The sequence below is a fragment of the Thamnophis elegans genome, chromosome 17 (assembly GCF_009769535.1).
Source record: "Thamnophis elegans isolate rThaEle1 chromosome 17, rThaEle1.pri, whole genome shotgun sequence".
Taxonomy (NCBI): Eukaryota; Metazoa; Chordata; class Lepidosauria; order Squamata; family Colubridae; genus Thamnophis; species Thamnophis elegans.
Genome location: NC_045557.1, coordinates 9,615,024 through 9,757,595, shown reverse-complemented (window position 1 = coordinate 9,757,595; position 142,572 = coordinate 9,615,024). Strand labels below are relative to the sequence as shown.

At 46.1% G+C, this 142,572-nt stretch overlaps 4 protein-coding genes across 6 annotated transcripts in view; all 4 read right to left on the bottom strand.

Moving 5' to 3' along the window:
- Positions 1-4,377: 4,377 nt before the first annotated feature.
- Positions 4,378-36,659, bottom strand: PYGM (glycogen phosphorylase, muscle associated). Of its 3 annotated transcripts, XM_032234109.1 has the most exons (19): positions 36,417-36,659; positions 31,938-32,039; positions 31,018-31,096; positions 28,696-28,931; positions 24,180-24,291; positions 23,769-23,851; positions 21,835-21,978; positions 20,930-21,022; positions 20,184-20,330; positions 18,348-18,511; positions 16,548-16,662; positions 14,292-14,393; positions 14,002-14,149; positions 12,729-12,787; positions 11,729-11,870; positions 9,736-9,943; positions 8,864-8,998; positions 6,504-6,570; positions 4,378-4,877 (listed from the first exon to the last, which is right to left on the bottom strand). In XM_032234109.1, the coding sequence occupies exons 1-19, from the start codon at positions 36,657-36,659 to the stop codon at positions 4,725-4,727; spliced, it is 2,532 nt and encodes an 843-aa protein (XP_032090000.1). In that variant the 3' UTR covers positions 4,378-4,724. The 3 variants fall into 3 exon arrangements, with proteins under 3 accessions (XP_032090000.1, XP_032090001.1, XP_032090002.1); XM_032234110.1 differs by lacking the exon at positions 31,938-32,039; XM_032234111.1 differs by lacking the exons at positions 31,018-31,096; positions 31,938-32,039 and having other exon boundaries at positions 28,696-28,848.
- A 9,464-nt stretch (positions 36,660-46,123) lies between these two features.
- On the bottom strand, positions 46,124-65,565 carry SF1 (splicing factor 1). The gene is given in 14 exon segments (XM_032234347.1): positions 46,124-47,192; positions 47,194-47,369; positions 47,776-47,943; positions 48,059-48,115; positions 48,255-48,528; positions 48,780-48,960; positions 49,842-49,949; positions 50,042-50,157; positions 52,388-52,571; positions 53,350-53,439; positions 55,048-55,200; positions 57,740-57,815; positions 62,083-62,211; positions 65,025-65,565. Coding segments are annotated over 14 exon segments (2,325 nt in total). The 5' UTR covers positions 65,479-65,565; the 3' UTR covers positions 46,124-47,033.
- A 2,960-nt stretch (positions 65,566-68,525) lies between these two features.
- Positions 68,526-133,103, bottom strand: MAP4K2 (mitogen-activated protein kinase kinase kinase kinase 2). The gene is made up of 32 exons (XM_032233944.1): positions 132,908-133,103; positions 119,503-119,560; positions 118,152-118,242; positions 116,937-117,001; positions 112,867-112,922; positions 108,537-108,584; positions 108,391-108,433; positions 106,706-106,778; positions 105,546-105,677; positions 103,449-103,511; positions 103,273-103,354; positions 101,327-101,434; positions 99,131-99,209; positions 97,210-97,268; positions 96,088-96,134; positions 95,744-95,782; positions 93,621-93,657; positions 92,620-92,785; positions 91,277-91,389; positions 90,417-90,458; positions 89,919-90,003; positions 89,075-89,154; positions 87,422-87,482; positions 84,551-84,674; positions 81,770-81,828; positions 80,234-80,337; positions 79,931-80,102; positions 78,521-78,589; positions 76,384-76,470; positions 75,468-75,538; positions 73,983-74,038; positions 68,526-72,342 (listed from the first exon to the last, which is right to left on the bottom strand). Exons 1-32 carry the CDS (start codon positions 133,001-133,003, stop codon positions 72,255-72,257), a joined length of 2,553 nt encoding a protein of 850 aa, XP_032089835.1. The 5' UTR covers positions 133,004-133,103; the 3' UTR covers positions 68,526-72,254.
- Positions 133,104-140,379: 7,276 nt separating this feature from the next.
- Positions 140,380-142,572, bottom strand: part of MEN1 (menin 1) — a 15,615-nt gene continuing 13,422 nt past the window's right edge. The window contains 1 exon segment of the mRNA XM_032234314.1: positions 140,380-140,758. Within this exon segment, the coding sequence (XP_032090205.1) occupies positions 140,463-140,758 (296 nt within the window). The 3' untranslated portion in view covers positions 140,380-140,462.

The following is a 142,572-nucleotide window of genomic DNA, read 5'->3' as shown; positions in this document are numbered from 1 at the left end:
GCAGAAGCCGGGACAAGTCACAGGAGCTCACTCCATTACGCGGCGCTAGGGATTCGAACCACCGAACTGGCAATCTTTCTGAATGACAAGCTCAGCATCTTATCCACTGAGCCACTGGGTCCCAATTATCTAGCTACCAGCCTGGGTTTTCCAACCTGGTGCCTTTTCTGATCGAGGTTTCCCAAGGGCCTGAAGCAAACTGCTTGTCCCGACAAAACTTCTTTTTATTAAGTTACTGTGAATTCCTCTCATTCACATCCAGCAAAGTCTTTCAAAGGAGGATTTACAGTCACAGACCTTATCTGGCTTGGAGAGCTGCCAGGCTGATATCTGCAAAACTTGGCAAGGAGTCTCGGAGAGTCACGAACCAATTAAGCAAATTAATGGTCTCCTGCAAACTCCACTCCCCTTTCACTCCCCTTTTATTTCCTCTGGGAGGGGCCATTCACCGTCCACCTGTGGCCTTCCTCCCAAGTCGAACCCTGTTCTTTAGCTGTTCCCTTCGTCTGGCAGCTCTGCGCATGCGCACACTGGGAACAGGCTCCAGCTGTTCTTCTGCCTCACTGATATCTGACTCTGAAGGCAGCTGATAACTGTCAGACGGCTCTGGCCCCCTCTCTGCCTCCGACACAGAGCCCTCATCAGAGCCTTCCCCAGCCTCTGGGACTGGCCCAGGTTCCTCCCCAACCCTCCTCACTGTCTGAATGTGCCATGAGTTCCGCTGGTTGCTGGTGGGCCAAAACACTGCCTACAATTTACCCTGCTAATCCTTCCATTCTTTTCTCCTGCTCACGTTGCATAAAATCAAAATTCCTGCAGAACGGGGAAAAAGTCGAAGCCTCAGCTGGGCTCCCTTTTTAAGCCCGAGTTCATTTATTTTTAATTAATCTTTTAATTAGCACTTAAGTGCTCTTTACAGCTATATTCATAAATATTTTAGCCCTGTTTATATCGTGTATACGTCTCGTGAAAATATTAACAAAATGCCACCTAGGCCGTGTGTGGAAAGACTTAAACAGCCTTTTCTGGATCAATGACGGGGGGGGGGGGGGGAAATGTTGAGCGATGCATTTAAGGAAAACCGATGGGGTTTTTTTCCTCTTCTTCTTTCTTTCTCGCCTCCTCCGTGCAGTTTTAGCACTGAGGCCTTTCGGAGCTCACTGTTGTTTCCAAAGGAGACTTGGAGAAGCATTTTCAACCCTAATTGAAATACTAATTTGAAAAGCAACAGGATCACACAGCCTGATGGGAAAATGAGGCTCCACAGGGAAGGAAAAGCCATTCTTAGCATATCCCTAAAGATTTTCTTCTTGAAAGGGATGCGATGGCTCAGTGGCTAAGACGCTGAGCTTGTTGATCAGAAAGATCGGCAGTTCAGCGGTTCGAATTCCTAGCGCCGCGTAACGGAGTGAGCTCCCGTGACTTGTCCCAGCTTCTGCCAACCTAGCAGTTCGAAAGCAGGTAAAAAATGCAAGTAGAAAAATAGGAGCCACCTTTGGTGGGAAGGGAACAGCGCTCTGGGCGCCTTCGGCCTTGAGTCATGGCGGCCACATGACCACAGAGACGTCTTCGGACAGCGCTGGCTCTTCGGCTTTGAAACGGGGATGAGCACCGCCCCCTAGGGTCAGGAAGGAGACTAGCACATAAGTGCAAGGGGAACCTTTACCTTTTAAAGATTTTTTGTTGTTGTTGTCGATTGTGGCAACATCACCCTCCCTGAACAAAAGTAAAATATCTGTTGGAATACATTTCAGTCCTCATCTTGCGACTGTCCATTTAGTGACCAAAGTTACAACAGCATTGAAAAAAGTGACTTTTGACCGTGTTTCACACTTACAACCGTTGCAGCATCCCCATGATTTACGTTGGGATGCTTGACAACTGGCTCATATTTGTGACGGTTGAAGCGTCCCGGAGGTCACGTGATCCCCTTTTGCGACCTTCTGACAAGCCAAGTCAATGCGGAATCCAGATTCACTTGGCGACCGGGTGGACTAACTTATCTATTGCAGTGATTCGCTTAACAACAGAGGCAAGAAAGGTCATAAAATGGGGCAAAACCCACTTAACCAATGTCCCACTTAACAACAGAAATTTGGGGCTCAATTGTGCTCGTTAGTCATGGAGTACCTGTAATTAACACTAAAAATATAGGGTGTTTAAAAAAAAGAAATATGGTTTTATGAAATTTTGCAGTCATAAACAAGTAAGTGTTTCTTTGACCTTCCTCACAACAAAGCACAGATCAGAAAATGCCGGATTACAGTTCCCAACATCCCCAGCCTAGTACTTATAGTGCCAAGTGCATTCTTTACTTTAATGGACTTCCTTCGGGGGGGGGGGGGACCCAACCCTTCTTACATTACCCTTTGGACAGTGTTGATGTGATTTGATTTAATCTAGTGAAAATAAAGACTAGGGGAGACATGCTAGCAGTGTTCCAATAATTGGGGGGTGCTCCTATAAAGAAGGGGGGCAACCTATTCTCTGAAGTAGAAATAGAATAACAGAGATGGAAGGGATCTTGGAGGTCTTCTAGTCTAACCCCCTGCTTAAACTGGAAACTCTAGATAGATAGATAGATAGATAGATAGATAGATAGATAGATAGATAGATAGATAGGTAGGTAGGTAGGTAGGTAGGTAGGTAGGTAGGTAGGTAGGTAGGTAGGTAGGTAGGTAGGTAGGTAGGTAGATTAGATAGATAGATAGATAGATAGATAGATAGATAGATAGATAGATAGATAGATAGATAGATAGATAGATAGATAGATAGATGATAGATAGATGATAGATAGATAGATAGATAGATAGATAGATAGATAGATAGATAGATAGAATAAATAGTAGATAGATACAATAAAATACAATACAATAGCAGAGTTGGAAGGGACCTTGAAGGTCTTCTAGTCCAACCCCCTGCCTAGGCAGGAAACCCTATACCGTTTCAGACAAATGGCTATCCAACATCTTCTTAAAGACTTCCAGTGTTGGAGCATTCACAACTTCTGGAGGCAACTTCTATTTCACTGATTGATTGTTCTCACTGTCAGGAAATTTCTCCTCAGTTCTAAGGTTGCTTCTCTCCTTGATTAGTTTCCACCCATTGTTTCTTGACCTGCCCTCAGGTGCCTTGGAGAACAGGTTGACTCCCTCTTCTTTGTGGCAGCCCCTGAGATATATGAACACTGCTATCCTGCCACTCCTTCTTTTCATTAAACTAGACATACCCAGTTCCTGCAACTGTTCTTCATATGTTTTAGCCTCCAGTCCCCTAATCCTCTTTGATCTTTTCTGCACTCTTTCCAGAGTCTCAACGTATTTTTTACATCATGGCAACCAAATCTCACTGCAGTATTCCAAGTGTGGCCTTATAAAGTGGTATTAACAACTTCATGTGCTCTCGATTCTATCCCTCTGTTTATACCTGAAGGCAGGACAAGAATTAACTAGTAATGAAGAAACTAATCAAGGAGAGAAGAACCTAGAACTAAGGGGAAATTTCTTGACAGTGAGGACAATTAACCAGCGGAACAGCTTGCCACCAGAAGTTGTGGGTGCTCCATCACTGGAGGTTTTTGGGAAGAGACCGGACAACCATTTGTCTGAAATGATATAAGGTTTCCTGCTTGAGTAAAGGGTTGGACTAGAAGACCTCCAAGGTCCCTTCCAGCTCTGTTATTCTGATTTGCAACCTCCAAACGTTCCTGTCCACACAGCCCCATTTTTCTGTGGGGCAACAGAACAGCAGCTAAAGGTGGCTGCAAACTTTGCGACTTGCTTGATGGGCGAAGATTTTGGAGGCAACTCCAAACTTTAAAACTTTAAAAAAAGCTGACATCCCACCACATTGCTCCCCCCAAAGCTGCCCTTGTTTTTAGAGCGAGACACCTTCCAAAATTAAGCAATGCATTTAACAAAAAACAAAATAATACCCCCCCCCCCCGGACGAATTAGTGATTAAAAAAAACTTTGGATTGTGCAGAGATGGACAAATTAACACTGAAATTAAAAGATAAAGAAGAGTCGGAATATTATGAAATTTGGAACAATTGGTACATACGGCTGCAAAACAAGAATAAAATTAATTAAGCCAAAAAACAATATATATAAATATATATATATAGAACTGTGCATAAAGGTGTGTAAATATAGAAGCGAAATATTATATACGTGTACAGGTATGATGACATAACAATGTTGATGTAATGACTAAGGTGTTGTAGAAGGGGAAAAAAATAATTTTAAAAAATCTGCTAAAAAAATAAAAAACTTGCAGGAAAAAAGAAAGAGGCTCCTAGCAGTCAGGAATGTTTTAAAAGCTTTATTTTTAATTGTTTTCTTTTGCTTCTATCTTCCGGTTTGCAACCCTTTTCCTCCTCATTTCACAATGGCCGGAAGGATTGTGTTTTGTTTTTTGTGCTGAGAGATGAACAACCAGCTTTCTTTCCCCTGTTGGGCCCGGATCTTTGGCAGACCCTTCCCTCTCAAAAGCTGCAAAAGAAGCTTTTTCTCACACTAGGAAGGGAAAGGAAGAACAGGAGAAATACGAAGAAAAGGATGATAGTGAATTTAAAAAAAAAATACATACCGAGGGGGGCTAGGAAGGTGTGGGGGTCCTTCCTAACACATCCCCTCCTCGTTGGGGGCTTGGCCGAGATGTTGCAACCGAGACCCCCCAGTTGCTGGGGGTAACAGGGCAGGAGGACAGAGGGTGGAGGGTGCTCATTCCCGAGGCTCATCGGGGGCAGGGATCTTTGCACGGGTGGGCTCGACCCCCCAGATCTCCCGGGCGTACTGGGCGATGGTGCGGTCACTTGAGAACTTTCCGGAAGTCCCAATGTTCCGGATCACTTTCTTCGTCCATTCCTTGGAGTTCTGCGAAAGGCCAGCAACAGAGGAATTGAGAGAAGGAAGGGAAACTGTTTTCCTCTTATTTTCTTAAAATACATTTATATTAGAAGTTTTACAAAGAGAATAAAAACTACCAGAAACGAAGAGAGAGGCGGAGAGAAAGAAAGAAAAGAAAAGAAAAATAGGCAAGGAAGGAAACTAATGAAAGAGAAGAAAGAGGGAGAGAGATAAAAGGAAGCAAGGAAGGAAGGAAGGAAGGAAGGAAGGAAGGAAGGAAGGAAGGAAGGAAGGAAGGAAGGAAAATAGGCAAGGAAGGAAAGCAGGAAGGAAGATGAGAGAAGGAAGCAGACAAAAAAAAAAGACGAGAAAAGAAGGAAGGAAAGGAATGGAAAGGAGAGGAAAACTTCCATTTTCCATTGTAGCAAATATAAGTACCGTGTTTTCCCGAAAATAAGACAGGGTCTTATTTTCTTTTGACCCCCCAAAATAAACGCTTGGCCTTATTTTCGGGGAGGTCATATTATTTTTGAGGTGCAGGAGGCAGCAAGCATGGTCACCTCATGGCTGCTGCTGTGTTGCAATATTTTCAGGGAGGCCTTATTTTCGGGGGAGAGCATGCGCTCAAAAGCCCAACTGGGCGTATTATCTGCGGAGGCCTTATTTTGGGGGAAACAGGGTACCATTGCGACTTATGGCTGATGGGCAGGCTCCATCACAATCATAAGTCACATCACAAACAATCAAAACTATTAAAACCATTTTAAAAAAATCATCATTGACAAGAACGTAATCCAGTTTAGTAAAAAATATCGCCCTTTCTCCAATGCACTTATTACAGAGTTGCACTTGCAGCCTCTTTAGAAATGGGTCTCACAGTTTTAAAGAAAATGTTAAGATGATGGATGAAAGACCGAAAAACAGATGCTGCTGGGAAGAAGATTTTATATCCTTACATTTTAGCATCCGTACCCCTAATTCCTCCAGTCCCTGCAACTGTTCTTAACAAAATGTTTTAGCCTCCAGCCCCCTAATCATTGTGGCTGCTCTTCTCTGCACTCTTTACAGAATCTCAACAACTTTTCCGCATCGTGGTGACCGGAACTGGATGCAAAATTTAATTTTAATTACCCGGATTAACCAAATGCAAAATTTAACAGAATTACACTTCGCTCTACTAGCCTTAGCTAAAGTAAAGGTTTGTGTGCTAGTCGTTCCCGACTCTAGAGGGCGCTGCTCATCTCCGTTTCAAAGCCGAAGAGCCAGCGCTGTCCGAAGACGTCTCCGTGGTCATGTGGCCGGCAGGACTCAAAGCCAAAGGAACGTTGTTCCCTTCCCACCAAAGATGGTTTCTATTTTTCTACTTGCATTTTTTACCTGCTTTCGAACTGCTAGGTTGGCAGAAGCTGGGACAAGTCACGGGAGCTCACTCTGTTAAGCATTGCTAGGGATTCGAACCGCCAAACTGCCGACCTTTCTGATCGACAAGCTCAACGTCTTAGCCACTGAGCCACCGTGTCCCAATTATCTAGCTTCCAGCCTTAGATAGATAGTAGCTAATACAACTTATGGTCTTTCCGATTCTACTGTCCCTTGATTCAAAGCAGCGCTAATCCTGCAAATATATGTCCCTCTCCTCTGGCGCAAACTCACCTTGTAAAGGGCGCTGACTTTATCTTGACATTTAATGTAATCTTCGTAGTCGGCAAAAACTTTAAACCTGCACCAAGAAAAAAGGGTGATTACTGGAAAGCCCAGTTTTCTCATTAAGATGCTGGTGGGGCAGCGAATGAGACTCTTGAGGTCATCCAATCCAGCCCCTTGATCCAGATTAAAAGCACCCCCGACTGATGACACTCAGTGTTTCCCACCCTTACCAACTTTAAGACAAGGAGATTTCAACTCCCAGAATTCGCCAGGCAGCAATAATTCTGGGAGTTGAATCCACTTGGATTCAAGGGTGAGAATTTGAAACACTGAGCTTGCTCATTAAAGGTAAAAGTAAAGGTTCCTCTCGCACATCTGTGCTAGTTGTTCCCGACTCTAGGGGGCAGTATATAAGACACCTGGCTCACATCCTAGTTGATTGATGCTTGTATAAGGGGGTGAGAGACAAGTAAAGGGTAAAGGTTCCCCTTGCACACATATACTAGTCGTTCCCGACTCTAGGGGGCGATGCTCATCTCCATTCCTAAGCCAAAGAGCCAGCTCTGTCCGAAGACGTCTCCGTGGTCATGTGGTCATGTGGCCAGCATGACTCAACGCCAAAGGCGCACGGGATGCTGTTCCCTTCCCACCAAAGATGGTTCCTATTTTTCTACTCGCATTTTTTACATGCTTTCAAACTGCTAGGTTGGCAGAAGTAACGGGAGCTCACTCCGTTACACGGCGCTAGGGATTCGAACCGCCAAACTGCCGACCTTTCTGATCGACAAGCTCAGCGTCTTAGCAACTGAGCCACCTACTCATTGTCCACTTTCAATTTCGTTGCTCTTGTTTTTAACTTTTGGTTACTTGAAAAATTTCACTTGAAAAATTTCAGCCCACTGTTGTATTGTCTCCTGCATGGATAAAGATGGAAGAAGGCCTTTGATTTCAGGCAAAATTTTTAAAAAGGGTGGGTGGGGAGGAAATTATCATAATTTTTAAAGTTAGGATTCTTAAAGCTTCGCTTTAAGCTGCCCCCTGCTGGACACCCATCCCAACGGCGGAAAAGAGAGGCTGAGCGAAATACTGTACCCCCCAAACAGATGCTGATGAGAGGGGTGGACTTCAACTCCCAGAATGCCTCAGCTAGAACATGTGGACTTCAACTTCCAGAAGGAAAGATGGCTGCGGGATTCTGGGAAGAGAAGTCCACGCACCCCAGAGCTGCCAAGTTGGGAAACGCTAAATATATGGCCATATTTATTCAATTGATTAAAGGCCTGATTATACCAGCGATTTATGAGCAAATGCCTATAGATGTAGACTATGGATGGATAAGCATAATAAAATATGGGAACCATTTAAATGAAACACAGTAGGTTTTTAAAAAAGCATATTTATGTAATGTATGTGTATGTATATTCTAATACACTTATATAACTATCATCCAAACATTATAAATCTTATTTTTAATAAATATTTACAAATTATAAATATAACAATATATATTTTGTAAATGTTTATTTACAAAATATAAAAACATTTATTACACAATGACTTAATTATACATATATATTCATAATATATGCCTTAGTTACTTCTAAGTAGAATGGCAACCTTTTTTGGGGGGTAACTTTTGTACTATATTTTACGTTGCATTTTTTGTTAATTTTTTTTAAGCACTTGTGGTTTTTAATAATGCATGGGTCATTGTGTTTTGTTCCTTTTAAGCTCCCCCACCCCCGACCTATTACTAACAGAATATCAGACAAAATAACAGAGTTGGAAGGGACCTTGGAGGTCTTCTAGTCCAACCCCTTGCTCAGGCAGGAGACAGATTAACAGAGATTAACAGAGTTGAAAGGGACCTTATAGGTCATCTAGTCCAACCCCTCCGGACCAAGCAGGAGACCCTGCACTATTTCTGACCGAGGGCAGCCCAGTCTCTTCTTGAAAGCCCCCAGGGATGAAGCTCCCACAACTTCCGAAGGCAACTTCTGTTCCATGGGTGGATTGTTCTCCCTGTCAGGAAATTCCTCCTTATTTCCAGGTTGAATCTCTCCTTGGTCAGTTTCCATCCATTCTTCCTTCTCTGGCCTTCAGGTGCTTTGGAGAATAGCTTGACCCCCTTCCTCCTCTCTGTGGCAGCCCCTCAAATATTGCAAGATGCTCTCCTGTCTCCCCTAGACCTTCTCTTCCTTAGACTAGCCAGGCCCAGTTCCTGCAACCGTTCTTTAGAATCTATACCAACTGGCTGCCCAATCCCTTCTTACTTCAAAAGCAATAACAAATATATGAAAACAAACTTTGAGAAAAACCGCTTCCAAGCCATAAGGGAAAAGGAAAATGCGCGGGTTGGCTCTCACCGGTCATGGTACATGAGCATGTTCACGATATCCTTAAAGAGATCCGGCTGCTTGGGTGAGAAGAAGCCGCTGCTCAGCTGGTCCATGGCTTGCTTCAGTTCGGGGATGCGGTCATAATAGTCCTTAGCGCAGTAGCTGTGGGGAAAAACAGGGTTTATTTTAGTCCAAAATGGTTGTCCTGCACTCTTGGGCAGCCTTAGGCAGGCTGCTCCTCCTTCGGCTCCCTACACAAATTAAACCGGAGGGAAAAAACCCTTTTTTAAAAAAATAGACATATTTTATCTGCTGTTTTGTGGGAGGAAACCCCAGTCTGATCCCTCAAAGCGTCTCAATGTTTGGGATGTTTGTGGCCCATCAGCGGAGCTGGCAGCCGATTCGGATGGTGAGGAGGTTGGGGAGGAAGATGGGCCAGTCCTGGAGTCTGGGGAAGGCTCTGATGAGGGCTCTATGTTGGAGGCAGAGACGGGGCCAGGCCGTCGGACAGTTATCTGACAGTGAATCTCAGAGACTCTGTGTCCAGCCTTTCCTTGCACAGCACCTCGTTTGGAAAATGTTGACATGGCAGCTTTCCAAGCTAGATAAGGTCTGTGGTCATAAATACGCCTTTGAAAGACTGTTTGCCAGGCCTTGGCTGAATGGGAATGAGATGAATTCACGTTCGTTTAATAAAAGGGGTTTTGTCGGGACCAAGAATCTGCCTTGTGCTTTTTGGGGAAGCCTGGGTCAAAACAACGAAATATCCAGGTGCCCATTTTAGCCTCACCAAGCAAGTTAAGACTCATGAAATTCTAAAGCTGCAAGAGACGTTAGAGGTCTTCTAGTCCAACCCCCTGCTCAGCCTTCCCTTGCCTTGAGCCCCCTCTGGCACGTACCCCTTCTTGTCCATCTCCTCCACGTCCTCCACCCGCATGCCAAAAATGAACAGGTTTTGCTCGCCGGCTTCCTCCGCCATCTCCACATTGGCGCCATCCATGGTGCCAATGGTCAGCGCCCCGTTCAGCATAAACTTCATGTTCCCAGTTCCAGAAGCTTCGGTGCCGGCTGTCGAGATCTGCTCAGAGAGATCAGCTGCGGGGATCACTGCACGAAAAGAAGAAGAAGAGCCGGTGTGAATCAGATCAAGGAGACTAGACTAGAGAGTGTGTGCCAAAGATGCTTCTTCCAAAGTCAACTGTTTCTCCTTGAAAACGTTTTGCTTCCCATCCAAGAAGCTTCCTCAGTTCTGACTGAACGGTGAAGTGTGGAAGGATTTATATTCCTTGCAGTCCTCTGGTTGTTGGTACTCTTCCTGAGAGCCGCTGTGGCCGCTTGGAGGTTAATCTGTGCCCTCAGGGTCACCTGAATTTTGCAAATGGGTGTGGAACCTTCTTCGAAAGCATTGTGTTGTAAACAACTGAACACACTAAAACTCCTTTCAGCAGTGCCAGAAAGGTTCCACACTCATTTGCACAATTCAGGGGACCCTGAGGGCACAGATTAGATATTACATTATAGCTTTATTGATTATAGCCTATAGGCCATATCAAAGCACAAGGTTCAAACACCCATCGCCAATAAAATCCTACATGAACAATTTACAATAAGAATAGGGTAAAATACAATAGTTATAGGATAAGATGCAATATAATTTAATACATTCGTATGTTAAATGGAATAAAAGGACATAAAATTATACCTCGGTGCCACCCTTACAATCTACCCCAATCAGTCCCACATATGCAGATCTCAACTGAACCATTTCGTTTAAGGACTGTGCTGTGTTAAATGTTACTTTCAAGATCTGGCCAAGTTGTTTTGACAGTAATCATCTAGTAATCATTTCTCCTGCCGTTCCTAATAATATTTTATTCAATTCCATTTGTTTCTCGTGTATTCCGTATTGCTCCTGGTCCTTTTTTAAATCTTGCTTTAATTTGTAAATAGGGCCACCATTCCATATTTATTCCTTGTGTTTGCAGCTCTTGTACTGATTTCAGTTCTCCTTTTTCATCTAAGAGTTCTGCACAGCTTACCACTTTACTGAGATCTGTAGTATTTGGATATATCATTGCCGCCACCATTGATAACCAGATTGGGATTTTCATGTAATGGGTCTTTTTCTATTTCCCACCCAGACCTTAAGCAGAGCATCCTTTGCTATGTGTCTCTGGAAGGATGAATGAGATTTATTATTTCCCTCCCAGAGGAAGCCACGCCAGCGTCGCTGGAGATCTTCTACCTCTGCCGCTCCACAAATGCAGATAAACCTCCAAGCGGCCTCAACGACCCTCCGAAAGAGGACTAACAACCGGAGGACTGGTTGAACATTGCACGGCAGTGGTGGGTTTCAAAAAGTTTTGGAACCTACTCTGTGGGTGTGGCCTCCTTTGTGGGAGTGGCTTGCCAGCCATGTGACCTGGTGGGAGTGGCCTGCCGCCCATGTGTTTTCTCTCTCTCTCTCTCTCTCTCTCTCTCTCTCTCTCTCTCTTTCCTTCCTTTTGTCTCTCTGTCCCTTTTTTCTTTTTTTCTTTCATCTCTCACTCTTTTTCTTTCTTTTTTCTTTTTTTATTTATTTGTTTCTTCCTTTCTTTTTCTTTCTCTCTCTCTCTCTCTGTGTCAGTCTGTCTATCTGTCTGTGTGTGTGTGTGTGTGTGTGTGTGTGTGTGTGAGTGGTGGGTTTCAAAAAATTTTGGAACCTCTTCTGTAGGTGTGGCCTGCTTTCCGGGTCCACTGGTGTAACCTCTTCTAACCGGTTCGGTAGATTTGACGAACCGGTTCTACCGAATAGGTGCAAACTGGTAGGGACCCACCTCTCCTGCACGGTGTAAAGAAGGATTCCTTGACAATCCACGCCAGCAGATCCTAGCCAGAGGCAAAGAGACCTACCCTTTTCAGCCAGGGAGACGCGGTAGTTTTCCAAGAAGATCATCTTCAGCCGGTCACCAACAATGGGGTCGTGGTTGACGATGTCTCCGATGGCGGTAACAAGCTTGATGATCATTTTGGCCATGTGGTAGCCAGGAGCCGCCTGTGGGGGATAAGGGGGTGGGGGGTTAACCTCCCTTTGGGGACCCTCATCCAGCTCAGAAGAGAAACACCTGTTCTGACTACTAAGAGTTTGCAAGGAAATGCCAGGACATCTCCAGGTAATCAGAGTATCCTGACCAGAACTTGGTTCCGGAGCAGAGAATATTGGGTTAAATCAATGTTTGCCTGTCTCAGCACGTGTAAGATGTGCGGACTTCAACTCCCAGAAATCTTAGCAATGGGCTATGCTGGCTGGGGAATTCTGGGAATTGAAGTCCACCCATATTCAAACATGCTGGCTGGGGCATTCTGGGAGTTGAAGTCCACCCATATTCAAGCATGCTGGCTGGGGCATTCTGGGAGTTGAAGTCCACCCATATTAAAGCATGCTGACTGGGGAATTCTTGGAGTTGAAGTCCACCCATATTAAAGCATGCTGACTGGGGAATTCTGGGAGTTGAAGTCCACCCATATTCATGCATGCTGGCTGGGGCATTCTGGGAGTTGAAGTCCACCCATATTAAAGCATGCTGACTGGGGAATTCTGGGAGTTGAAGTCCACCCATATTTAAACATGATGGCTGGGGAATTCTGGGAATTGATAACGACATCACTGGAAGTTTTTAAGAAGAGACCGGACAGCTACTTATCTGGAATAGGTATAGGGTCTCCTGCTGGAGCAAGGGGTTGGACTAGAAGACCTCCAAGGTCCCCCCAAGCCCTATGATTCTTTGATTTGAAAGCTAACAGATGTTAAAAGACCAAGCAGATATTCTCTCTGTATCCCCTCATCACACCTCTGCCTCGAGTATCCCAACTCCCATCTTCCCCAACCCTGCCCTCTGCTTTCCATCCTCACCTTGCCTCCAATCATGACCGTCCGTGGCACAAAGTGCTTGTTCGGTTCTCTCTTGATTCCTGTTGGGGGGAGTAGAGGGTGGGGGGAGAACAGCCACAGTCAGATGAGAAACAAAAACCAGCTTCTCTTCTGGTTTCCCGTCTCTCCCTGCGAATCCTTTCAAAGGCAGGATTCGCACGACCAACTTAGCCAGAAGTCCTGCATTCATTGAACTCATTCCTTTGCTGCTTCTGAGAAGTAGCGGTTTGGTGCAATGGGGAAGGGAGCTGTCTAGAAACTGGGTGAGGGTGAGTTTTAGTCCTCACCTTAGGCATGAAAGCCAGCTGAGTTAGACTCTCTCCATCACAGTTTTATGGTGGGAAAAGAGAAGTGAGGGGTGGGGGAGGCTTAAAGTGGACCAAGTAAAATCAAGGTGGGATATAAATCCGACAATAACGAAATAATCAATGAACCAGGCTTAGCTGAGCTGGCATAATGTGCTAGGCACAAAATAATTTGCAAAACTGAAGAGGAGCTGAGCTTATAATGTGCCCTTGGTTGTTTGGGGATGGATGGGTGGATGGATGCAGACAAAAGGAGAAAGAAAGAAAGAAAGAAAGAAAGAAAGAAAGAAAGAAAGAAAGAAAGAAAGAGGGAAGAAGGAAGGAGAGAGAAAGGAGGAAAGGAAGGAGATAAAAGAGGAAGAAAGGAAGGGAGGGAGGAGAGAGGCAGGAGGGCAGGAGGACGGAAGGAGAGAAAAAGAAGGAAGGAAGAGAAAGGAGAGAGAAGGAAAGAAGGAGAGAGGAAGGGAGGGAGGAGAGAAAAAGGCGGGAGGGCAGGAGGAAAGAAGGAAGGAGAGAAAGAAGGAAGGAAGGAGATAAAGAGGAAGTAAGAAAGGAGAGAGATAGAGATGGAAGGAAGAAAAAAGAGAGAAGGAAGGAAAGAGAGAAAGGGAGGAAGGAGAGAAAGGGAGGAAGGAGAAAAGCGGAGGAAAGGTAGGGAGGAAGGAGAGAAAAAGAGGTGGGAGGGCAGGAGGAAAGAAGGAAGGGAGAAAGAGGAATTAAGAAAAGAAGAAGAGAGAAGAAAGGAAAGAGAAAGAGGAAATAAAGGAAGGAAGGAGAGAAAGAGGAAGGAAGAAAGGAAGGAGAGAGGAAGGAAGGGAGGCAAGAAACAAAAGGAAGGAAGGATCTGAATTTCACCCAGAGAATACCAAATCCCACCAATGACAAAACATGGGAGAGACTCCTGAAGAAAAGGGGGGGGGGTATTCCCACAGCCAGAGGCCGGCACTCACTGTTGTAAAGTGTGATGACATGCAGGCAGTTGAGCAGCTGCCTCTTGTACTCGTGGATCCGCTTCACCTGCACGTCGAAGAGGGAGTTGGGGTTGATCTTCACCTTGTATTCCTTCTCCAGGTAGACAGAAAACTTCAACTTGTTCTCCTAAAACCAAGGCGGGGGACGGGGGGGGGGGGTGCAACGTAAACTTTGGGCTCAACTGTAGTTGTAAGCCGAGGACTACCGGAACGTATTTGGTCCCAGCCTGGCCAAAATCACACCTCTCCCTCACTCCCAACCTCCTCACCTGTTTGATTTTGGCCACATCCCGGATAAAACCTTCGTCATCCACAAAATTGAGAAGTTTCTTCAGCTGATCCAGATCAGAGATGTAGTCTTCTCCGATGCGCTAGAGAGGAAGTTACAGAAAGCAAAATTAGATTAGACTGGATGATTAGATTAGATGAGATTAGAATTCTTTGTTGGCCAAGTGTGATTGGACACATAAGGAATTTGTCTTTGGTGCAGATGCTCTCGGTGTACGTAAAAGAAAAGATATATTCGTTACAAATCATGAGGTACGACACTTAATAATAGCCATAGGGTATAAATAAATCAAATCATACTAGTTTTATTGTTTTTATATGAGGTTTTATATTCCATAAGCTGCCTTGAGTCACGATGTGCGAATAGGTGGCAATATAAACTCCATAAATTCATAAATGAATGCATAAATTCATAAATAAGTAAATAAATAAATATTTTAAAAAATGAAAAACCCCTCATTGCTCCTGCAGGCATATTTCAAGTTCTACATACGATTCCTTTCCCTGTATTGGATACCTCAGACAGTCAGAAATCAAACCCAACAACTAAAAATGCTTTTAAGTGGTTTTGTTCCCCCAACACGCAAGACTACAACTGTCCTTTTGGGTGGGGGGGGGGGTCACAGGAAACAGGAGTCCCACTGCATCTATTCAGTGAGAACATTTAACCAGTGGAACAGCTTGCCACCAGAAAGTGTGGGTGCTCCATCACTGGATGCTTTTAAGAAAAGATTGGCCATTTGTACAGAACGGTATAAAAGGGCTCCTGCTTGAGCAGGAGGTTGGACTAGAAGACCTCTAGGGTCCTTTCCAGCCCTGTTACTCTGTTAACTATATGATTAAAATATTTGGGAATTGCTAAGCAGCAACCATTAGATGCAAGTTTCAACACCCAACACTCAACAGAAGCTTCATGCCATCTGCAAAACCATGCTTTTATAACCAATCTTCATCAAACAAACCACAATGGGCTGGCTGAACTGTAAACCATGATTGACAATCTATAATCGGCTGGTACAGACAAGTGCCTAACTCCGAAGGCAAATCAACTTGGCTCAGCATCTTAAACAGAGTTTATGCAACCAATTTGTTTCGATTTGAACCGCATCATTTCATTAATCATTCGTTTTGATTTCAACCAAATGGAATTAACCTAATTTAATTTGTTGGTGTTAACTGCCTGCCGTTTGGAGAAAAGTAAAAAAAAAAAAAATAGGAAGGGAAATTCATGGCCAGAACAGATATTTTGGGGAAAGCGCATAGAAAATCTTTTGCAGATAAAAAGTTTAGCGACTAACTCCTTGCTTGATCTCATGACACTCTGTACTAATTTTGGCCTAATTGCTTTCTCTCAATCCTGCTGCCTGGAATTCAACATCTACAAGAAAAAATAGGCTATAAATAAACAAATCAATATTAGGGAAAACTGCCAATGGGAAAGGAAGTGACTGTTTTAATGGATTATTTCATTTTTTTTAAAAAAGGAAATTATTAAAAACCACAGGAGCAAATAGCTATTAAGGAAGGTCGTAAACCAATTTAGATTGATCGGTCCATTTTTATTCTCCACTACTTCCAGGCTAAAAACCATCATAAATTTGCCCCCAAATAATAGTATTTTGGAGATGAGCTAAGAATGGATTGCAGCAGTGATGGGGTTTTATTACTGTTGTGGCCAGCATGGCTGGCAGCAAATTCGGACAGTGAGGAGGTTGGGGAGGAACCTGGGCCAGTCCTAGAGTCTGGGGAAGGCTCTGAGGAGGGCTCTGGGTCGGAGGCAGAGAGGGGGGCACAGTTATATGTCAGTTATCAGCTGCCTTCAGAGTCAGAGATCAGTGAGGCAGAAGAACAGGTGGAGCCTGTTCCCAGTATGCACATGCACAGAGTTGCCAGACAAGGGAACAGGTAAAGAACAGGGATCGACTCGGAAGGAAGGAATGGCCCCTCCCAGAGGAAAGAAAAGAGGAGCGAAAGGGGAGTGGAGTTTGCAGGAGACAATTAGTTCGCTTAATCGGTTCGTGACTCTCCGAGACCCCTGGCCAAGTTTTGCAGAGATGGGCCTGGCAACTCTCCAAGCCAGATAAGGTCTGTGACCGTAAATCCTCCCTTGAAAAACTTTGCTGGATGTGAATGAGCAGAATTCAGAGTCAATTAATAAAAGGGTTTTTTTTGTCGGGACAACAAGGAGTTTGCTTCATACTCTTGGGAAGCCTCGGTCAGAACAATTACAGGCTCACCTCAGCTATAATCTCAGCCAGTCCAGGGTTGCATAAAACCAGCCACCGACGGGGCGTGATGCCGTTGGTTTTGTTCTGGAACTTGTGTGGTTCAAATTCGTAGAAATCTTTAAACCTAGGGAAGAGAGTGGCAATAAGAAGAGAGATCTACGCAGGGCAGGGAAAACTATTTCCGTTTGGCAAAAGGGCAGACGAAGATGGGAAAAGAAGAAGAAATAAAATTTTCTTTCTGAAGAAGGCAAAGAATTATCCATTATTGGGGCTGCGTTTGGATTCTAAGATAAAGGTCAAGGTTCCCCTTGCACACATGTGCTAATCGTTCCCGACTCTAGGGGGCGGTGCTCATCTCTCTTTCAAAGCCGAAGAGCCAGCGCTGTCCGAAGACGTCTCCGTGGTCATGTGGCCAGCATGACTTAACGCTGAAAGCGCATGGAACGCTGTTCCCTTCCCACCAAAGGTGGCTCCTATTTTTCTACCTGCATTTTTTACGTGCTTTCGAACTGCTAGGTTGGCAGAAGCTGGGACAAGTCACGGCAGCTCACTACGTTACGCGGCGCTGGGGATTCGAACTGCCGAACTGCCGACCTATCTGATCGACAAGCTCAGTGTCTTACCCACTGAGCCACCGCGTCCCTGGATTCTGTAAATGTCTGAGAACCCGGATTGTTGTTGGGGGCAATATGCTGACTCTGTAAACTGCTTAGAGAGGGCTGAAAGCCCTATGAAGCGGTATATAAGTCTAACTGCTGTTGCTATTGCTATAAATGCAATTGATATTTTCCCAAACTTGATTTAATTGTGTAGTCCGGGATCCTCCTCTTATCCTTAAATAAAGAATCTTAATCAGAATCTTCATCTCAACTATAGTGTTAGCTAGGATCCTCGCTGTAATCTTAACTAAAATCTGGCTTAGAATATTTTTCTTCAATTATAGAGTTAGCCAGGATCCTGATCTTAGCCTTAATTCAAATCTTAATTAGAAATTTTGTCTTCAACTCTAGTGTTACCCATCTAACCCTTCCAACCGTTTTTCACCCTTATAACCATTGCAGCATTCCAATGATCACTTGATCAAAATTAAACTGCTTGGCAACTGACTCCTATTAATGACGGCTGTTGTGTCCCAGAATCATGTGATCCCCTTTTGCGACCTCCTGACAAGCAAAATCAATGGGGAAGCCAGATCCACTTAATAACTGTGCTACTAACAGCCGCAATGATTCACTTAACAACCGTGGCAAGAAAGGTTGCAAAAGGGGACAAAACTCACTTAACAAATGTCTTGCTTAGCAACATTCTTTTTAGGCTCCAATTGTGGTCGTAAGTTGAGGACAGCCTGTATTACAGCAGCTGCAGAGTCGTGTGACACTCGGCCTGTATTTATGACGGTGGCCATGTGATCTGCTTTTGTGACCCTCTGACAAGCAAAGCCCATGGGGAAGCCAAATTCACTTAACGACCATGTTACTAACTCAACAACCGCAGTGATTCCACTTAACAACTGAAAGGCAAAACTCAACAACGGTCTTGTTGAACCATGGAAATTTTGGGCTCAGTTGGTCCTACGACAAGGACCTTCTATATTCCGGCACCTGTTCAGCTTCAAGAGAAGAGAGCTAACCCTTTTTGTTCCTTCCGGTTGCACTTTCGTAGGCTGCACAACCCTTCTTTTGCACAAGAGAGTCCATTGTGCCAGGTTTGCACAAGGGTCCAGTCTGCTCTCCTCTTGCTTGTCCCCTGATGGTGGGAGAAATCCCCCTCCCGCACTCCCTCCATCTCCCTGGGACTCCAGATACCTACACGGTGGCCTTCAGGATCTCAGAATGGATCCAGGCAACTCCGTTGACCGCATGGGAGCCCACGATGCAGAGGTGCGCCATGTTGATCCGTTTGACGCTGCCTTCTTCCACCATGGACATACGGCGCATCCGGTCGAGGTCTCCCGGGAAGGTGGCATAGACTCTCTGCAGAAGACATGGACAGACACACACACACATACACACCACAAAGACGCGGTTAGGGCAATTGTTGCAAATGACCAGATTCACACACACAGCCTTGTGTGTGCCTTTCCACGGTTATTTTATGTTGTGGGAATGCATGATCCCTGGAAACAGCTGGAGAACACGAGGCCTCCTTGAGGGACCCAAAGAGAAGGCAGGAGAAAGAAGAGAACAGAGAGCCAGCTGGAATGGAGTAGCTAAGCAATGGGTTTGGCTGGCTGGCTGGCTGTCCAGGTCCTTAGAACACACAATAACACACACAGACTTGGAAGGGACCTTGGAGGTCTTCTAGTCCAACCCACTGCTGAAGCAGGAGACACTATAACATTTCAGACAAATGGGTGTCCAACTTCTTCTTTAAAATATCTGATGATGGAGCACTCCCCAACTTCTGAAGGCAAACTATTGCTTGATGCCTCTCTCCGTTGGGAATTTCTCCTTAATTCTAGGTTGCTTCTCTCCTGGGTTAATTTCCATCCATTGTTTCTTGTCTTGCCTTCTGGTGCTTTGGAAAAATAGGTTGATCCCCCTCTTCTTTGTAGTAGCCCCTTAAATGTTGGGAAACTGCTGTCGTATCTCCCCTGAAAGGTAAAGGTTCCCCTCGCACATCTGTGCTAGTCATTCTTGATTCTAGGGGGCAGCGCTAATCTTCGTTTCAAAGCCGAAGAGCCAGCGCTGTCCGAAGACGTCTCCGTGGTCCTGTGGCTGGCATGACTCAACGCCGAAGGCACACGGAACGCTGTTCCCTTCCCACCAAAGGTGGTTCCTATTTTTCTACTCACATGTTTTACCTGCTTTCGAACTGCTAGGTTGGCAGAAGCTGGGACAAGTCACGGGAGCTCACTTCGTTACGGGGCGCTGGGGATTCGAACCGCTGAACTGCTTACCTTCCTGATCGACAAGCTCAACATCTTTGCCACTGAGCCCCCGCGTCCCTTATCTCCCCTAGACATGCCCAATTCCACAACCGCTCTTGGTATGTTTTAAGAGCCATGGTGGCAGTGGTTAGATTGCAGTACTGCAGGCGACTTCTGCTGACTGCCCTTAGCAGTTCGAGTCTGACCATGCTCAAGATTGACTCATCCTTCCAAGGTGGGTAAAAGGAGGACCCAGATTGTTAGGGGCAATGGGCTGACTCTGTAAACCACTTAGAGGGGACTGAAAAGCTCTGTGAAGCGGTATGTAAGTCCCTTTGGAGCTTTGGGCCAGAAGGTTGGGGCAAGAGATCATCTGGTGCTTTGGAGAATAGGTTTATCCTTTCTGTGGCAGCCCCTCAAATATTGGAAGATGCTCTCATGTCTCCCCTGGTCCTTCTCTTCACTAGACTAGCCAGGCCCAGTTCCTGCAACCGTTCATCGTCTGTTTTAGCCCCCAGTCTCCTAATCCTCTTTGTTGCTCTTCTCTGCGCTCTTTCCAGAGTCTCCACATTTGTTCATATAGCGTGGCGACCAAAACTGGACTCAGTGTTCCCAAGTGTGGCCTTAGCAAGGCCTTCTAAAGTGGAACTAACCCTTACACCTGATTTTGATCCTATATCCCTATCCAGGAGCAGTCTACCTTGATCTATCTGACTGCCCAAAATATGAGCCATTCGGCCCCAATGAACCTTCCGGGAGGGTGGGATTGTACTCACATCGAGGAAACGCTGGTTGATTTCATAGATGATCTCCAAGTGACGCGGCAGGAGGGTCTCAAAGAGGTGGACGGGCCAGCGCTCCAGCGCCTCTGGCAGCACGGTGTGGTTGGTGTATGCGCAGGTGCGCACCGTGACATCCCAGGCCTGCAATGCGGAGAGAGAGAGAGCAAAGCTTGTTTCAGAGGCACATCGTTTGCAAACATTGTAAAAAACCCAGTGTAATACTGCAAGTGACTTCTGCTGACTGCCAGCTGCCTGCAATTTGACATTTTGAATCTCACCAGGCTGAAGGTTGACTCAGCCTTCTGTCCTTCACAGGTGGGTAAAATGAGGACCCAGATTATAAACCATGGAGAGAGGGGCTGTAAAGCACTATGAAGCGGTATGTAAGTCTAAGCGCTATTGCTATTTTTCCCTCCCTCCCTCCCTCCCTCCCTCCCTCCCTCCCTTCCTTCCTCCCTCCTGTTAAAATGCAGGATTGCAGCCTAACTCTGCTCACAGTCAGGAGTTTAGTCACCAGCTCAAGGGTGACTAAATCTTCTGTTCTCCTAAAGTGGGTAAAATGAGGACCCAGATTGTTGGGGGCAAGAGGCAGACTCTGTAAATTGCTTAGAGAGGGCTATGAACCACTGTAAAGTGGTATATAAGTCTAAGTGCTATTGCTATTTTTCCTTCCTTCCCTCCTTCCTTCCTTCCATCAATGCCTAAGGTTTTTTTTTTTTTGTCAAATTACAGATTCTTACCTTATCCCAATCCAGCTTCTCAATATCCATCAAAATCCTCATCAGCTCTGGGATGGCCAGCGAAGGGTGTGTGTCATTGAGTTGAATGGCGACCTGCAGTTGTCAAAACACAACAAAACCGAGGGAATGGTGGGAACTTAAAGACCCCCAAGGTCCCTTCCAAGCGGCATTGTCATTTCAGCTGTCCTTAGGCCCATTTTACAGCTGAGAAGGCTGAGCTCCAAATTCCCCAATAAATCCAGAATAATTCCTCAAGCTTCTGCTGCTAATCCCCCTCTGAACAAAAGAAGCAGCCCCAACTCTCCATCCAGCTGGGTGTGACCCATCTTGAACCCTCTAGGCCTGTTCCCAGTGTGCGCATGTGCAGAAGGGAAGTGCTAAAGAACAGGGGTCGACTTGGGAGTAAAATCACAGGTGGACGGTGAATGGCCCCTCCCAGAGGAAATAAAAGAGAAGCAAAAGGGGAGTGGAGTTTGCAGGAGACCATTAGTTTGCTTAATTGGCTCGTGACTCTCCGAGACTCCTAGCCAAGTTTTGCAGATATCAGCTTGGCAGCTCTCCAAGCCAGAGAAGGTCTGTGACTATAAATCCTCCCTTGAAAAACTTTGCTGGATGTGAATGAGCAGAATTCACTGTCAATTAATAAAAGGGGTTTTTGTCGGGACCAGGAGTTTGCTTCAGGCTCTCGGGAAGCCTCGGTCAGAACACAAAGGAGGAGAGGAGAAATGGGACTCTAAAGCTGAAAAGGGAGCTGAATCAAAACTGACCACCCCCCTGAGATGGGGTCTCCACTGGTTCCCTGAAAAACTGCCCCCCCCCCAGGCTCGTCCGGTGAGCTTTCCCACCCACTAAACCTCCTGGGACACAAGATTGGCAGATGCACCACAAACTGCTCTGTTGAGTACCTTATCTGGGAAAGCGTCAAAGGAGGTGCGGACAGGATCGCGGCTGCCAAACTTGGAGGATTTGAACCGGCGGATGATATCTTGAAGCGTGGCGGCCACCACGAAATACTCCTGCTTCAGACGCAGCTCTTTACCTTCGAAGAACTGCGGAGAGAAAGGACAGACATCAACCTATTATTGCTGGCAGCAGAATCGGACAGTGCGGAGGTTGGGGAGGAACATGGGCCAGTCCTGGGGGCTGAGGAAAGCTCAGTCGAGGGCTCTCCGTCGGAGGCCGAGAGGGAGTTAGACAGCAGTGAGGCAGAAGAACAGCTGGAGCCTGTTCCCAGTGTGCGCATGCGCAGGGCAGCCAGAAGACAAGAACAGCTCAGAAAGCAGGGTCGACTTGGGAGGCAAGCCACACCTTGGAGGTGATTGGCCCCTCCCAGAGGAGACAAAAGAGGAGCGAATGGGGAGGGGGCTTTTGCAGGAAACAATTCACCCCTTGGATTGTGTCAAGAGTGGAAAGTTCTATTTGTGACTATAAGAGACTCTGTGCCAAGGATGGCCTTGTCCTGCGGTTGGAAACTAGTTATCTGGCAGCTCTCCAAGCGAGATAAGGTTCGTATGGATAAACATTCCTTTGAAAGACTGTTTGCCAAGCCTTGCTGGCTGGGAATGAAAGGAACTCACAGTCGTGTAAATAAAAGAGGTTTTGCAAGGACCAAGATTCTGCTTCTTGCTTTCTAAGGAGCACCTATTCTCCAAAGCACCTGAAGGCAGGAGAAGGAGCAATGGGTGGGGAAAGATTATCTATGGACAGTCTCAATCCTGGTTGTCCCAAAGGTGCTTTTTTCAAGAGGCAACTGGACTTTCGGGCTCTTCTTTGAAGAGGTTTCGCTTCTCGTCCAAGAAGCTTCTTCAAAGAAAATCCAGGAAGTCCAATTGCCTCTTGGGAAAAAAAAAAAGCACCTTTGGGACAATGGATGGAAACTAATAAAGGAGAGAAGCAACCCGAAATCAAGGAGAAATTTCCTGACAGTTAGAACAATTAACCAGTGGAACACCTTGCTACCAGAGGTTGTGGGTGCTCCATCACTGGAGGTTTTTAAGAAGAGAATGGACAGCCATCCTTCTGAAATGCCAGGGGAATGGACTAGAACATTCCCCAACCTTTCGGACCTCAGGGACCACTAAATTCATAATTTTAAATCTCGTAGACCACTAATATGATTTGGCTAATGAATGGCTGGGTGGGCGTGGCCAACTTGATGTCACTCACGTTGAGGGGCACCTCGCCGGCCTCTACTCGCCCCTCCCCTCCCAGCCCCTCCTCTCCTGAGCCCACCCGGGCTCCTTAGGGCCCCGACAGGAAGCCGTTGCTGGAGCTAAGCAGCCGCCAGGAGAAAGAGGTGGCAAAACAGCTCAGTTCAAATTGGATCTGATCGAGAAGGAGGCTCAGCAGAAGCACCTCACTGAGGACTAGGAGCATGGGCTTTCCAAGCAGAGGGAAGGCCTGCGGGAATGCAAGGCCAGGTACTGGTGCCTGGAGGCTCAGAGGGCTGAGATGGTCAGCCAGTTCCAGGCCATGATGCAGTCCCACTGGAATGAGGCCCTCCGGCTCTTCGCCACCAGCGATGCTTCCCTCCAGCCTTCGCCCAAAGCCCCCCACCAGGAGGTTGAAGCAGACCCCAAGTCGGAATTTCTGCTCCCCTCTGACCCTCCCAAAAAGACCCCGAAAGGGGAGACTCTCTGCAGCAACACAATCATTCATTGCACGTATCCAGTCCAGGGCCCATAGTTTGAGGACCTCCGATTTAGTGCAATATAAAAAAGGCAAATCTTTTTTCTGCGCACCACCAAAACGTTCTTGTGGATCACCAGTTGGTGACCGCTGATTTAAATATTCCCTGGCACATTCGGGGGGGGGGGGAATAATAGAAAAAGATACTTGCATTATCATTGGGATACAGAACACGGGAAATGTTTTCTGCCAAATTTCGGTCCAGCACGGCCTGGATGTAGCCACCCACATTGACTGAAGAAGGGAAGATTTTTTTTAAAATGGAGAGAAAAGAATAGGTTAATATAATTTAATGAACCATAGGGAGCTTCAAAATTAAAATAAAAAGATCATTAGGACTAGAAACACAGCCTTCTTGGTGTTAGTGCCACCTCTGAACAAAGTTTGGTTCGGGGTCATGTTTCTGAGTTTATCTATTTAAACCGAAGTTTCCCAACCGTGGCAACTTTAAGGTCTATGGGCTTCAATTAACAAATGTTTCGCTTAACCACAGAACTTAGGGCTTCAATTGTTGGCATAAGTCACCCGAGATCAGTTTCAATCTCAGGTCGGTGCTACTTACAATCCTTCAGGTTGAACTCGTTGGGAGCCCTGGCGGACCACAACCGCATGGTGTTGACTGTGTTGTTGCGATACCCAGGCACGGGTGTGTCGTACGGCAAGGCGAGCACCACCTGCGCGGGGAGGGGGAGGGGGAAAAAGTAACCATGATCAGTCCCCAGTCAGACCCAGGCTGCACCTCGGCTCAGTCAGCTGTTGCAGAAAGATGCATGGAATCTAAAATGATCATGTTAGAATGGAGTTTGCTCAGAAGCTGAAATACACCAAGTGAATGAGAGGAAGAGTGGGAAACAGAGGAGAGAAGAAAGATGGGAAGAGAGGATAGGAGAGAGGGGAAGGGGGGAAGATGAGGAGGATAAGGAGGAGTGGTATGAAGAGAGAGGAGAAGGAGAAAGGAAGGGGAAGTAAGAGTAGAAAAGGATGATGGAGGGAAGAAAGGAGGTAGGAGAGAGGTAGAAGAAAGAGGTGTATGGAGAGCAGAAGAGCTAATAATGAGTTTTTATCTTTCTGGGCGTTGATGACAAGAGGAACTGATGTAATTACTACTTAATACAATAGGATATTGGCTATGTAATAGTACACATGTGATTATATGTTATGAAAATGGAAAATAAAAAAGTATATTTTCAAAAAAAATGATAATGTTGGAAGGCCGTGGTCATCTCTTGAATGGACTACTGCAATATGCTCTACCTGGGTCTGCCCTTGAATAGTTAGAGAGAGAGAGAGAGAGGGAGAGAGAGGGAGAGAGATGGAGGGAGGGAGACAGAGGGAGAGAGGGAGAGAGAGGGAGAGAGAGAGAGAGAGGGAGAGAGAGAGGGAGAGAGAGGGGGGAGAGAGAGAGAGGGGGAGAGAGAGGGAGAGAGAGGGAGAGAGAGAGAGAGAGGGAGAGAGAGAGAGAGGGGGAGAGAGGGAGAGAGAGAGAGAAAGAGAGAGATATGTAGATCAGTGATGCTGAAAAGGGAGCATGTGCGCTTTTCTAGGCTGCAACCAGGGAGAGGAGCTGCCCAGGGGGCATGCGCACATTACAAAACGAACTCCTGGTTTCTAATCTTCCGGTTACTGGCGCACATGCATGGGCGATGATCAGCTGGCCAGCGCACTTGCTCACGCTGGAAAATGGAAGACCGGCTCTTCCAGTTTCTGGCACTGCCTACATGAAGGCCAAGTGATTGTTGCACACGCATGTGTGCCAGAAACCCAGAAGAGGAATGGGCAATGACTCACGTGCTAGGTGACATGGCTCCGTGTGCTACTTTGGGCATGCATGCCATAGGTTCACCCTCATGGATATAGATAAATAGAATGATAGATATAGATTTGATGAGATAGATAGATAGATAGATAGATAGATAGATAGATAGATAGATAGATAGATAGATAGATAGATAGATAGATAGATAGGAGAGAGATGATAGGTAGGTAGGTAGGTAGGTGGAGAGAGAGGGGGGAGAGAGAGATGATAGATAGACAGACAGACACATGGACAATAGATAGATAGGTAGGTAGGTAGGTAGGTAGACAGACAGACAGACAGATAGATAGGAGAGAGATGATAGGTAGGTAGGGAGGGAGGGAGAGAGAGAGAGAGAGATGATATTTAGACAGACAGACAGACACATGGATGATAGATAGATAGATAGATAGATAGATAGATAGATAGATAGATAGATAGATAGATAGATAGATAGATAGATAGATAGATATAGATAGATAGATAGATAGATAGATAGATAGATAGATAGATAGATAGATAGAGATAGGTAGGTAGGTAGGTAGGTAGGTAGGTAGAAGCTAGCTAGCTACTTAGACAGACAGAAAAATAGAGCTGTCTGTCTGTCTATCTGTCTAAGTAGCTAGCTTCTATCTATAATCTATTGTTCTATGATAGATATAGATAGATACAGTGGTGGGATTCGGCCTGTTTGTACCCCTTCGGGAGAAGCGGTTGTTAAGTTTCTGAGGAGTTTGGAAAACTGGTTGTTGGAAGAAATTATTAGGGCAGAGAACCGGTTGTTAAATTATTTGAATCCCACCACTGCAGAGATAGGTAATGATAGATAAATAGAGATAGATATAGAAACAGAGAGAGAGAGAGAGACAGAGAGAGAGAGAGACAGAAAGAGAAAGAGATAGGGAGAGACAGAGACAGAGAGACAGTGACAGAGAGAGAGAGAGAAAGAGAGACAGAGAGAGACAGAGTGACAGAGAGAGACACACAAACATACAGAGAGACAGAGAGAGAGAGAGTGACACACACACAGAGAGAAAGACACACACACACACACACACAGAGTGATAGAGAAAGAAAAAGAGACAGAGACACACACAGAGAGAGACAGAGAGACAGAGTGACACAGAGAGAGAGAAAGACACACACAGAGTGACAGAGAAAGAGAAAAAAGAGACAGAGAGACAGGCAGAGAGAAAGACATAGAGATACACAGAGAGAGTAACAGAGAGAGAGAGAGACAGAGTGATAAAGAAAAATAAAAAGACAGAGAGAGAGAGAGAGAGATGATCAAGTTTAAAAAGTCTGCTATGCCATCAGTGCAAAATCTGGCATTGCTCTGAAGACCACAGAACAAATGATAAAAGTTACAGGAAGAAGCCTTTTCGCCCGACTTTCCCTTTCTGATTAGATGACAGCCACCTTTTTTCCTCCCCTCCCCCTCCCTCTATCCCCGGTGAAGTAATTTTGGAATGAGAAGCCTGAGCAGGAAGCATCGCCAAAGAAATAAAGTCAAGGCTCTTGAGCCCAATTTAGGTCTAGGAATATCAGCTCAGTTAAGCCGATCGGCCCCAATTTAATTTGTCGAAATTCTTGGGGGAGAAATCCATTCAGTTCACTAAAGTGATTGGGAAAAAGGAACCCGGCAATTATTCAACCTCCTCGGGGGGCATCACGTTTAAACCGATCTGAACCAGAAAGCTGGTTCCCTTTGCAAAATCAATTCAAAGTGCCTTTGGCGATTTTAAAGTGTTTAATATTAGCAATATTAATACAGGTAAAGGTTCTCCTCGCACATATGCGCTAGCCGTTCCCGACTCTAGGGGACGCTGCTCATCTCTGTTTCAAAGCCCAAGAGCCAGCGCTGCCCGAAGACGTCTCCATGGTCATGTGGCCGGCATGACTCAACACCGAAGGCCCACGGAACGCTGTTCCCTTCCCACCAAAGATGGTCCCTATTTTTCTACTTGCATTTTTTATGTGCTTTCGAACTGCTAGGTTGGCAGAAGCTGGGACAAGTCACGGGAGCTCCCTCCGTTACGCGGCGCTAAGGATACAAACCGTCGACCTTTCTGATCGACAAGCTCAGCAACTACTAAGCCACCACGTCCCTCTCATAGGTAATATAGTAATACTCTATTAAGGTAGGCTTAGTGGTCGTCTGAAGTTAGAATGGAACCTCCCTCTCAAAAGCTACTTAAAATTCAGTTTTTATGGCCTAATTGCCCCCTCTCCCCCAATCACAATTGCACTTTGGAGGGGTGAGGGCTCAGCAACCAACCCGCATTTATGGCCATTTACAGCAGCATCAAATGGTCATGTTACCACAATTTATGAGGGTTCTTTTCCCCCAGGAAACCATCATTTATTTCTGGTTTCAGACAAATAAACAAGGCTTGCCAAACAATGGGTTCACTTAACAACGGCCACAAAAAAGGCTGTAAAAATCACTCGCAGCTCACTCACCAACTGGGAGCTGGGAAATTCTGATCCCAATGGGGGTTTTCCAGGTAGTCCTCGACTTACGACCACAATCGAGTCCAAAAATTTTTTTGTGGCTAAGCAAGACATGGTAAGAAAGGATTGTTCCATTTTACAATCCTTTTGGGCCACAGTCGCTAAGTGAATCCCTGCAGTTGTTAAGTTGGTCGCACGGTTGTTAAGTGGATCCGGCTTCGCCACTGACTTTGCTTGTCAGAAGGTCACAAAAGGGGATCGTGTGACCTTGGGACACTGCGACCGTCATAAATACGAACCAGAGTCCCAATTCCGATCAACGTGACCATGGGGATGCTGCAACGGACGTAATTGTGAAGAACAGTCACTTTTTAAAGTGCCGCCGTAACTTTGAACGGTCACTAAATGAATAGCTGTAAGTCGAGGACTTCCTGTCATGTAGGAACTCCAAACAGCAGCAGCGAGAGATGGAAGTGAAAAGTCTTGTGGGAATGCAACCAGAATGCCGGATAAGAGAAACGATGGGTGGTCGAATTCAGCCACTTCTACCCAGTGTGAATAGGTAGCGACGGCAGCGGGAGGCTCCGCCCACCTACCCGGATGGCATCACGTCCCACTTTTGATGCTCTGCGCATGCACAGGAGGTCCTGCACCTGCGCGGAGGTGGTGCGCGCAAGCAGAGCGAGCGAGAGCTTCCATTTGCAAACAGTAGTGAAAGTAAGTTGATTTTGCCCCAGGTTGTATCCCAGGGAAGCTGTGATGTTTGGGGAGGAAACACTAGGAGGACGTCCACATACACTCACCTGCGCAAGGACCAAAAGCCGCTTACCTGCGTGTCAGCCCACTTCACTTGTCCCTCTCCGTGTTGCACGTGTCCGTAGAAGTGGACAGGGATCATGTACTCCGGGCGGGCCTTCTCCCAGGGATTGCCGTAACGCAGCCAGTCGTCGGCTTCCTCCACCTGCCAGCCTCCTAGGATCTTCTGGTTGAAAATGCCGAACTCGTAGCGGATCCCGTAGCCGTAAGCAGCCAAGCCGAGAGTCGCCATGGAGTCCAGGAAGCAAGCTGGGGGGCGACGGTGAAACCCACATGAGGACCAGTGAGCAGAATGGAAAGAAGACTAAAGTACATTGGAAAGCAGGAGGCTCCGACTTTGACAACATTAAGACTTGTGGACTTCAAGTTGGGTGGGGAATTCTGGGAGTTGAAGTCCACAGGTCTTAAAGTTGCCAAGGCTGGATACCCCTGATTTTGTTCTGACTGAGGCTTCCTCGGAGCGTGAAGAGCCTGTCCTGGTCCCAACAAAACCCCTTGTATTAATTGACTGTGAGTTCTGCTCTTTCCCATCCAGCCAAGTCTTTCAAGGGAGGATTTACAGTCACAGACCTTATCTGGCTTGGAGAGCTGCCAGGCTGATATCTGCAGAACTTGGCAAGGAGCCTCAGAGAATCACAAACCAATTACGTGGACTAATTGTCTCTCCTGCAAACTCCACTCCCCTTTCGCTCCTCTTTTATTTCCTCTGGGAGGGGCCATTCACCGTCCACCTGTGGCGTTACTCCCAAGTACGTCCCTGTTCTTTAGCTGTTCCCTTCGTCTGGCAGTTCAACGCATGCACACACTGGGAACAGGCTCCAGCTGTTCTTCTGCCTCTCTGATGTCTGACTCCGAAGGTAGCTGATAACTGTCAGACAGCCCTGGCCCCCTCTCTGCCTCCGACGCAGAGCCCTCGTCCGAGCCTCCCCCAGACTCCAGGACTGGCCCAGGTTCCTCCCCAACCTCCTCACTGTCCGACTCTGCTGCCAGCTCCTCTGGCCGCTGGCAGGGCACAACAGCTTTAAAGTGAGTTAGACGTAAGGCATGTTGGCTTGGTTTCACTGAACACCCAATGCTATGGTTTGTAAATGCACAAAATATAGAAAGAAACAAGCCACATTAAGGGTTCGCTGGTTGTGCGAACCAGTCCCAAGTTTGACTGAAACCAGGGGATTGCAGAAACCACTGGCTGAGTGTGGCACACTGGAGGCAGAAGCGTCCCCAGAAAAACCTGCATGAGTTAGTAACTTCCTCTGAAATGGTTGCCTTAAAATATCTGGATTGGAGTTGGAAAGGAGACCAACAGGAAATCTGCGAAGGCAGACAGGGTTGATCTCTTCCCTATTAACGGCAAGCAAACACCGTGAGACCACCTCAGGGCCTCCACTCAACTCAGTAAAGTGAGATTGCACTTTATTCTGAAGACCTCTCTCTCGCTAACTGTCACAGGCTGGGGCTTGTGCAACACACTCGGGCTGAATTCGCACCATGTATCTAGCATACAAAAACAGCCTGAGAAAGCTCAGCCTAATGAATATACCGTAGATCCATCCCTAAGTGGGTTGTGGGCAACAACCAGACTCTAGATCCAATGATGGCGAATCTATGGCATGGGTACCAGAGGTGGCACAGAGCCCTTCTCTGTGGGCACGCATGCCCTCTTCTGGTTTTTGGCACTGAATTTCATGGGCACTGGAGCACTGGAAAACAGTCCCAAGACAGTCCATTTTGGGGGCATTTTCAGGCCATTTTGGGGGCTCAAAATGGCCCGAAAAATGGCCTGAAATGCCCCCCATAATGGCCAAAAGCGCCCAAAAAACAGGCACGCACGCATTGGCCAGCTGGTCTTCGAGTTTCCAGCGCTCCGGTACACGCATATACACACGTGCATTCTGGTTTGGGTGCTTGGTGCCAAAAAGGTTCGCCTTCACTGCTATGCAATTTAGGGGGTGGACTAGATGACTTCCAGATGCCCCATCCTAATGGGGGGGGGGTGAGGTTTTTCAAGCAGAGGTTGCCCTTGTCTAGGAAAAAAAAATCCTGACGGGAAGGATTTTAAACTCAGGGGAAGTTGGGTTCGTCTTTTCCCAACGAACCGGTTGTTTTTTTAATTCCGTTGTATCCCACCGGTATCATTTTTGCAAATCTCATTCAAAGGCAGAAGTGTTCAGCAAAACTTATCGCTTGATCAGCTGAGGATCAATGATTCAATACAATGGCAGACGGGGCTTCTCTGCTCCCCAAAAGGCAAGATCGTACAAGATCTTTGCAGGAACTTTGGAACCGCCAAGGAAGGGGGCTGTTATGTCCCAACCTTCGCCTCCCTCATGCCCACCTGCCAGTCGCCCCAGTCCTCCGTTGCCCAAGCCGGCGTCCTCTTCAATTTCCTGCAGCTCCTCCATATCCAAGCCCAGCTGTAAGAGGGAGGAAAAGAGAATAATTTCAATTTTGGGACCCCAGAAATATTGGTTAGCTGGTTGTGTTCCTCCTTTTATTATTTTCACAATTAACTCAAGGAAGTCAACATATCTAAGATTCCTTCCTCCTCTTAACAACCTTGTGAGGTGGGCTGGGCGGAGAGCGTGTGATTGGCCCAAAATCACCCAGACGGCTTTCAGGTTTAAGGCAGGACAACAACTCACCAACTCCTGGTGATTGGGCCAAAGTCACCTAGCTGGATTACATGCCTAAGGGTGGGACTAGAACTCACTGCCTCCTGGTGATTGGGCCAAAGTCACCCAGCTGGATTACATGCCTAAGGGTTGGACTAGAACTCACTATCTCCTGGTAATTGGGACGAAGTCACCTAGCTGGATTTCATGTCTAAGGGTTGGACTAGAACTCACTGCCTCCTGGTGATTGGGACGAAGTCACCTAGCTGGATTTCATGCCTAAGGGTTGGACTAGAACTCACTATCTCCTGGTAATTGGGCCAAAGTCACCTAGCTGGATTTCATGCCTAAGGGTTGGACTAGAACTCACTGCCTCCTGGTGATTGGGCCAAAGTCACCTAGCTGGATTTCATGCCTAAGGGTGGGACTAGAACTCACTATCTCCCACTTTCTAACCTAGTGCCTTAACCAGTAGACCAAACTTCCTCTTCCCTTTCATAACATTCTCCTTTGTGAAAAATGCAGGGAGAGGGGCATCTTTGCAAACTTTTTTGCCCCCCTCTGGGATCGCTTTCCCTAAAGCTGCCCCCTCCCCAGTTCCCTGCCCCCCTCCCCAGTCGGTTCAAGAGAGCAGCTCCCAAACCTGGTAAATGGCTTCATCGCAGGCATTTTGCAAGCCCAGGTTCACCATGGTGTTTTGCAGCGTCCGTCCCATGTAAAACTCCAAGGAAAGGTAATAAATGCGCTAGGAGAAAGGAAGGAAAAAAAAGGGGGGAGGGTGTCAGTAAATAGCCTTTCCCCCACCCGCTCCGAAGAAGAAAACTTTTGGAATTCTACTGGAGATGAATTTGCAAATTGGAGATTTGCAGGAAAAAGTGGAAATTTGCAATCTGAAATCTAGGCAGCATCCTAAAAAGCAGAGAAATCACCCTGCCAACCAATGTGTGTCCAGCCAAGGCTACGGTTTTCCCAGTTGCAATGGATGGCTGTGAAGGTTGGACCACAAGGAAGGCTGAGCGCCAAAGAATGGAGGCCTTTGAACTCTGGGGCTGGAGAAGACTCCTGCATTGAGTCCCTTGGACTGCAAGGCCATCCAACCGGTCAGTCCTAGAGGAGATCCACCCTGGATGCTCTTCAGAAGGCCAGATCCTGAAGAGGAATCTCAAAAGACTTTGTTCCACCTAATGAGAAGGAAGAAGGACTCCCTGGAGAAGAGCCTCATGCTGGGAACGATGGAGGGCAGAAGAAGAAGGGATGGCAGAGAAGGAGGTGGCTGGATGGAGTCACCGAAGCAGTTGGCCTGAGCTTAAATGGACTTCAAGGGATGGTAGAGGACAGGAAGGCCTGGAGGAACGTGGTCCATGGGGTTGCGATGGGTTGGACACGACTTTGCATCTAACAACAACACATCCAACCTGAATCTTGGCTACACGTAGTCCTCACTTTACAACCATAATTGGAACCGTTGCTAAGCCAGGCAGTTGTGCAGGGAGTGACAGGGATTCAAACCGCCGAACTGCTGACCTTTCTGATCGACAAGCTCAGCCTCTTAGCCACTGTGTCTCTGTTATTCCTACATTATGGATGCTCCCCCATTACTGGTGGGGAAACGGGGAGATTTATATTCTAGAAGATGTATGTTCTATAAACCCTTCCCTTCCCCACCAGTCTGTTAGAACTGAAGGCGCTTCTGGGATGAGAAGAGAAACGTTTTCAAATTAAAAATCAAGGAAGTCCAGTTGTCCTTTGCAAAGTTGATAGTTGAGAATCTTCATAGACACACTAAGAAAATAACTGGGTTTCCGAAACACATCTGAACATACATGACCCCCTTTATGTCTGGACTCATGCGAATTGCAAATTCAAGCCAGTCAGAACAGAGTTTGGGTCCTAAATCCTTTTTCTCTTTTCTTGGAACCTAATCTTTGCACACGGAGTAGGTCGTTTTTAAAGCGCTGCATTGCCAGCGTTGCTATCAACAAACCCCGATGTGAGAAGCTGTCCAGAGCCAAAAACCTGGCATCGTCTGGCTTAAAATGTTAGCAGAAGTTCATCCGGCCTGACTTCGAGTCCTCCAAAATGTCTCATTTCACGAGGTGGTTTACCAATGGATGCTACATTTCCCATCCACACGGTTAATAAGTAAAACACGCCTCTCCTCGCATCAAATCCGTAGAACTCAAACGATCGAGGTTTATATCCGAATGAGAAAAGCCTGAATTTTGCAAAAGCCCATCAATATTTTGGAGAAGAAATGGAGAGAAAGACCCCCAAAACACCAAAGGAGAAGTCAGCTACCAGGGCTGCCCCAGAGAGGAGTTAGGGGGTCAAGCTATTTTCCAAAGCCCCTGAAGGCCAGAGAAGGAAGAATGGGTGGAAACCGACCAAGGAGAGATTCAACCTGGAAATAAGGAGGAATTTCCTGACAGGGAGAACAATCAACCCATGGAACAGATGTTGCCTTTGGAAGTTGTGGGAGCTTCATCCCTGGAGGCTTTCAAGAAGAGACTGGACTGCCCTCTGTCAGAAATGCAGTAGGTAGGGTCTCCTGCTTGGGTGGAGGGGGGGTTGGACTAGATGACCTACAAGGTCCTTTCCAACTCTGTTAATCTGTAAACAGCAGGATAGAAAATCCTAAGAGATTTCTCTACCGCAAAATTTTATTACGTTCTCATTCATTGGGACAATACTTTATTCCAGGGGTCTCCAAACGGGGCGATTTTAAAACTTGTGGATCAAGTGAATTTGGCTTGTCAGATTCACATAACCCCGAGATGCAACCCCCGTCATAAATATGAGACAGTTGCCAAGTGTCCGAATTTTGACCATCTGACTGCAGGGATGCTGCAATAATCGTCAGTGTGAAAAAAAATTCCCCTTTTTTTCAGTGCTGTCGTAACTTGGAGCTGCCACTAAACGAAACTTGTACATCAGGAGCAACCTGTATTCAATGCAATCGTGCAAATGGTTGCATTGGCAGACCCTCGGTTTACGGGGGGTTGTGTGAACGCAACAACCCCCTTGTGCTAAGAACTGAATGCATCGTGCAAAACAGGAATGGAGCGAGGGCAGCCCTAATACCCCCCTCTCCCAAAAAGAGAGATTTGTCAAGAGGAGCCTCCCCCCCCCGCCTTCTTGACCTCCCCCCCCCCCCCGCCACCCGGTCCAGCTGCGCTAACTCAGCCCTTGGTAAAAGTTTGCAAGCCGTATCCAGTATCCCCTGAAGGCTCCTGCTGACACAACAAGCATAGCTGGAATCAAATAGCAAAAGTTCACTCCAAATGTCAGGCCGGCTAAATTTAAAGAGTCGAGGCGCTTCTGCACTGGGGCGCGAAGGGAGAGGGCAGCCCTCACAGGGCAAGGACCCCTCCTGCAAGAACGTTTTTGGGGTGGCAAAGATGGGGCGGCTCCAGCTTTGGAACCAGGCTTCTGCTTGGCATTCAGGGTACTACTACAGAAAAAAAAACCATGGCTACCAACCTGCCTTCCATTGAGGACCTGCACACTGCAGGAGTCAAAAAGAGGGCTATATCTATAGAACGCAACCCTCTTGGACACAGATTGTTTCAACTCCTACCCTCAAAGTGACACTATAGGGCTCTGCACACCAGAACAACTAGACACAAGGAACGGTTTTCCCCCTGAATGTCATCACTCTGCTAAACAACTAATTCCCACAACACTGTCAAATTATCTACTAATTATCTACTACTCTTCCTTCCTAGTACCTCTCTCTTTCCACTTATGACTATAGCCACGTTGCTTGTATTTTTAACATTTATAATGTTTTACTTCTTTCCTAGTATGATTTGATTGCTTATTAGTAACCTATGACTCTCACTAAGTGTTGCATCTTATGATTCTTGATGAATGTATTTTATTCTCCTTATGTCCACTGAGAGCATCTGCACCAAAGACAAATCCCTTGTGTGTCCAATCACAGTAAAGGCCAGTAAAGAATGCTATTCTCCTTATTCTATTCTTTTCCATTCCATTCTATTCTCCTTATTCTATTCTTTTCTATTCTATTCTTATTCTATTCTCCTTATTCTATTCTTTTCCATTCCATTCCATTCTCCTTATTCTATTCTCCTTATTCTATTCTATTCTTTTCCATTCCATTCTCCTTATTCTATTCTCCTTATTCTATTCTATTCTTTTCCATTCCATTCCATTCTCCTTATTCTATTCTCCTTATTCTATTCTATTCTTTTCCATTCCATTCCATTCTCCTTATTCTATTCTCCTTATTCTAATCTTTTCCATTCTATTCTATTCTCCTTATTCTAATCTTTTCCATTCTATTCTATTCTCCTTATTCTATTCTTTTCCATTCCATTCCATTCTCCTTATTCTATTCTTTTCCATTCTATTCTATTCTACTCTATTCTATTCTCCTTATTCTATTCTATTCTATTCTATTCTATTCTTAGCACAAGGTGGGTTTCGCTTTGCACACACGGGTTTGCAAAGGCGTCTTTGCTGGTGGCTTTCCCCCCCTGCCCGTCCCTCATCCCAAACTGGGGCTGTGATTTCCCACCATCCTAAGCGATGCTATCAACAGCTATTAATAGGCACCCCTGCAGCTTTGATCTTGCCCCCCCATGGCTGCCAGCTTGCCTCCCCACCCCCCGCCAGCCCCTTGGAGTCCTGCCTGCCCATAACTGGCTGGGGAAAAAGAATCCGATGTAGACAACGGCCACCGACTTGCTGTTTTCCTCTGGGACTACAGAGCCCATCATCTCAGCCTGGGTGGGGATGATAGGGACTGGAGGACGGCGGGGTTCAAGGGGTGCAGAAGGGCTGTTTTTAGGGAGCCCGAAAGGAAGGAAAGAAGGGAGTTGTGAGTTCGATCCTAGGCAGAGGCAGAGTCTCCTGCTTGGGCAGGGGGTTGGACTAGATGACCTGCAAGATCCCTTCCCACTCTGGTGGGGGGGGGGTTCCTATCCCAGCAAGCACCAATAAGGGATGGTAGTTTTGGGGGGGACGCGAGATCCTTTAACGGCCCAACCAAGATCGCCCGCGAGCGATCCACGCGTGGCTAAAGCGCACAACAGCCCTGCCAGGTAGGCAGGAGGAGGGGGGAAGAGGAGGAGGAATAGGAGGAGTGGGGTATCCGCACCTTGGGGTCCTTCTCGTAGTAGTGCTGCTGGGTGCGGATCCATCGCCCGACCAGGTGGTCGCGGACGGTGTGGGCGAGGGCGTAGTAGTAGTCGCGGGGCGTGGAGACGTTGCGGTCCTTGACCAGCGTGAAGTGGAGGTGCCGGTTGAAGCTCTTCTTCAGGTCGGTCACGTTCTCCACGCCGGCCAAGCCCCGCACGCTGATCTGCTTCCTCTTCTCGAAGTCCGACAGCGGCAGCGACATCGCGGCGGTCCGGGATTTGGCTGGACGGGACGGACGGAGGGAGGGAGGAAGGCCGGCAAATGCGCCCCATGCCTCGCCCCGCCGGCCTTTTAAACCTTCCCCTCCCTTCCCCCCGGCTGATGCATTATGCATGAAGGGCCGGGCCGGGGTCCCCGAAGCCCCTCCCGCCTTGCCCGGAGCTCCATCTGGCCGCGGGCAGAAAAGAAAGGGAAAGGGGGAAAAGAAGAGAGGAGGACGCTGGAAAATTGTCTTTTTTGGGGGGGGGGGGCGACCTGGTGGTCCGGTTTGGATGACAAATTTCTTTTTTCTTTCTTTTTTTGCTCTTCTGCTGTTTTTTGTTTTTTTTACTACTAGCAAAGATTTCTCCTGCGGATCTGGGGGTTCAGTTTTTATTTGCCCTTTTTGCTCTTCTGCTGTTTTTGAGTTTTTCACTACTAGTGAAAATTTCTCCTTGCGGATCTTTTTTTATTTTTTATTTATTTTTTATTGTCATTTATAGGCCGCCCTTTTCCCGGAGGGGACTCAGGGCGGCTTACAATTCGTGGGGAAGGAGTGCAAGACAAAACATGAAATAATATGTGAATAAAATAAAACAATAAAACACAACATTCATTCAGCATTCGGGTGGGGCGGATGAAAATCTTATCCCCAGGCCTGACGGGATTGCCAGATCTTAAGGGCCGCGCGGAAGGTCCTTACGGTGGTGAGGGTACAAATCTCCACGGGGAGATCGTTCCAGAGGGTCGGAGCAGCCACAGAGAAGGCTCTCCTCCGCGTAGTCGCCAGTCGGCACTGACTGGCGGATGGAATTCGGAGGAGGCCTAATCTATGGGATCTTATTGGCCTAGTGGAGGTAATTGGCAGTAGGCGGTCTCTCAAGTATCCAGGTCCAATACCATGAAGGGCTTTGTAGGTGACAACTAGCACCTTGAAGCGCACCCGGAGATCAACAGGCAGCCAGTGCAGCTCGCAGAGGATAGGTGTTACGTGGGTGAAACGAGGTGCACCCACGATCGCTCGCGCGGCTGCATTCTTGTTTCTTTTGTTTTGCTCTTCTGCTTCTTTTGTGTTTGGGTTTTTTCACTACTAGATTAGATTTAATAGATTTATAGGCCACCCAATCCCAAAGGACTCCGGGCAGTTTACAGAAAATAAATATAAGAATAAAGAATTAAAAAAAAACAATAGCAATAGTTAGACATATACCGCTTCATAGGGCTTTCAGCCCTCTCTAAGCCGTTTACAGAGTCAGCATATTGCCCCCAACAACAATCCGGGCCCTCATTTTACCCACCTCGGAAGGATGGAAGGCTGAGTCGACCCTGAGCCTGGTGGGATTTGAACAGCCGAACTGCTGAATTGCAGTCAGCTGAAGTAGCCTGCAGTGCTGCATTTAACCACTGCGCCACATAGAAGACAGATTAAAACCTCATCATGCACCCAATCTGGTTGGGGCTGGACCTCAGTCATGAGGTCAACAGCCCCCCGGCCTGCCGGAATAGCCAGGTTTTAATAGCCTTTCGGAAGGCCATGAGAGTGGGGAGGGTCGGATCTCTGGGGGGAGTTCATTGCATAGGGTTGGAGCGGCTACAGAGAAGGCCCTCCTCCGGGGAGTCGCCAGCCGACATTGTCTGGCTGATGGCACCTGGAGAAGGCCCACCCTGTGCGATCTTATCGGCCGTTGGGAGGTGTGCGGCAGTAGGCGGTCTCGCAGGTATCCAGGTCCTAAGCCAGTGTTTCTCAACCTTGGCAACTTGAAGTCCTGTGGACTTCAACTCCCAGAATCCCCCAGCCAGCATAGCTGGCTGGGGGATTCTGGGAGTTGAAGTCCACAGGACTTCAAGTTGTCAAGGTTGAGAAACACTGTCCTAACCATACAGGGCTTTAAAGGTAATAACCAGCACCTTGAATCGCGTTCGGAGACCGATAGGAAGCCAGTGCAACTCGCGGAGGATAGGTGTAATGTGGGTGTATCTTGGCACACCCAGCATCGCTCGCACGGCTGCATTCTGAACCAACTGTAGTCTCTGAACACTTTTCAGGGGCAGCCCCATGTAGAGCGCATTACAGTAGTCAAGTCTTGAGGTGCCGAGGGCTAGTAATGATTTCCCCTGCAGATTTTTTTTCCTTCCTTTTTTCTTTTCCTATATAAAAATAACTAGTGGATGCCATTTTGGGGGGGGGGCGTGGTGGGCCCCTTTGGATTATAAATTGTGATTTTGCAAGACTTGGCTCCAGGAATATATTTGGATTAGGCTTTGAAGAACCTGAAGATAAGAAGCAGTTGAAGGAATTGGAGTTGGATTATGAACAGTGAGGAAATTCAATTTTTTTTAAACTCCCAGTTCTGTGGGCAGGGGAAGGATATTGCAAAATCTCCATTCCCTCCCCACTCGGGGGCCAGCCAGAGGTGGTATTTGCCAGCTCTCCGAACTACTCAAAATTTCCGCTACCGGTTCTCCAGAACCTGCTGAATTTCATCCCTGATTATAAGCAACAATTTCACCCTTCTCTGAGATTACAATTTAGCAGTTAGACTTAGCAATAGCAGTTAGACTTATATATCGCTTCATGGGGCTTTCAGCCCTCTCTAAGTGGTTTACAGAGTCAGCATATCGCCCCCACAATCTGGGTCCTCATTTTACCCACCTCGGAAGGATGGAAGGCTGAGTCAACCCTGAGCCAGTGAGATTTGAACCGCCAAACTGCAGATAGCAGTCAGCTGAAGTGGCCTGCAGTGCTGCACTCTACCTACTGCGCCACCTTGGCTTAAGTATATTACTGGTGGATTATAAATATCAAGATTTCTAAATATATACATACGAAGATAACAACATGCTTCTGCAGCCTCCAGCCCACTGGCGGAAGAACAATGGAAGCCATCCTTCAACAAGAAAACTAACTTCGCACAAGCACAACACTGCTTAGCACACAAAATCATAGGGTTGGAAGGGACCTTGGAGGTCTTCTAGTCCAGCCCCCTGCTTAGGCAAGAAACCCTGTCCCATTTCAGGCAAATGGCTGTCCAGTCTCTTCTTAAAAACCTGCAGTGATGGGAGCACACACCACCTCTGGTGAGAAGCTGTTCCACTGGTTAATTGTTCTCAATTGTTAGGTAATTTCACCTTAGTTCCAGGTAGATTCTCTCCTTGTTTAGTTTCCATCTGTTGGAATCTGGACTTTTTTTAAAAATTACTATTGGCTTGGATACCCAATTGGTTCCTTTCTGTCCCCAAGTCAACATCTGGTGGATGACTTTATCTGAGCTCAGGGATGGATGGATCAGGCCAGAGGAATGCTTTGATGGACAGCTGCTGCTGGAAGAGCTAAAAAAGCTTCTTGGATGAGAAGCAAAACGTCTTCGGAGAAAAACCAGAAAGTTCAGTTGCTCTTCGGGGGGGAAAAGCAAGGAGTGAACAAGGAGAGATTCAACCTGGAAATAAGAGAAACTTGATGATGAGACCAATCAACCCATGGAACAGAACTTGTGGGAGCTTCATCCCATTCCAAGAAGAGACTGGACTGCCATCTGTCAGAAATTATGTAGTATGTCCTGCTTGGGCAGAAGGTTGGACTAGATGACCTCAAAGGTCCCTTCCGACTCTGTTAATCTGCTTCTTATCCTGCCTTCTGGTACTCTGAAGGATAGGGTGACACTCCCCCCCCTTCTTTGTGGCAACCCCTCAAATACTGCTTTATTTGAGGGGCTGCCACTAAGAGTCACACAGCATCTAGCCCTGAAAGAGAACAAGCATCTAGTCCTCAAGATTTGGAGTGTTATACTGCAAAGGTGCTGTGGCTTATGCGATCTACTTTGAGCCAACATGAGAAAATTTGAAAGCCTGCTGGCCGCCGCAGAACTACAACTCCCATCGCTCCCAGGCAGCAGGATCATCCCATGTCCTGTAAAACCCCTTGGTGGGGGAGGGAACGGCCCCTGTTGGCAGCCGTACATCGTGTTTTACAGATGGGGAGGGGCACCGAAAGTCAGCAGCTCCTTGGCGACGGAGAATTGACTTGTTGGCACTGGTGATCCTGGAAAGGGGGGGAGGGGGCAGCTGCCAGGATTCCTGCCCAGCCTAAACTCCTGGCAAGAGAACCAGGACACACACCCAGACACACAACACACACACACACTGTGCCTGTCACTCAACTGGCAGGTCTATAAATACAGTGACTTTCAGGGAAAGGTCACAGCTCAGCTGACTGCAGCCTGGACCACTTAGCCCAACCTGAAGCCCCTGCACCTGGAAAAGGCTGCCCCAAGGCAGGCTGGGAGATGTAGTCGCCTTCACACCTGGCCTTTAGGTCTAGGAGCCCCAGGTAAGGAAGTTAATACCCAGCCCTCTACTAGATGAAATATTTTGGGAAATATTAAAAGGGCAGAATATTTTCCCCCTAAAAGGCAAGAAGAAACGTATCCCGCTCCCTCGCCTTTATCAATGAGCCATTAAGGACTGAGCTAGCCTACTCTACATAACAAAGGTAGGAATAACCCTCCACAGAAAGTCACCACAAGGCAGCTGGGAAAATTACACGGTCTAATGGTTAAGGCGTCATGGTAGATAGAAAGCAAAATGGCCATGAGCTCAAGTCCTGCCATGGAAGCCAGGTGGGTGATTTTGGGCCACTCCTCTCTTAGCCCAACCCACCTCAGAGTTGTTGGTGTGGGGAAAATAGGAGGGAGGTGTGTTGGGATAAGTTGGCTGCCTTGAGTTGTTTGTAAAAATAATAAAGGTGGCATATGCATTTAAAAAAAAACATATAATCCTCGATTTATGAGACCAAAATTTCTGTTGAGTTGTTAACTGAGCTTCGCCCCATTTTAAGACCTTTCTTGAGGGATGCGGTGGCTCTGTGTTTAAGACGCTGCACTTGTCAATCTGAAAAGTGGGCAGTTCGAATTCCTAGCGTCACATAACGGAGTGAGCTCCCGTTACTTAGTCCAGCTTCTGCCAACCTAGCAGTTCAAAAGCATGTAAAAAATGCAAGTAGAAAAATAGGAACCACCTTTGGTGGGAAGGTATCAATGTTCCGTGTGCCTTCGGCGTTGAGTCATGCCAGCCACATGACCCCGGAGATGTCTTCGGACAGCGCTGGCTCTTCGGCTTTGAAACAAAGATTAGCAACACCCCCTAGAGTCGGGACCAAGGGGAACCTTGGCCTTAAGACCTTTCTTACCACAATTGTTAAATTAATCCCTGCAGCTGAGAAATTAATAATCCGGTTGTTAAGTGAATCCTGCTTTTCCATTGAGTTTGGTTTTCTGAAGGTCGCAAAAGGGGATAATGTGACCCCGGGACACTGCGACCGTCGTATATTTGAGCCAGTTGCCATGCCTCTGAAATTTTGCTCACACGATGTTGCAAAGGTGGTAACTGTGGAAAAAATGATCATGGTTCACATTTTTCTGTGCCGTCTTAACCTTGGTCACTAAAGGAACGGTCTCCTGTGGAAGGCTACCTGCAAACAAGGTTGTGTCCTCATTGCATCGCCTTCTCTCCCATCGATGTACGCTCCATATATATTCCCATCCTTGTGAGGTATGCATGTGCAGAGAAAGGAAGTTTTCTGGAAAAGGCATGATTTCGTTTTTGCAAACGGGGGCTTTCCTAGCTCTGAAAAGCGAGCGCCGTTCTCGGCAGACGAAACCCAACTTTTAAAAACTTCCACACCCGTCACAGCGTAGCCCCAAGGATGAGATGCTTAGCTGCAACAAAGCTGGCCAATGGTTTTGGATGGACGGCGTGCAAAGCATTGAGGCTGGATCCAGCTCCAATCCCAAGGCAACCGAGGGAAATCTCCAAGGGAGAAGGACAAAGAGCCCAATGTCTTTTACAGCTAAATTCGGTTCCTCTTTGCACCGATATTTGGTGGGGGGAGAAACAATTTATACAGAACTCAGCAATTTTGAAGAGCTAAGATCTTTTGTGATGATGTTAACATTTGCATTCCCCAAATTTTTTTTTTTTAACATTTGAATGTTGTTCTCCATACCCATGTAAATATATCAGTGGATGTGTTCATAAAGTCACCAGATTTTAACTTCTCCCCCAAATATTTCACCCTATATTGTCGACTTACGACCATCCGTTTAGCGATCAAAGTTACAAACTTATGATTATCACAGCATCTCCATCTTCTATTCTATCCGTCATACACACACACACAAGCAATTTCAACCAAACTTGGTACACATATGACTCACTCCCTGGAAACAAATAATGTGGGGGGTAAGACACCACTAACACCCCTTGAGGTGTGTGTTCTGTAAGATACAGCCTGTTATGCCTTAAAATGGCTTCTACTGTGCTGCCGTAAAATGGCTTCTACCCTACAGGCAGTGGAGTTGCTATAATAGCTTCACAATACTCCACAAGGGGGCTCCCTCTGGTAAGGGGGAAAATCCAACATTAGAAATTAAGGTTGGTCCGGACATTTTACCCCTATAAATACCCAGGCAATGCCAGGTTATCGGCTAGTAGTTATAAACATTTGGATGCTGGACAACTGGCACATATTTACAATGGTTGGAACTGTTTTGCAACCATGTGCCCTCCGGACTACAATTCCCAGAATCCCTTCTTGGCACAAGCACTCTGTTTTGAGTAGTACTACTGCAGGCCACTTCAGCTGACTATTATCTGCAGTTCAGCGGTTCTAATCTCACCAGCTCAAGGTTGACTCAGCCTTCCATCCTTCCGAGGTGGGTGAAATGAGGACCCAGACTGTGGGGGCAATTTGCTGACTCAATTTGCTAAAAATCTGTAAACCGCTTAGAGAGGGCTGATAGCTCTATGAAGCGGTATATAAGTCTAATAAATAAATAAATAAATATGGGAGTTGGGAGGTACAAAATCAAACAGCCCTGACCACTGGGCAGCTATGGGAGTATCTTTTGCAAGTATAACAGGCTTGAGATAAAGTGACCCAGGTCCCATGAATCAGTCCTTAAAAGACGTTCTCCTGTAAGGTTCTAGTCCTCATGGTTTTAAACAGGCCAACTTAAAACAGCGTATTTGAACGGCTGCTTTGATATTCAGTCTACTGCTTCGATGTCATGGCTGCTTCTCCCGAGCATTGGCATTTCTCCCGTGAACAAATACCTGGGTATTTAAGGATTCTCTGAAAGGATGTAGGATCAATTGTGCAAAAATCTGCCTTTCTTTAGCACAGCCTAGCTCAGTCTTTCTCTTTCTCTGGTGCTGGCTGGGGAATTCTGGGAGTTGAAGTCCACCGGTCATAAAAAGTGGCCAACCGCAAGAAAAACCAGCATTTGCGCATCTGAGCCGTGAATTGCAACAGCCCGAATGATTAATATATGGGGTGAGCCTCTTGGAACTCGAGATGAAGGATCTGGTGGCAGAGGAGACCCAGGGTGGATTTTGTTCGGCGGCTCCGAAAACCCGCCCTGCCCAAAAATGGCAGGCAGGCTTTCTTAAGACACCCAAAGCTGTTGGCAGGACGAGACAAGAAGCAACCTTCTCCATCCTGCTTAGTTAAAGGTCAAATATGAAACGGGGCAGTTGGGGGCTGAAATCCGATCGGCCGGAGAAGTTATGCAGGATCCTCAAAAGGACGGCAGGCTCACTCAAGCTCCACACCCCTGGGACACTTCAGCACACGCACCCATGAAATGAGCATTTCTCCTGGATTATTTCCATTTCAAATACATACATTCGAGCCTTTCTTTTCCCCGGGAGCTTCAGTCCAGCCTCTTGGCTTTGTCCACAATCCAAAGTGTCTTTTAATAGAACTTGCAAAAGTTGGCTTGAAGTTGGTTTGTTACGCCTGCAAACCACCTGTTTTTCTCCTAAGACAGCAACTGCTTTTTAAGAGATGCTCCCTTAAGTTCAGTAAAGAATAAAAATTGGCCATTTCATTAAATGGCCTTATGGCTTTGTGGGTTCAGTGCCTGCCATCCTATTGTGGTTTGTTCTGCGATTAAAATTCATCCAGTCTGGTGCACAATACAAACCCAGCCAAGTTCCCTCTGTAGCTAGTGTTTCTCACCGACTTTAAAGATCCGTGGACTTCAACTCCCAGAATCCATGGAGGTTGAATTCTGTGGACTTCAACTCCCAGGATTCCCCAGCCAGCCATGCTGAGAATTGAAGTCCACACATCTTAAAGTCAGACAGACAAGAGATGCATTTGGCAAGGACAGGAATCGGCAACCTTAAAACACTCATTTGGATCCGTTTCACCACAAAAAAAACACTGGGAGCCACAAAACCTACTGGGCTTCGAAAAACTTAATAAATTGCGTGCCGGCAGGCGTCACACATTGGTGGTTGCGACATATATTTTGAGCGACAGGGAGCCGCAGCAAAGGGGTGAAAGAGCCACGGGTTGCTGACCCAAGAAGAGCTTGGACTACAACTCCCTCCACTCCCTGATGGAGGCAGACTTAAAGAAACAATGGAGGGGCTTTGGGGGTGCCTTCTGCTGAGCCCCCTTACAGACTGGACTGAAGGATGGACCTTCTATTCCCTGCACCCCAAGTTCATTCTTCTCAGCTCACCTCTCGGCCGGTCTCAGGATGTTGTTCAAACATCCCCTGGCTGGGAGGGAGGAAGAAAAAACACACACACAGACACTCCCTCCCTTTGCTGCCTAATTAAAATTCTCCAGTCTCCACCAGGAACGGGGACAGCCTCGCTTTACACACGCCGTGTTTTTGGCAGAGGTGAAGGGAGAGAAAGGGACAGCCAAGTGCCTGGCGCAGGTCTCTCGATTTCAGCCACTTTGGATTGCACTGTCCCCCCACCCCCCACCCCAAGAAAATTGGGCTTTGAACACAACTTCTGGGCCGAGTCAAAGAGACAGTTGCAAACTCCTGGAGGCCGAGAACAGCCGGTTCTTTGCCGAGGGCATTTTTGTATTCAGGTGGCGGAGAAAGTCATCCAACAAAGGGGCCCTTCCTGAAAAAAACATTACCAGAAAGAGAGAATTTAATTTATTCCACCATGGAAGCCCAGCTCGCCTTTCTCTAAAGCAGCCGCAGGGTGAGTGACGGCTGTTTGCACAAGACGCAAAGCCCATCGTGGCTACGTTCACTTAAACGGCGACTTATAAACCAGAGTTTATGGCCTGCCAAGCTCAACGGTGTTTGGTTCCAGAGTGAGGAACCCCTAGTTCTTTTCTTTCTAATAAATGGCCCTTTGTCAACAATTTCATTTTGAAAAGGAAACTGCCTTAAAACTGTCTCATGGCTGCAGTCAGAAAAATAAAGTGTGTGTTGCAGCAGGACAATTTTGTGTGACTTTTCACCAGAACTGTCTTGTCCCGCCCAGGATGACTCAAAAAGGGCAGAAACGGGAGAGAAAAGCCCCGCTTCCCTCCCCTGCCTCCAGAGGAACCATGGGGCGCCAAGGTCCATGGCCTCCACTTGCCGGCAGCAGCAGGACACCAGCCCCCCCAAAGGCGTTCCCTTTAAATGAAAGGGAGAAGGGCCAGAGGGCTATTTTAAAAGCGGCATTTATTTTGGAACCTCCTCCTCTTTTCTGCATCGGATTTTATTCTTACACACACACAGGAGGGGGGGGGGGAGAAGGCAATTAAGAAAATGGTTACAGGAGACAGGGACGTCCACACACACCCACACCCACATACACACGTCGTTTTCAACAGAAGCCATTCAATCAAGGGAGGGCAGGGGGGAGGGGTCACCCCGGACCACAAAATTTTGCTGTGTAAAAAAGAAGAAAAGGAAGTTTGGACTTGGGGAGAGGCCGAGATTCTCCCTCCTCGGCCTTCGTTTTTCAATCGGGAGGATTTTAAAAGACTCCCTTCAGCCTGAAGTGACTAAGACTTTTTTTTGGGGGGTAGGGGGGTGAGAAACATGTCCCTTGACTCACACACACACACACAGACCCCCTGCTCAATTTGGTGCATGTGTCCTCCATGCACATCCGTGGACGTCTTGAAAGAGGGTTTTAAAGCAGAGGATGGAAATGGCTGCAGAGAGAACTCAAAAGAGGCGGCTAAAAATTAAAAGGGCTATTTGGCAAGAAGAAATGAAAAAAAGGACCCCAATGCCATCCTTCCCCAAAACCCCTAAGCCACAGCCTCTCCATTCAGCCAGGAGATTTCCCCCAAGTTTCTGGGTCTCTCCCCCGCCTGGGGGAAGGGGGGAAACCTCTGAAAGGAGAGAGAACAGGGGGACGTGGTTCAGAAAAAGCCGGCTCGGCTCCCGAAAGACACCTGTCAATCAGCCGAGGAGGAGATCGGAGTCACACCACGCCTCTCCAAATACAGACAAGGGCACAACTTCCCTGCTTTAAATGTCACACACACCCCAAGTCCAATTCCTGGCTCTGTATTGGTGGGAGGGGGGGGAGGGAATAATGGTATAGAAAAAAATTTGATTCTTCAGTTCTGGGGAGGGGGCGGTGGGGGGGCCGGGGGCATGCCGAAGGGCGGCAAGGCCGGTACCCCCACCCCCATCATGGTGACAAAATTAGAAGGGTCCATGGGAGGCGGAGGAGGGGGAGGAGCGTACATCATGCCCGCGGAGCCAGGCGGGGGGGGGCGGGGGAGGAGGCGGGGCCCCGGGGGGCAGCGGAGGCTGGACCCCGGGAGGCAAAGGCACCATGGAGGGGCTGCCTTGCATCTGAGGGCCCCCCGTAGAAGTTGCTGCCCCCGCCCCCTGCTGCTGCTGCCATGGAGGGATGCCCCCGGTGCCAGCGCTCGTGGTGGTCGTCGTATCTGGAAACGGAAAGAGCCCGAGGTCAGATCCGGGGGAGGGGGGGGGAGTGGAGTCCCATGTCCTGCTACGGAGGGAAACGGCTGGCCCCTCCCTGTCTTGCGTTGCAAGGCCGATCAACAGAAAGCTTCATCCATTGAAAGGTGGACCTTTTAGGCAGGTACGACAGGGTGCCTCCCCCCCCCCATGCCTAAGCGCCAAACCCGCCCTGCCTGAATGGGAGGCAACTACTTGGCTTTGGGAAGCTGCCCGGGGGTCTGAGAAAGGCAACCCCTAGAGACCCTATGGAGCCAGAGGGGGCTATAATCAAGGGGAGGGGCAAGGGGGACCCCCTCCACCCAAGGGGCCCCATAGCGGGAGAGTGAGGGGGGGGAGGGAGCAAAAATTCAAAGAAGTGCTCTTACTCACTTTGCTGCCATGGCAAGGGAGTACTGCTGCTGGGAGGCGGGGGTGGCGGCTGCTGCTGTTGCTGTTGCTGCTGCCATGGGGGGAGAGGACCAGAGGGAGGCGGGGGAGGCTGGCCACTGGGTGGAGGGGGCGGAGGGGGCATCATACCCATCGGAGGCAGCATCATACCTGCAGGGCCAGAGAGCCTGTTGAGCGGAGCACAGGAGCCACCCCCCTCCCGTTGCCTGCTTCCTCCCCCCCATGCCAGACCCTGCCGTGCCTGGCCCCCCAACGCCCCACTCACCTTTTCCTTGGAGGCGATAGGCCCCAGAGCCCACTGGCGCGTTGCCCAGGTACTGATCTTAAGGGAATGAAAGACCGCAGCCTTAACAACAGCGGGAAGGAAGCAGCCCCCTTCCCAGGACTGAGCTAGCGCCTCCAACGAGGGACCCTCTGCTCAAAAGCCCCCCCTCCCTGGTGGCCTTCTGGTTTGTACTCACCCATGTGGTGGGGGCCAGGGTGCCCGTGGGGATGTGGTCCCTGGTTCATGGGGGGGTTGTGAGGCTGCATCCAAGGCGGGGGGCCGCTGGGGTTGTGCTGCATGGGGTGACCCCCGTGTCCTCCCATGCTCGACATGGGGTGAGGGAAATTGTGGGGGCCGCTAGGGCCCGTGGGCCCCCCGCTACTGCTGCTGGCACTGCTCCCACTCCCCCCGTGCATGTTATGGAAGGGCCTGTTTTCCGAAGGGCCGGAATTCATCCAGGGCGGACGGTTCTAGCGGGAGAGAGAAACGCAGAAAAGAAGGGTCAGGCCAACCGTTGGAGAGTGGAGCGTGAGGAGAGCCACTTGGCTCTTCACTGAGATCGTCACGCAAGTGGGACATCCCCTCCAAGCAGTGAAAGCAGCCAAACAAAAGACACAACCACCCCCATCAGCTACAGAAAAGCCTGCCCCCCCCCCCCCCCCGGGCCAGGAAATGTGCACCAGGCAGGTTTTTCCAATGATGGAAGAGTCCGGATACTCACAGGAGGCGGCTGGCTGTTTCCTGGGCCCGATGGCCTGGGGCCACTGGACAGGGGAGAGTTCGACGGCCCGGAAGAGGATCCCACGGAAGCTGGGACTGGAGCTTCTCCCAGTTCAGCCATCAGAGACAAATATTCCTTGTCCATGCGGGCTTTGTCTTGTGCTGACTGGGGATCGCCAGGCCTGTCCAGAGAAAACCATGCTTTTATGTCATGCACAATGTACTAACATGCGCAGGTGACCCTGGGGGAAAGAGATGCTGCCTAGGAAACGATTAGAGAAGGGGGGCAGGATCCCCCAGCGGCTTAAGAATCAGAAATATAGGAAGGACCTGTCTCGCTACGAAAAACCCTGCTTGCAACCTGACAGCAGCAACAACGGGAGGGGGCAGGGGGAAGGCACCAGAATGCCGGGGGGGGGGGGGGGGGCATCGGGGAGCGCAAAGGAATGCAAGTGTGGGACAAACCCAGCACCCCACAGTCATCAGCTGGAAAAGTCCCAGGTGGACGGAAGGTTCCCAAAACAAAGTGAACTGATTGGCTAGATCAACGGACTGTGGGAGGAACAGGGGGAAAAAGGAAGTTTTCCTATGCTGTTTGCACGCAAAACTGTCAGAATTGGCTTTTCAACTTCTGTACCCCTATGGAATCTTCAGTAAAATTACTACTCTTAGTAAAAAAGATGTCCTGGGGGTTTCCTTCACTGGTTTAGCCAATGGGATGGTTGACATGACCAGCCCCTAATGGATCAGGCGGTTGAAAGTAGCAGCGGGCAGTCTGTATATTCAGACATGCTCAGTTCTATTAATGTAGCCTTACAATAAAGTGCTTGTGTGAGTTGTGCTTCCTGCCTGATTTGGCCTTGGAGGGCTGACAAACACACCAACACCGTGGGGGGAATAATTAGCGCACCCAAACTGCAGAGGTCTTGAGCGGATTCCTCCAATGGAGGACGTTGGGCAGATGCTTCCGTCCCTGTTTATGGTCATGACAAGGGAGAACGGGCACCGCAATTCGGCACAAGCAGAAGCCAAGAGACGGGAGAAAAAGACTTCCGAGGCTTACCGGGCGAATTTGCAGTCTGATGCTATGTGTCCGGCTCCTCCGCATTTGGTGCACACGGTGGTATTTGTGATGCTGCGAGTCTCCGTATTTTGCCATGGACGTAGAATCCTTCGGACAAGAGAGATGCCAATCAGAGCAGGCATAAAGGAGAAAAGGCTCTCTTTCCTGCAGCACCCCCTTCAGGCCGTCCCAAATCCTACCTGTTGTCATCTTCCCGCAACGTCCCGTTGAGGCGTGCCAGCTCCCGCAGCTGCATCTTGCGCAGGTCGTTCTGATCCTCGGGGGTCTCAATGCCTTGCTTCAGAATATTCCTGATCTGGGGGAGACAAAAGGCCTCCGTTGTTTCTGTCTTACCAACTGCCTCTAAGGGCACCAACCCCAATAAGACCAAGGAGCTTAGAGAAGGAATAAATCAGACATCCAGCCCTTGCTTATCAATGGCGACCGAGTGGAAGAAGTGGCCAGTTTTAAGTTTCTGGGTATCGTCATAAAAGGGGAGCTGACCTGGGCACTCACATTGCAGCCCTGGTCAAAAGGGCCCAGTAGGGATGATATTACCTGAGACTTCTCAGGAAACAACAACTGAATGGAAAACTGCTGGTGACCTTCTACCGCTGCACCATAGAGAGTATTTTAACTAACTGTCCCTGTGTCTGGTTTGCCAATTGCACAGGGGCAGATAGGAGAGCGCTCCAGAGGGTCGAAGTCATTGCCCAGAGGATCATGGGTTGCCCCCTCCCCTTTTTGGAAGAGCTCTATAGCTCCCGCTGCCTTCAGAGAGTTCAAAACATCCTTAAAGATCCATCTCATCCTGGGCAAAGCCCCCCCCCCCACCTTTTTTTGAACTATTACCATCTGGCAGATGGTACAGGATAATAAAAACAAGGAGAAATAGGCCGAAAAACAGCTTTTATCCCAGGGCAGTAACTATATTGAATTCTACAGTACAATGCAATATTAACAGGGAGTTTCAATTCAATCATATAGCATGTGAAGGATGTGTGTTTGTGTTTTTATTTTTATAATAATGTACACTGAAGAAGGCACTTAATTTTGTTGTATGGTTTGCAATGACAATAAACAAAACTAAACTAAACTGTCTCACCAGTCTTCTCAACACCACTGGGGATTGCCAGAGCTGGGACGTACTTCTGGAAAAGGGACGAGTCTTCCTTTGGGGGAAATATAGCTGTGCATTCCCCGGCCAGGAACGCTGCTCCCCACCCAAGAGTTATGTCACCAAACCTTTTGCTGCTCCCCTCCCAATTTGAAAGGGGATGGGCTCAAGAACCTGTCTAAGAGTCAGCCAATCGTTTCTTGCCTCTGTTTGGCAAAGCAGCCAAATAATTTGACAGGCATTCTGGGGAGCACCTTAACTTTCGCTACTTTTTCTGCCAAACCAGAGACCCTACTCAGAGCAACTTTCCGGGGGGGGGGGGGGGGGAGGGAGGGAAGGAACCCCATGATGTTTCTATATGTCCAAAAGTGTATGTGGGGTACCTGCATAATGGTTATCTTTTGAGAGCAGAATGCAATGAAATTTCATTTTAATATATGCTAACTAGTGCACATTTAAAGGGACAATGACTTCTATTCTATTGTGTTCTATTCTTCTGGAAGATCATACAAGGGGCTCTATGTATGTATGTATGTATGTATGTATGTATGTATGTATGTATGTATGTATGTATATGTTGCATTTGTGCTGATGAATAAAGGGAGACTAATATAGATCTATTTCAAGCTATTTAGCTCTCATCAGCTAGCCATACCCTTACTGGGAATTGAAAGCTGATGAGAGCTAAATAGCTTGAAATAGATCTATACTAATCCTCCTTTATTTATTTATCAGCACAATTGCAACACAAATGTAACAAGGAAACATTAAAAAAATGGCTTTCTGCCTGGATGGCTCCCAGAGTGAGCCGATAGACAGAAAAGGGAAGCAGTATGCTGCCTCCCATATTTGGGCATACCAGAGGTTGACACAAAATATATATAGACTGTTCAGACAATGTTCATAAATGTATGTATGTATGTATGTATGTATGTATGTATGTATGTGTTTGTGTGTGTGTATGTGTGTGTGTATATATATATATATACATACATATACTTTTTTTTTTAAAGTCACAACCCCTGGTATGCCCAAATATGGGAGGAAGATCACTACTTCCGTTCTCTGTCCTTCGGCTCGTCACAAGAGACCATCCAGACAGAAACCCAATATTTTTTACTGTTGCCTTTTTGTTACATTTGTTATATTTATGCTGATAAATAAATAAAGGGAGACTAGTATAGATCTATTTCAAGCTATTTAGCTCTCATCAGCTAGCCACACCCTTGTTGGGAATCGAACCTGTGCTGTATTGCCTCTTAGGCAGATGTGTTAACCACTGAGCTGCAGAGCTTGACTCCTTATCAGCGAAGCCAGGGTGAAAGGTATATATTTTTAAAGTCACAACCCCTGGTATGCCCCCTGGTCTTCCTCCCATATTTGGGCATTATCCACGTGTTTATGTATCCAAGAGGTCCATGCAGCCTACCTGTTCCACAGCCTTCTTCACATTCTCCATCGTGTTGGCCGTGACCAAAGCATGCAGTGGCTCATCTTCGCCAGGCAACATCTGGCCATCTTTCCGCCCGACCTTCCCTTCTTTCACGGATCCTTTACCCCTGATCATGATCTTGGCATTGCACTCTTTCTCTATGTTCTTCAGTGTGTTACCCCTGAAGAGGAAAGGAGTGGGAGATTACATCAGGCAGCCAATGCCGGACAACCTGGTTAAGAGAGAAAGGCTTTCCACCAGTAACGGCCTCAAACCTGGGAAATGGGATAAAGGCTCCCACAAGAAATATACACCTGAAGGACTTCATTATATAAAGCAGGGGTAGTCAACCTTTTTATACCTACCGCCCACTTTTGTATCTCTGTTAGTAGTAAAATTTTCTAACCGCCCACCGGTTCCACAGTAATGGTGATTTATAAAGAAGGCAAGTAACTTTACTTTATAAAATTTCTAAAGAAGTTACAGCAAACCCTACTGCCCACCATGAAAGCTGGAACGCCCACTAGTGGGCGGTAGGGACCAGGTTGACTACCACTGATATAAAGGAATAGTAATAGCGCTTAGGCTTATATATCGCTTTCCAGCCCCCTCTAAGCAGTTTACAGAGTCAGCCTATTGTCCCCATCAATCTGCTTTCTCATTTTACAGACCACGGAAGGACGGAAGGCTGAGTCAACCTTGAGCCTGGTGAGAATTGAACTCCTGGCAGTTGGCAGAAATAGCCTGCACTTTTAACCATTGTGCCACCAAAGAATGATGCAATGGGTTGTAAATGAACCTCCCCTTAGATTAAAATCACGGAAGAACATAAAAGCTATGCCAGGAAAAGAGAGCTTCTGGGTTTTCCTCTAAAATCAAAGAGCACATTTGCCCCATTAGAGAAGTGCCAGACCGCCGTACCATCCCACCCACTCACCCTCCTTGAAGCATTTCCATACCTGGGTCCAATCAGAAGCCCAACAAAGTTAATCTCAGGATATTCATCCTGCGGAATCATCACCTTATCGCTCACCCGAGTTGCTGGAGGTCTGGAAAGAACGGAGAAGAAACGTTTACACACCGTTACCTCCCCCATGAAACAGGACTGCACTGACTCCCAAGAGTCTTTTCTGTCCAACAAGCTTAAGGGAACTTTACCTAATAAGTAACACGGGGCAAAATTAACCCAGGTTGTCAACTTTTCAGGAAATGGCTGAGATCTAGAAGTAGGGACTTCCAAGTTTTGACCATATCGTCCTCAAAAATAATACAAACAATACAGGTAGTCCTCGATTTACAAGGTCATTTAGTGACTGTTCAAAGTTACAACAGCACTGAAAAAAGAAACTTATGATCGATTTTCACACTTATGACTGTTGCAGCATCCCCAGTCATGTGAATAAAATTCGGATGCTTGGCAACCGACATGTATTTATGATGGTTGCAGTGTCCGGGGGTCACGTGATCCCCTTTTGCGACCTTCTGACAAGCCAAGTCAATGGGGAAACCAGATTCACTTAACAACCGGGTTACTAACTCAACAACTGCAGTGATTCACTTAACAAATGTGGCAAGAAAAGCCATAAAATGACTTCAGAAATTTCTCACTTAGCAACATAAATTTTGGGTTCAAACGTGGTCATAGGCTGAGGACTACCTGCCAGGATTACAGCTGTTCATAATTACCTGCCCAGCACTAAAGGACCACAAAGGCTCTCCAGGATTAAAGGCAATCTCAATGCCTCATATTTTCATTGTTCCTACTTGGCCCTTTGAAGTCTGGGGAGGGTCAGTTCAGAGCAACCCCCCCCTTCTGAGATGCAGCAGGTGGGGATAAGGAGCAGCCACGGGGCCCACTCTTTAAACCCCCTTATCGTGTCCACCTGTCAGGTCATCACTTTAACTGAGGTCGGGGACACCCAAACAACCCTTTAACCTCTAATTCATGGGTGTCAAATTTGCCATGTCATGTCATATTTTGCAATGCTTCCCCCCCTTCGCGGAGCTGGGGTGGGCGTGGCTTGCATGTGATGTCACCCCTTGTTCTGACCGAGGCTTCCAAGAGCCTGAAGCCAACTCCTTGTCGTGACAAAACCCCCTTTTATTAATTGACTGTGAATTCTGCTCATTCACATCCAGCAAAGTCTTTCAAGGGAGGATTTACAATCACAGACCTTCTCTGGCTTGGAGAGCTGCCAGGCTGATATCTGCAAAACTTGGCCAGGAGTCTTAAGAGAGTCAGGAACCAATTAAGCAAACTAATGGTCTCCTGCAAACTCCACTCCCCTTTCGCTCCTCTTTTATTTCCTCTGGGAGGGGCCATTCACCGTCCACCTGTGGCCTTCCTCCCAAGTCAACCCCTGTTCTTTAGCTGTTCCCTTTGTCTGGCAGCTCTGTGCATGCGCACACTGGGAACAGGCTCCAGCTGTTCTTCTGCCTCACTGATGTCTGACTCCGAAGGCACCTGATAACTGTCAGACGGCTCTGGTTCCCTCTCTGCCTCCGACACAGAGCCCTCCCCAGACTCCAGGACTGGCCCATGTTTCTCCCCAACTTCCTCATTGTCTGAATCTGCTGCCAGCTCCGCTGGTGGGCCACAACACCCCTGCTCTATCTGAACACCCCCTGAAGATTAAGGAATCCGCCCTCTGACGTACTTGTAATCAGCCGGTGGCTTGAAGTCTGGATTGAGAGCCACCATCTCCGTTATCAGATTGTGCCTCTCCTCTTCGAGCTTCTTCCGTGTGCGGAATTCCCGGGTGTTCAAGCGCTTCCCCTCGCTATTGTAAATTGGCTCGGGGGAAGGAGACCTGCGGGGGAACAACATCCAGTGATTTCTCACGGGAGACAAAACATTTAAGGCCACCTATTAAGTACTGGCTCACCTCAACTCTAGTGCCACTCAGAAAAAAAAAAAAATTAAAAAGAGACCACAGGAAAAGGAAGGTGTAAATTTTCAAATCCATTAATGTGACATGGACAAGGCAGTTAATGGCCAACCACCGCCAGAAGGGAAAAATCTGGGTGGGGGGTGGGATTTACTGGGGAGAAGGAAGGAAAACAGGGTCAGACCTAGCCATGACAACAGCTCTGCCATGAGTGTGCCTATTAAAAAAGGGGAGGGGGCAGGGAAGATGGAAAAAGTTGATTCACACAGAGAACAAACTTTCCAACTTCATTATTCCACGGAGCCATACATTAGAAAGAACCCTGCCGCAGGAGATAAATCAATGAAGAATTATTCAGGTTAACTTTGGACTCTTTTGTTTTTGTTTTAAACATCAGGAAGTAACAAGACAGGTTAGGCTTCTATCGAATTCTTGCTGGTAATAATAGATTAAGCCTATTCAACTGGCACCACGTGAAAAGGGCGGATGTTTCTGTGCTGGCTTTACCTTCAGCTGCTGCATCGAGACCAAATAAAGCTGTTTATTATTGGGTTTAAGAGTCAGGAAATGCTTAAGGTACAAATGGAGCAAATGTACCCTTCTCATGCCACCTTCTGGGCCTTTAAAACCATTAGAGACAGACCTGCTTTCTCCATGGGGGTTCAGGTACCCAGAGAGCAGAGGTTTTAACAAAGGAAAAACGTTGCAGTTAAAAATCAAATTAATTTTTACCACAGCTGGGTTTATGGTTTATTTATTAAACCACACCTCTAGAATTCTGGTTAAGATTATGGATCTCCCCCACCCCCTCCCCAAAACATATTGCAATAAAAATTTAGAATCAGCTGCAAGAAGGGAAGAGATGTTGGTCATGTTATGTTAAAAAAAAATACATCCTTCAAATAATGAGAATCTAAACCCTGTGATTTTTAGTTAGACAATCTCTCTTTTCTAGCTGGTTAAGTGATTGATTACAGCCAGTTGATCCCCATGTCTTCTCAGCCTGAAGTGAATCGTCAACACAAGAATATGAAATAAAACTGTCAGGTTTGGTAAGGAGTGATCATGTCTAAATTACACTTCTACTACTAGGACCCAAATTGGCCTAACCAACCCAAAAGGCGAACATTGTCCCTCATCCGCAATTGCTAGCCAGTTTTAAAAAAAAACTCATTCGCTAAATTAATAATTTTAAAAGACACATGCAGACACGAAATAAATTGATTAAACCTTATGAGTTTCAAGCTTATTATATACCTAATAGTTTCACATTTCCAATAATAACAGCTGCCCTTTTGCAAGTATATAAAACAATTTATTTTTAATAAATGAAAAGAGGTATCAAATATTTTAACCAATATGGTCTCATCCGAAGAAACGTTATTCAACAAACATCTTATATATGTATATATAAAAATATAAAAAGAGTAACAATAACCCCTTGTTTTGCATTAACTTTTTCATTCATTTATTACATTAAAACCAACCACCCCATTTCATTCTTATAAACATAAAAAGAACATCAATCTAGTCCCACCATGAAGTTCACCGATTATGTTTGTCTAAATCCGATTATTACGATTTAAAAAGCAAGCCAAAAGGGCATTTCACAGCTCTTTGTAACAGGCAATATATATATCTCAAGAGCTAGCATTTAAAACTGTCTTGCAAGGCTCCCAAAAGTTTTAGCAGCCTCACTTTTATTTATACCTCCAAATTGCCATTTCAGATGGGCTAAATTTAAGGAAAGGCTTTCTTCCTTATTCCCATTTTTAACAATTAAATACTGGCTTGTAAGTTGGATAAGGTGGCTAAAACACAACTCCCAGCTTACACCTTCTGATAAATTAATTTTTTAGAAGCCAATTTCTTTTGGAAAATGAAACCATGTGCATGTTATTTATTTATTTAGGGATGACCCTTGATCCCAACAAGACCACAGGTGTCCAATTCTGTACACTTGTAGGTACAGAGTGCCCAGACCGCAAGATACTGGCCACTGCTATGTAGTAGCTGTTACCAAAGAGAATGGTTAGTGCACACCCTTCAGCCACCACTGCAAAATACTGCAAAATCAGCGGTCAGAAAAAGTTCCCAGACTGGGCTGAGAATCCCTCAGCGTGAACCTGTGAGAAAGACCTCTGGACTCTGCCAGGACCAGCACTGCACATGTTAAGATGAGTTGGCCACCATGCATTTCCCCCGCCCCCAAGTCAGGTTAAGCATGACAGCCTACGCAGGCTTATCAACAACCCCACATCAAAGAGGAAACCTGATCTCTTTCTGGTCTGGTTTCACAAATTCCCTACCAGTCAGATCTTGGCTACCATCTGTCAAGTCAGATCACTGAAGGTATTTCATTAGGAAGGAACTTCATTGAATTGACATTATGAGGCCACCAAAAATTTATTGAGAAAGGTAAAAAGTGTTACTGTCAGCTGGTTAAAACTGTTTTCCCAACCTGTCCTCAGGGTTAGGGGGGATGCCCAGGTCTCCTGTGCGCAGTTTACGAGTCAGGTCTTCTATCTGCAGTTGCACTGGAAGAAACCAGGTTAGGAAAGAAAAAAGGATGGAAAAAAAGACAATGTTACCAAAAAACATCTGAAATCTCAACATCAAAACATGAAGAACTGGAGAATTTTGCAAGGGATGACTGATTAACATCAACATAAGAACGAGGAGACCTTACAATGGTTATGTCAGCCAAATAAGTCTACCAGGAATCCAGAAACGGCCCTTTTTATTTCTAAGTAAGTCTTAAAAAAACAAGTATTCATCAGAAAGCACGACATTCATTTCAAGATTTTGTTTAAAAAAGGAAGTTTTTGACTGAGTCTGACACTGAAAAATAACCATTTTAACTTGCTGTAACTTGCTGACAGCCTTCCGTGGGAATTAAAATATCATTAATTCTTACTCTTTTACATCAGATCAGCCTCAGTGTCTTATGCGTATTGCAGTTACAGTTCATACTGGAATCACATTTTGGGGGATTATGGTTTACAGGCTTTGTTCCTCCTAACTCATAAATACTAAAATTATTGATTAACTCTTGTGCCTGTATCAACTAAATACTAAAATACAGAGTTATGCAATATCTTAATATGCTTTCTTTCACTTGCTGGTTATCCAATTCTGCATAGAGCAACGAACACCTAAAGGCAGGACTAATCAATGTCAGAGATTTACTTTTTAAAAATAGATCCATAATATAACATTTTAATCAGAGTGCAAGACAACGAATATGACCTCGACTAATGAAGGGTATCAAGACAGAGCCACAGTCCTTAAATTCCTTGATGGAAAGTGGCTTTTGGTCAGGGCCCACTGGCATTTACCCATGCATTTAATTTGGAGGCCACAAGCTAAAGAACCACAAAGCGAAGGTACACCCATTGTCACATGTGCAGAAGAATATGGAAGAGGGAGTAATGCCATCGTCTATACAGTACCTACTTCTCTAGCGTGTGAGTATGGTTTCATGTTTTTAGCGAAAACTGGGTTTACACTTCTGACTTTTGCCAAAAACAGCCAAAGTTTGCTTTTACAGAGATGGCAGTCACTTTACAAGGAAGTGCAAGAAAGGTAATAAAAACAGGCCTACTCACACGGTGACCTGTTTTACGACAGTCACAACTTTTGCCTCTAATGGGCAGGCTCCATTAAGCCAAGGACTACCTGCAATTTGTGGCAAATTGGGTGGTTTTAAGTTCAGAAGAAAACATTTCTAATTCCATGCACACCCATACCAAGATCCCTTTTCTACAGGGATTAAAACTGGGGAAAACACCACTGGCTCTTAGAAGAGTCCTTCCAGTATATCACTGGCTGTGGGCATATTTGAAATGGTTTTTATGAAATGGCTACCGGGGAGAGGGAATACAGCCAATAATACCCATTTACCAGGTAGGAAGCTAGAAAGGCTGACCCCCACTCCTATTCCACTATCCCAGGATATTTTAAACCAGGGGTCCCCAACTCGCAGTACATAGCCCAATACTGAGCTGAGCGAGCAATGTTTGTGTGTGTGTGTGAACCCATTCTCCCTCCCTGGGGTCCATGGAGCTGGAAACATTAGGGGTTGCTGTTTTTAAACTCCCTTTGCTTCTTTCTGGGCAGAGGAACACACTTAAAAAAAGAACTGGGCTAGGTGGCCTATGTGGGGCCCAAGGATATTGTTCAAAGTAAAAAGTCAGGCTTGGGGCAAATCTTTCCGGTACACACTTTTTAATTTAACTTTTTTTTCAAAAGTTAAATTAGGCAGGGCAGAAAGCCTAGTAGGCATCAAGGAATCCATTTCCAAACCTACATTAGAGATGCAGGAATACAAGAGTAGAACACTTGTAAGCTTTTAGGAGATTATATTAACTAACACTGTGGTCTATCAACATTTTTCATTCTTTTCCTTTACTGGTTATTTTGTTTGCTTTTTATTATCTTTCACTTATTTTCAAAGCAAGCAAAGTACCTTTCAAAACAGAAAGGATGGGGTATAAAGATGCAAACCAAGAAAATTCATTAGTTTTGATTTTCATAAAACAAAGCCTATACACTTATCATAAAGTGTCTCTATAAAATCACACAGCAAATAATTTTGAACTGATCTGTCACTCCAAATCAACTTTTATTTTCATGCTTAAACAGAAACACTGGCAGAAAAGGACGTGGATCTAGAATTACGTATTAACTTTTAGGCATGTGCATATTTTATCGAGTCAAAAAACCACTTTCATTTATTGTTAAATGTAAGAATAAGTGCAACTATATTGCAGAGTCAAGGGGTAAGATCAAACGTTATCATTTATTGGAAGGCAGAAAAGATATTTTTGGTAATTTGTCTCAAGGTGAAGGAGGCTCAGAATAGGCTGAAGTGAAAACAGAATTCATTTCCAAGAATCAAAATATAGAGCCTAAAATTCAGAGGCCAAGCATTCCTGTTTCAGAACCTGTCCAAAAGCTTGGCTCTGTTTCAGATTCTGTTACAAGATACAGGGGGTTTCATTTCCTTTGATCCATTATATTTCAAGAACACAGACAACTCCACAAAATTTGCATTTTATACTATTTCCAAATGTTCATAATCTCAAACATTTTATAAACTCTTTCCTTCAGAAGAGTATGGGATTTTTCACAACTGCTCTCTCTTTAGTTGAATTTGCACTATTAATCTGAGGTGATATTTCATATCTGCTATTAATAGTGCCAAATGATAAATTATCCCGTTGTATACAGTTTCATGTATCAGGAGCCTCTTGCAGATCTACCCTGAATTTTTATGGATGTGCATGGACCTTTGCTTGGTAGGGCTAATGAGAGCCACAACCCACCCTCCCATTAATTATCTTTATTGACTGAACTGGGGACTGCCAAGCCCATCTTGAGCACTCCAGTAAACGAAGGGTGGTACTCCTATCTCCGCACAGACTGAGAATTCTGATCCAGTTCTATCCATTCACACACTGAACTGAATTTTACAAAAAAAATGTTAGAAAGATACATTTCTAAATCCAATGACTCAAACACCAGAGAATGCTTGATTTGTATAGTTTACTGAATCGGTAGGATTTATTTTTTGCAGAATTAGTTTACACTGCACATCTTCATTAAACTGAGTAAGTGTTGAGTCCATTGAAATAAGCAAAAAGTCAACTTCAGAAATGTAAAGAAAAGAGCCCCTTTTCAACTGCGGTGTAGAGAGGAATATTGATTTTTCAAACCAGCATTAAATGACACATTTTTTTCATTTTCTTGAGATGCAGAAACTCAGGGATTATGATGATGGTCTGATAATGGATTTCTGAGCAGCCTTCAGTAGTGCTATGGTTAACTGATTTATTTTATTTCAAAATTCTCAGTGAATTATGCAAAAGAAAGGAGTTTTTTTTAAAAAATTGCTGTGCAACCCAATGCAACGTATAAGAGTTTAAACAGCTGTAAGTGTAAGTTGTGAGAAACCTGCTTTATGTAAAGGCAAGGATTGCATATAGTAATCAACATTAGAAACCCCTAGTTGATTTCAGGCCCGACATTGATCGACATTGACATATACATATCACATCTTCTAACACAAAATAAAAATAATGTTCATACCTTTACACAATACAACAACAGTTACCATTCTGTTCCACAATTAACTGATCCAACATCATAACTCCCATTGAACCAAGCAGTATCCCTTTTCCAGCAACTATGTACATTTGACTTCAGAGCTCCAAGCTAACCTAACAGAGCCCACTCTCAAGTATTGTAAAAAAAAAACAAACTACACCAAAAACAAAAGAAGTTAGAAGACTTTCCTCTTATTGATCTTCATCACTCTGGATACTCAAATTTTAGATTTGAAAAATTAGCATCAGCACACAAGAGAAAATGAAAGGGAATCATGGTTAGATTAGTTTGCTATATTTTACTGCGAAAGAGGTACTTGCTTTCAAACAAAAACAGCTCGAAAAGGGACTCTTAAAAGTGTTCTCTGCTAAGCAAGGAGTCCGTGAAGAGAACCAGAGACCCTGCCAATCAGTTTGCCAAGCAAGTGAATGTCAGCAAGTTTTAAGTCCCGGTTGTCTCGGCCGACTTTGCCACTTCTACCATGCCTGTGGAGGACACGGGTTCAATTAAACAGGGCAGGGAGCTGGGATGGAGCACAAGTCACTCTTTAAGTGGAGACAGGTTTATTAAATTAGGAAGACAAGGCTGCCATAACCTGAGTTCTCAAAAACACACATTGAAAATGCCTCAGACAAACACAGTATGGCTTCTGGATCAGTATTGGTAGGAAAAACAAAAACTAGAACAAGCATTTACCTATGTAAGCTCTTTCTTGTTCCCGGGTGAGCCCAGGAGGGATGACGGTGGGCATGCCAGGGATGATGGTCTTCTGTTCCATGGTGTCTTGATTCCACCGGCTCCTCTTCCTCTTTTTATTAGGGTAATCTACAAATACAAGGTTATTTATAGGACCAGGTATCCCATGGCAGTTGGTCTATGGTCGGAAATATAGTTAACTTTGGCCCCGCATAGATGCACTTTTCAAATTTCACACACACATTTCTTGCCCTAAATTCTTATAAGCAAGCTTTGATGGGAACATGGGCAAACAGACACCAGGAAACCATTTTTTTAGTTCTCCAAAATTGGGATTTTCCCTCTTTAGACATGTATGTCCAACAAAAATCTTTTTGTAGCATTTGATAAAAATTCAGATGTGCGGTAAAGTGAATAAATCCTATTGTTGGAAAAGCAAACAACAAGTATCAGGTACAAAACTTAAAAATTAAGCCATGTCGTTTTGCCTATACATCTTAAATCTTTCCAAGCTTGAGAAATATTGTTGTCCTGTCTTTAATGATTTAACAGTGGTACATTATAGTAATTAAAAAACAGAAATTAGTCTTTCACTTTCTTTGTTATACTATATCTTGATGTTTTTCCCTCAGTAATTCCTGTCTAATGTGAAAGTTAATAGATTTGTACTTTATTTTAAAAACTGTTAGTAAAATTCAAAAGTATAAAGTAAGATGATATTTTGCTTAATTAACTTAGTGCTGTCTTGTAAAATCATTCAAATAGTCAGTCATGACATCATAATAATCTCTTTGGATACAAAGAAGCATTAGATAATTCCATACAATTCTTTATAGATAATAAACACATGAAGATATGGCATAAAATATTTATGATATATATCCAATTTTTTTATCAGAGGACATGTTAACTTGGGAGACAAAATTAGGATTCCTGGATTTGCTCAATATGAACATGTGATTGTGAACAATCACAAATTGTTTAAGCTACGCCCCAAAGAAAACTAAGTAGTCTGATAAATGACCAAACTTGGCATGCACTATTGCAAATGGTCATCGCTGGCCTAAGTGTGAGTATAAAAGTCTGTTTAAGTGTAATTCAACTTTGTGTATAGACTACACTGTATATTCATCAGATTTTATAGACTACTTTTATATAACAATATTGTACACCACTCATGGTGCCTCTGCAAGGGAGATGAGCCTTTTCAAAATTTGATAAAAGAAATGGCAATATTTCCAAATCCTAGAATGCAGTTCGCAATCCTGTTGTCGCCCTCCTCAAAAAAATTTTTTTAAATCCTACAGAGATACCTATGAAGTGAACATATTTTAGTAAAGGACACGTTTACATAAGAAATGGAAATTCATATAACTAGTCTATCTGTAATGAGGGTGACATGTTTACATACTGGCTGATTATGGAAAAAGGGGGGAAAAGGGGGGGGAAGCACCTCTGGCTTGTACAATGTTTTCTCAACCTTGGCAGCATGAAGATGTGTGGACTTCCAACTCCCACAATTCCTCAGCCACCATGCTGGCTAGGGAACATTGGGAATTGTAGTCCTCCCATCTTGAAGCATGCTGGTTGGGGGACACTGGGAGTTGTAGTCCATCTATCTTCAAGCATGCTGGCTGGGGGACACTGGGGGCTGTAGTCATTGACTCAGCCTTCCATCCTTCCGAGGTGGGTAAAATGAGGACCCAGATTGTTGGGGGCAATATGCTGACTCTCTGTAAACCGCTTAGAGAGGCCTGAAAGGCCTATGAAGCGGTATATAAGTCTACTGCTATTGCTATTTCATTTTTCATTTTATTTGTCTTGTATGCCGCCCACTCCCGGTGGACTCCGGGCGGTTCACAACAGACAAGGGAAAGGGGATAAATACACAAGACAACACTTTAAAAAAAGACGCAACATTCACAATTTCCATGGGGCTGGATGTTTCACAAGCCCCTCAGCCTGCTGGAGCAGCCAGGACTTGGTGGCTTTGCGGAAGGCCAGGAGGGTAGTAAGGGTCCGGATCTCAACAGGGAGATCATTCCAGAGGGCTGGAGCTGCAACAGAGAAGGCTCTCCCCCGGGGAGTCGCCAGCCGACATTGGCTGGCAGATGGAATCCGGAGGAGATCTAACCTGTGAGATCTTATCGGTCTGAGGGAGGTAATCAGCAGGAGGCGGTCTCTCAGGTACCCAGGTCCGATGCCATGTAGGGCTTTATAGGTAGCGACCAGCACCTTGAAGCGGATTCGGAGACCAATGGGTAGCCAGTGCAGCTCGCGGAGGATAGGTGTGACATGGGTGCACCTAGGTACACCCACAATCGCTCGCGCGGCTGCATTCTGGACTAACTGAAGTCTTCGAACACTCTTCAAGGGCAGCCCCATGTAGAGTGCGTTACAGTAGTCCTCCCATCTTCAAGCATACTGGAGGATGCTGGGAGTCGTAGTCAATTCATCTTCCAGCATGCTGGCTGTGTGTGTATGTGGGGGGGTGGGGGGTGGAAGCTGTAATCCACCTATCTTCAAGCATGTTGGGGACACTGGGAGTTGTAGTCCACCTATCTTCAAGCATGGTGGGAGTTGTAGTCCACCCATCTTCAAGCATGGTGGGAGTTGTAGTCCACGTGTCTTAAAAAAGTGGCCAAGGTTGAGAAACACTGGTCTAATGTATCTGATTTAGGATGCTTTGAAAAAGAAATAGGAAGGGCCTCAAATGCACTTTTCGGTCTGCATAAAAGTACCAAATCGCCCTCAAAAAGAACAAAAAAAGGTCAAAGGAGGCTTGGCGCTTGCAATGAGTGACCACTAGACCAGCCGACCGTCATAGATCAGAACGAGAAAGGGGGAAAATGCCCAGAAGGCGGTAATGCAGAACCACCTCATCCAAATACCCAGATGCGATCAGGGTAGCCCCCCCCCAATACAACCCCCCCCCCACTTGCCTGAGTTGCCTGCCCCGGCCTGGCCGCCGTCGTCCTGCTGGAGAAGGTGGAGGTGCTGGGGCGGCGGCTGCGGCTCGAGGCCCATGGGCTGCTGGGGCGGCGGGGGCGAAGGGAAGCGGTACTGGCCGTACTGGGCCGGTTGAGGCTGCTGGGCCTGCGGAGGAGGCGGAGGCGGCGGTTGAGGCTGCTGCGGGGGCGGCTGCGGCTGCTGAGGCGGCGGCGGAGGCGGCGGTGGAGGAGGAGGCGGAGGCAGCGCGGCGAAGGGAAACCCGGCGGCCGCCATGAGGCTCGGGATGGCCGGCTGAGGCTGGGCCTGCGCGGGGCCCGGAGGTGGCGGCGGAGGCGGCGGGCCTTGCATCACTAATCCGGGAGGAGGAAGCGGATAGCCGGCCTTGCCCGGCGGCGGGGGCGGATGGAGTTTCCCCAGCGGCGTCGCGTTAGCCCCGGTCGCCATAGGCGGAGAGCCGAGACGGAGGGGCGCGATGGCGTCGGCGGCTTCGCGAACCTTCCACGCCACCACTTTCCCTCACAAAGGCGGACGGCGCCGATTGGTCGCCCCGCCAATCGCTCACTTCCTTGCTCGGCGTTCTGTTGGCTGGAAGGCACGTCACGCGCTCGGCGCCGTGCGCCGATTGGAGGATATTCGTCCTCCGGGAAAAACATTGGCGCGGAGGAATAGTAGAGGCAGGCTGAAAACTCATTGGATGAAACCTTTGTCACCTAGGTGGAAAGCGCGGCTTCGACGTTGCACATTGGCTCCGGGTCTCGGAGGGCGGGATGATTTAGGAACGAGGGAAGCTAGAGGGAGGGCGGGCTCCAGGATCTGAACGCGGGAATCTGATTTGTCAAACGCCCTCAGGGACCTTTACTTTCTCCTGGAGGACGCCTGCGAGAAATGACGTAATTTAGGTTTACTCCTATTGGCCGGAGGATTAGAAAGGAGAGAGGGTGTGTGTGGGGGTGGGTGGGTAAGTGCAAGACGAACTTTGATTGGCTCGAAATCTAAGAGCTCAGGGTTCTGATTGGCGAGGCGTCAAGATCTCCTGTCTCGCCTCTTTTGCCACCTGACGCGAAAAGGGCGACAGAACTCATGGTTAGGGGGACCCGTCTGAACAGCAAAGGATTCTGGGAGTTGATGTCAAATGCCACGAGGGGCTGCATTATTTAAGTGAACTAACCCAGTTTCCTTGGCTGGGTGTGAAACAAGATACCAAATTAAACATTGGCTGCCCAATCTCTTATATGAATAAGTATAAGTATTATCTTTATTGTCATTGTACTTAAATACAACGAAATTGGTTTTAACCTCACTGATGCAAAATTATAGCAGAAACGAAAAAAGAAAAAAAATCCACTTCATTCTACCAATAAAACTACTAAATTGATATAGAATGATGCTTCTCAAGGTTTTTAATTTTGAAGATGGGTGGACTTCAACTCCCAGAATTCCCCACCCCAACTGGGGTGGGGAATTCTGGGAGTTGAAGTCCACCCATCTTCAAAATTAAAAACCTTGAGAAACATTGCAATAGAATATAATACCACCTACATACATTCTCTTTCAAGTAGAATTTGGGTCTGTAGATCTTTTGTCTATTTTTTTCCTGGCAAGTTGATTGTTTTAGGTTAGGTTAGGTTTATTGGATTTATATGCCGCCCTTCTCCCAAGGACTCAGGGTGGCGTACAACATAAAAGAAAACATATTACAAAAATTAAAAGGGACATTAAATAAAGTATCCAACCCAAAACAACCAATTGATATTTACAATAAAAATTTAAAAATTAAATTAAAATTAACAAACAAATTATTCCTATATTTTATTCTATTCAGGCCAGGCCAGCTTGCTGGAAAAGCCAACTTTTTAGGGCACGTCGGAAGGACCGGAGATCTGGGATTATGCGAAGCTCCGGAGGCAGCTCATTCCAGAGGGAAGGCGCTCACACAGAGAAGACTGTCCCCCTGGGGGTCGCTAGCCGACACTGTCTGGCCGACGGCACGTTGAGGCCAACTCTGTGGGATCGCACTGGACGGTGGGATGCTACTGGTGGCAGTAGGTGGTCTCGCAGGTATCCTGGGCCTAAGCCATGGAGCGCTTTAAAGGTCATAATTAGTACCTTGAATCGTACTCGGAAGACAACCGGCAACCAGTGCAGGCCGCCTAAAAGGGGTGTAACATGGGAGCACCTAGGTACCCCCATGACAACCCGTGCAGCCGCATTCTGGACCAGTTGAAGCCTCCGGGTGCTCTTCAAGGGCAGCCCCATGTAGAGAGCATTACAGTCGTCCAGGCGAGAAAGGACGAGGGCATGAGTTACTGTGCACAGAGCATCCCGATCCAGAAAGGGGCGCAACTGACGTATCAGGCGAACCTGGTAAAAGGCCCCCCTGGTCATGGCCGTCAGGTGTTCTTCTAAACCAAGCTGCGTATCCAGGAGGACTCCCAGATTGCGGGCCCTCTCTGAGTGGGCTAAAGTTTCTCCCCCTTTCATCAAAGATGGAACAAGATGCACAAATCGGGATGGCGGGAACCACAGCCACTCAGTCTTGGAGGGATTGAGCTTGAGCTTTTTTCCAATTTTTTTTTTTTAATTCCCTTTATAAACTGATTATTCTGCTGAGAAAGCCTGGTCTAAAAACACTTTTTAAAATCAGAATCAGGAATGCTGACTGGAATACAGAGAAATCCCCCAATCCATGCACTCGGCAAGTATAAAAGATAAGCACTGAAGTGTCGTGGCACAACAAAACCGCGCTCGACTAAAGCGCGCCCCGATTAAACCGCGTCGCTGACATCATCAACAAGGCGACAACAGCGAGCGCGGAGAAAGAAAGGCGCTTTAAATAGCGCTTTGAAAGCAAGCCGATTCAAGTTAAGGTAAGGGTTATGTTTAGGGTTATGTTTAGGGTTAGGTTAAGGTTTAGGGTTAGGGTTAGGTTTAGGGTTAGGTTAAGGGTTAGGGTTAGGTTTAGGGTTAGGTTTAGGGTTAGGTTAAGGGTTAGGATTAGGTTTAGCATTAGGTTAAGGGTTAGGTTTAGGTTAAGGGTTAGGTTTAGGGTTAGGTTTAGGATTAGGTTTAGGTTTAGGGATTAATTTTAGGTTTAGCGTTTACAGCGTGCTTTTTTCTCCGCGCTGTTGTCGCGCTATGATGACGTCAGCTACGCGGTTTCGTCGAGCGCCCTTTAGTCGAACGCGGTTTTGTGGTGGAACCCTGAAGTGTAACTGCACCTATTTGGAAAAGGGATTGGCTTATTCTTTATACAAATGAAACATTAAAATTACATCTAAATCATATATTAGAAAATGATATGCCATATCTTCGCATCAATTGCTGATGCTGTATACAAAAATGATTTGGATCCCAGCTCTGTTGTGCTTTAGCCCCACTGTGCAAAGATTTCGATGCTTATCTTGTAAAAATTACACCTTCAAGTCAAGGACTACCTGTATATAACCAAAACAGAACACATTGCATTTCCATCAGAGTAATGACCCCAAATCTCCATCTGCAAGAATTCTCTACTTTTATTTTTATTTTATTTTTTAACAAAAATCAAAAGCCATTCCACCGGGGAGTAAAATATCACAATTTAATATCCTTCTCTATGTTAAATAAGCTATATTTTCTTCTCTCTCTTTTGTTTTCAAGTTTGGATTTTCTCAGGACAACAACATTCCAGCTTTAGCAGTTATAAAACACAAGGAGAAAAAGGGAAAAAAATATTAAAAAAAGAAAGAGCAGCATTCTGGGAAGGAAAAGCCATAGCATCGGAGTTCAGGGGGATTGTGGTTACTCCCCACCAAGCCAAGATTGAGATTCTGATGTTGAGAGTTTGTTCTGGGCTTCGGGGTTTGCAAAGAATAACCGCCAATTCCTAGTGACCTCAGATTTGATTGATGTTCCTCAACATGGCAGCTCTAAGATGTGTAGACTTCAAATCCCATAAATCCTCAGACAGACTAGCTGGGGAATTCTGGGAGTTGAAGTCCCCACATCGTAAAGCCACCACAGTGGAGAAACATTGAAAGATGTTTTGTCATAGAAATGTCAACCTGTTAAAAGTAGCCTTTTTTAATCTCCATTTGGGCTGCATAAAGGCACCACTCTCTCAATCTGGCCAATTAATCCCTGGCATCCTCATCTCCAAATTGTTCCCCTGGGCCTTCAAATCTTGTCTTTCCATCAACCATCCCCACCTACCCACAATCATCATCTTCGTTTAATCACCCCATAATATCTTGCGGGGTGGAATCTGGGCAACAGAATGCAGCTGAGTGATTACTGGCTGGATGCCCTTCTTGTTGCCAATGCGGAGTTTTGTTCAGCCGATATATTTCTCATTGTGCCTAGATTGAGAAATATCTACCTCTACCTAGGATTGAACTCACAGCCTCCTGATTGTGAGGCGAGAGCTCCACCTCTAGGCCACCGCACCACCCGCTATGCCCCCTGGTTTATTCAAGCAGCAGGCCCCATTTCATGGCTTTGCAACTTGCCAGCCAGCTAGGTTTTGTACACATGGGAGCGCCGGAAACCGATAGAGAAGCTCTCTGGTGTGCATGTGCACGACAGGAAACTGAGCTTCTAGTTTCCGGTGCGCGTATGCACATCGGCCAGCTGGTCTTCGTGCACGCATGCGTGCCAAAAACTGGAACCGGCACGTATGCGCTCACTGAAAACCAGAAGCTCAGCTTCCGGGCGTGCCCATATGGGCCAGGGCACTGCTCTTCCGGTTTCCAGAGCTGCCCTGCGTGCTCCTGTTTTGGCACCCGGTGCCAAAAACATTCGCCAACCCTGTCCTAATTTATCCTGAAAGCCATCTTTATTCTCCACCAAGAAGCTGCATGGTTCCCCTTGGAAAAAAATGGTTTCAGAAATCAGTGGGCAAAGATTTCTTTTTATGCACCTGGGAAAAGTTTCTCCCGGGGGGGGGGGGGAAAAATTGTGGCACTGCTATTTTTAAAGAGATGGGATCGACAAGTTCAAGCACGGGCTACATCTAATATTTTGGGGTTGTTTAGTGTTTTGGTCCTAGATGTGAACCACTGAAGAATGCTTTCAATTCTCCAGAGCTTTGGGAACTACAGTTTTGTGGAAAGGTTAATCATAACACGGAAGTTTCGTAGAACAGGAAAGAGAAATTTCTCAACCAAGCAATTCTAAACCAGCCCAAACAGAAACAACCGAACAGAATGCTGGGAATTTGCCTTAAGAGGTCAATCCTCACTTAATAACCAGTCGTTTTAATAACAATTTGAAGTTACGGCAGCCACTGAACGAGTCACGGAACCATTTGAAGTTAGACAGCCATCAAACTGAAGTTTGGATGGCCATTGAAGTCATTTTTTTTAACACACATCCCCAGTCACACTGCTGCTCCCTGTGTGACCACATGTTAGCTTATGTTAGCCACATGTTAGCCACATGACATTTCATGGTCACATGACTGTGGTTTGCAAGTGATTTAGGGTTATTGCCAGTTTCTGGATTTTTATTTTTTTTTGCTAATTGCTGGCAAAAAAAATTTGCCCCTTTAAAAATGAACGATTTGCTTAATGATTGCAGTCAAACAGGCCTGGAAATTACTTCTGGCCATGTGGAAAGTCTTGACTTATAACCGCAGTGACTTGTGTGACCATAATTGCGGGCTCAATTATAGTTGTGGGTCAAGAACTACAATACCCAGAAGGCCACATTTTTCACTGTGTACTCAAGACCCGCTAACCACCAAGTTTCCTCCCCTGAGATATTCCAGATGGGTGGGACTAAAAGGCACCTGCCCATCAACAATATGAGGAAAGCACATGCAATAGCCTTGCTCTTCCAGAATTGTGGATATAGCGGCTGGGGAATTCTGGGGGTTGAAATCCCTACACCTTCAACTCCCAGAATTCTCAGCAACGGCCATGATGGCTAGGGAATTCTGGGAACTGAAGTCTACATCTTTGGAAATGGTGCACTCACGCACATCGGGGTTCTTAAAATTGAATTGTTCCCCATAACACGAAATACGTAGATAAATTCTTTTCTAGCAAAAGCCATGGCTATTCCCTGTGGGAATTCTGGGAGTTGGCATCTGTAGAACCATTGATCTGGTTTCCAAATTGGAATCGGAATCACCTAGCATCTCCTTTAGCCATTCAAAATAGTCATTAAAAAACATAAAACACAAAACCACAATTACTCTTACCTCCCCCTCCCCACACACAAACGCAGAGCAGGAGTGAAATGCTACTGGTTCGGACTGGTTCAACTGAAGCGGTAGTAAAATTGCTACCAGTTCGTCCCAACCGGCAGTAAAGGAAATGCTACCGATTCAGGCAAACTGGTATTTCCGACGATCGGCTGCGCCGTGCAATTTCTATTAGCCAGGAAACAGGATTTCCTGCTTTCTAGCTAATCTAAATGGCGTGGCACGGTGGATTCTCTCCCCTTCCTCCCCCACCCACTGTTCGTTCACTTTTGCAAATGCGCTTGGTAGCAGGCTCTGCCCATTCTCTCAGACATCATTATGTCCGTTTGTGATGCTCTGCGCATGTGTGGGAGGTCCCGCACATCTGCAGAGGTGGCGCAAGCGAGCAAGTACTTACACTGCTACTGGACCAAAGGTAAGTTGATTTCACCCCCGACTATCACATCCATTCCATTAACAGTCACCCGGTTTCGTTCGTCCTGGGTGGGGCCCTAAATTTCTCCAGCTGGCTGCCCCCCCCAAAATAAACATTTATCCCTTGCCCCTTATTCTGGAATAACAGCCCAGAACTTCAATGTGCCCTGAAGACGTAAAAGCTGAAGCTTAGGAAGGAAGGTGCCTTCTTATACCCGTGGCAAACGATTGTCTTCACTCTGTCGGCAGTGCCAAGACGTGGCACCCACACACCATCTAGACATTTTAAAAGAAGAGGAAGAGGTGGGGCGGGGGACGCAAGAAGCATCGAAGCAGGCACAAGGTGTCAGCCGGGATCCTGGTGCGAGTTTCTCCCGAACTGCCAAGCGGTTGAATTATTGCAGAATTAACTCAAGAAACATTGGCCCCGAATATGGGGAGCAAGGCCAGCCAGGCGCCAAGACCATCTCTGGTGCCCAACCAGCAGTCGGTCCAGGATCCAGGACCATCTGAGCTGTCCTCTGTCAACGCCCACCCAGAGCATCTCCTATTCCGGCATGTTGCCGCCGTCGGCTCAGGAAGGCTCCACATTGCCTGCGCAGGGCCTGGGAGTGGAGGAAAGTCAGTAGCTGCTCTCGTGACCCGTCAGGATGTAGAGGTTGCTGTGCGCCGTGGGATTGTCGGTTGGGGTGCTCTCAAGAATGATGTCCCTGCAGGGAAGGGGAGAGGAGGGAGGGGCGATGAGCAAGGGAAGCAGTGTCAATCCAGGGCTACGTTTCTTAATCTTAGGCATTTTAAGATGGGTGGACTTCAACTCCCAGAATTCCCCACCCAACATGCTTTAAGATGGGTGGACTTCAACTCCCAGAATTCCCCAGCCAGCATGTTTTAAGATGGGTGGACTTCAACTCCCAGAATTCCCCACCAAGCATGCTTTAAGATGTCTGAATCCCACAATTCCCTGGGCAGAATCCCTGAATACAGGTGGACTTTTAACTCCACCTATAATCTCAGAACTTCAAATCTTCTCAACGATGTCAGGTTTAGCATGGGTGGACGTACGCTCCCAGAATTCCCCAGCCAGTGTGCTTTAAGATGTCTGGCCTTTGACTCACACAATTCCCTGGGCTTAGGTTTAGGTGGGCTTTAACCCCCAGAATCCCGCAGCCAGCATGCTTTAAATTATGTGAACTTCAAATGCTCTAGCATTCTCTGGCTGGCTTGCTTTAAGATTCATGAATTTCAACTCCCAGAATTCCCCAGCAAGCGTGTTTTAAGATGGGTGGATTTCAACTCCCAGATTTCCCCATCCAGCATGCTTTAAGATGGGTGGACTTCAACTCCCAGAATTTCCCAGCCAGCAGGCTTTAAGATGGGTGGACTTCTACTCCCAGAATTCCCCAGCCAGCATGCTTTAAGACGGGTGGACCTCAACTCCCAGAATTCCCCAGCCAGCATGCTTTAAGATGGGTGGACTTCTACTCCCAGAATTTCCCAGCCAGCAGGCTTTAAGATGGGTGGACTTCTACTCCCAGAATTCCCCAGCCAGCATGCTTTAAGAGGGGTGGACTTCAACTCCCAGAATTCCCCAGCCAGCATGCTTTAAGATGGGTAGACTCCAACTCCCAGAATTCCCCAGCCAGCAAGGTTTAAGATATGAAGACTTCAGATTTCTCCAGTCAGCAATTCTGAGAGTTGAAATCCACCCATGCCTTAAGACAGTGGTTCCCAAACGTGGCAACTTTAAGACTGGCTGGAGAATTCTGGGAGTTGAAGTCCACAAGTCTTAAAGTTGCCAAGGTTGGGAACCACTGCCTTAAGAGGATGTTACTGGGGAATTCTGGGAGATAAAATCCACATATCCTAAAATTGATGACACTGGTCATCCATCTATCTACACTGCCTTCCTAATGTTGCAAGAGGCTGCCAAGGAATCAGGACAAGGCCCACACTTAATTCATGCCAAGTTGTGACTCTGAACAGGTCACAAAGCAGATTTCCGGAATGTCAAGAAAATTATGCATAATTGCAAAATGCAAAATGTTTAAAAAGTGGGACGTTTCAGACTTCCGACTGCATTATTCCACCTCAGAGGGATTTTTCCTCCACCTACCAGAAGGATTCTGAATTCTCCGACGCCCGTCTTAAGTGGGAAGAGGGATTTTGAGCTTGGAATGCTTCCGGAATAACCAGAACAACAGGGCATTCTTGCAATGGCTGGCATCTTTCTAACTCAAATAAGAAACGGTTTTCCTTCCTTGCAATGTGCATTTGGGATCGGTTGTGGAAATGGGGGCGTGAAGTGGGAGCAAAGATGTGCAAATTAGAAACCTCTTTATCGGCAGCTCACCTGTGACCACCCAAGACTCGGAACACCCTGGATTCGTCTGTGACCTCCTGGGTCACCTGGTGGGGGAGCAAAACAATTTCTTTATTAAATGTATATACCACCCATTTCATTGTCCAGCAACTCTGGGAAGCTCATAGCATTGTAAAAGCAAATATTGTACCAACGTTAAAATATTAAACACTACCTGGATGCCCGTGCTTCACTATGAAACAATGTGATCGGGCTTGTTACATTGACACTTAAAGCTTGAAAATTAATGTAGACTGTGCACCTCCTTAGCATCAGAGCATGTTAATATAAGGCAACTGGCAGTTGGAACAGAGTTCTTTTCAGGTGGGGAGGGGGAGTAGAACGTCTAAACTCCCAGTCCGCAGGCTGGATGAGTCATGCGCTGGCCACGCCCATGATAAGGCAACTGGCAGTTGGAACAGAGTTCCTTTCAGGTGAGGAGGGGGAGTAGAACATCTAACTCCGTAGCATCAGAGAGCGTTAATATAATACTGTATAAGAAATACTGATGATCTGATTTCAAAAAATCCTTTCTAAGTGAGCAGCTAAAAGCCAAGAGGAACATATGTGCTGAATTTCAAGTTTGTAGGCTTTACAGTTCTGGAGATTTCATGATGAGTGAGTGGTATTTGGCTTTTTTAAATATATAGATATAGATATATATTAAGGTCCCTTCCAACTCTGTTAGTCTGTTATTCTCTCTCTTTCTCTCTCTCTCTCTCATCTATCTATCTATCTATCTATCTATCTATCTATCTATCTATCTATCTAATCTATCTATATCATCTATCTAAAGAGAATAACAGACTAACAGTTGGAAGGGACCTTGGAGGCCTTCTAGTCCAACCCTCAAGCGGGTACCATGCCAGATAAATGTTAAAAACCAACATACAAAGGGATGGAGTTGGGATCTTCAGCAAACTCTCAAATTATTTAATCCTTATTGAGCCTTCGGTGGCCCGCCTGGGGTCTTCATTGCATAGAAGGCTGACTCTGAATGATTCGTGGGTCAGTCTGTTGTGGACATTCCCACACGAATGTTGCAAGAATCAAGTTCTTAACTGGAAGCAACAACATCATTTGGTTGTTTCCAAGTTCCCCTTGCACATATTTGCTAATCGTTCCTGACTCTAGGAGGCGGTGCTCATCTCCATTTTAAAGCCGAAGAGCCAACACTGTCCGAAGACGTCTCCGTGGTCAGGTGGCCGGCATGACTCAATGCCGAAGGTGCACGGAACGCTGTTCCCTTCCCACCAAAGGTGGTCCCTATTTTTCTACTTGCATTTTTTACATGCTTTCGAACTATTTTGGCAGAAGCTGGGACAAGTAACGGGAGCTCGCTCCGTTACGCAGCGCTAGGGATTCGAACCACTGAACTGCCAATCTTTCTGATCGACAAGCTCAGCGTCTTAGCCACTGAGCCACTCACTGCACTATTATTTTATGGCAAAAGACTTCCATTGTGCTTTTACTCACCTCACTAGATTCCAGGCTTCGGCCTTGCATGCCATGTTTCCAGAAAGCCAAGACACTGTCTTGAAGGCACACTGCGGGGAAGGAAAGAAGAGACTTCGTTAGAGGGCGCTGTATTTGGGAAGCTGGGAAGCTAAGCAGTCTTCAGATGGGAGACCACCAGGTTTAGACCCAGCTGGAAAGTTTAACGATCCGAGTTGGGTGGTGAAACTTCTGCAAGAAAATGGCCAAGCTCAGAAAGCACCAAGCATGTTTCTTCTCTTTGTCTTTCTTTCTTTCCCTTTCTCTCTGTCTCCTTCTCTTCCTCCTCTCCACAAACACCTCTCCCTTCTAGCTGATGATATTACTTAGTTGGGTTATGAAACGCCTGCAAGGAAACCACTAAGAGAGCACCAAGGACCCCAGTTAATCTCTTGCAATGAGTTGATCGAAATGTCATCTCTTTTCTTTCTTTCTTTTTCTCTTGTCTTTGTCTCCTTCCTTTCTTCCTCCCCCTTTTATTTCGTTCTTTTTTCCTTTCTTTCTCTTTCTTTGCCTTGCCTTTCTCTCCTTCCTTCCATTCCTTTCTTCCTTCTGTTTCTCTTATATTCCTCTTCTCCTTCTATTACTTCCTTCTTCCCCCCTTTCTTTTCCTGCCTTCCTTCCCTCTTATATCCCCTTTCCTCTTTCTTTCTTTCTTTCTTTCTTTCTTTCTTTCTTTCTTTCTTTCTTTCTTTCTTTCTTTCTTTCTTTCTTTCTTCTTTCTTTCTTTCCCTGCCTTTTCTTCCTCCTCCTCCACTCCACAAACCCCACTCCCTTCTAGCACTGATGATGTCACCTAGTTGGGTGGTGAAACGCCTGCAAGAAAACAGAAGCTGCAAGCTCAGAAAGCACCAAGGATCCCAATTTCAACCCTGAGCTACCAATCTTCCTTACGTACCAATGGTTTCGATGGGGAAATTGAAAACAAGCTCAGGTGCAAACACTCCTTGCGGTGTCCCGCGCAGATTCACGACCCGGACGCAGCCTGGGGGTGGGGTGGGGTGGGGAAAAGAGGACGGCTTTGAAGGACAAAGACACAGGCAGTCCCCGACTTCCAACCGTTCATTTAATGACAGCCCAAAGTTACAACAGCACTGAAAAAAAGTGACTTGACGGCCGTTTTCTACACTTAACGGCTGTCGTGACATCTCCTTGATCACAGGATCAAAATTCAGAGGTTTTGGCAACTGGCTCATACCTATGACCGTGTGTGTGTGTGTGTGTGTGTGTGTGTGTGTGTGAGAGAGAGAGAGAGAGAGAGAGAGAGAGAGAGAGATGCGATCCCCTTTTGCGACCTTCCGGCAAGCCAAGTCCATGGGGGAAGCCAGATTCGTTTAAGAACCGGGTTCTTACCGACTAATCCACTGCATGGATTCACTTAACAATTGTGGCAAGAAATAGCAATAGCCATAGCAGTTAGACTTATATACCGCTTCCTAGGGCTTTCAGCCCTCTCTAAGCGGTTTACAGAGTCAGCATATCACCCCCACAGTCTGGGTCCTCATTTCACCCACCTCGGAAGGATGGAAGGCTGAGTCAACCTTGAGCCCGTGAGATTTGAACAGCCGAACTGCAGAACTGCAGTCAGCTGAAGTAGCCTGCAGTGCTGCATTTAACCACTGCGCCACCTCAGACCGGACACAGCATAGGGCTGTGATGGGCAACCTTTTTCTTATGGCGTGCTAAAATCATGCGTGCACACGCATGTCCACACCAATTCAATCCTCCTTGCCCATCTGTGCGTGCGTGCATGACCCCTCCACCTGCACGCATGCTCTCGTGAACCCACCCCAGGCTCTGGAGGCCTTCCTGAAGCCTGGGGAGGGCCTCCCCCAGCCCTCTGGAAGGCTGAAAATCAGCTGGCCGGCGCATGTGCGCTGGAGCGTCCGACTGTCGTGCCAGCAAATATGCCTCCGTGTGCCACCTGTGTGTTTGTGTGTGTGAGACTTGATAGCAGTTGTCAGCCTCTGCTTCTCTTCCTTGCTATCGGCTGCCATAGAAACGGGGAGGGTGGGGGCATGGTGCTTGGGATGGGGAAAAAATGGTACAGGAGGTGATGTGGCAAAGGGAGTTTTCTTCTCACCATCTTCTGTGCATGCTGGTGGCCGTGTTTGGACCTGGTCAAGGCCAACCATCCTGCATACCAACGTGATGATGCTTTCCGGAGATGCACCCCACATGACATCTTAGGTTCAAGGTGTTATGACCTTTAAAGCGCTCCATGGCTTAGGCCCAGGGTACCTGCGAGACCACCTACTGCCACCGATAGCCTCCCACCATCCAGTACGATCCCAGAGAGTTGGCTCCTCAGGGTGCCATCGGCCAGACAGTGTCGGCTGGCCACCCCCAGGGGTTAGGTTAGGTTAGGTTTATTAGATTTATATGCCGCCCTTCTCCCAAGGACTCAGGGTGGCGTACAACATTAAAAGAAACACATAATACAAAAGTTTTTTTAAAAATTAAATAGAATAAACCAAACAAACCCAATAAGAATTGAGAATAACATTCTTTTAAAAAAAAATTCGAATTAAAATTAACAATGACCAATAATTTATTTTGTTTTGTTCAGGCCAGGCTGGCTTGCTGGAAAAGCCAACTTTTTAGGGCGCGTTGGAAGGACCGGAGGTCGGGGATTATACGAAGCTCCGTGACAGCTCATTCCAGAGGGAAGGCGCTCCCACAGAGAAGGCTGTCCCCCTGGGGGTGGCCAGCCGACACTGTCTGGCCGACGGCACCCTGAGGAGGCCAACTCTGTGGGATCGCACTGGACGATGGGAGTCTACCGGTGGCAGTAGGTGGTCTCGCAGGTACCCTGGGCCTAAGCCATGGAGCGCTTTAAAGGTCATAATTAGGGGGAAAGCCTTCTCTGTGGGAGCGCTTTCCCTTTGGAATGATTGAGGTTTTCAAAAATAGACTGGAGAACCATTGGGCTGGGCTGGCATATGGTCTCCTGCCTTGAGTAGGGGGGGCTGAACTAGAAGAACTCTGAGGTCCCCTCCCGCCCTAGGATCCCAAGTTCTAAAAAAAAAACTTACGTTCAAAACAAACAAGGACGGTATCTCGGTCCATCTGAGTGACGTGGCTGGCCAGGACGAGAGGACGTTCTGTGAGAGGAGAGAGAAGCCAATGTTGAGCCACAGAACTTTCTAAGACATAAATTTAAAAAAAGCTGGTGTTTAAATTGCTTTCCGGATGAATCAATGGGAATTCTGGGAGTTGAAGTCCACACGTAGGGAGAGGGGTGATCTTCAAGGTGAGAATCGAACGGCTGGCAGTGGGCAGAGTTAACCTGCAATACTGCATTCTAACCCCTGGGAGGGAAAGAAGGAAGGAAAAAGGAAGGGAAAGAAGGGAGGGGAGATAGCAAGGAAGGAGGCAAAGAAGGAACAGGTGATAGCAAGGAAGGAAGGAGAGATAGGTTGGAAGGAAGGAGAGAAGGAAGGAGCGATAGCAAGGGAGGAAGGGAGGGAGGAAGGAGATATAGCAAGGAAGGAAAGAAGGAAGAGATAGCAAGGGAGGGAGGGAGGGAGGGAGGAAGGAAGGAAGGAAGGAATGATAGCAAGAAAGGAGGGATAGGCTGGAAGAAAGGAAAGAAGGAAGGAGCGATGGCAAGGAAGGGAGGAGGAAGGAGAGATAGCAAGGAAGGAAAGAGGGAAGAGACAACAAGGAAGGGAGGGAGGGAAGAAGGAATGACAGCAAGGAAGGAAGAAAGCAATAGCATATATATATATATACATATATATATTGTGTATGTGTGTGTATATATATATATATATTGTGTGTGTGTATGTATTATGTATGTAATGTATGAATGTGTGTATGTGTGTGTGTGTGTATGTATGTATGTATATGTGTGTATGTATATGTATGTATGTGTGTGTATACATACATACATACATACATACATACATATATATATGTTCAAATCCCAGTAAGGGTATGGCTAGCTGATGAGAGCTAAATAGCTTGAAATAGATCTATACTAGTCTCCCTTTATTTATTTATCAGCACAAATAAAAAAACATATATATATATATATATATATATATATATATATATATATATATATATATATATATATATATATATATATATATATATATATATGCTATTCACCATGCTTCACAGCCCTCTCTAAGCAGTTTGAAGAGTCAGCCTCCTGCCCCCAACAATCTGGGTCATCATTTTACCGACCTCGGGCGGACGGAAGGCTGAGTCGACCTTCAGACGATCAGGATCGAACTGCCAAATTGCAGGTAGCCGGCAGAGAGCAGAAGTAGCCTGCAGTACTGCACTCTAACCACTTGCGCCACCGCGGCTCTTAAAACATGAAGTCTTTAAAAAGGCAGGAAAGAGATGTTCTCAACTAGGGTTCTCCACAATCCCCTTTTTTGGACCCCCTGCCTCCGCCCCGCCCCACCCCACCCCCAACTAGCCGCTCTTACTGGAAGGGCTGGAGGTGGTGTGGCCGGTACTGAGCGAGAGGACGCTGAAATGCAGCTCGGCTCCCGGCTGATCGCTGCCGGTGACGCCGAAGCAGACTTGAGGGTACTCCTCCGCCTCCACGACCAGCAGCTCAAACAGGGAGAGGGGATCGGGGAGCAGCACGGGGACGTGCTGGAGAGACAGAAAAATAAAAATAAATAGAGAGAGAGAGAGAAAATATGGTGAGCCGGCAAGCAAAATCTGTCTGGGATCTAGAACCCAAAACCAGAGAGGTCACTGAGCGTTTGCAGCCGCTCCCTTACCTTCAGTAGCATAAATTTCTGCAGGGGTTCGTACCACTGTAGGAGAGCCAGGCTGGAGGGCAGGGCGGCACACAGAAAGGTGTTTCCTGAGTAAGGATTTCGGACTGGAATGGGGGGGAAAACCCAGACAATGGGATTAGCCACCAACTGCTGGTCTCCCCTTTTTGCTCCTAGATAGGTGGACTTCAACTCCCAGAATTCTGCATGGCAAATTCTGAGAGATGGCCCTTCCTCCCTCCCTCCTTTTTTTCCTTCCTTCGCTCTTATCCTTTTTCTTTCCTTTTTTCCTCCCTCCCTCCCCTTTTCCTTCCTCCCTCCCTCCCTCTTTTTCCTTCCTTCCTCCCACTTTTTCCTTCCTTCCTTCCTCTTTTTCCTTCCGTCCTTCCTCCCCTTTTTCTTTTTCTTTCTTTCTTTCTTTCTTTCTTTCTTTCTTTCTCTTTCTTTCTTCCACTCTACTTTCTTTTTTCCTTCCTTCCTTCTTCCCCTTTTTCTTTCCTTTCTTCCTCCCTTCCCTTTTCCTTCCTCCCTTCCTGCTTTTCCTTCCTCCCTCCCTTTTCCTTCCTTCCTCCCTCCCTTTTCTTTCCTTCCTTCCTTCCTTCCTTCCTTCCTTCCTTCCTTCCTTCCTCCTTTTTTCCTTCCTCCCTCTTTTCCTTTTGTCCTTCCTCCCCTGTTTCTTTCTTTCCTTCCTTCCACCCTCTTTTCCATCCTCCCTCTTCTTCCTTCTGTCCTTCCCCAACTATTTCTTTTCTTCCTTCCTTCGATCCTCTTTTCCTTCCTCCCTTTTTCCTTCTGTCCTTCCTCCCCTTTTCCTTTTCTTCCTTCCTTCCACCTTTTCATCTCTCCCTCCCCTTTTCTTTCTTTCTTTCTCTCCCTTCCTTTCTTCCACTCTCCTTTCTCTTTTTTCCTTCCTTCCCTTCACCTCCCTCCCTCCCCTTTTCCTTCTTTCCTCCCTCCCTCCTTTTTCTTTCTTTCCTTCCTTCCATCCTCCCTTCCCCTTTCTCTATTTTCCTTCCTTCCCTCTCTCCCGCTCACCTTCCTCCCCTTTTTCTTTCCTTCCTTCCTTTCCTTCCTCTGCAGGCCTTAGTATTCAAAAATTAAGAACTGCTGTATTCCAATCCTTGCAGTGCAGGAAAAACACCTGAATTTTTATTTTATTTTTTGCATAGAAAAGAGATACACTTTGGCATGAACATGTCATGGGCCTGTTCTCAAAGATAAATAAGGTTCAAGTCCTCAGGGTTTTGAATGAAAAGGGTAATTTAAACAGGCACTAAAGAACCTGCTATATTCCAAGTCACGTCTAAACCTTGGCCGCCTTAAGACACGTGGACTTCAACTCCCAGAATTCCTCAGGCAGCCATCTTGGCTGGGGAATTCTGGGAGTTGTAGTTCACACTTCCCAGAATTCTCAGCAATGGCCCTGATGGCTGGGGAATTCTGGAAGTTGAAAGTGGGGGAAAGGTACATTAAGGATTCAGAGGCAAATTCAAGAAAGGTGGAAAATCTGCTGATGAAGGAAGAGAAATGGTCACTCACCAACTTGACATTTAAGGCACCCTTTGGTATCTGCTATCTTGGCTGACAGAGCGAACTTCCTGCCACGAAAGGAAAATGGATTAAAATGTATACCAGTATATATATATTTACTGGAATATATATATATAATTAATACATACATACATACATACATGGAAAATATATAGGTAGTGGCAGGTATTTCTCTTTCTGGGCACAATGAGAATACAATCTGCTGAATATAACTCTGCACTGGCAACAGGAAGGGCATCTGGCCATTAAAACACTTTTCTAGCTGCTCCATTCAGTTGCCCAGACTCTACCCTGCAAGGGATTATTATGGGGTCATTAAATGAAGAGTGGAAATCTATGGGAAGAGCCACCGCTGCTAGCAAAGCCCCACCCGAGCTCTGGGGATAAAAGGCAGGGGGCAGAGATGAATAGATGTGACAGAGGAGAGGAGAGCAGAGGAAATCTATGGGCTGGTCCTTGGGACGGAAGAGCCACCAATGCCAGGGAAGCCCCACCCGAACTCTGGGGATCAAAGGCAGAGGGTGGAGATGAATAGATGTGACAGAGGAGAGGAGAGCAGAGGAAATCTATGGGCCGGTCCTTGGGACGGAAATGCCACCAATGCCAGGGAAGCCCCACCCGAGCTCTGGGGATAAAAGGCAGGGGGCAGAGATGAATAGAAGTGACAGAGAAGAGGAGAGCAGTGGAAATCTATGGGCCGGTCCTTGGGACGGAAATGCCACCATTGCTAGCAAAGCCCCACCTGAGCTCTGGGGATAAAAGGCAGAGGGTGGAGATGAATAGATGTGACAGAGGAGAGGAGAGCAGTGGAAATCTATGGGCCAGTCTTTGGGACGGAAGAGCCACCACTGCTAGCAAAGCCCCACCTGAGCTCTGGGGATAAAAGGCAGGGGGCAGAGATGAATAGATGTGACAGAGGAGAGGAGAGCAGTGGAAATCTATGGGCCGGTCCTTGGGATGGAAAAGCCACCACTGCTAGTGAAGCTCCACTCAAGCTCTGGGGATAAAAGGCAGGGGGCGGAGATGAATAGATGCGACAGACAATTATTCATCTCCCGGTCGGATGGACTTGTTAGCCTGCGGTGAGAGAGAGATTTTTTGCCAGGGCTGTCTAATAAAGAAATCATTGATTAAAATCATTATGATACAGAAGGATCTTGACAAACTTGAACACTGGGTGTTATCTAATAAAATGAAATCCAATGGTGAAAAGAGTAAGGCTCTACATTTAGGCAAGAAAAGCAAAATGCACAGGTACAGTATAGGTGGGACCTTGCTCAATAGTAGTAACTGTGAGAGGGATCTTGGAGTCCTAGTGGACAACCATTTAAACAGGAGCCAGCCGTGTGCAGCAGCTGCCAAAAAAGCCAACACAGTTCTAGGCTGCATTAACAGAGGGAGAGAATCAAGATCACGTGAAGTGTTAGTACCACTTTATAAGCCCTTTATAAGGCCACACTTGGAATACGGCCTCCAGTTTTGGTCGCCACGATGTAGAAAAGATGTGGAGACTCTAGAAAGAGTGCAGAGAAGAGCAACCAAGAGGATTAGGGGCCTGGAGACTAAAATATATCAAGAACGGTTTCAGGAATTGGGTACGTCTAGTTTGATGAAAAGAAGGACTAGGGGAGAGATGATAGCAGCCTTCCAATATCTCAGGGATTGCTACAAAGAAGAGGGAGTCAAACTGTTCTCCAGAGCGCCTGAGAGTAGAACAAGAAGCAATGGGGGTAAACTAATCATGGAGAGAAGCAACTTAGAAGTAAGGAGAAGTTTCCTGACAGTTAGAACAATTAACCAGCGGAACAGAAGTTGCCTCCAGAAGTTGTGAATGCCCCAACACTGGAAGTCTTTAAGAAGATGTTGGATAGGCATTTGTCTGAGACAGTATAGGGTTTCCTGCCTAGGCAGGGGGTTGGACTAGAAGACCTCCAAGGTCCCTTCCAACTCTGCTATTGTTTGTTGGGGTTTGCTGTGTTTGGGGAGCTGAGCAAGGACATTAACTGATTAAGGAGAAATTCCTTCTTAAGTTTCTTTCCATGCTCTTTATGCAGTTGTGGGCCAGGTCTGCTCTTATCTAATTGGTCCCTAGGCCCCCAGGTCTGTGGAGCGGCACTGGGCCGGCCAAAGAAAGCAAAGCCTGGTCCATGGGATGCAGGCAGCACACGAAACCACGCTCCCTCCGGTCCACGGAAAAACCACAGAACCAGTCCCTAAGCCCCGGGGCCGCTGCCCTAGGCAGCATCTCTTCCGTGGCACGACAAAACCGCGCTCGACTAAGCCGCGCCCGATTAAACCGCGTCGCTGATGTCATCAACAGGGCGACAACAGTGAGCGCGGAGAAAGAAGGGCGCTTTAAATAGCGCTTTGAAAGCAAGCCGATTCAACTTAAGGTAAGGGTTAGGTTTAGGGTTAGCTTTAGGGTTAGGTTAAGGGTTAGAGTTAGGGTTAGGTTAAGGGTTAGGTTAAGGATTAGGATTAGGTTTAAGTTAAGGGTTAGGTTTAGGATTAGGTTTAGGGGGGTTAGGTTTAAGTTTAGGGGTTAATTTTAGGTTTAGCGTTTACAGCGTGCTTCTGTCTCCGCGCTGTTATTGCGCTGTTGATGATGTCAGCTACGCGGTTTCGTCGAGCGCGGTTTAGTCGAACGGGGTTTTGAGGTGGAACCCATCTCTTCTACCAATTTCTCCCAAGGCCATTCTCCCCACCCCCACCATGCCATTACTCTTCCTTAGGGACCTCTGTCCCTTCCTCCCCCTCACCTCTCCCCACCTGGGGATGATTCTCTCCGTCAGTCGGTTGGTGGCAATGGAAAGAGGAACCGGCCGCTTCTGAAGCTGACGGCGTTGTTCGAAGAGACCCAGGAGGTTGTGTGAAGAGATCTGGGGGGACTTCCCTGAAACGAGAGAAGAAGGAATGAGTGAGAGCCATCAACCCATGGAACAGAAGCTGCCTTCAGAGATTGTGGGGGCTTCATCCCTGGAGGCTTTCAAGAAGAGACCGGACTGCCCATCTGTCAGAAATGGTGTAGGGTCTCTTGCTTGGGCAGGGGGTTGGACTAGATGACCTACAAGGTCCCTTCCACCTCTGTTAATCTGACTCTAGGCGTCTCTCTCCTTTTGAGCCTCTTCAACCTGGCTAGATGTCTGCAGAATCAATCTCCAAACTCACTGTTGTGGCCTGCTAGCAGTCAGTGGAGTTGGCGGCAGAGTTAGCAATAGCAGTTAGACTTATATACCGCTTCATAGGGCTTTCAGCCCTAAGCGGTTTACAGAGTCAGCATATTGCCCCCAACAACAATCCGGGTCCTCATTTTACCCACCTTGGAAGGATGGAAGGCTGAGTCAACCCTGAGCCGGTGAGATTTGAACAGCCGAACTGCAGAACTGCAATCAGCTGAAGTAGCCTGCAGTGCTGCATTTAACCACTGCGCCACCTCGGCTCTCTCCGACCACTGAGGAATCTGGGGAGGAAGATGGGCCAGTCCTGGAGTCTGGGGAAGGCTCTGATGAGGGCTCTGCGTCGGAGGCAGAGAGGGGGTCAGGACCATATGCCAGTTATCAGCTGCCTTCGGAGTCAGACATCAGGGACGCAGAAGAACAGCTGGAGCCTGTTCCCAGAGTGTGCATGCACAGAGCTGCCAGATGAAGGGAACAGCTGAAGAACAGGGGTCGACTTGGGAGTAAGGCCACAGGTGGACGCTGAATGGCCCCTCCCAGAGGAAATAAAAGAGGAGCAAAAGGGGAGTGGAGTTTGCAGGAGAGACCATCAGTTCGCTTAATTGGTTCGTGACTCTCCGAGACTCCTGGCCAAGTTTTGCAGAGATCAGCCTGGCAGCTCTCCAAGCCAGATAAGGTCTGTGACTGTAAATCCTCCCTTGAAAGACTTTGCTGGAGGTGAAGGAGCAGAATTCACAGTCAATTAATGAAAGGGGTTTTTGTCAGGACAAGGAATTTGTTGCATGCTCTTAGGAAGCCTCGGTCGGAACATTCACTTCCTTCCTTTCCAAATCTGGCTTGGCCTCCAACTCCAGAAAACAGGACAGGCGGTCCTTGACTTACGACCACAATCAAACCCAACATTTCTTATTGCTAAGCGAGACATTTGTAAACTGCCCCATTTTGCGACCTTCCTTGCCACGGTTGTTAAGGGAATCATTGCAGAGGTTAAGCTGGTAAGACATATGTTAAATTGATCTGGCTTTCCCATGGAGTTCGCTTCTCGGAAAGTCGCAAGAGGGGATCGCGTGACCCCAGGATGTTGCGACCGTCATAAATACGAATCAGTTGCCAAGTGTCCGTATTTTGATCATGTGACCATGGGAGGATGCTGCAACATCCATAAGGGTGAAAAAGGGTCGTAAGTCACTTTTTCACTGCTTTTATAACATCAAACGGTCACTAAATGGGACAGTTGTAAGTGGAGCTGTCGTTGGGTCAAACCGTTTTAAGAACCTTGCCTGATTTTTGGGAAGGACAAACGCTCTGGAACTAAATTCCAAGGTGGAAATCTCTCCCGTCAAAGGTTCATATAGTAGATTAAGGGAATTGTAATGCACATTGAACAGGAAGGATTGCCATTTATAGACAATTAAGGGTAATCTAAACCCAGATAAGGAAAAATGGGAGAGGGAACATGAAATATACTTACAATGGGAAACTATTGAGATTTAAAAATAGAATCACAAATTGAGGGCGTGTAAGGATGTATAATTATATAAATATAATGATGAGAATAGCTGGGAATTGTAACCAGGTCTACATCTCGGCCAAAATTAGGCAGGGTGTGTGTGTGTGTGTGTTTAAAAGCATAATATGTATACTTTTTTGTTCTCCCTTTTTTTTAAAAAGGAGGAAGATATATGTTAAAATTAAATATGTATACTGAAAAGGAATTATAAAGACCATCAACATAAAATGGAGCTCGCTCAGAAGCTGAAATACACCAAGTAAATGAGATGAAGAGTGGGAAGTAGAGGAGAGAGGTAAGGGAAGAAAAGAGGGATAGGAGAGAGGAGGAGGGAAGAGGAGGAGAGAAAGTAGGAGTGGAAAGGTGAGAGAGGAGAAGGAGAGAGGAAGGGGAAATAGAAGAAGAGAAGGAAAACAGAAGGAAGAAAGGAGGTAGGGAGGGAGAGGAGAGAGGCGGAAGAAAGTGATGGATAAGGTACAAATACGATGTATGGAGAGCAGAAGAGCCAATAATTGTTTTGGGGGAGTTGATGGTAAGATGAATCGATGTAAATATTTAATAATACAATACGATGTTGGCTATGTAATAGTATACACGTGGTTATATGTTATGAAAATGAAAAAATTAAAAAAACTTTATATATACTGTATATATAAAAAAAGGTTTTCCAGCATGGCCACGAAGATGCAAATGTGTCTAACCAAATTCTCTTGGTTTTGGGCCATCCTAGAAAAAACTCCAGATATCCCTTTGCACAAAAAGCAGAAATTCCACCCCGGAGGAATGCAGTGGGACTGAACTTCCTTCGCAAGTCTTTTAAACAAGGAGCTTTCCTCACCCCCCACCCGTCAAATTTAGCTGGCACCAACATCCCCCGCAGATGGAAAATTTGTCCCCAAAACAGGAAAAAGAAAAATTATTTCCCAGGCCCAGCTGTGCCCCCCAGAGACTCACCTGCCAAAGTCAGGAGGGTGTTGTTAATACAATAGAGCCAAGAGCATCGGTGGGGAAGGAGCTGATGAGAGAAACAAAGGGGAAGAAGAGAAGAAATGGAGAGAAACAGAGGAAGAGAGAGAAAGGGCCCATCAATCTTGGTTAAACTCCGCCCAGGGCCCTTTTCTGATGGCATCAAACATGACAGCCACATTGGTATAGTAGTTCAGGCACCAGGCTACAAATTAGGCAATGTTGAGTTCAGTTCTGTCTCGGCCACGAAAGTTGGCTGGCTGAGTCACCAGGAGACTGTGAGTTCTAGTCTTGACTTAGGCATGAAAGCTTATTGGTTGACTTATTGGACCAATCACCAGGAAACTGTGAGTTCTAGTCTTGACTTTAGCATGAAAGATGGCTAAGTGACTTTGGACCAGTCACCAGGAGAAGGTGAGTTCTAGTCCTGCCTTAGGGACGAAAGATGGCTGGGTGACTTTGGACCAATCATCAGGAAACTGTGAGTTCTAGTCTTGACTTAGGCACAAAAGATGGCTGGGTGACTTTATTTATTTATTTAATTAATTAATTAACTAATTAACTTGTATGCCGCCCACTCTCGGAAGACTCAGGGCGGCTTACAAATAAAAAGGGAAGGGGAGGGATATAAAAAATAAAAGACAACAATTTAAAAATTCAACAGCATTCATAACTTAGGATGGGACTGGATAAAATCAACAGCCCCAGGCCTGCCGGAACAGCCAAGTCTTGGTCGCTTTGCGGAAGGCCGGAAGGGTAGTAAGGGTCCGGATCTCAACGGGGAGATCGTTCCATAGGGCCGGAGCAGCCATAGAGAAGGCCCTCCCCCAGGGAGTTGCCAGCTGACATAGGCCGGCAGATGGAATCCGGAGGAGGCCTAGTCTGTGCGATCTAATAGGTCTCTGGGAGGTAAACTTTGGACCAATCACTAGGAGACTGTGAGTTCTAGTCCTGCCTTAGGCATGAAAGATGGCTGGGTGACTTTGGACCAATCACCAGGAGAAGGTGAGTTCTAGTCCTGCCTTAGACATGAAAGTGTATTGGTTGACTTTGGACCAATTATCAGGAAACTGTGAGTTCTAGTCTAGACTTAGGGACGAAAGATGGCTGGGTGACTTTGGACCAATCACTAGGAGACTGTGAGTTCTAGTCCTGCCTTAGGCACTAAAGGTGGCTGGGTGACTTTGGACCAATCACCAGGAGAAGGTGAATTCTAGTTCCACCTTAGGCATGAATGCCAGTTGGATGGCTTTGGGTTGGTCTCTGTCTCTGTCTGTCTCTCTGTCTCTGTCTCTCTGTCTGTCTGTCTGTCTCTCTCTCTGTCTCTCTCTCCAACTCACTGCACAGGATTGTTGTTGTGGGGAAAACAGGAGGAGAAAGGAATATTAGGGACGCTCGCTATCTTACGTTGACCGATAAAAATAATAAACGTGGGATATAAACAACTAATTTAAAAATATTTCAAGCGACTTGCTAAATTTTACACAGAGTCAGGAATCCCAAGCATATTCATTGCAGTTTAAGCACAGAGCAGAGGCACTGGCTTGCTACAGGGTGGCTTAATCATGGCTTGCAGCGGTCAAACAAGCCAAGATCTCCTCCCCCAATCCTCCCCTCGTGTTTCTCTTGAGGAGAACTCACCTTCTCCATCGTGTCTTCGTGGAGCTCGTGAAGATTCAAGGTGTATATACCTTCCTCTGCTCCCACCACCAGATACAGATCTGCAAACCGGAAGAGGAAGTTTATAACATTGAAAGAGAATGTGGTGGACTAGGGATGGAGAGAGACCCAAGCTCTAGTTTTCCCTTGTCCATAAATTTCTACCCTGCAGGGCTGGTGTTGCGAGGAAATATTGTACTGCTCTTTCTCAACCTTGGCAATTTTTAAGATGCGTGGACTACAACTCCCAGAATTCCCTAGCCAGCATGTTGGCAGGGTATTTATGGGAACTGAAGTACACACCTCATAAAGAATACTGGCTGGGGAATTCTGGGAGTTGAAATCCACTCATTCTAAAACATTCTGGTTGGGGAATTCTGGGAGTTGAAGTCCACTCATTTAAAAAAATATTCTGGCTGGGGAATTCTGGGGGTTGAAGTCCACTCATTTTAAAGTATTCTGACTGGAGAATTTTGGGAGCTGAAGTCCATCTATCTTAAAGCACTGCTGACTGGGGAATTCTGGGAGTTGAAGTCCATCCATTTTAAAAAATATTCTGGCTGGGGAATTCTGGGAGTTGAAGTCCATCCATTTTAAAAAATATTCTGGCTGGGGAATTCTGGGAATTGAAGTCCACCCATTTTAAAGTATTCCAGCTGGGGAATTCTGGGAGCTGAAGCCTACCCATCATAAAGCATTGCTGACTGGGGAATTCTGGGAGTTGAAGTCCACACCTCTTAATTTACCAAGGCTGAGAAACAATGTTACGTAGGCCATCTTCTGATGGAATGGAAATTGCAGAAATCAACCAGAAATAAATCCCTACCTCGTGTTTCTGGATGGATCCACGTTGTAGCTGAGTTGATCTTCAGCGGGCAGCCGTTGAAAACTTTGGAAAAGCAAGCTCCCATCTGGGAAAGAAGGAAATGGAATATTTGGATGTTGGGGTGAGTTTGTGTATGCAGGAAATGACTGGGATTTATTCCTCCATTGTCAACTGTCCTTTTCATCTCATTCCTAGACTTCACATCAAATCTTCCTTGAAGTCCAGAGCTGTTATGGCCCTTTTTATGGCTTGTGGACTTCGACTCCCAGAATCCCTGAGCCAGCTGGCTCAGGAATTCTGGGAGTTGAAGTCCACCGATTGTAAAAGGATAGTTTTGTAATAGTTCCCCACCCCTGTTTTAGTCACAGGCAGATTTGAGACTTTTCTAATCCCCTCTGAGTGAGCAAAACTACCACTTTGGGGACTTGCAGTAAAATATTAAGTTCTAGGGATTTTTTTTTGGGGGGGGGGTGTAGGGAAGAAGGAAATGCAACTTACATGAACTTTGGGCGTAGGGGGTAATCCATGACACAGCAGCCTCTGGAAAGGTGATGGAGAGAGAAGGGGGAGGCATTAAAGGAACATTTTTTAAAAGTACCCAATATTTTCCTCTTTTCATAAAAGAAATAAGGCACTCTCTCTAACTGCATTCCTTGTTCAATTGCAGAATTAGTTGTGGTAGCCCACCAAGAGGCCAGCAGAGTTGGCAGCAGATTCGGAGAGCGAGGAGGGTTGGGGAGGAACCTGGGCCAGCCCTGGAGTCTGGGGAAGGCTCTGAGGAGGGCTCTGTGTCGGAGGCAGAGAGGGGGCCAGGGCCGTCTGACAGTTATCAGCTGCCCTCCATCGTTCCCAGCATGAGGCTCTTCTCCAGGGAGTCGTTCTTCCTTCTCATCAGGTGGCCAAAGTCCTTGAGTTTCCTCTTCAGGATCTGGCCTTCTAAAGAGCAGCCAGGGTGGATCTCCTCTAGGACTGACCGGTTGGATGGCCTTGCAGTCCAAGGGACTCAATGCAGGAGTCTTCTCCAGCACCAGAGTTCAAAGGCCTCCATTCCTTGGCGCTCAGCCTTCCTTGTGGTCCAAACTTCACAGCCATCCGTTGCAACTGGGGAAACCACAGCCTTGACTAGAGGCACTTTTGATTGACATGTCTCTGCTTTTTAGGATGCTGCCTAGATTTGCCATCGCTTTCCTCCCCAGGAGCAAGCCTCTTTTGATTCCTTGGCTACAGTCCCCATCTGCAGTGATCTTGGAGCCCAGGAAAAATAAAATCTGTCCCTTCCTCCATTTCATTAGACTAGCCATATCCAATTCCTCCAACCACCAAACACAGTTTGAAAAATCCTGATTTAGCATGCTTACGGTGGCTTCTTCCTTCTTCTTCATGGTGGCCCACTCAGTGGATAGGAGGCAGTCCGCAGGCTTGGGAGAATCCACCACAGGAAGGTCTGGCGTTTCACTGAAGGCTGTGCTGCCTGTTGTCGAAAGAGAAATAACAAAACCACTAGCAGGAAAGCAGTTTGGATTTCTTTTCAATAAGCTTCCACCCATTATTTCTGGTCCTGTCTTCTGGTGCTTTGGAGAATAAGCCAATCCCTTCTTCTCTGGGACAGCCCCTTAAGTATGGGGAGAGCCCTACCATGTCACCCCCTAATCCTTCAGTTTGATACACTAGATCAAGGGTGCTCGAACATGGCAACTTTAAGACTTGAGGACTTCAACTCCCAGAATTCCCTAGCCAGGAAAGCTTTGGCAACTTTAAGACTTAAGGACTTCAACTCCCAGAATTCCCTAGCCAGGAAAGCTTTGGCAACTTTAAGACTTAAGGACTTCAACTCCCAGAATTCCCTAGCCAGGAAAGCTTTGGCAACTTTAAGACTTGAGGACTTTAACTCCCAGAATTCCCTAGCCAGGAAAGCTTTGGCAACTTTAAGACTTGAGGACTTCAACTCCCAGAATTCCCTAGCCAGGAAAGCTTTGGCAACTTTAAGACTTGAGGACTTCAACTCCCAGAATTCCCTAGCCAGGAAAGCTTTGCTGGCTAGGGAATTCTGGGAGTTGAAGACCACAAGTCTTAAGGTTGCCAAAGTTTGGAGACCCCTGGCATTAGACATAAATGCAAGCAGTCCTTGAGTTACGACCACAAATGGGCCCAAAATGCACATGGCTAAGCAAGACATTTGTTAAGCGAGTTTCGCTCCCATTTACAACCTTTCTTGCCAAAGTTGTTAAGTGAATTGCTGCACTTGTTTTAAGTTAGAAACAGAGTTGTTAAGTGAATCTTGCTTCTCCACTGACTCGTCAGGAGGACGCAAAAGGGGGATCACGAGGACCCTGGGACACCGCGACCGTCATAAATACCAGCCCTTTTGCCAAGCATCTGAATGTTGATCACGTGACCATGGGGCTGCTGCAGTGGTCACTAAGTGTGAAAAACAGTCCTTGTATCTTTGAACGGTCATTGAGTGAGCTGCTGTAAGTCAAGGACCACCTGTGTACATCTTTATGAAATAAACGTGGAATATTTATTGGGAGTGTGGAATAAGAAGTCTGACTCATCTGAGGATGGTGAAAAATGGTGTAGGGTGGGAGAGGGGTAGGACTAGATGACCTTCAAGGTCCCTTCCAACTCTTGGTTATTATTATTATTCTATTCTTTGATAGCCACTTGGTCTCGGAATACAAAGTGGAAAATACCTCTTTACCTGGGGCGGTGTGGCTCCTGGGCCCTTCCAGATCCGAGCGCTCCCCATCCTGCTCCCAGGGAGCCTTATACGTGAGCTCCATGTTGAGAAAATCCCAAAAGGGTCCTCTTTTGATAGTGCTGGACAATTCCTCCCCAAGTCCCCCCGTCCGCTGCTCTTCCTGGGTCTGCAGGGAAGTAGGGGGAAACGAAGAGATACAGATAGATACAGATTTGGAAGAGACCTTATAGGTCATCTAATCCAACCCCACTTCCAAGCAGGAGACCCCTACACCATTTCTGACAGAGGGCAGTCCAGTCTCTTCTTGAAAGCCTCCAGAGATGAAGCTCTCACAACTTCCGAAGGGAACTTCTGTTCCATGGTTTAATTGTTCTCACTGTCCTTATTTCCAGGTTGAATCTCTCCTTGATCAGTTTCCATCCATTATTCCTTGTCTGGCCTTCAAAGGTGCCTTGGAAAATAGCTTGACCCCCTTCCTCTCTGTGGCAGCCCCTCAAATATTGGAAGATGCTCTCCTGTCTCCCCTGGTCCTTCTCTTCATTAGATTAGCCAGGCCCAGTTCCTGCAACCGTTCTTTGTATGTTTTAGCCTCCAGTCCCCTCATCATCCTGGTTGCTCTTCTCTGCACTCTTTTTCTAGAGTCTCAACGTCTTTTTTATAGTGTGGGGACCAAAACTAGATGCAGGATTCTAGATATGGTCTTACTAAGGCTTTTTAGAGTGGTATTAGTACCTAACGTGATTTTGATTGCATCCCTCTGTTAATGCAATTTAGGATTACATTGGCATTTTTGGCTGCCGCTCCCCATGTTTGGCTCATATTTGGTTGTCCAATTGGGTCCCCTGCCTGAGGTTGGACTAGAAGACCCCCCAAGTCCCTTCCAACTCTGTTATTCCGTAGAACTATATTCTAGAATGATAGAATTCTTACAATAGTTTGCAAAACCCAAGGAAATTGCCTTTTCAGGAAACAGGTGTAGTTTGAATAACCCAGAAGCATACCTGCTCTGTGGGATGCGCTGGGCGGATGGTTAGACTCCTAAGGAAGAAAAGGAAAAAAAAAAAAGAAACAGAATAAGAGAATTGGGGGGGGGGGAGGAATCCAAAGATGTCAACCCTCCCATTGGCATATTCAGCAAAAGAAACTCCCTGGACATGATTTTTACCAAGAAAACACAGATAGTTCTCAACTTGCAACCACAACTGAAACCAACATGTAAGTTGTTAAGTGGGAAATATGTTAAAGTGAGTTTTGCAGTTAGCCAGTGGAACGGCTTGCCACCAGAAGTTGCAGGTGCTCCCACAACCGAGGTGTCAGGGTTCCGACAGTTGCCCTAATTAACTCATGAGCCTTGAGCCAAGTTTCAAAAGAAATCCAGTTATTTATTAGGAGCAACATGTCGGCACCTACCCGAGTGAAGTCAGCTCTGCCTCACATAATTTACGGCTCAATTATGACCCTGTTTCCCTCCCTCCTCCCAGGGTGTGTCACAAATCATATTCTTCAATGGAGCATTTTCCCAGGGCTGTAGAAAACACGCCTTTCCGGCTGGCTCTGGTAACCTGGGAAACAGCCTTGGGAAAGGTAGGCATGGAATGTGCTTCTGGTTGTGGCTGCTGAGTTGCTCCATCAGTTTCTCCCCACCTGCCTATGGCAACTCGAGAGCAGGCCAGGGATGCTGTATGAGTTGACAGGAGGCTTTTAAAAAGAGACTGGACAGACAGTTGTCTGGAATGGTTTAGGGTCTCTTGCTCGGGCAGGGGGTTAGACTTCCAAGGTCCCTTCCAACTCTGTTATTCCGTTAATGGGGAAAGCCACATTCACTCAATGACCAAGTGTTTCACTCAACAGCTGCGGGGATTTGGCTAACAAACGATGACAAAAAAGGTCGTAAAATCAGGCACATTTCCCTTTAACAGCCATCTTGATGGGCAAGAGAAATTCTGTTCCCAATGGTGGTCATAAGTTGAAGATTACCTGGTTTGGGTGGGAACCATATTGAGGCTACAATAGAATGGAATGGAATAGGATAGGATAGGTTTCAGAACAGAATAAGGAATAGAATGGAATGGAATAAGGAATAGAATAGAATAATTTAAGGAATAGAACAGAATAGAATAAAGAATAGAATAGAATAAGGAATAGAATAGAATAAAATAAAGAATAGAATAGAATAAGGAATAAAATAGAATAAAATAAGGAATAGAATAGAAGTAAAAGGAATGGGAATAGAATAGGATTCAGAATAGAATAAGGAATAAAATGGAATAGAATAAAATAAGGAATAGAATAGAATAAGGAATAGAATAGAATAAGGAATAGAATAGAATAGAAAAGAGGGGGTGTGAATAGAATAGAATAGAAAAGGAATGGGAATAGAATAGAATTAATAGGAATGGGAATAGAATAGGATTCAGAATAGAATAAGGAATAGAATGGAATAGAATAGAATAAGGAATAGAATAGAATAGAATAAGGGATAGAATAGAATAGAATAAGGGGGGTGAATACAATAGAAGTAAAAGGAATGGGAATAGAATAGAATAGGATTCAGAATAGAATAAGGAACAGAATGGAATAGAATAAGGAATAGAATAGAATAAGGAATAGAATAGAATAGATAAGAGGGGGGTGAATAGAATAGAATAGAAGTAAAAGGAATGGGAATAGAATAGAATTCAGAATAGAATAAGGAAAGGAATGGAATGGAATGGAATAGAATTAATAGGAAGGGGAATAGAATAGAATTCTTTATTGGCTAAGTGTGATTGGACACACAAGGAATTTGTCTTTGGTGCAGATGTTCTCAGAGTACATAAGGAGAATAAAAATACATTCATCAAGAATAAAAAGATACAACACTTAGTGATAGTCATAGGTTACCAATAAGCAATCAAATCGTACTAGGAAACAAATAAAAACAATATAAATTGGAAGATATCATGATGGTCCCAAAAGCCCCCCACCCCCTTTCTCCTCCAATTATGCTGAGCTGGACAAGACCACCATTTAAACGTTTCATCGGGGATAGAAAACAACACGCCAGGTTTAATGTTGGCTTGTCTGGGGGGAAACCCTGCCAGTTCTCCAGCGTTTCTAGGTTAATCTCCCATCTCCTTCTTACCTCTCTTCTAAGGCCTCTTCGACGGACTGAAGCAGGCTCCTAGGGAAGGTGAAAACACGGCACAAGGTTATCTATCAGTTGCTCAGTCTTTCTATCCCACCCAAGTCACCGTTTGCTCCATCGGGGTTTTTCCCAAAGGTGCTTTTTCAAAAGGCAACTCGACTTTGTGTTTCTCCTTGAAGACATTCACTTCAATAAGAGCCCGCCGTGCCCCAAAAATGCCAACGCAATTCTAGGCTGCGTTAACATAGAATCAAGGCCCTGCGAAGTGTTAATATCACTCCTGATGGGCCACCGCACCTCTCCCAACCCGACCACGTCTTTGCCCCTCCAAAATTCCTTACTCTCCATCTCCAAGAACCATCCAATTCTCTTCCTCTTCTTCGGTCTGCTAAAAGAGACAAAAACGGTTCATATTAAGCGGGCCAGAATAAAACAGATCCGGTTTTATTTTTCGCCCTCACAGGATGAGCTGCTTCACTTCCCAATTCTGACACCCCTCCCCCCCCCAGGAAAACAGGACTGGTGGGAATGTAGAGGCAGCCAAGGTGGCTCAGTGGTTAGGGTGCAGTACTGCAGGCCACTTCAGCTGACTGTTATCTGCAGCTCAGCTGTTCTAATCTCACCGGTGCAAGGTTGACTCAGCCTTCCAACCTTCCGAGGTGGGTGAAATGAGGACCCAGACTGTGGGGACGATATGCTGACTCTGTAAACCGCTTAGAGAGGGCTGAAAGCCCTATGAAGCGGTATATAAGTCTAACTGCTATTGCTATTGCTAGTCCTCAACATATGACCCCCAAAACTTCTTTCATTAAGAGAACCAGTGGTTAAGTGAGTTTTGCCCATCTTTCTTGCTTCGTTCATTTGTTTCAGGAGTGTGAAAATCTGTCCATGAATCTCAGAGACTCTGTGCCCAGAGTCTTTCCTTGCACAGCCCCTCATTTGGGAAAATATTGACATGGCAGCTTTCCAAGCTAGATAAGGTCTGTGGTCATAAATACTCCTTTGAAAGACTGTTTGCCAGGCCTTGGCTGAACGCGAATGAGAGGAATTCCCATTAGTTTAATAAAAGGGGTTTTGTCAGGACTAGGAATCGGCTTCGTGTTTTTTTGGGGAAGCCTAGATCAGAACAGGGATGCTGGAAAGGTCCTATCACAAGTCACTTTTTTTCAGTGCCATTCTAACTGAACGGTCCCTAAGCGAACTGTCGTAAGTCGAGGACTGCCTGCATTCCATATCTAGCAAACCGGAAGGAGGGGGGAAAAAACAGCCAACTTACATTATGCGTGAAGAACGCTAAACCTCAGTTTGTTTCATCACCAGTTAAAAGGAATGATACCCTCAGCTGCGAACCAGAGTTTACAGCCGGACTATAGCTGCATTCATGAATTAAATCAAGCCAAACAATTTACACTTGCACAATACGTCAACACAGACAGAACTACACACCGATGAAGGCCACTTACTGGGTTGCCCCATGGCTCCGTTTCTTTTCGTAACGGAGGGCCGAATTTAACCTGGTTAACTGGAAAGAAAGCAGAAACAATTTCAAGGTCAGAGAGATGGGCAGAAATGAGGTTCTACTCACGGCGTTCGAAAGCCCAGGTTTTAAAGCAACGCGACACGAAGTTAGAAAAATGGGCCCTTTTGCGCTGCCTTCGGACCACAATCTGCTGAGATGAGTTAAGAATGAGTGAGGTTGTCCCCTTTCTTTCAAGAGGCGACGGGACTTTCTGTTTTTTTCTCGGAAGGCGTTTCGCTTCTCATCCCCGGAGCTTCTTCAGCTCCGACTCCAATTCCCCACCATGCAGACAGAGCTGAAGAAGCTTCTGGGATGAGAAGCGAAACGCCTTCAAAGAAAAAACCAGAAAGTCCAGCTGTCAGGCCTGCATTTATATTCCTTTTAGAATTTGGGCCTGCCACACTTTCTCTTATTTCATTATGCTGTTTCTTTAAGTATAGTCAGTGGGATGGGGGATTAGAAGGAGTAGGATTTTGGAATGTATTGTTTTTCATTCTTCGCTAGAAGCCAAGGTCATCCTTTGTCTCCACACCAGTACACCTGACCGGAAGAAGCTGGGCGTGGACGCCAGCGTGGAAGGAGGAGATTGGACCATGTGATGGACTGTGGGTGTGGGGACAAGATCATGAACTTTTAACTGGGTGGGATTCTGATGTAACTTCCAGAGTTGGAATCCCCACAGCTGTGTGCCAACATGCCTGCTTTATTAAATTGGAACTTTAATCATAGTTTTGCCTTCGAGTCTGATTTAATTCTACATGGTATTTGGAACGCTTACACCAGTTGCCTCTTGAAAGAAAGCATCTTTGGGACAATAATGACTTGGAGGATTGTGGATCTCCGTAGACAACAAGATGGGTTGCATGGAATTCCCTCAAAGGAGCAGAGTCTTTTAGAAAAAAAAATAGTTTTACATTTCATCATGGAACTGCAGTGCGGGGAGGGACCTTGGAGGTTTTCTAGTCTAGCCCCCTGCTCAAGCAGGAGACCCTATATCACTTCAGACAAATAGCTGTCCAATCTCTTCGTAAAAATCAATCAATCAAACAAACAATCAGAATAGAGCAGAAAGGGACCTTGGAGGTCTTCCAGTCCAACCCCATGCTCAAGCAGGAGAGCCTACACCATGGCGATGAAATATTTGCAACCAAATTGGCGTTGTGGTCCACCACTGTCTGGAGTCGGACAGTGAGGAGGTTGGGGAGGAGCATGGGCCAGTCCTGAGGCTGAGGGAGGCTCGGACGAGGGCTCTGTGTCCGAGGCAGAGAGGGGGTCAAGGCCATCTGGCAGTTCTCAGCTGCCTTCGAAGATAGATAGCAGTGAGGCAGAGGAGCAGCTGGAGCCTGTTCCCAGTGTGCGCATACCCAGAGCTCCCAGAAGAAAAGAACTCAGAAATCAGGGTCGACTTGGGAGCAAAGTCACAGGTGGAAGGTGATTGGCCCCTCCCAGAGGAAATAAAAGAGGAGCGAAAGGGGAGGGGGCTTTTGCAGGAAACAATTCCTTCGTTTGGTGGTTAGATTCCTTTCAGGAGTGTGAAGATCTGTCCGTGAATCTCAGAGACTCTGTGCTCAGAGTCTTTCCTTGCACAGCCCCTCATTTGGACAATATTGACATGGCAGCTTTCCAAGCTAGATAAGGTCTGTGGTCATAAATACGCCTTTGAAAAACTGTTTGCCTGGCTTTGGCTGGATGTGAATGAGAGGAATTCACATTCATTTAATAAAAGGGGTTTTGTTGGGACCAGGACTCTGCCTCCTGCTTTTTGGGGAAGCCTAGGTCAGAACAATTGCCAAGCTCGAAGCTCAAAACAACAGCCAAACTTACATTTGCACAGAAGGGCATTCCAACATATGAATTAAACTTACGCTGGATCTCAGAGAGGGTGCCTTCTGATGGCCCACGTGGCTTACTCGAACAGATTTTATCGGGGAAAACATCATAAGCCTGAATTGGGAGGGAAAGTCACAGTTTTTGTTTCATAGGTAGGTAGGTGGGTAGGTAGGAAAGTAGGTAGAAAGAATAGTAGAGGGATAGATAGATAGATAGATAGATAGATAGATAGATAGATAGATAGATAGATAGATAGATAGATAGATAGATAGAATGAATAAATAGTAGATAGATACAATACAATACAATACAATAGCAGAGTTGGAAGGGACCTTGGAGGTCTTCTAGTCCAACCTCCTGCCTAGCTAGGAAACCTTATACCGTTTCCGACAAATGGCTATCCAACCTTCTTAAAGACTTCCAGTGTTGGGGCATTGACAACTTCTGGAGGCAACTTCCGTTCCACTGATTAATTGTTCTCACTGTCAGGAAATTTCTCCTAAGTTGTTTCTCTCATTGATTAGTTTCCACCCATTGCTTCTTGTTCTACCCTCAGGTGCCTTGGAGAATAGTTCGACCCCCTCTTCTTTGTGACAACCCCTGATATATTGGAAGACTGCTATCATGTCTCCCCTAGTCCTTCTTTTCATTAAACTAGACGTACCCAGTTCTTCCTATGTTTTAGCCTTCAGTCCCCTAATCATCTTTGTTGCCCTTCTCTGCACTCTTTCCAGAGTCCCCACATCTTTTCTACATTGTGGTGACCAAAACTGAATGCCGTATTCCAAGTGTGGCCTTACCAAGGCCTTATAAAGTGGTATTAACCCTTCACATGATCCTGATTCTCTCCCTCTGTTGATGCAGCCTAGAACTGTGTTGGTTTTTTTGGCAGCTGCTGCTCATGGCTGGCTCCTATTTAAATGGTTGTCCACTAGGACTCCAAGATCCCTTTCACAGTTACTACCTATACTGTACCTGTGCATTTCATTTTTCTTGCCTAAATGTAGAACCTTACTCTTTTCACCAATGAATTTCATTTTATTAGATAGTGCCCAATGTTCACGTTTGTCAAGATCCTTCTGTATCTTTAGCCTATCTTCTACAGTGTTGACTATTCCTGCCAGCTTGGTGTCATCTGCACATTCAATGAGTTCCATAGATAGATGATAGATGATAGATGATAGATAGATAGATAGATAGATAGATAGATAGATAGATAGATATGATAGACAGATAGACAGACAGACAGAGATTAAATAGTAGGTAGGTAGGTAGGTAGGTAGGTAGGTAGGTAGGTAGATAGATAGATAGATAGATAGATAGATAGATCTAGATGATAGACAGACAGACAGACAGATTGATTAAATAGTAGGTAGGTAGGTAGGTAGGTAGAGATAGATGACAGACAGACAGACAGACAGACAGATTAAATAGTAGGTAGGTAGGTAGATGGGTGGGTGGGTGGGTGAGTGGGTAGATAGATAGATAGATAGATGATAGATAGATGATAGATAGATAGATAGATAGATAGATAGATAGATAGATAGATAGATAGATAGATAAATTTCCCGGCCAGCATGGGGAATTCTGGGAGTTGAATTCCACAAGTCTTAAAGTTGCCAGGTTTGGAGACCCTTGGACTCTTTCATCGCTCTGCTGCAGCTCCCTGTCGCCGGTTCAGCTCCACAGTTGATAGGCCTTTTGGTTAGGACAGGTAGAGGAAAAAAGGACGCCGCGCTAGGAGGAGGCTTCCGGTCGGCTCCAGAATGGAACGGAGGGCTTCCAGTTAGGAGCTTTGTGACTCATTAAGTGTTTAAGGTTGCCGACCCCTGCTCTAGCAGACCTCTTAGAAAACGGTGTCAGCAGAGCCGGTACTTGTAGGCAAACATACATTTGAAATGTGTTTGAATATTAATAGCTGGGGTTGATGGATGAGCACAACTCACTGATAATGTCTCCTCGAATGGTGATGAAATGTTGGCAACTAAATTGCCAAGCTCAGAGCTCAAATCAACAGCTAAATGCAGCCAGTTCCTGCAACTATTCATCGTGTGTTTTAGCCTCCAGTCCTCTAATCCTCTTTCTTGCTCTTCTCTGCACCCATTCTAGAGTCTCAACATCTTTTCGGTATCATGGTGACCAGGTCTAGATTTTTCCAGGTTTGAAGTGGAAGCGATTAATGTAACCCCCATCTTCCTCCCTCCTGCCCCAATGCCCCAACACAACTGTACCTCGAAATCCCCATCGTCCAAGGCAGTGGCGTCCAATTCAGGGTTTGTGGCTTTATCCAGTAATTCTACGGCAAGAACGCGGGCCAAAGGCTGGCAGACGAAAGGATGCTACAGAAGAAGAGACACGGATAAGCCGAAGAGATCAAAAGCACTCCCAGTTTTCATTGGGGATCCCAAGGGGGCCCCAGGATTTGCCACAGCAAATGGACACCCCTGTCTGAAAATCTCCCATAATACATTAAAGCCAGGGGTGGGATTCAGCCGATTTGGACTGGTTTGGGTGAACTGGCTTCTAATTTTGCATCCAGTTTGCCGAACCGGTTGTTTTAAGGACCGGCTGGCCCTGCTCCTCCCTCCATTTAGCAATAGCAATAGCAGTTAGACTTATATACCGCTTCATAGGGCTTTCAGCCCTCTCTAAGCGGTTTACAGAGTCAGCATATCGCCCCCACAGTCTGGGTCCTCATTTCACCCACCTCGGAAGGATGGAAGGCTGAGTCAACCTTGAGCCGGTGAGATTTGAACCGCTGAACTGCAGATAACAGTCAGCTGAAGTGGCCTGCAGTACTACACCCTAACCACTGTGCCACCTCGGCTCTTTAAGTACAGGGCCAGCACGGAGGCTCAGGGCGAAAAATGGACCTACCGGAAGTTCTGAAAGTCCGCTAACAGGCTGGTTTCCAGCTTCCGGAGGGGGCTGAGGGAGGCTATTTTCGCCCGGAGCCGGGGGAGGGCGAAAAATGGGCGTCCCGGAAGTCTGGAAATGGCTCTGTTTCCGGCCTTCAGAGGGCCTCCGGATCCTGGGGGAGGCCGTTTCTGCCCTTCCGGAAGCTCAGGGAAAGCCTCCGGAGCCTGGGGAGGGCAAAAAACGGGCCTACTGGAAGTTCGGAAACGGACCAGTTTCCAGAGGGCCTCCAGATCCCAGGGGAGGCCATTTCCACCCTCCCGGAGGCTCGGAAAAAGCCTCCGGAGCCTGGGGAGGGTGAAAATGCCCCTCCCCCTGCTGTAAAGAGGCTGAGTAGGCCACGCCCCCCTCAGCAACCGGGCAGAGAACTGGTTGCTAAAATTTTTCATTCCCACCCCTGGTTAAAGCTGCTTTAGGGATGAAGCTAGCAAAGAGGAATAGCCCCCCCCCCCCGAATGGGGAAAACAGGAAGCCCAGTAAAATATCCCATAATCCCCTGGAGCTGACACTAAATCAGGAGACAGGTAGTCGAGGTGGCGCAGTGGTTAAATGCAGCACTGCAGGCTACTTCAGCTGACTGCAGTTCTGCAGTTCGGCTGTTCAAATCTCACCGGCTCAGGGTTGACTCAGCCTTCCATCCTTCCGAGGTGGGTGAAATGAGGACCCGGATTGTTGTTGGGGGGCGATATATGCTGACTCTGTAAACCGCTTAGAGAGGGCTGAAAGCCCTATGAAGCGGTATATAAGTCTAACTGCTATTGCTATTGTCCTTAGATTACAACAGTTCATTTAGTGACCGTTCAAAGTGAAAATGGCACTTACGACCATTTTTTCGCACGACCTCTGCGGCGTCCCCACAAGGTGACATGATCAAAACTCACCTGCTTTGCAACCGACTCACATTTATGACGGTCCCCGGGGATCATGCGATCCCCTTTTGGTGACCTTCTGTCAAGCAATGGGGAAGCCAGATTCACTTAACAACCGTGTCGCTCACTTAACAACCGCGACGATTCGCTTCGCAACGAAAACGGGGCGAAAGCTGCCTAAGCAAGGTCTCGGTTATCAACATAAAGCTGCACACGGTGGTCGTAAGTCGAGGACTACTGGGGAAATAAAATGGCCGCTCACGAATCTTTCCAGCATCCCCAGTGAAGACGATGTGGTATTCCTTTCCTGCCTTGTTTCTAGGCAATTTTGATTTGGGAAGGGGAGCTGGAGGGTGGGATTAACTTTTGCCCACTCCCCAGGCCGGCATCACCTGTAAGAGTTTTTCTGCCACTGGTCGTTTTCTTGGGTTTTTGGTCAAGGAGAGTTTGAGGAAGTGGTGGAAATCAGGAGACCTGGGAGGACAAAACAGGAGCGCAAATGAAGAGAATAATTCCTAGTGCCCCAGGGAAAGAATTGTGTCTCTTACACACACCCCCACACACTCACCAACACGCCTTATCTTTTAGCTTGGGGGGCTGGAAGTTGCTCTTCGACATCAACATCAGAGCCCTGCAGGGCAAAACAAAACAGAGTTAAAACCAACTTTCTTTTTTCTCCTTCGTTTTAAAGCAGGGCTGTCCATATTTGGCAGGTTTAAGACTTGTGGACTTCAACTCCCAGAATTCAACTCAACTCTATTGCTGGCTGAGGAATTCTGGGAATTGAAGTAGAGTTGAATTGAATTCTGGGAGATGAAGTCCAGAACTCTTAAAACTGCCAAGATTGGCTGGCTGAGGAATTCTGGGAGTTGAAGTCTAGAAATCTTAAAGTGGCCAAGTTTGGCTCACTGAGGAATTCTGGGAGTTGAAGTCCACCAGTCTTAAACTTGCCAAGTTGGGAGACCCCTGTTTTAAAGAAACGGGAATAACTTCTCTGCGAAATTACTTGCCTCCCATTGGCTGATTCTAGGTGATGTCATGGAATGCTCAAACATTCTACCGAAATGAAAGGACCATTCACAAAAAATGCTCAATTGCTTTGTTTTCCTTCATCTTCTTCCTGTTGCAGGAAGTCCTTGACTTATGACCACGACCGAGCCCCAAATTTCCATTGCTAAGCGAGACAGTTATGTAACTTTTGCCCCGTTTGCTACTTTTCTCGCCACCATTGTTAAATGAATCCCTGCGGTCGCTAAGTGAGTAACACGGTTGTTAAGGGAATCTGGCTTCTTTGTTGAGTTTGCTTGGTCGCAAAAGAGGATCACAGGACCCCCTCCACCCCCGGGACACGGCGATCATGATAAATATGAACCAGTTGCCGTCCAAATTTTGATCACATGCCCATGGGGATGTGACAACGATTGGAAGTTTGAAAAATAGTAATAAGTGGCTTGTAACTCTAAATGGTCATTAAATGAATGGTTGAAAATTGAGGACTACCTGTGTTGAAGAGTGGCTGAGGCTGATGGGAGCTGGAGTCCCAACTGTTGGGAAGATGCCACGGCCAGCATTTTTGCAGACAAATTTGGGGCTTTGGTAATTCTTAAGCCAGAAACGGCTATGAAGGATGGTCAAATATAAAAAAACACACACATCAAAATGTTGTGTAGCTGGTTTTTCTAAGAAGATCAAACCAGTGGCATATTATTATTATTATTATTTGCTATTGTGGGTGGATTTAATCCTGCCTCTCCCCAAGGAGCCAAATTGATATGCTGATTTTTCAGTGATGGAAGCAAAAATGTGGGTTTTGCAGCCGTCACCAAAGAATTCTAGGATTTTGGAACCTGTAATTAGGAACTCAGAAATACACGCCTACCAAGACGGGTTATTTTAATCCTTTTTTTTAAACCAGAGGGACTGAAAAGGTAGTGCTTGCATTAAAGAATAGAATAAAATGGAATTAGAATAAAATAGAATTAGAATAGAGTAGAGTAGAACAGAACAGACTAAAATAAGAATAAAACAGAATTAGAATACAATAGAATAGAATTAGAACTAGAATAAGAATAAGAATAGAATTAGTATAAATGGAAGAATAGTAGAACAGAACAAGAATAGAATCAGAATAGAACTAGAATAAGAATAGAATTAGAGGGGAAATCAGGGCTGTGGCCAATTTTAATCAGCAATTAATCAGGAAGCTAAGACCAAATAACTTACAAAGTAAGGTTTAGTGAGACTCCAGATAAAACGTATTTATAACTTTTTAAATTCTGTTTTTTACTTATGAGATGTTAGAGTCGTGTATTTTAGATGGGTGGCCATAGAATTTTAATAATAAAAAAAAAGAAATAAAGAAATAATAAAGAAATCAAAGGAGAAGTAAAAATGAAGAGCAGTTTTAAGTGCTCTTCTTTTAAATGCTTAAAGCATTTTGGCTGGGGAATTCTGGGAATTATAGTCCACCCATCTTAAAGCATGCTGGCAGGGAATTCTGGGAGCTGAAGTCCATCCATCGTAAAGCATGCTGGCTTAGCAATTCTGACTTGTAGTCCACATATCTGAAAGTTGCTAACATTTCAAATCATTGTTTTAAATCTATGCCAGCCTCTACATCCAGCCTGGTCTTCCGTGCTCTCTCCAAGCTTTCTTTCACCCTTACCTCATGGGATGCAGGTCAAAGAGTGGTGGCTGCAGCTCGGCCAGTTCAATGGCGGTGATGCCCAGGGCCCAGATATCGCACAGGTGGTTGTATCCGCCTTTCTTCTCCACCGCGGCCACCTCTGGTGCCATCCTGGGAGAATCAGACAGAATGCAAAGTAAGAAGAGGAAGGGGATTCCCAAGCACATTCATTCTTTTGTTGTAATAAATCAACAAAGGCAATAACTTCCAAGAACTGGATTTAAGCACATAACAGAGTTGGAAGGGACATTGGAGGTCATCTAGTCCAACACCACCACCACCCCCGCCCAAACAGGAGACCCTACACTGTTTCTGACAGATGGCAGTCCAGGTTCTTCTTGAAAGCTTCCAGTTTTCATGCAACACAACAACATCGGCGGTGGGATTCAGCCGCTTCAGACCGGTGTGAGCGAACTAGATGTAAATTTTGCATCCGATTGTTGTAAGGATTGGCTGGCTCCACCAACCCCGCCCCGCCACTCCCAGGAGTCTCCATGCGGCCCGTTAATCATGCTGGGTAAGTACAAGGCCCTGGCAGAGCGCGTGGGAGGGCAGAAAAAGAGGCCTTCCGGAAGTACCGGAAGTCCTAAAAACCTGCCCTGCTTCCAACCTCCGGTGGGCCACCGGAGCCCGGGTGAGGCCATTTCCCCCACCAGGAGGCTCAGGGAAAGCCTCCAGAGACTGGGGAGGGTGAAAGCTCCCCCCGCCCCATTCCGTGGTGCAGGAGGCCGAGTAGGCCACGCCCAACCAGCAAGCGGGCAGAGAACTGGTTGCTAACATTTTTGAATCCCGCCGCTGGAAAACGTCCTATCTCTGCAGCAGAGAAGCCTAATCAATAAAACCAGCAATGGAGTCTGAAGGCGAACAAATAATCATTATCCCTCTCCCAACCACTGTGGCCCAAATTCTATTCGCTCCGTTACGCCATGCCAATTTTCAACCCTCTGCCTTTTTTCCCCACTTGTTTCCCTTTTTAACCAGACGACTCCATTCTGGATGAATGAATTGAATGAATTGGGATTTTCAGGACCGCCAAGTTTAAGACTTGCTCATTCTTCCGCGGGACACATACACAGCGTCGACCTCGCAATAGCAGTGCGGCGGGGCAGGTGGTAAAGTAGCAAACACAAGGTTTTTACCAATAGGGCGTTCCGATGAACGATTTTCGCTTGGCCACCGAAGCGGTCAATTCTGCCGAGACCCCAAAGTCAGCTGTGAAGGAGAGAAGGAGGAACAATAGCTGGAATAAGTGGTGCAGTTATGCAAAAGATGGGAATTGTAGTCCAATTTTAACGTCTAGTCTAGTCCAGTCTAGTCTAATTCTATTTTTATTCTAATTCTAATTCTATTCTTATTCTAATTCTATTTTTATTCTAATTCTATTTTTATTCTAATTCTATTTTATTCTATTTTAATTCTTATTCTAGTTCTATTCTAATTCTATTCTATTTTATTCTAATTCTATTCTTGTTCTGTTCTACTATTCTTCCATTTATACTAATTCTATTCTTATTCTAATTCTAGTTCTATTCTAATTCTATTCTAATTCTATTTTATTCTTATTCTAGTCTGTTCTGTTCTACTCTATTCTAATTCCATTTTATTCTGTTCTTATTCTAGTCTGTTCTGTTCTACTATATTCTAATTCCATTTTATTCTATTCTTATTCTAGTCTGTTCTATTCTAGTCTAATTCCATTTTATTCTTCCATTTTATTCTATTCTTATTCTAGACTGTTCTGTTCTACTATATTCTAATTCCATTTTATTCTATTCTTATTCTAGTCTGTTCTGTTCTGTTCTACTCTATTCGAATTTCATTTTATTCTAATTCTATTTTATTCTAATTCTATTACTCTAATTCTATTCTCATTGTTATTCTAATTCTATTCTAATTCTATTCTGTTCTGTTTTACTATATTCTAATTCCATTTTATTCTAATTCTGTTCTAATTCTAGTTCTATTCTAATTCTATTATTCTGTTCTGTTCTGTTCTACTATATTCTAATTCCATTTTATTCTAATTCTATTCTTATTCTAGTTCTATTCTTATTATATTATATTCTAATTCCGTTTTATTCCAATTCTATTCTTATTCTATTCTGTTCTTCTCTATTCTAATTCTACTCTATTCTAATTCTATTTTATTCTAATTCTATTCTTATCCTTAGCCATATTTTCTTGTGGATCTCAGGCCTGCCAATTCTATTCTTAACTGTTCTTAAGTGAATCTGGCTTCCCCATTGACCTTGCCTGTCGGAAGTTCGCGTGACCTCAGGACATTGCAACCGCCATAAGTACCAGTCAGTGGCCAAGTGCCTGAATTTTGATCACATGACTATGAGGATGCTGCCAGTCAGAACACACTTAAAAGTCACAAGTGACTTTTTTTTCAGGGAGATAGGTTGTAACTTTGAATGGTCACTAAAAGAAGGCTGTGTTAAGCCGAGGACTTCCCGTAGGCTCAACCATCAATCCCAGCCAGGATAACTCAAACTCGGACGTCTCTGTTGGGCCGCGCGCGAGATCAAAGCTCATGCGTGGAAGGCCGAGCACATGCGTTGACATTTGCGCGCCCACATTTCCGAACTGGTAGGGAAAGTAAGGGAATACCACCCCTGGATGGAAAGTGTGTCAAAAAATTCAAGATGGTGGCCGCGGCCATGCAGCCGGAAGCCCCGCCCTCTTTTAACGAACAATCTGTGCTAAGAAGGAGGCGGGATTTCCACTGCAAGGCCCCGTCCACCATCTTGACTTTTTTTGACCTGCTCTGCGGACAAACCCAGATGCTGAACGGGAAGGGAAACCCCGAGGAGGAACTGACCCAATTTGACGTCGCCGGTGGTCGTCAGCAGGATGTTGGCCCCCTGAAGGAGAGAAGAAAGAGAGTTCAGAAAGGTTTGGCAGCCATTTTGGGGAAGACTCTGCCCGTCTCCCACTCGGAGCCCCCCAAAAACTACTCTGTCTCACCTTAATATCTCGGTGCATTTTCCCTTTGGTGTGCAAGTGGTGAAGTCCCTAAAAGGAAAACAGAGATAAACGTCAACAATTCTGACAGCTTGTCAGAGAGACACAGTGACTCAACCAGGTTTGCATGATGGATTAACTTATCATGGTGAACCCTGATTGGTTACGGAGACTATTTCTCACATTAAGAGAGGGGAACTTCAACTCCCAGAATTCCCCAGCCAGCATGGGAGTTGAAGTCAACTCATCTTAAAGCATGTTGACTGGGGAATTCTGGGAGTTGAAGTCCCTCCATCTTAAAGCATGCTGGCTAGGGGATTCTGGGAGTTCAAATCCCTCCATTGTAAAGCATGTTGACTAGGGAATGCTGGGAGTTGAAGTCCCTCCATCTTAAAGCATACTGGCTGGGGGATTCTGGGAGTTCAAATCCCTCCATCTTAAAGCATGTTGGCCGGGGAATTCTGGGAGTTGAAGTCCCTCCATCTTAAAGCATGCTGGCTGGGGAATTCTGGGAGTTCAAATCCCTCCATCTTAAAGCATGTTGACTGGGGAATTCTGGGAGTTGAAATCCATCCATCTTAAAGCATGTTGACTGGGGAATTCTGGGAGTTGAAGTCCCTCCATCTTAAAGCATGTTGACTGGGGAATTCTGGGAGTTCAAATCCCTCCATCTTAAAGCATGTTGACTGGGGAATTCTGGGAGTTGAAATCCCTCCACCTTAAAGCATGTTGACTGGGGAATTCTGGGAGTTCAAATCCCTCCATCTTAAAGCATGTTGACTGGGGAATTCTGGGAGTTGAAATCCATCCATCTTAAAGCATGTTGACTGGGGGATTCTGGGAGTTCAAATCCATCCATCTTAAAGCATGTTGACTGGGGAATTCTGGGAGTAGAAGTCCACCCATCTTAAAGCATGTTGGCTGGGGAATTCTGGGAGTAGAAGTCCACCCATCTTAAAGCATGCTGACAAAGGAATTATGGCAGTTGAAGCCCACCCATTCTAGGTTTGCCCAGGTGGAAAAACACTGCCCTATATTTTGCTTCTATAGTCCTCTGCAATGCAGCCAGACAATCTATGTTGTGTCATGTTTCATTTACTGCAACTCAAAAGGAAGGAAATTTGCTGAGGTGGAAAAATGAGGAGAGAACAATCCTAAGGAGAAATCAAAATAATTTAGGAGCCCAGAGCAATTCTACATCCGGAAGATTTAGGTCAGAGGAAGGAGGAAAAAAAGGAGAGGTAATTAAAGTTGGTAGAATTATTTCTGGCATGGAGAAACAGATATATTTTCCCCTCTAATACAATTTGTATTTATAATACAAATAAAGTTACTGTTAAGATTCAAAAGAAATTTTTAAAAATCTACATACAGATAGTCCTCAAGTTACATACGAGCCCAAAATTTCTGCTGCTAAGTGAGATATTTGTTAAGTTTCCCTATTCTACGACATTTCTTTCCACAGTTGTTAAATCAAACACCGCTGTTGTTTAGTTAGTAACATCGTTGTTAAGTGAATCTGACTTCCCCATCAACTTTGTTGGCAAAAGGGGATTGCGTGACCCTGGGGCACTGCAATCGTCATAAATGTGAGTCATTTGCCAAGAATCTGAATTTTGATCATGGGACTGCAGGGAATGCTTCAATGGTCATAAGTTTGAGGACCAAACATGTCAATTTTTTCACTGCTGTTGAAACTTCAATCAACACTAAACAAATGGTTGTAAGTTGAGGAATACTTGTATCACGTGTCTCCCCATTTATATTTCCTTCCAAACCAGAAATCACGTCTCTGTGGTCATGTGGCGGGTATGACTCAACGCCGAAGGAGCACGGAATGCTGTTCCCTTCCCACCAAAGGTGGTTCCTATTTTTCTACATGCATTTTTTTACGTCCTTTCGAACTGCTAGGTTGGTGGAAGCTGGGGCAAGTCACGGGAGCTCACTCCATTACGCGGCGCTAGGGACTCGAACCGCCGAACTGTCAACCTTTCTGATCGACAAGCTCAGCATCTTAGCCATTGAGCCACCTAATATTAAGTTAAGAGTAGACAAATAATGAATAGGAGTGCAAATTTTAATTGTTATTGCACAAGACATTTATATCCAGACGACACACTGTTCAATGGAAGACGGATTGTTTGTATTAAACTAAAATAATTTTTTAAAATAAATAAGAACTTTCAGAATGCCTCAGACAGAATTCCGGGAGTTGAAGTCCGTAAGCCTAAAACTTGCCAAATTTGGAGACCGCAATTCGGCTTCTTGCAGGCTCCAACAGGTATGTGCACATGATTGAATGCACAAACACCCCACAGAGCCAACAACCCATATTTTAGCCCTGTACTCATAGCTCTGCCTCTGCTACAGGAAGGCAGGAAAGGAACAGGATACACAATGGACCAACACAATTTCCTTTCCAAGGTGCACAGCGCTGAGATCCCTTTGCTATTTGACAGGGTCAGAAAGAGAAACCCATCAGCTGTTTTGAGCCTAGCCACGAAAACATCCTCTTAAAACTCAACAAACACAGCTGCCCCCCACAAGAAGACTGGAGACTGGATAGGAAAAGAATGGGAGACCACCAGGAAATTGCGCGCACAACTGGGAAACCGGGAAAACACCTTGCAATTATAATTACAACTGCGTGTAGTTCCCAACTTACGACAATAATGGAGCCCTACATTTCTGTTGCTAAGCAAGGCAGCTGTTCAATGAGGAATGCCCCGTTTTATGACCTTGCTTGCCATATTTGTAAAGTTGCAGTTGTTGAGTGAGTGACACAGCTGTTAAGGGAACTTGGCTCCCCCAATTACTCTGCTTGTGGGAATAGCAATAGCAATAGCAATTAGACTTATATACAGCTTCATAGGGCTTCCAGCCCTCTCTAAGCGGTTTACAGAGTCAGCATATCGCCCTCACAGTCTGGGTCCTCATTTCACCCACCTCGGAAGGATGGAAGGCTGAGTCAACCTTGAGCCGGTGAGATTTGAACTGCTGAACTGCAGATAACAGTCAGCTGAAGTGGCCTGCAGTACTGCACCCTAATCACTGCGCCACCTCGGTCACAAAAAGGGAACAGGAGACCCCGGAGTACAGCAATTGTCATACATATGAATCCGATGCCAAACAGCCGAATTTTGATAATGTGACCATTGCTGGAACTGGGTAGGTCTAGTTTAATGAAAAGAAGGACTAGGGGAGACTTGATAGCAGCCTTCCAATATCTCAGGGGTTGCCCCAAAGAAGAGGGAGTCAAGCTATTCTCCAAAGCACCTGAGGGCAGGACGAGAAGCAATGGGTGGAAACTAATCCAGGAGAGAAGCAACTTAGAACTAAGGAGGAATTTCCTGACAGTGAGAACAATTAATCAGTGAAACAACTTGCCTCCACAAGTTGTTTTTCTGACCCAGGCGTCCTTAAAAAGCAAGAAGCAGAATCTTGGTCCTTGCAAAACCTGTTTTATTTAAAAGACTGTGAATTCCTTTCATTCCCAGCCAGCAAGGCTTGGCAAATAGTCTTTCAGAGGAATGTTTATCCACACGAACCTTATCTCGCTCGGAGAGCTGCCAGATAATTTAGTTTCCAAACGCAGGGCAAGGCAACCCTTGGCACAGAGTCTCTTATAGTCACAAACAGAACTTTCCGCTCTTGAAACGACCGAAGGGACGGATTGTTTCCTGCAAAAGCCCCCTCCCCATTCGCTCCTCTTTTGTCTCCTCTGGGAGGGGCCAATCACCTCCAAGGTGTGGCTTTACTCCCAACTTGACCCTGCTTTCTGAGCTGTTCTTGCCTTCTGGCTTCTCTGCGCATGTGCACACTGGGAACAGGCTCCAGCTGTTCCTCTGCCTCACTGCTGTCTAACTCCCTCTCTGCCTCCGACCGAGAGCCCTCGACTGAGCTTTCCTCAGCCCCCAGGACTGGCCCATGTTCCTCCCCAGCCTCCTCACTCTCCGACTCTGCTGCCAGCTCCACTGGCCATCGGCAGGCCACAACAGATCTGAATGCTCCAACACTGGAAGTTTTTAAGAAGAGATTGGACAACCATTTGTCTGAAGTGGTGTAGGGTTTCCTGCCTGAGCAAGGGGTTGGACTAGAAGACCTCCAAGGTCCCTTCCAACTCTGGTTATTCTATAAGGAGTGATTCTATAAGCAGTGGGATGATCCAACAGTCATATACGTACAAACTGGACTGGTCACTTTTCCCAGTGCTGTCGTAACTTCAATCCCTAAATAAATGGACGTAAGGTGAGGACTACCTATATATCAGTCCCGGAACTCAATACTGTATACTTTTCCTGGGCAGCAAAAGTGACCCCACCTACACACTCACCTGGAGGGTTTCTCTGCAGACATAGGCAATCTGTTTTTCGGATAGAGGCCCTGTACCTGAAAAAAAAAAGAGGAAAAAAATGGAATTATCTTAGAACATAGAGCTTAGAATAACAGAGTTTGAAGGGACCTTGGAGGTCTTCTAGTCCAACCCCCTGCTCGAGCAGGAGAGCCTCTACCATTTCAGACAAATGGTTCCCCAGTCTCTTTTTGAAAGCCTCCAGTGATGGAGATCCCACAACTTCTAGTGGGAAGCAGTTCCACCGGTTAATCGTTCTAACTGCCAGGACGTTTCTCCTTAGTTCCAGGTTGCTTCTCTCCTCGGTTAGTTTCCATCTGTTGTTTCTTGGTCCTGCCTTTTGGTGCTTTGGAAAATAAATAACCCCCTTATCTTTATAGGAGCCCCTCAAGTTTTGGAAGACTGCTATTATGTCCCCACTAGTCCTTCTGTTCATTAAACTAGACATACCCAGTTCCTGCAACTGTTCTTTGTATGTTTTAACAACCCCCCGTCCACTAATCCTCTTTGTTGCTCTTCTCTGCACTTTTTCCAGAGTCTCAACACCTTTTTTACATCGTGGCGACCAAAACTGGATGCCACATTCCAAGTGTGACAATAGCAATAGCAGTTAGACTTATATACCGCTTCATAGGGCTTTCAGCCCTCTCTAAGCGGTTTACAGAGTCAGCATATTGCCCCCAACAGTCTGGGTGCTCATTTCACCCACCTCGGAAGGATGGAAGACTGAGTCAACCTTGAGCCCAGTGAGATTTGAACCGTCGAACCGCAGATAACAGTCAGCTGAAGTAGCCTGCAGTGCTGCACTCTACCCACTGCGCCACCTCGGCTCTTACCAAGGCCTTATAAAGTGATATTAACCCTTCACGTGGATCTTGATTCTATCCCTTTGTTAATAACTATTAATCTTGGGTTTCAGCATCTACTGGCCATTCACCACCCAAAAGGCAAGTTTGCATCTTTCCATTATTTTGGGATTAAACTGCACATGATAAAATTCCGAGAGTCTCCGCAAAACTTTCCCCCACAGAAACAAAGAGGGCATTAATTCACGGAGGAAGGCCCCATATTAATCACCTTTAATCCACTCTAATCGTTTTAATTCGCAGCAGCGCAAGTGGCGCTCTGGTTTAAATTCTGTATGGGGGCCAACGCCGCGCTGTTTCTACTCCTCTCCGCCATGCAGCCATCACTTCCTTTTCTAACTCCCCAACCCCCCCGCTGCAAATTTGAACCCCCTCCTGGCACACAAGGCACCGAGATCAAAAAAAAGGGAAGTAGAATTTTCCAAAAGAGAAGTAGACAAGGCTGGATCAAGGTTTGTTTCTGTCAGCTGCGAGGGGGAAGGGAAATAGATGGCCAAGCAAAAGGATTTAATCTTCCATTTGCAATGTCAGTTTTCTTTCCATTGTGCCCAATTCTCAGAGGCTGCCTGGATATACCTGGCTTATAGAATATGCATTTGTTCTGACCGAGGCTTCCCAAGAGCATGAAGCAAACTCCTGGTCCCGACAAAAACCCCTTTTATTAATTTCCTGTGAATTCTGCTCATTCACCTCCAGCAAAGTCTTTCGAGGGAGGATTTACGGTCACAGACCTTATCTGGCTTGGAGAGCTGCCAGGCTGATATCTGAAGAACTTGGCCAGGAGTCTCGGAGAGTCACGAACCAATGAAGCGAACTAATTGTCTCTCCTGCAAACTCCACTCCCCTTTCGCTCCTCTTTCATTTCCTCTGGGAGGGGCCATTCATCGTTCACCTGTGGCCTTCCTCCCAAGTCGTCCCTTGTTCCTTAGCCGTTCCCTTCGTCTGGCCACTCTGTGCATGCGCACACTGGGAACAGGCTGGGGATGCTGTAAGAGTCATACAGCGGCAGCAAGACTGTTGGTGGCGCAATACTGGAAGAAGGAAGATTTGCCTACTATTCAAGAATGGACATTAAAAGTAACAAACTTAGCAGAGATGGCTAAAATATCAGCATATCTTAAGGATCATTCAGATGAGAAATATAAACTGGAGTGGAGAAGATGGATTGATTATATTCAAAATAAATACGGGACTAAGAAATTCCAGATAGCTTATGACTGAAAAAGCAAGGAATGAAATAATTTGTTTAGAGTTTGCTTAACAAAAGAGGAGTTAAAGCACAAATGAAAGATGATGCTAAGTTTCTTTTAGAATATGATTGTTAAAGATGTACACCCTGTATTTGCTCTGGGAAGTCGGGGGGGGGGAAGGTTGGGGGGGAAGGTGAGAGCTAAATATTTGTAAAAGCTTTTTAAAATTTTCCATATAAAAAAGAGTCGTAAGTATGAAAAACTGTCATTTTTTTCAGCGTCGCCGTAACGTGAAACAGTCACTAAATGAACTGTTGCAACTCAAGGACTGCCTGTAAAACACTTGGATTCGTAGAGCAAAGCAAAAAAACAAATCTCCTTTATCACACCCACGCATTTTTCAGGTGTAAATTCTTGGCTTTCCATTTAAAAAGGAATTCTGGATGCAAGTTAGTTATTGGCATAATCCCTTCTACCACACAGAACATGTTGACCTCCAGCCTGCCCGGAGGCTGTGGATGATGGGAACCAGAGCCCCACCTTTCCAGAGAACAGCTGGGTAAAGGAATGTGGTCCCACCCAAGGCAAGCTGGCGATTTACTCAAGGGATAAAGCTAGCAACATCTGTATGCAAAAGTTGTTTTATCCATAAGCTAGAATTCTTCTGCTAAAAAAAATGAATTAAAAAAGTAATATTTGAAATTTGAGGCAGAGAGAGAGAGCTACACTGCTCTTACGGCAAAACCACCCTGGAATAATATCTTAGAATTTAGAACTTAAAACAACAGAGTTGGAAGGGACCTTGGAGGTCTTCTAGTCTAACCCCCTGCTTAGACAGGAAACCCTACACCACTTCAGACAAATGGTTGCTCAGTCTCTTCTTAAAAACTTCCAGTGTTGGAGCATTTACAACTTCTGGTGGCAAGCAGTCCCACTGGTTAATCATTCTCACTGTCAAGAAGTTTCTCCTCAATTCCAGCTTGCTTCTCTCCTGGATTAGTTTCATTTCTTGTTTCTTGTGTTGCCGTTTGGGGCTTTGGAAAAAGAGGAGTGAAAGGGAGTTTGCAGGAGACCATTAGTTCGCTTAATCGGTTCGTGACTCTCCGAGACTCATGGCCAAGTTTTGCAGATACCGGCCTGGCAGCTCTCCAAGCCAGATAAGGTCTGTGACTGTAAATCCTTCCAAGCCAGATAAGGTCTGTGACTGTAAATCCTCCCAAGCCAGATAAGGTCTGTGACTGTAAATCCTCCCTTGAAAGGCTTTGCTGGATGGGAATGAGCAGAATTCACAGTCAATTAATAAATTGGGTTTTTGTCGGGACAAGGAGTTTGCTTCAGGGCCCCTCCCAGAGGGAATAAAAGAGGAGCGACAGGGGAGTGGAGTTTGCAGGAGACCATTAATTCGTTTCATTGGTTGGTGACTCTCCGAGACTCCTGGCAAAGTTTTGCAGATCTCAGCCTGGCAGCTCTCCAAGCCAGATAAGGTCTGTGACTGTAAATCCTCCCTCGAAAGACTTTGCTGGATGTGAAGTAGCAGAATTCACTGTCAATTAATAAAAGGGGTTTTTATCGGGACAAGAAGGAGTTTGTTTCATGCTCTTGGGAAGCCTCAGTCAGAACAGATACAGCCTTGAGAAAGGTATGCGTGGAATATGCTTCTGGTTGTAACTATTGTGCTGCTCGATCAGTCCCCCCCCCCCCGGTGCCTATGACAACTTGAGAGCAAGCCAGGGACGCTTGGAGAGTTGACACTGTGGTCGTAAGTTGAGGACTACCAGTATTACAGTTTCAGAAAAAGCCAGCCACCTCGGGATTAACATAGCAGGTTTCTGCCTGCAAATTATGCTGGAATGTAGGTAGGAATGTAAGCTGCCCACACCATCTCCACCATCTCTACAATAAGTTGTTAGCTATAATCCACTTAGAAATGGATCCTAAAGGAACACCCAATAATACTTCCCTCCCTCCCTCCCTCCAACAAGAGGCAGAAACTCACTGTGATAAATCTCCTGCAAGGACCCTCCTCCACAGTATTCCATGCAAATCCACAGCCGATCATTCCTAAACTCCGGAAATAACAGGAAATGTGTAACAGAGAAGTGGGTATATATATATATACATACATACATACATAATTATTTGGGGAAGCAAAAGCTTTGCTGGCTGGGTGAGATGCAATCCCCAAATCAATCTTTCTAAATCTTGGCGGCTTGAAGATGTGTGGACTTCAACTCCCAGAATTCCCATGCTGACAGAGGAATTCTGGGAGTTGAAGTCCACCCATCTTAAAGGACGCTGGCTGGGGAATTCTGGGAGTCAAAATCCAGCCATCTTTTTTTTAAAAATCAATTTCATATATACATTCACAATTATATGATCTCATAACTGTTATTAATAATATGTATTTATAACAATTTTTCCTACTGTTGACAATATACTTGAAGATTGCTTTTTTAACCTCCCATAGATCCATCTTATCTTACAACGGTCCTACTTCTTCTTCCCTCCCTCCCTCTTTCCTTCCCTCGTTTCTTCTCTCCTACTCCCCTTCCTTCCCTCCCTCCTTCCCTCCTTCCTTCCTTCCCTCCTTTCTTTTCTCCTTCTCTCCTTCCTTTCCCCCTTCCTTTCCTCCTTCCTTCCCCCCTTCCTTCTCTCCTACATTCCCTCCTTCCTTCTCTCCTTCTCTCCTTCCTTCCCTCCAGCCATCTTAAAGCATACTGGATGGGGAATTCTGGGAGTTGAAGTCCACCCTTCTTAAAGCATACTGGATGGGGACAAGCACAGTACACAAAATTGTCTGCTACAACATCTTACCTGTCAACGAGTTCTTCAGCATCAACCACAATAACACACGGACAAACAATCGATACAAACTCAAGGTAAACCGCTCCAAACTCAATTGCAGAAAATGCGACTTTAGCAACAGAGAGATCAACGCCTGGAATGCTCTACCTGACTCCGTTGTTACATCCTCAAACCCCCCACAGCTTCAACCTCAAACTGTCCACCCTGGACCTCACCCCATTCCTAAAAGGCAGCCTACCTTCCGTCCCTATCCTACTGTCCCCATTTATTTGTACCCATTTCCTTTATTCATGCCCACGTTTATAGTTATATCTCTTATCTCATACATATCTGACAAACCCAAAGAATAAATAAAAATAAATAAATAAACAGGTTCCCGTTGTGTTGTTCCAGAGGAGTTCTCTACCTGAGGTAGCTTCCAAAATACATCACAACATTGTGATGGCGACAATCCCTGAGCGTAGTGATTTCTTGCTGAATGGATCCGATGTCATCTCCTACGATGGGAGATCCAAGGGAGAAAACATGTCAGCCTCTTGCTTGGGAGGGTCTGCTTTCAAACTAGGTCACCCCTGACAGAACAGCAGGGTCCTACGTTCGAGGGACCTTGGAGGGTCATCTAGCCCAACTCCTGGCTCAAGCAGGAAACTCTACACCAGGGATGGTGAACCTTTTCAGCACCAAGGGCCCAAACCAGAATGTGCGTGCATGTCTGTGCATGTGTAGGAGTACCGAAGACCAGCTGGTCAGCACATGCATGCCTGCTTCTATGGGCATTTTCGGGCTGTTTTGGGGGCCATTTTCAGGTCATTTTTTGGACTGAAAACAACCCGGAAAATGGCCCAAAAACTGCTGGAAAACTGTCTGGTTTTTGGCTGTTTTCAGGCCATTTTCTGGCACTCCGCAACGTCCAGCTGGCTGGCGCGCATGCCCACAGAGAGGACTCTGCCATAGGTTCCCCATCACGGCCCTATACCATTCCTGTCTGTCTGTCTGTCTATATCTATCTATCTATCTATCTAGCTAGCTAGCTAGCTAGCTAGCTAGCTATCTAGCTATCATCTATCACTCTCTATCTCTCTCTATCTATACCTCTCTATCTATTTATATCTCTATCTATCTCTATCTATCTATTTATATCTATTATCTATCTATCTATCTATCTATCTATCTATCTATCTATCTATCTATCTATCTATCTATATCTCTATCTATACAGCTATCTCTACCTATCTACCTATCTATCATCTATCTATCTATCATCTCTCTCTCTCTCTCTCTGTCTGTCTGTCTGTCTATCTATATCTCTATCTGTCTCTATTTATCTATCTCTATATCTATCTATATCTCTAGCTAGCTATTTATCTATCTATCTATCTATCTATCTATCTATCTATATCTCTATCTATCTGTCTATCAATATCTCTATCTATCTGTCTCTATTTATCTATCTATCTCTATATCTAGCTATCTATATCGCTAGCTAGCTATCTCTATCTATTTAGCTACCTCTCTCTCTCTCTCTAGCTATCTCTATATCTATCTATCTATCTATCTATCTATCTATCTATCTATCTATCTATCTATCTATCTATCTCCTTTATTGTCAATGTACAAAATAAAAACGAAGTTGGTTGGATCTCTCCTTTTTAATTTTATTTCATTTCCTGGGCTTGGCCCACCTCAAACGGCTAAACCTGGAGTGGTACTAAGAAGTCCCCGACTGTTTAGAACACAAAGTTGGAATTGCCACTTACCTGGGTCGATTTTCACAATTTTAATGGCGGCCAGTTCTCCTGTTTCTGTATCTCGCCCCTGCAGAGAAAACCAGAGTGATAACTGAAAGGAACGGGACATTCAGGAAAAAACCTCCGTGCTTTGCTTTTCTGTGGGAGAAGAGATTTAGTGAAACTCTTGGCGGGGTTTTTTATTTCTGCCCCAACTTTTCCACCTCCTGCCATCTGCTCTTTGGCTTAAGAGACGGAGATGACCACTGCCCCCTGAGCTCAGACACAACCAATGGGGTAGAACCCACAGGGAGTAAAGCTTTACTTTACCTTATCATATGCTCTGCTATCACTCTTCCACCCCGAGTAACACAGAAGTCATCCCAAAAGAATTAGCTTCCTGTAAAGGGTGAGGCCAGTCTCGGAATCCCCTGGCAGGTTGTTCATTCATTTGTTCATTCATTTGTTCATTCATTTGTTCATTCATTTGTTCATTCATTTGTTCATTCATTTGTTCATTCATTTGTTCATTCATTCATTTGTTCATTCATTTATTCGTTCATTCGTTCATTCATTCGGCTGACTTTGGGTCAATCACCAGGAGACGGTGACTTCTAGTCCTGCCTTAAGCACAAAAGCCAGATGGGTGACCTTGGACCAATCACCAGGAGACAGTGAGTTCTAGTCCCGCCTTAGCCATGAAAGCCGGATGGGTGACCTTGGACCAATCACCAGGAGACAGTGAGTTCTAGTCCCGCCTTAGCCATGAAAGCCGGATGGGTAACTTTGGGCCAATCACCAGGAGACAGTGAGTTCTAGTTCCACCTTAAGCCATGAAAGCCGGATGGGTAACTTTGAGCCAATCACCAGGAGACGGTGAGTTCTGGTCCATCTTAGGCATGAAAGCCGGATGAGTGACCTTGGACCAATCAGCAGGAGACGGTGAGTTCTAGTCCCGCCTTAGCCATGAGGGCCGGATGGGTGACTTTGGACCAATCACCAGGAGACAGTGAGTTCTAGTCCTGCCTTAGGCATTAAACTCAACTGGATGACCTTGGACCAATCACCAGGAGACGGTGAGTTCTAGTCCCGCCTTAGCCATGAAAGCTGGCTGGGTGACTTTAGGCCAGCCACACTCTCAGTCCAACCCAATTCACAAGGTTGTTGCTGCGAGGGAGAATGGGAGGAGAAAGATATGTTGGGTATGTAGGTTATTCGTAATTAATGTGGGTTGGAAATCCATTTATTCATCCATTCATTCCTTGCAACAATCCCATAGGATCTCAGCGATTATACAAGAATGCAAATATAAAAACATCCACACTCCAGTATGATTCAGAAACAAAATGAATAAAAACAGCTGGAAAAGTGGACCTTGGACCCCATACCGAAAGGATTCGTAGAAATAACCTTGAAATACAGGAGGCTCAATAGCAACCTTTATACAACTTGTGTACAGGTAGCCCTCGACTTACAAACAATTCATTTAGCGACCGCTCCAAGTGACCACTTACGACCGTTGCAGCCTCCTCACGATCAAAGGCTCAAAATCCAGACCCTTGGCAACTGATCCACATTAATGACGGTCGGCGCATCCCAGTGTCATGTGATTTCCCTTCTGCGATCTTCCGACAAGGAAAATCAACGGGGAATCCAGATTCACTTAAGAACGACATTACTCACTTAACAACAGCAGAGATTCCCGAGGTGGCGCAGTGGTTAGAGTGCAGTACTGCAGGCCACTTCAGCTGACTGCTAGCTGCAGTTCAGCGGTTCAAATCTCACCGGCTCAAGGTTGACTCAGCCTTCCATCCTTCCGAGGTGGGTAAAATGAGGACCCAGATTGTTGGGGGCAATATGCTGACTCTGTAAACCGCTTAGAGAGGGCTGAAAGCCCTATGAAGCGGTATATAAGTCTAACTGCTATTGCTATTGCTACAACGGTGGCAAGAAAGACCGTCAAAATGGGGAAAAAATCACTGGACAAATGTTTCAATTAGTGACAGAAGTTTGGGGGGCTGCAAAATTTAAATCCTAACTTGGAGGACTTCCTGCGTTGTTTTTAAAGTCTTTGAAAATAAGATGGCCCCATAAATTATTTCCAGATACCAGGAGAAAACCTTGGCAGTTGGAAACATGAGCCGAGTCATCGACACTTTACAAGCACATGTTTTGATGATTGTGCAGCCAAAACGCACCTCTCCAATCTCTGTTCCACTGGATAAAACTCACAAGAAATTCCATCCATAGAAACAAGTATTTCTATGTCCACAGAGATCAAAGGGTCAAGCTATTTTCCAAAGCACTTTTGAAGGCCAGACAAGGAAGAATGGATGGAAACTGACCAAGGAAAGATTCAACCTGGAAATAAGGAGGAATTTCCTGACTGTGAGAACAATCAACCCATGGAACAGAAGTTGCCTTCGGAGGTTGTGGGAGCTTCATCCCTGGAGGCTTTCAAGAGGAGCCTGGACTGCCCTCTGTCAGAAATGATGTAGGGTCTCCTGCTTGGGCAGGGGGTTGGGCTAGATGACCTCCAAGGTCCCTTCCAACTCTGTTATTCTATTATGCAGAAGTTGTGGGAGCTTCATCCCTGGAAGCTTTCGAGAAGAGACTGGACTTCCCTCTGTCAGAAATGGTGTAGGGTCTCCTGCTTGGGTGGGGTGGGGTGTGGGTTGGACTAGAAGACCTCCAAGGTCCCTTCCAACTCTGATAGCTCTGTTAATCTGCAATCCCCCCTCCCCCCCAGCCAGGATCCTTTCCTCTTGGGGTCAAAACAAAAAGGTTACTAGAAATGTCCATTTGATTATATTTGGCACAAATAATGGACCCTTTCCTTTGTAGATAAGATTGCTACAGCATGGATCAATAAATAAGAGGTTAGCCCTCAATTTACACCAATTCATTGAGTGACCATTCAACGTGCCCCCCCCCCCGGTTTTGGCAATCCCATTGCGTTAAGCCAGGGCTCAGCAAACTGCGGCTCCGGAGCCACATGTGGCTCTTTCCTTCCCCCTCTGCTGCAGCTCCGTCACCGGTCGGCGCCACAATTTTGAGAGGAGCTTCCGGGGATGGGGGAGGGGGGTAGAGAGAAGCACAGTGTGCCAGGAGAAGACTCTATGGCAAGGGGAGGGTTTTCCAGTTGTCTCCACAATTGATAGGGCTTTCGGTTAGGACAGGTAGAGGAAAAAGTACGCCGCGCTAGGAGGAGACTCTATGGTGGGGGGAACCGATTGGCCCCAGAATTGAACAGAGGGCTTCCGGTTAGGACCTTTGTGGCTCCCGGTGTTTTCTTTTCTGTGGGAAACGGGTCCAAATGGCTCTTGGAGTGTTTAAGTTTGCCGGCCCCTGCGTTAAGCCATGATTTGCCAAAAAAACACCAACAACCCGGCAACGTGCTCCACTTCTTCAGATGCCATTCTGTTTAGCAATTGGGTGACTTCCTGTCTTCCTTGTTGAGCCAGCTCAACCGCCACAAAGGGTGTGAGGAACATGGGCCCATGTGGGGTTGCAAAGAATCTGTGTGATGCAACCAAACGAGGAAGGAGAGCGAAGCGTGGGGAAACGTTGGCCTTCAGAAATGCTGGGTGCTCCGCCGGTTGGAGGCTTTTCAGAAAAGACTGGGCAGCCACTTATCTGAAATTGGGTCAACCTATTTCCCCAAGAAATGGAGAGATGGAGGGAGTGGCAGGTTTTATTATCCTGGGCTCCAAGATCACCGCAGATGGGGACGGCAGCCAAGGAATTAAAAGAGGCGGGGAGTCGAGCAGCCTATAAATTATATATATATATATATATATATATATATATATATGTGTGTGTGTGTGTGTGTGTGTGTGTGTGTGTGTGTTTTATTTGTGCTGATAAATAAATAAAGGGAGACTAGTATAGATCTATTTCAAGCTATTTAGCTCTCATCAGCTAGCCATGCCCTTACTGGGATTTGAACCTGTGCTGTATTGCATCTTAGGCAAACGTCTTAGCCATTAAGCCACAGGTCTCCTCTTTATTTAATATATATATATAGAGAGATATAGATATATATAGATATAGATAGATAGATAGATAGATAGATAGATAGATAGATAGATAGATAGATAGAGATAGATAGATAGATAGATAGATAGATAGATAGATAAAGATAGATAGATAGATAGATAGATAGATAGATAGATCTATACTAGTCTCCCTTTATTTATTTATCAGCACAAATACAAACAAATGTAACAAAAGGCAACAGTAAAAGGCTGTGGTTTTCCCAGTTGCAATGGATGGCTGTGAAGGTTGGACCACAAGGAAGGCTGAGCGCCAAAGAATGGCGGCCTTTGAACTCTGGTGCTGGAGAAGACTCCTGCATTGAGTCCCTTGGACTGCAAGGCCATCCAACTGGTCAGTCCTAGAGGAGATCAACCCGGACTGCTCTTTAGAAGGCCAGATCCCGAAGAGGAAACTCAAATGCTTTGGCCACCTGATGAGAAGGAAGAAGGACTCCCTGGAGAAGAGCCTCATGCTGGGAACAATGGAGGGAAGAAGAAGAAGAAGAAGAAGGAGAAGGAGAAGGAGAAGAAGAAGGGGACTTCTACCTACCTACCTATCTATCTGTTTATCTGCCTGCCTGCCTATCTATCACCTGAGTCCCTTGGACTGCAAGGCCATCCAACCGGTCAGTCCTAGAGGAGATCAACCCTGGCTGCTCTTCAGAAGGCCAGATCCTGAAGAGGAAACTCAAAAGACTTTGGCCACCTAATGAGAAGGAAGGACTCCCTGGAGAAGAGCCTCATGCTGGGAGCGATGGAGGGCAAAAGAAGAAGAAAGGGATGGCAGAGCAGGAGGAGGCTGGATGGAGTCACCGAAGCAGCAGGCCTGAGCTTCAATGGACTCCAGAGGATGGGAGAGGACAGGAAGGCCTGGAGGAACGTGGTCAAAGATGGGTTGGACACGACTTTACAACTAACAACAACAATTCCCCAAAATACCAGGAGGCAGGACAAGAAGCGATGGATGGAAACCAAATCAAGGAGAGAAGAAAACTGGAATTAAGGAGAAACTTTCTGACAGTGAGAACAATTAACCAGTGGAACAGATTGTGGATGCTCCAATATTAGAAGTTTTCAAGAAGAGACTGTCTGAAATTGGATCAACCTATTTCCCACAGTACCAGAAGCAACAATGGATGGAAACTAACCAAGGAGAGAAGCAACCTAGAACTAAGGAGAAACTTCCTTAACAATGAGGATAATTCACTCGCTTCCAGACGTCATGGATGCTCCATCATTGGCGGCTTTTAAGAAGAGATTGGATAACTATCTTAGAATAACTTGCATTGCCGCTTTGAAGGTACACTAAGCGGCACACGTTAAAATTGAGATTTCGCTGCATACAGCCCTCAAAAGGTCACCAGTTCCAACACACACGACAGAAACATGGCAAAATCAATAAACAAATACAAAATTATGCATGTACCCACATATATGTATATGACCTGGAGAAACAACAGAGTCTAGTTTGGATGTATTCATCTACAGGGCAAGAAAAAGGAATATTGTGACTTTTACCAGATGGGTGGCATAAGGCAGGGGTCTCCAACCTTGGCAACTTTTAAGACTTGTGGACTTCAACTCCCAGGATTCCTCAGCCAGAAAGCTATTACAGAATCTGGAAGTCCGGCTAGAAATACTTTGAAAACTCCTCTCCCAGAGGGGAGCAATAAAACCAGAAAATCTGTCTGGAATGGTGCAGGGTTAACTGATTAACAGAGTTGGAAGGGACCTTATAGGTCATCTAGTCCAACCCCCGGCCCAAGTAGGAGATTCTACACCTTTTCGGACAGATGGCAGCCCAGTCTCTTCTTGAAAGCTTCCAGTGGTGAAGCTCCCACAACTTCCAAAGGCAACTTCTGTTCCGTGGGTTGTTTTCACTGTCATAAAATGTCTCCTTATTTCCAGGTTGAATCTCTCCTTGTTCAGTCTCCATCTATTATTCCTTGTCCGACATGCTTTGGAGAATAGCTTGACCCCTTAACTCCTCTCTGTGGCAGCCCCTCAAATATTGGAAGATGCTTTCCTCTCTCCCCTGGTCCTTATTTTCATTAAACTAGCCATGCCCAGTTCCTGCAACCGTTCATCGAATGTTTTAGCCTCCAGTCCCCTCATCATCTCTGTTGCTCTTCTCTGCACTCTTTCTAGAGTCTCAACATCTTTTTACAGTGTGGTGATCAAAACTGGATGCAGGATTCCAGGTGTGGCCTTACTAAGGCTTTATAAAGTGTTATTAGTTCCTCCCTTGATCTTCATTGTATCCCTCTGTTAATGCAATTTAGGATTGCATTAGGGAGACCCCCTCTTCTTTGGGGCAGCCCCTCAAATATTGGAAGGCTGCTATCATGCCACCCCTGGTCCTTCTCTTCCCTAGACTAGCCATGCCCAGTTCCTGCAACCATTCATCGTATGTTTTGGGCCTCCAGTCCCCTAATCATCCTGGTTGCTCTTCTCTGCACTCTTTCTAGACTCTCAACATCTTTTTTTTATATAGTAGCAACCAAAACTGGATGCAGTATTCCAAGCGTGGTTTTACTAAGGCTTTATAAAGGGACACTAACACGTCGCATGATCTTGATTCTGTCCCTCTGTTAATGCAGCCTAGGATTGCGTTGGCTTTTTTGGCAACTGCTGGCTCATTATTTAAGTGACTGTCCTCTGACAGATGAGCAAAGATCTGGAGGCTAAATTGTCTGATGAACAGTTGAAGGAGCTAAATATGTCTAGATTAATGAAGAGAAGGACCAGGGGAGACAGGAGAGCATCTTCCAATATTTGAGGGGCTGCCACAGAGAGGAGGAAGGGAGTCAAGCTATTTTACAAGGCACCCTGAAGCCAGACAAGGAACAATGGATGGAAACTGACCAAAGAGAGATTCAACCTGGAAATAAGGAGGAATTTCCTGACAGGAAGAACCATCAACCCATGGAACAGAAGTTGCATTTGGAAGTTGTGGCTTCATCATGGAAGCTTCCAAGAAGAGACTGGACTGCCATCTGTCAGAATTGGTGTCGGGTCTCCTGCTTGGGCAGGGGGTTAGACTAGATGACCTACAAGGTCCCTTCCAACTCTGATAATCTGTAAACCTGTAGTATCTAAGCAATCAACCCATGGAACAGATGTTGTCTTCGGAGGTTGTAGGAGCATCATCTCTGGAGGCTTCCAAGAAGAGACTGGACTGCACCCTGTCAGAAATGGTGTCGGGTTTCCTGCTTGGGCAGGGGGCTGGACTAGATGACCTACAAGGTCCCTCCCAACTCTCTTAATCTGTGAAGTTAAGGAACTAGGACAAAATTTGTCTGAATGTGTCTCTGCGCCTGGATTTTGACCACAGGGATGAAAAATGGCCACGTTGCTTTTCCAGTGCTGTTGCAACTTCCAACCGTCACTATATGAAACCGTTACAAGTTTCTTTCTTTTCCTCTTATCAGATGCCACGTTATTCCTCCCGCCACGGGAGAAAGACCTTTCCCTCCGCCCCAACCCATCCTATCCATTCCCGAGCTGAAAATAGCTATCCTGGCTGCCAGCTGATCAGCCCAAAGCTATTCCGGAATTAAGAATTTCAGGAAATGCCATGCTGCTTTCGGAATAATGTCGGCGCAGCGGGCATCAGCCAGAATCTAAAGAGAAGGAGCCCGCTCCTGATTCATTTTGAAGTCCCGCAGGGGGGGGGGGGAGGATGGGGAAGTCCAGGGAAAGGCGTGGGGGGGTGGGCTGTTTTATTCTCTTTTGATATGCGGAAAAGAGCTGAGATCCGTCCCTCCCTGGTGGTAGCAAAACAGTGTCACAAATCAGGGTGGGAAGAGTGTGTATCTTCCACATCAAGGCTCAGCAATTGCTATCCTGGTTCCAGAAGAAGCCTCCTGCGCTTCGCTAGCCAGGCTGGGCTGCGCTAACCGTGGTTCGATTGCTGCCACCCAGAGTGTCCGTCGTAAATATGAGGCAGTTCAATGCAAGCGACTGAATTGGGGTTTTTGTGATCCTAGGGCCGTGATGGCAAACCTTTTTAGCACCGAAAAGGGGTCATTTTTCCGACTGTTTTTCGCCCGAAAACAGCCTGAAAAGAACCCAACAAACAGAATGGTTTGGGGTCACTTTTCAAGCCATTTTCAGACTGGTTTCAGGGCTGCTTTTCACACCATTTCGGGCCATTTTCAGGGCTCAAAAACCAGCTGGAAAAACGCCCCCAAAACAGCCTGAAAACAGCCCAGAAAACAGCCTCTGTTTTGAGTGTTTCTTTGGCTGTTTTCAGGCCGTTTTCTGGGGCTCCAGTGCCCGCAAAGACCAGTTGGCAACGGTGCCCGTGCCCACAGAGAGAACCACGCGTGCCATACTGCCCTGGGGGATACTGCAATGACTGTACGAGAAACGGTGGTAAGTCACTTTTTTCCCAGTGTCGTCGTAACCTGGGGCAGTCTCTAAATGAACTGCTGTAAGTCAAGGATAATAAAACCCGCCCTGGAGGGGACAAAATTCAATTTTACCAGCCAGACAATAAGGCTGAACATAAAGAGAAACGCAGGAAGCATCAGAAAATAGGATTATCGTTATTATGACTACTGGCATTAATGAAGCTAAGGGCACCTCACAGGCTTCTAAGGATGACACACAACCACATGCACAATTAATTGTGAGAAAACAACATACGGGAGCTTCACAACAGCTGTTCAGCCTTCAGTGGATACAGAATCCGTTCCAAAAAACACTCATGTTTTGTAATATTTTTGTTCTTCTACATCTTCCCTCTGGCCCCAACAAGCTAAATCAGATTCAAGGCAAGTATGGGGGGGAGTATTGAGGACTAGGAACTTGAATGAATCAGTCAAAGATGCATTTTGGAGCAAAATGGCCTTATTTTCCCAAGTCTCCCAGTCAAGGCTCTTCTACCAGCGTAAAGATGATCATGCTGGGTTAGAAATTGTAAGCAACGAGGCCCCAGCATAACTGCAAGACGCCAATTGGACAGGATTATTTCAATAGCAGTTTTTAAGATGTGTGGACTTCACCTCCCAGAGGTCCTCAGCCAGCCGTGCTAAGTGGAGAATTCTGGGAGTTGAAGTCCACGCATCTTATAGGTGCTTAAAGGTAAAGGTTTCCCTCCCACCTATGTGCTAGTCGTTCCCGGCTCTAGGGGGCGGTGCTCATCTCTGTTTCAAAGCAAAAGAGCCAGCGCTGTCCGTGGTCATGTGGCCGGCGTGACTCAACGCCAAAGGGACACAAAACGGTGTTCCCTTCCCACCAAAGGTGGTTCCTATTTTTCTACTTGCATTTTTTACGTGCTTTCGAACTGCTAGGTTGGCAGAAGCTGGGACAAGGAACGGGAGCTCACTCCGTTATTCAGCGCTAGGGATTCGAACTGCCAGACTGCCGACCTTTCTGATCGACAAGCTCAGCGTCTTAGCCACTGAACCACCACGTCCCTTACAATCTTGTAAAGTGCTTACAAGATTGGAAAACATTGTTTTATAGGATCTATTTTAATCAAGAGATCCTTTTCCACTCTGGATGTGATCTAACAAGCCGGGAAGAAGCTAGTTCGATCAACGGGTATGCTCAAATAAATATTATCACTTGGATGATGAAATGGGCAGTGAAGACCCATAGATCTGCCTTGATTTGTCGCACAATTATTTATATCAAAACATTGGATCGGTATTTCTCAACCCTGATAACTTTAAGATGGTTGGACTTCAACTCCCAGAATTCTCCAGTAAACATATTTAAGAAGGGTGGACTTCCAGGCAGCTGAATTCTGGGAATTGAAGTCCACCCATCTTAAGTTGCAAAGTTTCAAAAATAACCCATGTGATCCTCTCTTTTGCGACCAAGCAAAGTCGACGGGGAAGCCAGACTCACTTAATAACGGCGTCCCTGATGTAACAACCTGGATTCGCTTAACAACGGTGAGAAGAACCGTTGCAAAATGAGGTCAAATTCACTTCCAGGTGTCTCACTTAGCATCAGAAATTTTGGGCTGAGTTATGGTTGTAAGTCGAGGACCACCTGCATTTCACCATTCAGTATAAAACAAATCCGACTTGTAATTTTTATCTCTTAACTGTTTTGTCCTTGGTCCTCTCTGAGCTTGGGTGCTTTCATATAGACGTTTCATTACCAATCGAGGTAATATCATCCGGGCCAGTAGGGAGTGGAGTTTCCTCTCATTTTATACTCTTTTGCTTACCTTATCACTATTGGCGGGGTTGGTATTAACTAAAATCCAGTAAATCTATAAATATCCCACTATCAAGGATCTCAAAACATGCCTGGCCACCAAGAATTCATACTTTCTATAAACCACTCTGGGAGTCGGGCGGCCTATAAATTTAAAAAATAATATTATAGTCCTGTGTTAACAGGGCTATCCATCAATCTGGACACTTGGATCCCCATTCACATTTTCTTTGGGCCCAGGCTTTCAAATCGGCAAGTATAGGTAGATTTCCCACCTATGAAATAGCAAGTAATTACTGTAGTAGGAAATTAAAAGAGGCTTGCTCCTGGGGAGGAAAGCGATGGCAAATCTAGACAGCATCCTAAAAAGCAGAGACATCACCCTGCCAATCAAAAGTGCCTCTAGTCAATGTGATGGTTTTCCCAGTTGCAACGGGTGGCTGTGAAGGTTGGACCACAAGGAAGGCTAAGAGCCAAAGAATGGAGGCCTTTGAACTCTGGTGCTGGAGAAGACTCCTGCATTGAGTCCCTTGGACTGCAAGGCCATCCAACCGGTCAGTTCTAGATGAGATCAACCCTGACTGCTCTTTAGAAGGCCAGATCCTGAAGAGGAATCTCAAAAGACTTTGGCCACCTGATGAGAAGGGAGGACTCCCTGGAGAAGAGCCTCATGCTGGGAACGATGGAAGGCAAAAGAAGAAGGGGACGGCAGAGAAGGAGGTGGCTGGATGGAGTCACCGAAGCAGTCGGCCTGAGCTTAAATGGAGTCCAGAGGATGGTAGAGGACAGGAAGGCCTGGAGGAACATTGTCCATGGGATCACGATGGGTCAGCTATGGCTTTGCAACTGACAACAGCAACTGTAGTAAGAGACCTGTTAGTGTGCAACAATATTTCTCAATCTCAGCAACTTTTAAGGTGCCTGGACTTCAACTCCCAGAATTCAAAGCAAAGCTGGCTAGGGAATTCTGGGAGTTGAAGTCCAGGTCTATTTTCAAGTTGTTGAAGTTTTGAGAAATTCTGGCCTGCGGGGTCAAAAAAAACGCTAGAAATCAGATAGCTTCCAGCAAAGTAATCCCTGTTTAGTAGCTGCCTTCCTCCCAGGACCCCCAAGGTTTCAGGAGGACCCCAAACAGGGGGCAAGAAAGCGATGATGGGTGCAAAAACATTGCCAAGGACCCTCCCTTTATCTCTCTTGAGCTCTTTCTTCTTAAACAGCCCCATAGTCCTTCCTCCCCAACCTTTCCAAAACCCCTGCCAAGTCAACAATTTTAATTTGCAAGGCTCTTTCCCCAAAAATTCTTTCTTTTTCTTTCTTTCTTTTTTTGTTTGTTCCTCCCATCTTCCTCTCCTTCTTTCTTTCTTTTTCTTTCTTTCCTTTCTTTTTTCTCTTCTTTCCTCCCCTCCCTCCGACCCTTCCTCCTCTTCTTTTCTCTTTCTTGCTTTCCCACCCTCACTTGCTTTTTTTCTTCCTTCCTTCCTCCTTCCCAACCTTCCTCTTCTTTTTCTCCTTCTCTTTTTTCTCTCCCTCACCCTTCCTCTTCTTTTTCTTCCTTTCTCTTCCTCTCTTGCTTTTTTCTCTTTCTTCCGTTCTCCCTCCTAAAGTTTCTCCTCTTTTCTTTCTTTCTTTTTCTTCCTCCTTCCTTCCCAACCGTCTTCTTTCTTTCTTTCCCTCTATCACTTTTTTCTCCTCTTCCCTCCCTTTTCTTTTTTTTTCCTCTTTCTTTCTCTCCCTCTCTTGCTTTTTTCCTTCTTCCTTCCTCCTTCCCAACCTTCCTGCCCTTCTCTTTCTTTCCCTCTCTCTTCCTTTTTCTCTTCCTCCCTCCCTCCTACCCTTCCTCCCTGATTCTTCTTTTTCTTTCTTACTTTCACTCTCTTGCTTTTTTTCTCTTCCTCCCTCCCTCCTAACCTTTCTCCTCCTCCTTTCTTTCTTTCCTTCCTTTTCTTCTCTCTGTCTCTGCTCTTCCTGCCTTCCTTCTTTTTCTTTCCTCTCCTTCCCTCTTTCCTAACCCTCAGCACCGCAAGATCCGTGCGTGCCAAACCCCCTGGCAAACTCGGACAAATGAGCGCATTGTGGTCATTCGGTCACTCCAGGAAAGCGGAGTGAAAAGGGAGGGGAGATCCCGCCCGCCCGCCCTGCCTACACTTGTAGCAAAGCCAGCCTGTCCCATAGAGCCCGACCTTGGCAGGGGAAGCAACCAGCCAGCCAAGCCAACCAGCCAAGCCTGCCCACCCCCTTGCCTCGCCATTCCCTCGCCTCGCCTTCTCCAAAAGGCGCCCTCCACATCGGGCCAACGCTTCAGGGGGGGGGGGGGAGCTTACCAGGGAAATACAGTAAAGAGAATATACATTTGGATTATTCATGCAATAATTGCGGCTAGAATTGTATTTGCACAACACTGGGACGCCGACGAAATCCCTAAAGACGAAAACGTGATTAAGAAAATATTAGATTGTGCAGAAGAAATGTGCAGCAGATCAACACTAGCAATTAAAGGAAAGGAAGCCTCCGATTATTATCCTAGATGGGGGTTTATCATTGGCTAGTAAATGAATATGGATCAAAAGTAAATAGGATTAAATAATTTAGGAAGAGAAATGCTGTAACAGGAGAAATGCTGTAAGGTTCAAATAAGAATATGCAACTAAAGAATTTGGTGGTAAGCTAGAACTATTATGACACACACAACAGTTGTACGCAGACGACACACTGATTTATGAAGGATGAAATGTTTTGTTTCAAAAGGAAAAAAATAAATAAAACTTTTACCCCAAAAAAGAAGCTCCCGGTGCAAAATAAATGAGAGAGACACGGACACGCCCCGGGGAGACCAGCCCTGGAACCCCGGCCACAATTTCCTGCTTCTCCCTCCCCCTTCTGCACCCCTTCCCCAGTCCGATCCACACCCTTGGATCGGGGGAGATGGGGGGGGGAGCCCCGCAGCGTTCCCATCCACGCTCCACATTGCGCGTCTCCAAAAGCGCGCTTTGGAGAAGTTGGCCAAGGTTTTGGGAGGGGGCTGGAAGAAAATAGGGGGGGGGACTACCAATCAGCGGGACTCCCCATTAGAAACCCCCTCCCCTTGCTCGCTCCCCTCCCCACTCCTCCCTCCTGGAGACCCTCCCACTCCAGCCAGGACGGCTCCCCAAGCGCGCCCCGGGGGGAGGGACCCTCTCCAAAAAAGCCGGCCGTGCGCCCTGGGCGCGCCGTCTTTTGCGCACCTTGTAAACGTCGCCGTAAGTGCCCGAGCCGATGCGCTGGATGAGCTCGTAGCGCAGCCGCGGGTCCTGCAGCGAGACATCCCGCAAGGCGCTCATGGTCGTCCCCCCGCTCGCCCAGCCAGGGCCGGACGGCGCAGCCGGGGCCAGCAGCGGCCGAGGCGGGGTGGAGTGGAGTGGGGGGAAAGGCGCCGCCTCCGGGGCGGAGAGGAGCCGCAGAGACGGCCGAGCCAGCAGGAAGGAAGCCGAGGTGGAGCCCCAAAAGCCCCGCCTTGCAAAGCCCGCCCGGGCTCTCTGCCTCCGCCGCAGGAAAGAGGACGGCCGGCAAACGCGACGGAGAGAGAGAGGCGGGCTCTGGACGGGCGGGGAAGAGGCCCCCTGGGCGCGTGCAGAGCGCTCCGCTGCGGAGGAAGCGCGCGCGCCTGTTACAGGGGACTCCCCCACTGATGACCTCAAGGGAGCCCACCTTCCATGAAGCCAATAACCCCACAAGCCACTTCTCTCTCTCCCTCTCTATTTTTCTTTCGTCTATCATCTATCTTTCTATTTGTCCTTCTGTTTATGTAGTCTATTTTTTCTTTCTATCTTTCATCTATTTATCTATATCTAATCTTATTTCCTTTTTCTTTCTTTTTCTAACTATCTCATCTAGTTTTCTATCTAAATATCTATCATCTATCCATCTCCTCTTATTTATATCTATCTTATCTATTTTCTATCTTCTATCTAATCATCTATTTTTTTATATTCTATCATCCATCTCCCTCTCTTATATCTATCATCTATCCATCCATCCACTCCTCTTATTTATATCTAATCAATTTTCTATCTTCTATCATCCATCTCCCTTATTATCATCTATCCATCCATCTCCTCTTATTTATATCTATCTTATCTATTTTCTATCTAATCATCTATTTTCTATCTTCCATCATCCACCTCCCTCTCATATCTATCATCTATCCTCCATCTCCTCTTATTTATATCTATCTTATCATCTATTTTCTATCTTCCATCTATATTACCTATTTTCTATCTATATCTATCTAATCATCTATCTCCCTCTTTTATATCTATCATCTATCCATCCATCTCTTATTTATATCTATCCATCCATCCATCATCTATCTATCTATCTATCTATCTATCTATCTATCACCTACCGAGCTACCTATCTATTCTCTTATCTGTCTTTTTCTATTTGTCTATCTCTATCTCTAATCTATTATCTATTATCATCTATCCATCTATCTATCTGATTTTTCAAAATGCAAAGAAAAATAAAAATGAAAATAGTGGAAAACTAAGAAGCAGAGGAAGGAAGGGAAAAAGAAATCTAGTGAAAAGGGAGAAAAGGAAAGAAAAAAAGGCGCCAACTTCCGCCTCTCTTTAGCAGAGTAGAAGAGAACATTACAAACCACAACTGTTTTGTTCTTACGCAACAGCTTGTACTCAATGTGCCTGTCTAGTTAACAAATCCAAAATCCAAGTTTGGTGGGTTTTTTCACTGTAAGCCCAAAATCCGGAAGCAATCTCAGAATAGAACCAAGGTTAGATATATTCCCCTTTGTGGATAAAAGAATCACTTTGACCCTGTCTGCTTCTCTTTGCTGCAGGGAGTAAGATATCCCTATTCTATTACTAGAATAGGATTCAGAATAGAATTGAATTATAGAATACAATAGGATTGAGAATAGAATAGGATTCAGAATAGAATTGAATTATAGAATACAATAGGATTGAGAATAGAATAGGATTCAGAATGGAATAGATAGGAGTCAGAATAGAATTATAGAATAGAATAGGATTCAGAATAGAATAGAATTATAGAATAGAATTATAGAATAGAATTATAGAATAGGATATAGAATTGAATTGAATTAGAGAATACAATAGGATTGAGAATAGAATAGGATTCAGAATGGAATGGAATAGGATTGAGAATAGAATAGTATAAGATTTAGAATAGAGAATAGAATAATACAGTTGGAAGGGACCTTGGAGATCTTCTAGTCCAGCCCCCCCCCCTCAAGCTCAAATTCTAATCTCAGTAGTGGTCGTAAACCGAGGACCACCTGCAACCAGATAGGGAGGGGTGGAAAAGATTCTAGAGAGCTGCCTTCAATCCAGACTTCGCTGAGTTTTCTCTGTTAAAAAAAAAAACAAACCACGATTCCAATCCACTCATTTCACCGCCGAGCAACGAAACTACATCCGAGACAGAAACCGTTCCAGTTGTGTGCACATCCTGTTGACATTTTTAGCGTTAACGCAGCTATATTTGGACCTGGGCAGAGCCTGCTACTAAGGTTGTTGTCAATCTGGATATTTTTTTTTTTTTTAATCTGGCCTGTTTCACGTTAAGGACTTCTGAATTTTGTAAATCAAACTGGGATCTGTTTGCAGAGCAGCATTAGAACAGCATTCACTGGAAAAAAAGAAATATTTGACTTCAGCCCAAGCATGCGTTGCATTGCTGGCTGATTTATTATCACTGCCACTGTTTGTTTTGCAAGTAGATTTTTTCCCCGGCATCTTAGCCTGCGATCCAAATAGAATGAAATAAGTATGATGACTCAAGAAAGGGGAATCCTACTTAGGAACAGGCCCCATTACAGCAGCAATGATGCCTCCCCGTTTATTTCATGGCCATTCAGTTGGCATAAACTGGAGTGGTCCAGTGGCCTAGAAGAAGAGCTCTCGCCTCACAGTCAGGAGGCTGGGTGTTCGATCCTGGGTAGAGGCAGATATTTCCCTCTCTGGGCACAATGAGAATATATCAGCTGAACAAGACTCCGCATTGGTGACAGGGAAGGGCATCCGGCTAGTAAGACACTCTCGTAACTCCATTCAGTTGCCCAGACTACACCCCACAAGGGATTGTTAAATAAAGAGGAGAGGAAGGGGAAGGAGAGAAGAGAAAGGAGAGGAGGAAGGAAGGAGAGAAGAAAGGGGGGAAGGAAGGAGGGAAGGAAGGAGAGAAGGAGAGAAGAAAGGAAGGAAAGGGAGGAGGAAGTGAAGGAGGGAAGGAAGCAGGGAGGGAAGGAAGGAAGGAAGGAAGGAGAGAAGAAAGGAGGGAAGGAGGAAAGGAAGGAGAGAAGGAAGGAGGGAGGGGGGAAGGAGGGAGGGAAGGAGAGAAGAATGGAGGGAGGGAGGGAGGGGGAAGGAGGGAGGGAAGGAAGGAGGGAAGGAAGGAGAGGAGAGAAGAAAGGAGGGAAGGAAGAAGAAGTAGGATTGTTGTAAAATAAGATGGGTCTATGGGATGGTAAGATAAAAATAAATAGAATTTAAAAAAGATGATTAAATTGGCACAATTCTTGATTTACAACCGCAACTTAACATTTCTGTCGCTCAGCACAACAGTCGCTCAGTGAGTTTTGCCTCATTTTACAACCTTTTGTGCCACAGTTGTTCAGTGAATCACTGCTACTATAAAGTTAGTAGCAATAGCACTTACTTATATCCCGCTTCACAGACCTCTCTAAGCGGTTTACATTTAGTGTTCTGACCGAGGCTTCCCGAGAGCCTGAAGCAAACTCCTTGCTGTCCCAACAAAAACCCCTTTTATTAATTGACTTTGAATTCTGCTCATTCACAGCCAGCAAAGCCTTTCGAGGGAGGATTTACGGTCACAGACCTTATCTGGCTTGGAGAGCTGCCAGGCCGATATCAGCTTCCCAAGAGCATGACACAAACTCCTTGTCCCAAGAAAAAACCCTTTTATTAATTTACTGTGAATTCAGCTCATTCACAGCCAGCAAATATTTCAAGGGAGGATTTACAGTCACAAACCTTATCTGGCTTGGAGAGCTGCCAGGCTGACCACTGCAAAACTTGGCAAGGAGTCTCGGAGAGTCACGAACCAATTAAGCGAACGAATGGTTGCCTGCAAACTGCACTCCCCTTTCGCTCTTTTATTCCCTCTGGGAGGGGCCATTCATCATCCACATGTGACCTGGGAACAGGCTCCAGCTGTTCTTCTGTCTCACTGGTGTCCGACTCTGAAGGCAGCTGATAACTGTCAGACGGTCCTGGCCCCCTCTCTGCCTCCGACACAGAGCCCTCCTCAGAGCCTTCCCCAGACTCCAGGACTGGCCCAGGTTCCTCCCCAGCCTCTGCTGCCAACTCTCCTGGCGGGCCACAACATTAGATAGTTGTAACCTCCAGGACACATTTGTTTACTGATTTTGATCTTACTTTGGATTCTTCAGGTAGGTTTTCGCCACCTTGCCTACACCGAATTCTTTAAAAATGAAAGAGAAATGAAGTCATTCTTGCAAACGTGACTTTGAAAGCTTTGGAACTGACCTGGTTTCTATTTTCGTCCTGCCCAGACTATGATGCTGATTTGTGCAATGAGGAATAAAAATGGTGTCCGCTCACTGGTGTTCCATCACCTAAAACTGTCTTCTGACATCAGCCCCAAAATTTGAGCAGGGAAGACGCCGCAAGACTGAATGTCAACAAAGGAACATTTTCCAGAACTAAACCTGGTTAGTTTACATCTTAACAGGAATTATGCAATACAGTCAACGGATGAATATTTTAAATGGTGCTGGACTCGGCTGTTTTTAAAGGTTTAATAAAGATTCGTGACGGTATCAGCGATCTTTTGATCCTTGAGCAATGCCTTTAGAATAGAATAACAGAGTTGGAAGGGACCTTGGAGGTCTTCTAGTCCAACCCCCTGCTTAGGCAGGAACCCTACACCACTTCAGGCAAATGGATATCCAAGATTTTCTTAAAAACTTCCAGTGTTGGAGCTTTCACAACTTCTGGAGGCAACTTCTCTTCCACTGATTAATTGTTCTCACTATCAGGACATTTCTCCTCAGTTCTAAGTTGCTTCTCTCCTTGATTAGTTTCCACCCATTGCTTCTTGTTCTACCCTCAGGTGCTTTGGGGAATAGCTTGACTTCCTCTTCTTTGGGGCAGCCCTTGAGATATTGGAAGACTGCTATCCTGTCTCCCCTGGTCCTTCTTTTCATTAAACTAGACATACCCAGTTCCTGCAACCTATATTTTAGCCTCCAGTCCCCTAATCATTTTGCTTGCTCTTCTCTGCACTCTTTCTAGAGTCTCAACATATTTTCTACATCGTGGCGACCAAAACTAATGCCAGATTCCAAGTGTGGCCTTACCAAGGCCTTATAAAGTGGTATTAACACTTCACATGATCTTGATTCTATCCCTCTGTTGATGCAGTCTAGAACTGTGTTGACTTTTTTGGCAGCTGCTGCACACGGCTGGCTCATATTTAAATGGTTGTCCACTAGGACTCCAAGATCCCTCTCACAGTTGCTACTATTGAGCAAGGTACCACCTACACTGTACCTGTGCATTTCGTTTCCTTGCCTAAATGTAGAACCTGACTCTTTTCACCATTGAATTTCATTTTATTAGATAGTGCCAATGTTCAAGCCTGTCAAGATCCTTCTGTACCTTTAGCCTATCTTCTACAGTGTTGACTATTCCTGCCAGCTTGGTGTCATCTGCAAATTTGATGAGTTCCCCATTTATTCCCTCATCCAAATCATCGATGAAGATGTTTTAATAGCCTTGGATCGACAAAACCAAGGGAATAAGGTTGAGTAACTCACTTAGGTTACGTCTTATTTTAATAGGGTTTATTTTTAAGTGGGAGAAGGGAAGCTTTGCATTTTTAAATTGTTTTCAAGTTCAGTTCCCCCTCTCTAAATGGATGGCACAATAATTGGGGGCTCCAAAGACCGCCACATCTTGTGGTAATGAAAGGACACAGGAAAGCTAAGAGATTTAATTTTCTTAGACAGCAAGAAAAGAAATTTCTGTACTCAAGAGATGCACGGATGAAACGCAGCCTGGGGCAGGGACACAAACCCTGCAATGTTTGAACGGTTTGTTCCTGACAAACCGCAAGCAGGACATTCGTATCTTCCCCAGCAGTCCTCGAGTTACGACCACAACTGAGCCCCAAAATTTCCGTCGCTAAGCGAGACCGTTGTTAAGGGACGCTTGCCCCAGTTTACGACCCTCCTTGCCACACTTAACAACTGCACTTAACCCGGTTGTTAAGTGAATCTGTCTTCCCCATGGACTTGGTCAGGTCATAAAAGGGGAACACTGACCCCGGGGACACTGCAACCGTCATAAATATGAGCCAGTGGCCAAGCGTCTGAATTTGATCAGTTGTAAGTGTGAAAAAGGATCATAAGGCACGTTTCCAGGGACATTGTAACTTTGGTCACTAAATGAATAATTGCATGTCGAAGACTGTACTTGGAAAACTTGCTCTTCTGCTGACTTCTAATCAGAAAAGCCATCGCAGATTCAAAGTTCAAGGACAAGAGACATTTCCTTTCTAGAACAAAAGAGAACCTTAAAATTTATTAATTCTGTCTCCGCAAAACGTCTACGAAAAATCCTTAAAGTCCTATACAAGTGCAGAACCAAACTTCTGGCTCACGATCTTTTGGAAATATTTACTTTATCCTCGATCAAAGATAACCTTAGTGAGAAGATCACATCTGCATTATTTTTGTTTAAATGGTTAGCTGTCACTCAGAATGATTTCTTCGCTGTTCTGTGCAGTAGTTCTGCCTTATCCCTTCAACAAGCCGGGTTGCCTGGTTTGTTAATGACATTAATACCGCACATTTGTTTTAAATAACAAATGTTTTGATATTCAGACATGTTAGGATCATCAGTTAAAAAAAGATTTCTATCCCCTGGTCATTACAAAACACAAAATTATCCCATGTCCCATTTGCAAACATGAGACTTAAAGGTAAAAATTCCCCTCGTATATCTGTGCTAGTCGTTTCCGACTCTAGGAGGCGATGCTCATCTCCGTTTCAAAACCTAAGAGCCAGCGCTGTCCGAAGACGTCTCCGTGGTCCTGTGGCCGGCATGACTCAACGCCAAAGGCGCGCGGAACGTTGTTCCCTTCCCACCAAAGGTGGTTCCTATTTTTTCTACTTGCATTTTTTACCTGCTTTCGAACTGCTAGGTTGGCAGAAGCTGGGAGAAGCAACGGGAGCTCACTCCGTTATGCGGCGCTGGGGATTCGAACCGCCAACTGCAGACCTTTCTGATCGACAAGCTCAGCGTCTTAGCCCCTGAGCCACCGTGTCCCTGTTATGAGTCTTAAGAAAGAGAGGTTTTAAAAAATAAGTCCTTTTGCATCCTTAACAGGATTTGAAGTCAGCATTCTTTTGTCCCTAACCCTACACAACCTTCCGGGGCGTTGTGTTTGATCTCCGGATCCTCCAAATTAATCCTCTCAATTTCCAAGCAAGGTGTGAGACCCAACCAGCCAAGAGGCGAAGAAGACGATTTAAAAAGATCTTCTCCAAATGTTGGCCAGGGGAAATTGGAGGAAGGAAGAACTGGGCAAACTTTTGCCAAGACATCGGAAAAGTTTCTCATCCGGCTTTGCTCAGGGATCAGAGGGTCTTTCGTGGCCGCTTGAGGAAGGACAGGGCGTAACTTCGAGGAACAGAAACCTTCTGCTTTTTCAGCTGGACTTGTGACTGAGCTGTGAGCTGCAGTTTGATGGCGCTGGAGTTGATCTTGGCCGCTACCAGGAGTCTCCTTCATGCCTTTCATCTTCTCGCTCTGGAAGGTGAGGACGAGGCCTTCGGGGCGGGGACTGGAGCCGGTGCTGAGACCCTCCTCCTTCTCTGGAAGCGGCCGGTCGGATCGCTGGGTGGTGCTCGGACGCCGGCGTTCGGTGGCCTTCTTGGCCAGGGGCGGCTCTTCCGGCTTGGATTCTCGGCGAGGGCCCCGACGGCGGCCTTCCCGGGATCCTCGCTGCCTGGTCGTCGTCGTCATTCGGTCCAGGTCCCTGCTCACCAGGGTCACCTTTTGCCGCACCTGGGAAAGCAAGGGAAGGTTCTTACGACGGTTCCGCGGAACTGTGTTTCTCAAATTTGGCATTTTTAACATGTGTGGACTTCAACTCCCAGAATTCCCCAGCCAGCATGGTGGCCCTTAAGACCTATGGACTTCAACTCCCAGAATTCCCCAGGTAGCAGGGCATTCGTAAGATGTGTGGACTTCAACTCCCAGAATTCCCCAGCCAGCATGGTTTAAGAGGCATGGACTTCAACTCCCAGAATTCCCCAGTTAGCATGTTTTAAAAGTGGACTTTAACTCCCAGAATTCCCTAGCCAGCCTGCTGCTTGTGGAATTCTGGGAACTGAAGTCCACATCTTTTAAAGCCGCCAAAGTTGAGATGCTCTGATTTAGCCAATGCAAAACATCACCCATTGCCATTCTTCAAATCCCTAAATTAATTTATTCACTTGTAGGCGCATCCTGTTTTTTCAAACGCAAGTCAGCCTTGTAATGTAAACTCCTGCATTAGCCTCCGTGTTTTTATTTTATATTGTACAACTGGCTTGGAAGATGTTGAGATAGTATTACACCAGGGATGTCCAAACTTGGGAACTTTAAGACTTGTGGACTTCAATTGGCTGGTGAATTCTGGGAGTTGAAGTCCACAAGTCTTAAAGTTTCCAACTTTGGACACCCCTGTATTAACGCTCTGACTGAGCTTTTAAAATTCCCAGGGATGCCGACACCAGATATGGGAATAGATCCGGCTGCCATTGAGACCGAAAGAGGGGACAGGAGGAGAGAAAACAATACAGGTGGTCTCCATTTAACAAGCAATAGCAAGTAGACTATATATACCGCTTCATAGGCCTTTCAGGCCTCTCTAAGCGGTTTACAGAGAGTCAGCATATTGCCCCCAACAATCTGGGTCCTCATTTTACCCACCTCGGAAGGATGGAAGGCTGAGTCAACCCTGAGCCGGTGAGATTTGAACCGCTGACCTGCTGATCTAGCAGTAGCCTGCAGTGCTGCATTTAACCACTGCGCCACCTTGGCTCTTGTTTAGTGACCATTCGAAGTTCAAACGGCACCGCTGGCTGCAAATTCTGGGAGTTGTAGCTCAGATATCTTACAACATGCTGGCTGGAGAATTCTGGGAGTTCAGACATCTTACAACATGCTGGCTGTGGAATTCTGGAGTTGTAGCTCAGGCATCTTACAACATGCTGGCTGGGGAAATCTGGGAGTTTTAGCTCAGACATCTTACAACATGCTGGCTGCAGAATTCTGGGAGATGTAGTTCAGATATCTTACAACATGCTGGCTGGGGAATTCTGGGAGTTGTAGCTCGGACATCTTATAACATGCTGGCTGGGGAATTCTGGGAGTTGTAGTTCGGACATCTTACAACATGCTGGCTGGGGAAATCTGGGAGTTTTAGCTCAGACATCTTACAACATGCTGGCTGCAGAATTCTGGGAGATGTAGTTCAGATATCTTACAACATGCTGGCTGGGGAATTCTGGGAGTTGTAGCTCGGACATCTTATAACATGCTGGCTGGGGAATTCTGGGAGTTGTAGTTCGGACATCTTACAACATGCTGGCTGGGGAATTCTGGGAGTTGTAGCTCGGACATCTTACAACATGCTGCTGGGGAATTCTGGGAGTTGTAGCTCGGACATCTTACACATGCTGGCTGGGGAATTCTGGGAGTTGTAGTTCGGACATCTTACAACATGGTGGCTGGGGAATTCGGGAGTTGTAGCTCGGACATCTTACAACATGCTGGCTGGGGAATTCTGGGGAGTTGTAGTTCGGACATCTTACAACATGCTGGCTGGGGAATTC

Bases quoted from the DNA above. Each gene is read 5' to 3' on its own strand.
- MAP4K2 (XM_032233944.1), bottom strand. From the start codon at position 133,003: ATGAGCGCCTTGCGGGATGTCTCGCTGCAGGACCCGCGGCTGCGCTAC. The intron at 105,678-106,705 runs GTAAAAACCTTG...TGATTCTCCCAG, and splicing joins TTCATCGGAACGCCCTATTG to GATGGCACCAGAGGTGGCCG. The intron at 97,269-99,130 runs GTAAGTTTAATT...CTTTCTTTCCAG, and splicing joins CACCCTCTCTGAGATCCAGC to TTAACCAGGTTAAATTCGGC.
- PYGM (XM_032234109.1), bottom strand. From the start codon at position 36,659: ATGTCGCTGCCGCTGTCGGACTTCGAGAAGAGGAAGCAGATCAGCGTG. The intron at 16,663-18,347 runs GTAGGTATCTGG...TCTCTTCCCTAG, and splicing joins GAGATCCTGAAGGCCACCGT to GTTTAAAGATTTCTACGAAT. The intron at 11,871-12,728 runs GTGAGGATGGAA...TATCCCCCACAG, and splicing joins CGGTCATGATTGGAGGCAAG to GCGGCTCCTGGCTACCACAT.